The sequence below is a fragment of the Hibiscus syriacus genome, unplaced genomic scaffold (genome assembly GCF_006381635.1).
Source record: "Hibiscus syriacus cultivar Baekdansim isolate YM2019G1 unplaced genomic scaffold, ASM638163v2 tig00003041_pilon, whole genome shotgun sequence".
NCBI classification, from domain to species: domain Eukaryota; kingdom Viridiplantae; phylum Streptophyta; class Magnoliopsida; order Malvales; family Malvaceae; genus Hibiscus; species Hibiscus syriacus.
In genome coordinates, this window is record NW_024061960.1 from 8,627,834 (window position 1) to 8,772,012 (window position 144,179).

Below are 144,179 nucleotides of genomic sequence, written 5' to 3' on the forward strand. Positions count from 1 at the left end.
ATTTTAAATTAAATATTAATTAATGGTTAATAAATTTTGAATCAATTTTACTTGAATTTCATACCTCAAATTCGACTCAAAAAATTTCAAATAAAGTTATGATAAAATATTGCTTGTCAACTAAATCAACTAAAAAAAACTCAAACCAACTCAATTAATTCAAATACTCGTCCCTCATTCCTCCTATCCGTAATTCATCTTTCAATATAACTTCATTTTATTTTCAATATAACATTATAGAATATCTATGTAACTTCGCTCTCTATTTTCAACAACAATTTTATTTTGATGAGTCTCTTTTGTAATATAGATCCCCTTTATGTGCTCTTTTTCTCTTTTTATTTTGAGGGGTTTTTAATTGAAGCATATGAATCTTGTTTTTTCAATTTTCCTTTAATAAAAACAATACATTGCCGAGAAAAAAACTAACAATTTTATTCTTTTTATAATGGTATGATGCTAAAATTAATCTTAACGTTTATTTAAATTGTCACTTTAATTTTTATTTTTTTCAATATTTTAACTTCTAATATTTTAATTTTTTTTATTAAAATAACACTTGTTGGACGAAAAACGTTAATTAATTAATAATAACATATGTTATTGATATGTCATTTTTACATATACTTAATTAATTATGTATATATGACATGTTATCACTCTTGATTTTGGATGATATAACATATGACACATCATTATTTTAAATAATATAATATTATCATATAATTACTTTAAATAATATGATATATATTATATAATCACATTAAAGGGATGTTGATACCAACGAATCTAAGCCGTATGTCAGAAAGAAGGACGCACCTAGAGATGATAGAGAAGATGAAAGTGAAGGCCGGAGTAAGATCAGCCATGGCGGACGCCAGAGTCGGAGATCCATATCCTAATCCAATATACGTGCATATCTGCCCACCATAACTGAAAAACCCAAATTTCCAACAACTAAATTCCGTTCATCAATCCACCCACCACCAGATTTCTCCATCTCTAAAGAGGAAAACGAAAACCTACCTGAGAACGCCTAGAAGGAATATTTTGTAGATGGTGGACCGTGTAAGCACAGGTGGGCTCTTTTTCCTGCAATTTTACCGATACCCAGCTTCTCGGAATTCGAATTGATGAAGCCGAAGAAAGAAAATGGAAATTGTTATTACCTGTAGAAGATGATAATGCATGGGGCGAGCATGAAGATGCCGAGCACGTTCGAGTAAAAAACGAGCACGAAATTACTGAGTCCTCTGTTCATAGCGGCTTTATTTACAGTGTTTAAGCCCACCTCTAAGAACTCTGTTGCAACCATTATTGCGGTAACACTTTTCCCCCACATTATCTCCTTTCTGTAGGTCACTTCAGCGTTTTTGGGATTGTGATAGTCTGTGTGAGGCAGAAGATAAACAAGTCACCTTCCTAACATATAGAAATAAAGGAGAAACGAGAGGTAAGAAAAAGGAGGGAAGGAGGAAATTATATCGTTTTGCAAAGATACCACAACGATGAGATAGTTATATGATGACATTTTTGTACTTTATAATATGATGAACATTATATTAGCACCATCATTAACATATTCCACGGGCATTGAACGGGGTTGCCAAGTTAAATTGTTAAATATTTTTTATTTCTTTTAAATATTAACAATCTAATTTAATCTTTTCAATCTTAAATTACTTTAAATATTTATTTTTTAAAAAAATAACAATGCAACTTAAATTATATTAAATTATTTTATCAAAATTATTAATTTTATTAAAAAAAAGAAATATCTAAGATTACAATAAAAGTTTACAATCATAACAATAAATTATTTATTTGTAATTATACAATGACCATATAAGAAAAATGATAAAAATTTAACTAAAAATTAATAGAAGATGGATACTAACAAGTATGATTACATCAATAAACGAATCATAAAAGATTATCAAATTACTAAAAGACTATCGACAAATCACAAATAATAATTGAATGACATGAGAAAACTACCCATGACGCAAATGATATATGAAAATCCAATTCGATAGTCCAAAACAAGAAAATAAATAAGTGTCAATTTCATCAATAGAGATAAGATCAACTCAAATTTTGAAGAAAAAAAATACACAAAAAAGACTAAATAATCGATGAAAAAACTGAAAAGATGATAAAAGATATAAGAGAATGTGTGATAAAAATAAGTGAAAACATGTCATAAAGATAGAGTTATTAAAAACTAAGAAAACAAAAATAATATAATAGAGTAAAAGAAAAATAAAAAATAGATGAACACCAATATTAATGTAAATCATTTATCGATAAAAATAATAATAAAAAAGGACGGGCGATGCTTGTGGAGAGTAAAGAAAAACCCTAAGGTTTTTATTATTTTAACATATTTTTTAAAATTTATATCTCATTCTTTTAATGTTATTTGATCCCCACACTAAAATTATTTAAAATTTAAAGTTGTTAACCCATTTCACGGATTATGTTTCTTGGTATAATAGTTTTTTTAATTTTTGAATTTTGATCGTTATAGTTTTAAATATTTTAAAACTAGATTTTATAAAATATATATTTTAAAATTATTTCTTTGAAAGTTTTTAAAATATTTTTTTTATTTGTATCAATAATAAATTTTAAATAATAATGATTTAAAATTAAAAAAAAATGTAAAGAACAATGTAAAGAAATCAAAATCGTAAAATAAATATCGTCGGTCCATGTTACGTATTAGAAAGAGCGTGTCATATTTGTATTTAATGTCCCACCATAAAATACTGTTGGAATCCATGTGACTTATAAAGTAGAGTAGAGTTGGAAAATGTAGGTATGGAAGATGCCATGTCGACATCTAAATGTTGTCGTGTGATAAATTACAGACAATGAAGCGGCCATCCTACTCACCTTCCTCGTTTGCGTGCTGTACTTGCAATAATAATTACAAGCCATTCCGAATTGGAATGAATCATTTGTTTTGGTCTTTTCTTATAATTAATTTACAAGTTAATAGTATTTTCTAATCACGTGAGATAAAAATAGATCTAATTAATAATATTTTTTAAAAGACATCTTTTATTAAAAAGTATCTTTAATCACATATAATAGTTCAGATAATTTTTTTATTATTAATTTAGGATAAACATAAGTTAATATTTATTTAAAGATAACTCTTAATCATCTGACATTGAACCCTCACATCTTTGATATTCATGGTGCTCGAATTCAGAATAAAAGAATAACAATAATTTCTTTATTACTCAAAGAAGTTAAAAGAATATCTTATTTTTATTTTGTTTTCTACAAAGAAATTTTGATATCTTTATTTAATATTATTTAAGTTAAATTACACAAATAACATTTAATTATGGATAGATTTTATTTTGATCATCTATATTTTATTTTTATCAATTAGACTATTTAATTATTTAAATATTATCTATTAAATCATTTGTTATTAGTATAATTACAATTGATAGATAAAAAAAATATTAACCATTAAGTTGACGTGTTTAATACATCACATCACATCACTCATTTAATAATAGTTAACTTCACAATAATACTTTTATAACCGTTCAAAAAATTGATAATTATTTTATACTTTTTAAAAAATTAATGGTAAAAAAAACATTTTATAGCTTAAATACCTCCAGTTGAAAACTTGTGTTATGTAGATCGCAACACCGAACAAAGACGCTTGAAGCTAAAAGTTGAAAAGCCCAATATATTGCTTTCATGGAACAGATAAGACAATAGGCAAGGAAATGGATTGGACCCAATTATAAAAGGTCAAGAGTTTGGAGTACCAGTTTGGAAAATCTACAATTAAGATGCTCCATAAAACGAACTCCAATGCCATATTTACGGGCTTGGCCCAAATATCTTTTTCTATTCTTTTGGGGCTTCCTTAAACTTACAGAAGAAACATTCTCCATAAAATCTCAAAAGAATACTATAAAATTTGATCAAAATGCCAATCGAGCATGTAGTGTTTGTTTATCGTTTTAGTCTTAATCGACAGTTTACTCCTTCTGATTTAAATGTGGAATCGCAATTGGTGAAAGGATGATCATTAGTAGGTGTTTTTATAGGGAAGAGGTTTCGTCATAGAGGAGGAAGAAGATGATCCAGTAGTTATGAAGCTGTTTCCATCCTTTTTCAGTCTTAATTGGGAGTATTTATAGTAATATTTAGTGTGTGTATCAGTCATATGGTCATTATAACTATTTGTAGATTAGCAAGTTAGGCAAATCTAACTGTTAGACCTTAGATTACATTCTGATAAGTCACACGGACCTATCAGAAGGCATGTCTATGCACTACAATTGACTTAAAACTTGTATTCAAAAGATATAGGCTAATCAGAGGCATTGATGAATGAAGAGCAGGCAGTTTCAATAAATCCGGTCTGTTGGAGGTTTAAAAGTTTTCGGAGATCGTCTATAGATGTATAAAAATGAACCCTACGAAACTGATATTGGAAGGATAATAATATACGAAGAACCTGGAAAAGTAATTGATGTTAGGTCATTATTCAAACATAAAAGCATTACGACATTGAATTTTGCGTTGGATGGCTGTGTGGTTCGACTTTTTCGTCATGCTAGTGGAGTTGTTGAGGTAACATGGATGCAACGACTGTTCTTAAACTTTAGTCAAATGCCAACTTGATGGTTGATAAAAGATCGAATGAGCTAAATAATTAAGAACGGAAAGTTTATTATTATTATTATTATTATGGGAAATTTTAACATATAGTTGATCTCGATATTTTTGCATGAATATAGGGCTGATCTAGGTCATCGTAGATTCGTGGTTAGTCCCTTTAGCTTTCAAGTGTTCTTGCCTTTTAAGGCAGTGGACCAATTCATGTTTATCATTTTTCAACTTAAAAAGTGGTCCAAATGTTGAATTATACGCACATCTCTTTCAGGACACCACTCGAGAAAATCACAACTTCATTGTGTTTCCAGATCAGCTACTATGGATTGTCACCATTTATATGATCAAATGACAAAAAATGTTAACTTTTCCGGCCATATGAAAGTCACATTAGATAGCATAATTGGAACGCTGCAGTATTTCAATTATGATTCAAGACACGAGACTACGTCCATTATTTGAAGTTTTGTCTTCTCCTGACCGAGTCGGCTGCTTTCTTTTACCCATTGTAACGTATAAGTGTTTCTCATGCATGCGGATGGCATGCTCAGCTCTAACTGTTGCAGAAAAACCAATTTGCTTCAGATCCTAAAAAACATACAGCTAATTTGAGCGTAAGAAAACATGTGGATATCTATGGACAAAACAGAAATGAGCACAGGACATGTTCTATATCCATGGATGATCTGAAAGCAACTTGTCATTTCAAGCTGAATAATAAATCACTATTGTTATACTTCTTTTGGACCTCCTCCACAAATAACTCTGCTGAAAACCAAAGTCTTTAGAGTAACATGAGACCTCTGAAGGGTTCTTTTCCATCAACCACAAATTATATATTGTCATACTCTCTACCAGTTATTTTCTTTTGACATTATATTTTACATGATTATTAATAGATATATGATCTTTCAGAGCTAAATTCATTTTCAGACGATCATATCCATTTAATTAATCAACTTAGGAGTATTAATCATGACCTTAGATATGACACTATCAACTAAGAGTCACAATAAAACCTTCAACTACAACTATGAGGATGGGACTTCTTTTTCTTCTTCCTCCTTAAGTTTCCTTTTGGGGTTCTTTAGATTATTCTACATCTTCTTCAGATTTCCAAAATTAAATTTGAGCAACGAGTAAGGACAAGAAGAAACTAATTAAATATATTGATGAATGAAAAAGAAAACAATCATTGTGCCTAATCAGCCTAGCTATTGATTTTGCTGCCCATAAAATCATATATATAGTATACGACTTTGTTGTTTTCCAATATAACAAGTGGCGTAGCTTGGTAGGCTCAATGAAGCTTGGTCGATGAGACATCAGGCCACATGGCAAAGTGTCACCATCGAACTCGTGGATGTCACATGCGCAAGAGTGAGCAATGTAGGGAAAATACAACGTGAGTTTGATCCACCACCACCTTTCGGGGGTCTCAAGCAATGGTATTATGGGACACGGATGCTTATTTGCAACCCATTGGGCATTTGGCTAATGGTAATATCCACTAAATCAATTTCCTAATTTATGCATATATATATATATATATATAATATCATTATTAAAAGGTATAATGATAAATTGAATCTTAACATTTATTGTTTTCATCAATTTGACCCTTATTTTTTTAAAATTTAATTTAATTTTCAATTTAAAAAACATTTTAATATTTTTAAATAAAATACTAATTAAAACATTTAATGGGGTTGAGATGACAACCTACGTAGTAACAAGATCATATCCCTATAATATTCTCATTTCCTACTGTTAATCTTAACCATTTATTTTCACTCATCCAACTGTCTTAAATCTGTGTAAAACTAAAAGAGTTTTATATTGTGTAACATGATTATATCCCTATAATATATATATATATGAAGTACATGTAGAATGTCATTAATTCTAAAATTAATTATTAACATTGTATATAATATAAATAATATCATATCAGTACGAAGTACATGTAGAATGTCATTAGGGATGGGTATGATAGTCGAATCTATTTTGAAATTTTGTGATTACATCGTGTCGAATTGAGTTTTTTTAAGGATAAGATGGGGTCAAATTTGAGTTTAAGATAAAAATTTCACTAGAGTATAATAGTATAATTATGCATTATATATTTAGAAATAATTAAAGTAATATAATTTTCTCTATATTTTCTTCAATCAGATCTTTATTTTACATAACGAAAATGAGATTTATTTTGTATATATTTGTGTTGGGTCAAGTCGAATGTAAGTTTTTATCTAAAAAATCGGTCCTAGTGGAACCACCATAAACTCAATTCTGATCAAGTAACAAGTGAAAGGTATAACACTTAGATCAAATTTGAATCGATAAAAAAATCTAACTAGACCTGACTCATATCCTATCCTAATTATTAAATCAACGCTATTAAAATTTTAATAGTTTAATCGATATTTCTATTAAATTTAACATTATATCTTATTCAAATGATGATTAAATGTATCATGAATAACGATGGAGAAGAGCCAAACCCACCACACTATATTTTATATTATATTTCAATTATCTTTATATTATATATGTAAAAATGGATCAAACCGATAGATAAAAAATCGATCTTTTATATGTTTAAAAAAATATTTGTAATGAATGAAACTTAAATATTTAGTATTTAGTTTTATAATAAAGAAATTAACATTAAGCTAAAAACATATTTTGTTAATTTTTTATAATTTTATTTTGTGTTTAATAAATTATCGGGGGAGTTATCTGAAGTTAGAACCTTGAATCAATTAGAATCTGAAACATCATAAAAGCATTAAATTATTTTATTTATCCGGTTAAATTGAAAATCAATATAATTTTGAGTACTAAATGATAAATATTGTCAAGTCTAGTAACCGGTACGTTTCCCCTTTGCCCATCACTGATTGATGCGCAAATTAAAAAGAAGCAAAAAGAAAAGAGCGAGGCTGCATTAAAGGTGGGGGTGGGGGAGTAGGTCCACCGCTGCTTTTTCTTTTTAAATTCTGGCATCTGCCTCCCTTTCCACGCTCCATAATTTCTCTGCATTATATATCTTTGCAGCGCATGATCTACAGACAGCTCTTATTGCAAGTACTCCACCAACAAAATGAAGTTATATCAGCAGCACTGGATACAAATTTCAAGAGCACCAAAGTCCTAAACTACCACGTTTTCCAAACGTGAATGTGGTGCAACCAGAAAGTAGAATAAAAGTTCAATGGCGTGAAGCCGCAACCAAAAATTGACTGCTACCTACCACTGTCAATGAATCACCGGCCTATAAAGTGGACAATCAAGGGTCTGGATTTGCTGGTTAGGGGTTAGGACTTTAAGATTGGCCCATCGGGTCCACCAGCCGAATTGGATAAGCATTGGCGAGGTCTATCATATGGGTACCATGTTCAAATCAAGTAAGCCAGAGTGGAGAAAACGTCGTCGTCGATGGAGTTCGAAAACGTGTGGGCCTGATTTGAGGTAGAGAAAGAATCCAATAGAAATCGAAATGTGTATATGAACATGGAAAATCCAATACCCAATTCCAATATATTCCATTTTTCGTTTTTTTTCTTCTTCTTCTAAATTTTGGTTTTGAGAAGAGAGAGCAAAGAGCATCTTGCTTACATTGCGGCCATGCCCCCATGTGAAAACCGTCCCGTAAAGAAATGAAATGGCTGAGTAAGTGCTATTGTTTGGCATTGAAATGACATTGTTGAGGATAACGTCTTCGGGATAAAAAAAATGTTTAAAAAATGTTTTACTTTCTTTATGTCTCCTTTTAAAAATACGTCAAGGTCTTTGGAGATTTTTTGGAGCCTTCGAAGCTCAATATCCTCTAGAGTTTCATATCTTCTGAAGTTTCTCGAAATCATTGGAATTTTATGTCTTTCGAACAATTAACAATCCCTGACATAATCAATTACTAGTCCACATGATCTATCATGTCCGAATGTATTATCTGACACCAAGATATATTTACCCTGTGAGCTAACATATAGTCATCATCACTCTAACTCTGACACAAATATTAAGAGTTATAATATAAAAACGGTCATATAAGACTGATGGAGAAACCTTTTTCTATCTCAAGTTTCTCTCACTCTCGACGATTGTTCATCTTCGTTTCCGGTGTATGTGCTTTCTATTTTCCTTTCATCGAATAACCCACATTTTTCAATCCCATGATCAGCAAGTCTCTTGTCCTTGTACACATACTGCTTAGCAAAAACAAAGTAAATTACCAAGTTCAAACAGCTCATAACCAGAATGGGGAAGGTTTCAGGAAAGGAATGTGAGAATCAAACTCTGTTCGTTCAAAACATACCTTCTAGATATCATTGGAGTGGATTGAGACAATTATTCGGAAGGCATGGAGACGTGGTTAGCTCTTTCATAGCAAGGAAAAATGACAGAATGGGGAAGCGATTTGGATTTGTCAGATTTTCAAACAAAGAGGATACAGTTAGAGCAATGCAAAGACTAAATGGATTTTGGTTATTCGGATATCGTCTTTCAATGAAGGAAGCACGGTATAGAGTAAAGAATTTAAGTGGGGATCAGAATAGTCTTTCAACCTCCAATTTAGCTGCAAGGATTCGTAAAGATAAAAGTATCGGTGAAGAAGACTCTGAGGCACACGCAAGTAGGAGGAGAAGGTTATACAGGGGATTATCGATGATAATGTAGTTCAAAAACTTCAGAAATGTTTGGTAGGCACTATGGCGACGGTTTGTTCTTCGACTCAGGTGGAAGAAAGATTAAGTGCTGGAGGTTTGGGAGAAGTCAATACCAAGTTTCTAGGTGGGAGAGATTTCCTAATAGAAATTGTTGATGATGAGCTGTATAGGATCATGGACAAGAATAAACGGTCATTCTTACTTGAAGTATTTTGGGAAGTTCATCCATGGACAGAAGCTTACAGAGCGTCCGAAAGAGTAACCTGGATTAAATTAATCGGTGTACCGTTACATTGTTGGAATCATAACACATTCAAAAGGACTACCGAGCAATGGGGTGAAGTTGTAGCGATGGGTGAAAATGCTCTTCAGGAATTGGGATGCGAGGAGATGACGATTCTGATAGCAACAAGCAAAAAGGAATTGATAGATGAAGTGTTTGATTTGGAAGCAGGAATAGATGTTTTCAAAATTAGAATATTGGAACAGTCCACTAACAGGAGCAAAACAAGAAGTCGTAAGCAAGAAGAAGAAGTTAATCTAGCCTCTTTTGAATCGAGCTCGTTGACAGGAAGGAGCACATATTCATCGGAGGAGAAGAAACCGGAGGGTTGGTATGAGGATGATGATAGCCAATTATGTTGCATGGGGAACATATCAAAAGGCGGCTCATTGTCGGGGCTGGATGGGGAAGTGAGAAATATAGGGGAGGAAGCTATATTGGGTCAGAGGGTGAATGATGTTAGATCTGGGAACTTACAAAAGGAATATGAGGTGGAGGTGGAACACGAGGGGGAAGTGACAGATGATGACAGTAGATTGTTAATTAAGATGGTGGATGCTAATAAAGGATTAAGTGAAAATTTAAAAGACTTGTCTATATGGGAAGGGTGTTCAGGGTCTAAGGCGGTTGAGGATACGTTCTATATGGGCCTTACAAATATAATTCCTAAAGAAGGATCCAATGGAATAGAAGAACAATTGATTGGGTTTTCGGGAGAACTGAAGGGAAGTAAGCCCAGCTTGGGGCGAGAGGAGGAAGATCGAGAGCATGGGCCGTTTATGATTACAAATTTGAGCAAAGATTCTTTTATGCCCAAAACCAAGAAACACATTAGTGTGAAGGTGGGAAAAAAATAAGAAATATAGATTCCTTCAAAGTATACAAGATAATTACGGTGGTTCTCAGAGAAAAAATAGAAATTGTCGTGTGAAGAAAATCCAGAAGAAGGTGCATAGAGAGGAAGAGTCCACTGAACTCGAAGGCAGGTCCCTGTCTAACTCGGATCTTCAAGAACGATAGCAGAGACAAAAGCTGGAAGCTAAGAAAACTCTTCAGATTGGCTGAGAGCTGGGTGTACAGTTTAAAGGTTCAGATGAGGATTTGGTTAGAGAAATTTTAGCTACAGATGATTTTGAAGGAGAGTCCCAATCCTTATCTATCGAATTCTAGCTGTTAATCAGAGGGGGAGGAGCCCAGATGCGGATTTTGTCTTGGAACATAAGAGGTATGGGCTTGAATGTGAAAATTTTAGAACTTAGGAGGGTTATTCGGTTTCATAGAGTTGAAATTGCGATGTTACAAGAAACTAAAAAGGAGAATTTTATGGATACAGAGATAAGTAGCTTCTGGTGTGATGATGACTTTGAATTCAGATTTTCGAATGCAATAAGTAAATCTGGGGGCTTTTGTCTGTATGGGATAAGAGTAGATTTCTGGTTCTTGATAGCTTAATTACAGACATATTTATTTTATTAGAAGGGATGTATTTGCAGATGATTCGATATGTTCTGTTATGAACGTTTATGCACCTTGTGAAGTTTCCGAACAAGTTCATTATGGAATGTGATTGTCATGATCGATTGCCTTGGCTTGGTTTGTTAGCTTTGCAGCCGCAATATGGAGTATATGGCTGGCCAGGAATGATTTCGTTTTTAGGAATAAAGGCATTAACTTAAAGACTTGATGGTATATGTAAAATGAGAGCTTTCGCTTGGTGTAAGGCTTTGAAGGAATTCAGTGTTTTAGATGAGAAATACTGGTGGGACTGGCCAGGGAAATCAGCTGGTGCAAGCGCATTGCAAAGTTCCTTGAACGTTTTGGCTCTCGCCTGCATCGGGTCAGTTGAAGTTTAATGTGGATGGCTCTGAGTCGAACAAGTCGGCAGGTTGTGGGGGAGTTTTGAGGACACCTGATGGTCATATAGTAGCAATGTTCTTTGGGTCAGTATTAAAGGTAAATTCAGATTTTGCGGAACTCGTAGCAATCAAAATTGCTTTAGACGTGTTCATCGATTCCTGCTGGCGAGGTAAGGCTGCTCTGGTGGTAGAGTCTGATTCTAAAGTAGTGCTGAATTGGGTTCAAAACGATTCTGCTCGTCCATGGAGATGGGGAGCAACTTTACAGGAAATGGATGCATATGTATTAAAGTTAAGTGAAATCAAGTTTGTGTTTTCACCGAGGACTACCAATAATTTGGCAGATTATTTGGCAAAGATGGGATCGATGAGAAAAGATATGCTCAAGGCAAGCTAGTGATTCAATTGCAATGGATTATTTTCGCTGTGTTTATTGTATACCCGGTTCGGTTGTTTTGTTTTGGTTTCCTGGTTACTAGGGCGGCTTTATTTTTGGTGATTCTTTGAAGGCTTTTAGCATCGTGATGCTGCATTTTATTCTTGTTAGAGTGGGGTTCCTTTGGTTTTAGGCGTGGTTTTCCTTCACCTTGTGTTTTTTCATGTCTGTATTCTGGCTTTTTTCCTCAACTTTGAAGCACTCTTTCCCCCCATTTAGGATTAGGGGTTTTTTAATGATGCTTGAAGTTGGGGATTTGTTTCATCTAATATGAAATAATCTTGATTGCTGAGCAAAAAAAAAATAACCCACATTTTTCTATCAACAAAAATATACTATGAAAAATTCACGGACATACCATGGTTGGTAGTTAGGGAGAATATGCAATATGGTGTCACAGTTTCTTTGTTAGTCCGTGATAAATTTATAAAATCGTTATCTCATGTCAACATATATATGTATGTATGTATGTTCACTAGTTAATGCATGTGTGGGGGTCACTTTCTGGTTGGATTGATCAAATGTCTCAACCCCTCTCTCCATAGCCCCCCTTACATGTAATCTCTCACTCGAGTTGTCCTCAACCAAGGAGCTTTAGACCCTATTCAATCACTTTCAGTACTCTGTTTGTTGAAAGAAGCTAATATCAAACCCTAGCCCACACCCAAGTGGTGCAATCATATACCCTTTTTTTTTTCTTCCTTTTTCCTCACTTGACTCAAATGAAGCTTTTTGTTGATTAAGGACTCCTTAGTTGGCTGCTTAATCTTAAGCAGACATTTGCATGGCTCCACCACTGTCATTAAGTTAAAACATAAAACCCTAAAGTATAATAAGTTGGAGTTCCCTTTTTTTCTGTTCTTGTTGTTTGGTCACAGTTAACTTTATTCTGGTGATGTTGACGGATGATGGTATGGAGGAGGATGGCCAAATCTTTACAAGCTCCATTGAGAAGATCTTGTGTTTGAACATATGTATCCACAATAAGAGAAGTTGGACCATCATCTACATCGTCCCATTGATTGGAATATATAGTACAAGATTTATTTGAATCAAAGTGTATAAAATTATGGAGTTGATGTAAGTCATGCTAAGTTCAATTGGTACAATATTGTCTATGGGGGACTTTTTCCTACATTGATGATAAGGAAAAGTTGGAAGTCAAGGGTCACTGAAGTTTTTATTTACTTGACGGAAATATTATCAGTTTTTACAGTGGTGAAAAGGTTAGAGAAAATGCCTAAAAGGGTCTGTCTTTCATTCAGACTCTCCTCTTTATATCAAATTTTACCTTATTATTATGATTTTATTTGAGTGTTTTTAGGTGAGTGCACAAGCTTTTCTAGGTCCTAGATATTGACCACGATGCTTCACGTGATGCCTTGGAGTTTTACCCTGTGTTGGAAAGCTAGAATTCCCAGGGGTTTTTATGGATTTGACCAAGGTTTGGTTCTCTATAAAATTAGAAAGGTATAATGTTGAAATTAACTTTTAATATTTATTTAAATGATTCTTTTAATTTTTATTTTTTAAAATATTTGAACTTTAATATTTTAAATTTTGACAAAAATGACACACGTTAGATAAAAATCGCTTGTAGATAAATTACTAATATATCTTGTTAACATGATATTTCTATATGTATTTAATTATTAATGTGTAGCATGTCAGGTAATCACCTTGAATGATATGACGCATGTTAAATAATTACCTTAAATGACGTTACATATATCACATCATCGTCTTGAATGGTGTCACACATATTATATTATTTCCTTTGTCACATCATCATTTTGAGTGATATAACACGTGTCACGATATTACATTGAGTGATATGACATGTGACATATCATTAATTTGATGCATGCAAAAATATCACGTCAGTAATATTTGTTGATTATTAATTAATTAGTGGTTTTCATCCGACATATATTATTTTAACAAAAAATTAAAACATTAAGGACAAAAGTACTTTAAAAAATTAAAGAACAAAATAACTAATAAGTAAACATTAGAAATAATCTTGAAATTACTCGAATTAAAAATGGAGAGTTGGAACGATATTTGTAAGGAAAACGTAATTCTATTTCTTTATATATTTTTTTCAAGTGACTTAATATATTTGGCGTAGGGCTTCCCTAATCATGCAAAACGTGTGGTTTGCGCATTGGAAAAAATATTCATCATCATCATCATCTTATGGCAACAACTCATTATGGAAATGGTGGGTAGATCCTTAATCATATCATGGAATACAGCTGCTTTCAAATGTTGTTCCCACTAATGCTGCTGGTTGTTAGTTAGGGTTAAAGGGAAAAGCTGACTTCAGCTGGAAGTTGTACCTCTGCTCACCAAACATCAAACCATAATTAATTTCAAGCCATATTTTCACAACAAAACAACATAATACATTGCTTAACCACTTGCTATCAGCATTCAACCTGTAACACATTATCTTTCTCAACTTCAAAGTTTATAATTTTATTACATAAAAAAGATGTTTCATAAGTACAGAGTTAAGTTTCTTTAACTAGTTAGCACAACATGACATAAACATGTGGACACATAATCATGGCATGCATGAAGACTCAAGATACATGCATGATGCATCATGCACAAAATTGATTTGAAAGATCTTAGCAGGTTTATGTTTTCTTCCGGTTCCCGGGAGGAAAAAACCATGTCGTTTAGATGAGGAGATACATTTCATCACTTCAAAAAGACACTGAAATTTAGATTTTTGGACATCATCGATACGATCCATGTACATCAAAAGCAAGAACATGAAATCTAGCCGTACCTGTAATCTAATATATAATACTAAAATCAAACATTCCAAACCCAATATTAAACTAATCTGAACCCTAAACATCAAGGCAAGGATTGTGGAAGGATAGGGATACCTTGCCTGCTTTGGAGTATCCAATATTGGATTGTGTTTCATTGTCTGGCATTCAATCTTTCATCAGACGACCAACACTTATCTCATATAAATTTATGTATAAAACAATTTTGGGTGTTTTATTTATTGATTGTTTTAGTTGTTTCTTTATATTAAAAAAAATTAATGCAAATTGGAAGGATGGGAAGAGCAGAGATTCCATTTTCCTTAATGGAAGAAAGGGATGGGGTATTCCAACACCTGTTATCTTGACCAGGACTCTTGTCTCCCATGCTAGCTTCTTCCCAATACAAATACATTCTTCAAGAAAATATATAGTTGAAATAAAATATCATATACCAGAAAAATACAATAATTCAAGTTTTTTTAAAGTTTAGAATAAGTTCAATTATATATTTTTAAAACAATAATACAATAAATTGTTAAACGAGTCTACAAAAATTAGAATAGTTTAATTATATTAATTTTTTTTTCTAAAACTATCAAAGTAAACTAGTCACTAAATAATAAAATCTAATCATATAAGAAAATAATGAAACACAATCAAATAACTCAATGAAATGTTAAATACAAATAAACATCATTATTATGGACAAATGATAAATACCACTAACACTAACATCGAAATACTTATAACAATGACGATATGTTGACAATTTTGTTTTATTAACACTCAACATATGTCTATCTTTGATGATTAGTTGATTATAATGACCTATCACAATGATAAAGTATAGAGGACAATCATTTAACTAAAAAGTAGGACACTAGTGTTAAAGAGGGAAATTATTCTCTCGTTTATGTTTGAACAACTGAGTCTATATGGTATGTATATCAACATAGGTTAAGAAAAATTTTAAACAAATAATATATTATAAATTATCTCACTATAATATTAAAATAAAAAAGAGAAGTTTTTATTTTGTTAGGTTTTTTTTGTTAACATAAAAGATTTTTTTACTTAATTTAAAAGTATATTTTTACCATCTAGAACAGTGACCTTCTTAGATGAGAAAAATCCAAGCTAGTTTCACTTGGGCTTCTGCTGACATCAATTCAGACAGTCCTGCTGGTTTTTACCTTACAAAAGGGACCGTACATTTACGAACTCCACAAACTTTAAACAATAGCAATAACACCAGCTTTATAAACCTGTTATGAATACAATAATAAACCCTAAGAAAAAGAAGACAGGCATGGCCTGTCTCTGTCAAAACACAAATGCTTAGTTGGTGGATGATAATTTAATGTGATGATAATTACAGGATGATTAGAAGTTGCTAATCACCTCACTTTTGTCATAAACATCCGGTCAAAGACAAGAGCATAATTCTGTCCCAAAAAAAATTCCTCAGTGTCAGGAAGTGTGAATTGAAAGCACTGAAAGCTCCTTTTACTCATAATGTAAACTGCAGATGAGAGAGAGGAGGAGGAAAAAAGATAGATCCCAAAGGATCCAAAACTAATGAAAATCTTACTAGTAGAGAAGTACACTGGTTTCTCATACATCTTTGCATCAATACCCGTGTGTATGTGTATATATATGTATAGGTCAAAATGTAGAAAAACTGTTTGTGATGATCGGTTTACCATATTAATTCTACTGCAGAATTCTGCACATCTCCAAAACCCTCAACATTTACAACAAAAATGTCTTCATCTCCCTCGAGCTAAGCTAGTCAAACACACCAGTTATTGAACCTGTCAAGAAATGAATAGAATCATGTGATTTTTGTGCTCTAGCACTTCCATGTGTGGGGTCCCTTTTGTGTGCGTTTTGATGCTCACAACCACTACATACACGTATCGTATTCTTAATATATGTATAGGAACATATGTAAATTATAGGTAAGTATTATAAACTTAATTACAAATGAAATTAAATAATCAATAAAAAATATCTAAATTATATAAGAATCCCATCCCACCTCTCGGTGTATCCCTACATGTGTCTGGTAAGAAAAAAAAAGGATTGAGAGTTGGCAGAAAAGTTTGACATTATGAAAACATATCGCAATCACACAACCCTAAAACTGCATCATTTAATGATCTTTCAAGCTTTCTTTTTCATTCATGAACCCAACCATAAACATCTTCAACACTCTTAACCTTTGCTTTTCAAGTATGTATGGTAACGGAATAATAAGTGCTAAATATTTGGTTGTTGATATACCCCATATAGATGGACACTTGGATGCACCAAAATGATGGTGATAATGGAGCTTGCCATTGAGAGGGAATAAATGGAGAAGGTGGAAATAAGTGTTGTTCCTGGGACTGAAGTGAGTGGTTATACCTAGATGTGTCAGAAAAGGTAAGAAGAAAACATCGGGGGTTGAATACAAAGAGATATTGGTTCTCAGAAAAATACTCAGAAATGGAGCACAACTCATGATGTTCAGCAAAAAAATATTAAGGGTATAGAAAGAGGAAAAACAGTAGTATACACTACAAGTACAGGAGAGAGCAGTTTTTGAAACGGAGGAGAGAACCGTTGGGAACCGAGAAGGTAAAACCTGTGGGGCCTCATGAAATCATTTTGGTAAAATTTAAAGCATGAGTAAATGCAAATACAGTAACAGAGAGAAAGAGAGAGAAAGAGATGTATAAATGTGATATTTCCATGTTGGCTGATTATATAAAGGAGGCTAAGATGCTGGCTTCTCCCTTCTTTTAAGGGGAAAAAAAAGAAAGAATGAAAGAGAAGCTCTAAAAGAAAGTTTGAAGAATTTTAATGGTGGAACATCTCAGTCCATTAGCTGTTACTCATCTTCTTCAACACACGCTGAGAAGCTTATGTATTCATGAGAACTCTCAATGGGTTTATGCAGTCTTCTGGAGGATCTTACCTAGAAACTATCCACCTCCCAAGTAAGAAACCAAATTAGTATAGGTTTCTGTATGTTTCCTTTTCTTCCAAGATAAAGGATCTAATATCTCTGACTCATTCACAAATGTCATAATCTCTAATTTTATAATTTTTATGCCTTTTTGTGTGACATAATTGTGTTTTTTCATTGCTTTTGATGATAGATGGGATGGACAAGGAGCTTATGACAGGTCAAGAGGCAACAGGAGAAACTGGTACATGCCAGTCCATGCATACTTTGATAACTTAGTTTGGTATATAACCCCTATCTTCATAGTTACATGTTGGACAAAATTGCAGGATATTAGTTTGGGAAGATGGTTTCTGCAACTTTGCTGCCTCGGCAGCTGAAATCAACTCCGGCGACTGTTCCAGTTCCTCGGTCCATGGCAGTGGTGAGTTTCAACACTATCCTGGCCTGCAACCGGAGCTTTTCTTTAAGATGTCCCACGAAATCTACAACTATGGAGAAGGGTAAATTTTTTTCCATAAGCTGTTAACACTAGGTAATTGATAATATTAATTTCAATCCAAACTGATTCTTTTGATCTGTTAACATGGGGCAGTTTGATAGGAAAAGTAGCTGCAGACCACAGTCACAAGTGGATATACAATGAACCGAATGAGCAGGAAATCAACCTCTTGTCAGCATGGCATAACTCTGCAGACTCAGTAAGTATATACATACATACATACATACATACATATATATATATATATATATATATATATATATATTTACACCCTTAGGTTTTCTCACAAAATCTTCTTTCTCAAGCATCCTAGGACATGGGAAGCACAGTTCCAGGCCGGAATAAAGGTATATACCATAATATAAACATCACAAAACTCTCATGTCTCAAAGAGTTTAGGTAGATCTACTGGTACTTTACTCGTTTTGAATTGAATTAATATCTTTGCAGACCATCGCTTTGATTGCAGTTAGAGAAGGTGTCGTCCAACTAGGAGCTGTTCACAAGGTCTTCTCTCTCTGTCTCTATAAAGAAACACAATTTGCTTCGCTATCATGTTTCACTGACAGTATCTTATATGTTATCTCCATTTTTCTTTCCAATTTATGTTGCTTAAAAGGTAATTGAAGACCTGAGTTATGTAGTTCTACTAAGAAAGAAATTCAGCTACATAGAAAGCATTCCCGGAGTACTCTTGCCCCACCCTTCCTCTTATGCTTACCCTCTTAATGGCACACCAGAACCGTGGACGCATTTCCCGGCAGGGATGCCGATTGCACAGCCGCCGCCACCTGAATTCTACGACCATTTCAATCAGCCTATGAATATAACTCCTTCCATGAGCAGCCTGGAAGCCCTTCTTTCCAAGCTTCCATCGGTCGTACCACTGCAAGCTTCTCCCGGGTACTGCGAGTCTCAGCCGGTACAGTCACAGTTCTTATCATCGCAAAGGCCCGTCGAATACAATATCGAAATCGAGAAAGTGGCGAAACTAGAAATCCATGAAGAGTATAGACCGCATGAACAAGATATGGTTGAAAGTAGCACCTCCGTTTCTGTATACCGTCGTCAACAGCATTATCATCAACACCACCACAATGATCTCAATATAACAAACTGCAGGCCCAACAATGGATTTTGATATAGCGAGTGACATTTGGAGTATCATATATATATAAATTATAGTGTAGTTCTTATATATGTATGTAGATTGTTCATGGGAACGGTGCATTGATTTTCTCTAACTTTTAAGTTAGGCGATGATCATTTTCCCTTTGTCTCATTGGGGGTGTTGATCTCTACTAAAATATAGCAGCTTTGTTTTCTATTGTTGAAGCTTTGTTTAGTCCTAGATTCCCAGATAGTATAGATATCATCATTCATCTTTCATCCCCCGTATATATGAGCTTAAATTCCTTGTTAGGATTATACTTCACTGCAATTCTTCCAAACATATAACTTTTTGGCAAATGAGAGGAAACTTCATATAATAAGAAATTGAAGTATTAATAGGGTTTATCAATTACCCTACCATATATATATATATATATAGTCATGATTTATTATAAAATAATATCTATTTAAAAAATTTCTTAACTATTGATAATACACACATCATGTGCCTGATACTACTCTAATCTAAATTCTATAGGAAAAATAATAATTTTTTATCATTAAAGTCACTCATAGAATTATCTATAACGTTATATTATTTGTATTATATGTATAGACAAGAAATTAATTAGTTAAAATATGTTTGGATAACGGCTTCGAAATAGTGATAATATCTAATTTATATTTTGCTTTTCATATTATTAATATATGTTAATAATATAAAATTATAAAGTCTTAAAATTATTACATTATAAAAGTTAAACAAAATATTAAAAAGCACGTGAATCTGTTTATTTATCGCGTCAATAATTTAATTTATCAGTGTGTTATATAGTTAATTATATTTGTTAGTAGAAAATTTTCTTTTGGATTCGATCTTGTGCATTTGCAATTATTCACATAAAATAGACTATATTTTAAACTTAAAATTATTTATCATTTTTATACACCCTATCTTGAGCGGTCAAAGGACTAATTCTTCAAGTTGAATAAAATATAAGTACTTATTAAAGAATTTTAACCTAATTTTTTTAATTAGTATTTTTACTTTGTGCCAATACTCATGACTATGGTTTATATTAACCGCTAACGAAGGCTTAAATCTAAAATAACAAGTATAATTTAATACGAATACAAATTCTTCTAATATTGTCATGACTTTAACTAATTAAATTATTTTAAATTAATATTATTTTTAATATTATTATAAAATAGTTAGAAATATATTACATTTGTAATTTTTATATCGATTTAATAATATAATAAACCATGAAAGGTATTTTCATCAATTCAAAATTTTCTCTTAACTTGTGTTTTTATATATATTATAGATTATTATAAAATTTTCTCGTTAAACTTGGGTTTAATCTTTAATTGAGTGGGTTTTAGTTTTCTTAAAATTGATATAAATTTTGAAGAGATAAAAATTTATTTTAATAATATTAATTACTAATTATTTATAAAAAACAATATTTTAATTATTTTCTAACTGAATTTACATAACACCAATTTAATAGGAAAGGAACATTATAAATAACAGTATACATAAGAAGTGAGTCCAAATTTAAATTTAAAATCAAAGTGGGTTAGTTTAGGCATCCCGAAATAAAATGGGAAATAAACGCCGTCACATTAACAAGGGCCACCCAAGCCACATGGCTAAATACATCAAATACAGGCAATTAAAACAATATCATTATAAATATTTTCTATTATTAAAATAAGATCAATCCAACTTAAAATTAAGAACTTTATTTTTCTTTTCTAGAATCATTTAATCAACATATTTATTATATAATAAATGAAAAGGTTAATTCTAAATTATTTTTTAAAGTTTTTTATTGTCAGAAATTTTAAAATTAATAATTTTCTTTAGTTTTTATTATTTGAAAATATAAAACCACATATTAAAAGACAGTTATTCACGTAATAACAGTAATTATTAATGATAGCACAGCCTAAGACTCAATCTCCATATATGCCCATGAGGCCAGTTTAGAATGGTGAGTCAATAGTAATAGGCTGTGGATCACTTTATCTAAATAAACCTCACGTGTTGAGTTTAGTATCAATGTATATGCATATGCATGCGTAGAATGGTGTAGTTTCAATGATCAAGGGAATATTATTTTCTTTTAATGACTTAATTTCGAGTAATGTAATTTGTATGTGTCCTTTTCTAAATAAAAAAAGTATATACATATGCAAGGACATATATATAATTTGATGTTAGCAAACGAATTTATAAAATATTTTAGATAATAAATATATAAAAAACAATTTTTAAAAAAAATACATGTCATGTCAATGATTGAATACATATAAAAATATTACGTTATTAACATGTATTGATTGTTAATCAACTAACAGTTTTCATTGACAATTATCGTTTCGATGTCAAAATAAATTCTTTCTTCTAGGTTAATAGATAAGGAAATTCGTAGTATAGAGAAGTAAGAGTCAAATCCACAGGGACTTAGAAAATTCTAAATTTATGTCTGATTGGTTTATACCAGGCGTGATATAGTAAAAAGGGGGCTTCGGTAAAATGAAATTAAATAGTAAAAAGAGATTAAATAAATAAAGCCAATTAAAGTAAAAATAGGAGATTAAAGTTGAAAATGCATATGGTAAAAATAGCTTCAAGCTTCGCTTTGACTCAATTTCTCTAAGATCATTGAATTAGATTTTTTCTTCGGTATTCACGTTGGTTACTTTGTCTACAAGGGAAATCCCCCTGACTCTATTTTGTATACCGAATACCCAAGGCAATCTTTGATTCTGGCTTCGAAAATTGATCTAATCAACATCAATTATCGTAGATCAATTACCGTTTAAGTTCGTGGCGACCGACTCGGATTGTTGCTTCTATAACCGTCAATTCCGATCTCAATTCCCTCTTGGCGAAGCTATCTCGCCAAGTGTGTTCCCAGGAAGTCGAACGTGCTTTCTATAAGCCGAATCTTCCTCCCACAAGTTTAATCGCAACAACAATCTAGACCAAAGTCTATCTTTGATTTTGAAAACTGTTTTGATTTTGAAAAATAAGCTCAGAGATTGAGAGAGATATTTTGAAGATATTAAGGGCTTGTTTCAATTCTCCCGTTAGAGTTGAGTCATCGCTTCAGCTCTCGGCTTATGAAAAATTTAGCTAAGCATGACAAAAGTCATACTTAGAATATTTAAAAACAAAACTTAAAAATAAAATAAAAATGGAAAATGAAAACTTTGAAAAATAAAATAGAAGAGAAAGCTTTAATAAAACTATAAAGAAGAAGAGAATTGTAATTTGAGATGTTTGTTTAGGCTTACCCCAAGAGGGTATTTATAGCATTTCAAAACCTAAGGATAAATAAATAAATTAATTAAAATAAAATAATCATAAAGATAATTATTTTTTATAAATTTAAACTCTAAACAATTCTCCTAATGAAACTCTGCTCATCCATCTTCCAGAAGTCGCGCTGAGTAGATCTTCTAGAAACTGTCGTTGACTGGACCTTCTAGAAACTGCCACGTCAGACCGTGTCGTGCCCATGTCTCTAGCCGTGACCAAATAATAATAAAAATGTAGAATACGCCGTTTCATCACTAGTTCTGGAAAGTAACGACTTGCACGAAAATAAGCATAACACAACCAAATCAGCAGCAATAAATCCACAAAATCGAAGAAATAACGAGCAAATATTAATGATTCTGATCACTCATCATATTCCCCCTCACTTATCTCATGCTTTTCCTCAAGTATGATATAATCAAATAAGTTGAAAAATTCATTTACCGTTCTTTGTCAAGTTTCACATTCAATGAAGCAAGGTAGAGACCACAAGAATTATTCAAGTCAAGAAATCAATCAATTGAACATCACCAATTGGAACAAGTCAAGTGCAATTGTAATATCTGTTCATTCATTAATCTCAATGCCCATAACTCAACACCTTACCGGGATTCACTCAAATCACTCAATATGTTTGGGGTAAATAAACACTCAATGTCAGAACCGACACGATATTACCATAGGTCTGCAAGTAAATCAAATCTCCACTATTAATAAGAACAAGATGCATAAATCAAAGGATCTTTTATTGGTTGTAACGGGGCTTATGTAAAGGTGGGGAAAAAGCTAATTAATATGGCTAGATTTCAAGGCAAGGAACTAACAAATAACAAGTTAAACTCTCTTAAAACATTAAGCACAACAAAATTCTTTTCGTAATGCATTTGATTTTTTTCTTTTTCACATTTTTGTTGTTTTGTTTTTTTTTTTTTGTCTTTTTGTCTTTTTTTTCAAACAACATTTTTTCTCTTTTTTTTTCCTTTTCGAACTGTTGTTTTTTTTTCTTTTCTCTTTCTTTTCTCAATTGAGCATACAATGGATAACTGCTCACTTGTCCTGAAAAGGGTAAAAAAGAGTGATAAAATAAAAATGCTCAAGTTTATAAATATGATGAAAACAAAGAAATGAGAATATGCTCAAAAGTGGTCAACTAGAGGAATGCATGGGTAGGCAATTAAGTGGGGAAAACGGAATGGTTAATCCTAAGGTGCCCAAATCATTTTTAAACATCATGTTCATGTGTAATCTCGACAGTATTTAACATGCAGGTTCTAGAATATCAATGTCAAATTTGTCACACTCAATCCAACAAAATGAGAACAAAAATAATATGCTCGTAAAGGCTCAAATCTCACCAAGTTATTTTCATGCATTGAGCTAAGCACATTTCAACTAACAAAGTCATGGAATATCACAAAAATACCAACTTGATCACAATTCATGCTATCCATTATCAAGAACATTCTAACCTAAACAATCATATGTTCCCAAATAAGCATAGCATACCAAAGATATTCAACAAGACAAAGAAATTCAATGAAATTTCTGCAAATTCAACCAACACATACTAGCATCAAAACATAAGGATAAGCAAAAGGAAATTCAACTTACACTCTACTCCCCCTCACTTAAAGTGTTTTGCCTCAAAACGTAAAATTAAAGTGCAAGAGAAGGAATAGAGTACTCGCCGGATTTAATGTCGACCACATCCACGGCCATGGTGAGAGGCGAAGAAGTGGGCGGTTCGGGTTTGATGATGTGAACTAGAAGCAGGGTCAAATTGTGTCGTCGGTTGAAAATCGACTTGACATCCTCTGTAAAACCATAAACCGAATGATACATTAGTAATAGTTGAATGAAAATAGGATCAGATTTTACCTCCGAGAATTTTCGATGCCATCGAATGCATCGACAGTTGTGGAAGAGAGGAAGTAGTGACCACGGTTGGCGTGGACTAGAAGGACAGTGATGGAGAGCGCAACGGAGATGGATAACGAATAGTGCTAGATCCGGGTGGAGAGAGACGGTTGGTTGTGCGAACGGCGAACGGTACGACATGGTTGGAGTGTTTTGGTGGCCATCGAATGCATCGACAGTTGTGGAAGAGAGGAAGTAGTGACCACGGTTGGCGTGGACTAGAAGGACAGTGATGGAGAGCGCAACGGAGATGGATAACGAATAGTGCTAGATCCGGGGTGGAGAGAGACGGTTGGTGCGAACGGCGAACGGTACGACATGGTTGGAGTGTTTGGTGCTGGCCTCGACAGCATTGTGGAGTGGAGAGGTTGAAGCACATTAACAAGGGTGTAGTGGTTTGGTAAGGCTAGCGATGGTGAGGAGAGGAAGTAACCGGGTTGAGGGAGTGGAAGCGTTTTTGGAGATGAAGTAATTATTTACAAGAAGATGAAAGGAGATGGGGTTTATTTTATTTCTGTCGTGCGTTGGGTGTTGGAGTTTGAGTGAAATTGTTTTGGTGATAAGAGTAAAAAGGGAGTTTAAAATGAAAAGTGGAAGTGATAGAGATAAGGATGGGGGTGGGGTCCACGGTCAAAGTAAGAGAAATGAGGATTTAGGGCGGCAAAAAGATAACAAAAATGGGGGAAATTTTTTTGGGTTCTGCTATCGTGTGTCGGTCTCCTTAAAAGTGTGCTAACGTGCGCCGTAGGAGTCAAGGGTATCGGTACCATATGAGGGTATTGGTACCCTATTTCGATTCTGTTTTCCCACGGTATCGATACCATCAGGGGGTATCAGTACCCTATTGTGATTTTGTTTTCTCACGGTATCCCATTGTGATTCTGTTCTCCAGATATGCCCATGAGGCCAGTTTAGAATGGCGAGTCAATAGTAGTAATAGGTTGTGGATCACTTTATCTAATTAAACCTTATATATTGAGTTTAGTATCAATGTATATGTATATGCATACATAGAATGGTGTAGTTTCAGTGATTAAGGGAATATTATTTTCTTTTAATGACTTAAATTCGAATAATGTAATTTGTATGTGTCTTTTTTTAAATTATAGTAAGGACATACATATAATTTTATGTTAGCACACGAATTTATAAAATATTTTAGATAATAAATGTATAAATTTTTTAAAAAATATATGTTATGTCAATGATTGAATACATGTAAAAATATTACATTAGTAACATGTATTGATCGTTAGTCAACTAATAGTTTTCATCCAATAAGATTTGTTTTAATCAAAAATAATAAAAACAAAATGACAATTTGTACAAATCAATACATTGATATGTAATTTTGTTATTATACTTAAAAATATATAAGAATTATTTAAATTATATAAAAATTTAAAACTTTTAGGAGAGACCAGAGCCTCTACCAACCTCTTAGTTCATTCATGTCCATCCGTGTATGTGAATGACCGGAGAGATAGTAGTAGCCGATGAGAAAAAGTAGAGGTAGCTATAAGTGGATCAAAGGAGGCAAGACAAACAATAAATGTTGTTGATCCTTTACCGTGAGGGGTAGGGCAGTGGGCAGTCTTCAAAAATAGTGAATATACAGCAAAGAAAAAAGCTGAGGATGTTGAGAGTGTTAAGTGAGGAGGAAGGACATCATGTGCGAGCATGTGAAATCGGTTCCCACCACTACCAGATCCAACTCAAACCCGCTCTCATTTCTCACTTCTCACTTCTCACAACTAGTCGGGCAACTCACCCTAGTGGACAACGATTTGCTCTACCATTTGTCCATCAATCTCCCAGTCTTTCACGCTGTCATTAAAACATCTCGATCTAATAAAAAATACATTACACTTTTAATAAAAGGAATTTCAATTCAAATATTAAAGACTACATTCTAAGAAACAATCACAAACCTTAAACATAAATTATAAACTAATATGAGTAGGTATATTTTATCGATTGATCAAGTTGTCCATCTTTGTTTTTTCATTATTATGAGTTGTAGACCTATTAAGAATACTCTTATTCCTTCCCCTAAAGTCCTCCTCTCTCCTCCCCTCTAGATAGGATTAAAATTAGGTTTAGAATTCGTTAAAATAAAAATATAAACTAATATGAAAGATAACAAAAAAAAATCACCTTTTTTTCTTGTTATTCTTATGTCAAGTAGCCTATCACCTAAGTGGTTAAAGGAGTGTTGTTCTCCCTTAAGATCTTAGGTTGGAGAAGTTGTATTTACAGGGTGTGTATGTTGTTAATAACTAAGCAAAATTATGAACATATATTATCTTGTAATCACCCTAAACTATTAAAAATAATGGTTTAATAATTTTGGATCAATTACGTGTTTAGTCACCTAACTTTTAACATATTTTTATTTTGGTTACTCAACTATAATTTCTTTTTGATTCATCGACGTTAGAGTATTTTTTTTTCCAAATCTTAATGGTTGAGAGATCGAGAATGAGGAGAAAAGCAATATATCTCAATTCTAAGTTGATCGTATGATAGAGATTGCATATCGAATCGGGATAAGTTCGAATTTTTTATTTAGCTTTTATCGATTTCAAGGGAAGTTCAAGAAAAACTAATCTAAGAAGAAGAAAAAATGAGAAAAAATGTAATATTTTTGAAACATGTTGTGTTGCAAAAGAAAGTTAACGATGAAGAAGGATGTCAATAGGTAAATTTCATAAATAAAAGTCCCAAAACATAGCGTTTTGGTGCTAAGATTAGAGAATTGGTGTCTGAATAACTTAAAGCAATGTAATTCAAAACATCAGTGATCAAATTAATGGTTTCTATACTTATATGATCAAAATAAAAATATACTAAAAATTAGATGATCAAACGTGTAGTGTACCCTAAAATTTTCCAGAAAACCCCGATCACTCACTTTTAGTTGTGAAGAGCAAAACTTTTGGGGATAATTTTACTCATTTTCCCTTCTTTCAAGGCCTAAGTACCAAAAGGAATGAAAATGGGGGAGTTCCATTTTCAATTTAGTGGCACAGGGGACCCCAAAAAATAGAATGTGTTCCGAATAAGATGCATAATCCAAACTCGTTGTGTGTTGGCTAATAATGTAGCAGGGAAATTGATGGATAGTGATGTAACATTTCTTGCCCTCAATAAAATATCCTAGGTAAGCAAAAATACCCTGCCTCCAAACAAGGTGCTGTTTTCTTTTTATACACCCAAGAGGAATATTTGTATTAATAGTTTTTTATTTGACATGAATATATGAAATAAAATTTTTAAAAAATCAATCTTTTAAATATTTATAATTTTATCTCTCGTCAAATTATAAATATAATTTATTATATCTACATTCTGTTTTTATAATACTTTAATACTTGTGACACATAAAATATAATAAATTATTTAATTATATCAAATTTATAATAATATTATACATTATACGAATGTATCAACAAATATGAATTTCAATCTAATAAATGAAACGAAGCAGAGAAAAGGAGATTGGCACAAATATACAGAGAAAGAGTAAGAAATTATTAAAGGGTAGGAACTGAATGGTCAAGATCAATGAGTTGGCAGTCCACATGGTGAGTATGGGGCGAAGGGTGAAACAAATCGTTTGTGTGAAGGTGGAGGGCATCGGGGCCCTCCATATCTTATTATCTTACTGCCATTCTCTCACAAATCAGTTGCTCATCATCCTGCCATCGTCATACGTATTTATATATCCAGCCATCCAACTAAATACATATAAATCATAAATACACGAACATCAACATGTGCAAAAATCATTATCCATTTCAAGATACACTTTGAAAACTTCGCATGAGGATTGAATTAATTATTGTGGAGAGAAGTGATTAATTTTTTTTTTGCAATAGTACACGTTTTTCTGTTTTGATGAAACTAAATGCAGAAAAAATGGAAGGCATGAGTCCATTTCATGTCCAACGAATCAATTGGAACTTAGCGAATTAAAACTTGTTGGCAACGATAGCCAGCCCTGCTCTTACCTCCAGGACAAGCCACATGGTTTTTTCCATCTTTCACCCCCCCAAACTAGCCATATGCTTTTCAAATGTACTATTGCTGCAACATCTAGCTAGGAGAGTTTATGTACGTAATATTGTAACAGTCATTACAAGATATTATTCATGGCGGGTTTCTACAAATATAAGCATGTAATTCATGGTGGATCCACACTTGTTGTTCACTATAAAATTCGAATTTCTTTATGGTAATAATTTATTTTATTGAATGCATCTATGCTAAGATTTTATTTATATCCACCTTGTACAAAATTTTATATTATTACTATATATATATACATATGTTCGTCGTTAAAAATATTTATAAATTCTCTACTTTATACAATAACTAGTATATATGGAAAAGTCATCATGATGGTGCACATGGAATGGGTTTATAACTGTCTTTCGTGGATCCTGGAAGTTTCAGGCAAGTAGAATAGGGGACCCCCAAATTATATTCATACAAAACAGATTAAAGGTTATCAAGATGTAGACAAAAACTTATATACGTATGATATCCATATGGATCAATGTTTTCAAAATCGGACCGGACATTAAATCGATGAAGGTACTGGTTCATTAGTTCACTGGTTCAACCGGATTCAACAGCGGTTGAACTGGATTTTATATAAAATAATATATTTTTTTAATTTTACATAATATCCAAAGCAATATTAATATATATGTAACACTTTTTTTTAAGTTTACAATATTAAAAGGTATAAAAATATCACAAGTCATAACATTTATAAATGAAAAATCATAAAATCAAGTGAAACAAAATGATTCAAATCAACTACAACATAATATTTAAGGTAAAACATATTAAATAATAAATATAATTATATAACTATAATAAAAAAAATGAGGTTTAAAAAAATCATAACAATGATGTCATTTGGTTTAATTGTTTTAAAAAAAACAATCTCACATGGCTAAGAAACATAGAAGAGTATCCCAAAAGTTTAAAGAGTAAAAAATATGAGAACAAAACAATCTCACATGGCTAAGAAACATAGAAGAGCATCCCAACTTACTTCTATAAATAATAGAGGTAATTTGACATTCAAAATCATGGAGCCTTTTGGTGAGCACAAAGCGAACTATTCTTTCGCTTCAATTGAGCTCAAATTTTAGGCTTCAATTGAGCTCAAATTTTAGGTTTCAATCGAACTTCTAAATTTTTTTTTTTTGAGTTCGAGCCTTTTCGATTTTAAGTTTTAATATTATATTTCGAGTTGATAATTTTTAGCTCGTGAGTTTTTGAGTCGAGTTGAGCTTACTTTTAAAGTTTTCGAGTTCGAGTCGAGCTCAGCAATACTCGAATTTGACTCGGCTCGTTGAACAAACGACGTTGTTTGGTTTAATTTTTTTTAAAGAAAAAAAGTGAACCGACGGTTCAAACCGGTTTTGCCGGTTTTCAGCCGGTTCTTTACCGGTTCTATGCTAATCTGGTTTTGAGAGTTAACTGGACCGGACAGGCCACCGGTTCACGGTTCAACCGGTTGAACCGGCCGGTCCGGTCTGATTTTAATAACATTGATATGGACAGATAAGGGTCTAAAATTTTAATACCCTATTCTAAAAAAATTTGAGTATGCAAATTTTCTTATTTTTTTCTATTCCTAATAATAAAGTAAACTAAATTTAACACTTTTCTCAAATGAATGGATGTACATCAGCCCCTGCATATGGAAGTTGACCCCTGGCTCCGATAATCTTAATATGGTGACCACTTATGCCTTGCACCACTCTGCCCTCATTTATTATTTAAATTTAAATTTTTATTTTTTAGTATTTTTTTAATTGAGTTGGCATAATATCTATAGTTTTATGATGTAGATATTAGGTTGATGGTCACGTCGAATTTGATAAAAGTTAAAATTTTGACTATTACAACGTTTGATAAAATATAAAACCAACCTTGATAAATTATTTTGTTTAAAGACATGTAAATCGACGAGGAATAATTAGTGAAACCTAACATGCATCGAGAAAATTAAGAAACAAAGGTGAGTAAAGCTCCTTAAAATGCAATCCATAATATTTCATCACGATCGAACTCTCATAAAATATTTAAATAAATAGAATGAACTTCAAAAAAATTAATGCAACATATCATAACATAATTTAAAATATAATAAAATTCGACATAACATTCATTAGATCAGAACAAGTAATTTCATATCATTATGTAAAGTTATAAAATTATGTTACATAACAAGTAATTATATAATGTTGACCGGATTTTAACTCAAATAGCATTATCATTGTTATACCCATTTGAAAATTATATATTAAAAAACGCTTAATTTGCGATGCCTTTCGATTTAATAACTTCTAATTTGTTGCATGAATTACACATTTTAGTAGTTACGAAATTATTGTTATTTTTAAAATTTTAATTTGGAACACCATATATACAGATGTGTGTTAAAATTCAATATCGAATAATTAAATATTTTTAAATAAATATTATCATATATTCATACCAAACTAGTAAAAAAAATCAGAATCCAACGGATCAAAACTTTGTCAACTACTTAAGTGGGGACCGTTTGTTTTTTACACCCCTCGATTTTATGAGATCTTTCATCTCATCATCGGCTCTGGAACCTAGCTGTACAGCACTCCATGTGATCATAACAAATAAAGAGGGAATATTTAAATTTTAGTCCCTGATATTAGGTTTTGACGTGGTCAATCCTGAGATACGTGGCACAGCCAGAACTGTGACAATTATGAGCACAATATGTTTATAAAAAAAAAAAACCACATTAGTTCCTAATTTTTTTTGGGTACATTCATATCTTCAATATTCAAAGTGTTAAAGAAATCCCAAGTTTAATTACGATATAAATGGTGTTTGGATTTAGACGAACGAGAGAGCTGTCAGATACGTGCGTCGGTCAGTTGAAAGTTAAGCATTTGTTGGGCCCCTCCACAAGCCCACGTCCATAATACGACAAAATGTATAGAACGTGTGACTAAACATTAAGAAATTAAAAACATATACACGTATACACATTCTTAAAATATAAAAAATATATATATTTATAAATTATAATCCAAATAATAATAAAAAATATATTTAGTTATCTACTTATTATCGTGATTTCATTTTGTTCATTTAATTATTTTTTTTATAAATCATACATAATGTTACGTTTTGATTCAATTTTTTTCACATACTGTTTAAAAATTAACAATAACATTGACATGTCATTATCAGGGACAGAGCCAAAATTAAATATTGACAGAGGTTGAAATATTAGACTATTTAAGAAAAATATGAAGACTTATTAGGTATTTAAATTCGAAATTCAGTATGAACAAGCAACCTTAGTTGTTAAGGGGATTGTTGTTGTCCTTGAGGTCTCAAGTTCAAGCACTGCGTATGTAGGGGTATAAACGTTTATTTTCAAATAGTTAAAAGTCTTTTTACATATACTACCTTGTATTCATCTTAAATTTATAATAAAAAAAAACTCAAAATTCACAAAACAACTTCTGATTTGTCTAATATTTAAACTTACAATGACCTAAATTGTAATTAAACTAAAAATTTGAGAACACATACTTATCATTCTTTAGTTCGACCACTACTTGATTAAATATTTAATATTTTTTTATATTTTTAAATTTAAATATTTATTTTTGCATGAATCAAAATACTATTAAACCAAAATTATATCAAATATACAAATTTTAACAGGGGTTGAGGGCCCTTGGGCCCTAAGGGAGTTCCGTCCTTGGTCATCATTGAAAAATAAAAAAAATACCACACCAACAGTTATGTTTATTTTTTAACAACAAATGACCAAAACGAAACAAAAATGTAAAATTAAGTATGATTTTGAAAAAAATAATTATACCAATGTTGATGTTGTCACTATAAGGTAATGTTACGTCATCATTAAAAAATAAAAAATATCATATCAGTTATTCTGTTAATTTTTTACGACGTGTGATCAAAATAAAATCAAGACGTAATGTTAGTGATGATTTTAAAAAAAATAGTTAAGTGATCAAAATCGAACCAAAGTGATATTTGAGCGACTAAATGAGTAGTTTATCCTAATAAATAAAAATAAAAATTTATGAACCACGTCGTAAGAGCAGAAAGGAACACCAAGACTCGGGTCACATGGCCCGTTCTACAACTCTTCTTCACCACCATTTAAAGCTCCTCTCATCTCTAATTTTTTTCTTTGCATCAAAACCTTTGATTCCTGCGTTTTGCTACGAAACCTACACACATCTCCTAATTCTCTTAATTACCTTACTAAACATATGGAGTCAAAGAGGTGCAAAGAGTTCACTAAGGTGAAATATTGGCGGATGAGGAGGAGCCGGACTGCTACTCGCGGCGGCGGCCGGTCGGTTAGAACAAAGGTGAAAAGGTTGCAGAAGCTAATTCCTGGAGGGAAAGGGATGCAACCGGATCGGCTGTTTTTGAGGACAGCGGATTATATACTGCATTTGCAGTCACAAGTTCTTATTTTGCAAGCTCTTTCCAAGAGTTTCCAACCCTCAGTGTAATCTCTCTATTTTTTCTTTAAATTATATTTTATTGATTAATATTTTAAATATGTATGTAGATTATATTTATATATTTAATATAGAAATTAGATGGCATTTGCAGCCTTGCCAGGTAAAAATGTACGATCTTCCCCTATTTATATTAATTAAATATGTCTGTTAAGTTTTTTATTTTCTGTGTAATTTGTTAATATTGGTGGGTTTAATTTCCTCTGCAATCTTCCATTGGTTATGGGTATGTCCTTTGATTTTGCTTCAGTATTTTCTCTTAATTAAACATAATGATAAAATAGGTCATACTTTATATATATTACATATATCAATGTGTTGCTAAATTGTCCTTATAATAGGTGAATATGTGTTTACAGTTTACTCCACATCAAATCCAAATTAGTATTTAAAATTTTGCTGATAGAAAGAGCTAATTAGTATGATGTTAATATTTTAATAACTTAATTAAAATATTTTAAATTTAGAAAATAATTTAAAATCTAAAATATAATTTTAAAACGTTTGATATATATATATATATATATATTGGATTCAAAACTTTCCACAGTTCACCTTTACCTCGAATCAGAAGAGGAGCTTTGTAGTATATTGGTAATTAATCTATTTAATATTACTAGAATAAAAAAACTTCACAAATAGAATTATGATAATATTATGTGTCCTAATAAAAGAAAGAAAATAACATGTAATATCTTCAATCTACTTATGATTTCTTTTATTTCATTGATAATGTATAAAATAATTGTCTATAATATAAATTAAAATCATAATTAAGTTAATATTGCGAGTTAGAATTGTATCAATTAAATTAAGAAATGATTAAAATATCATCATTTTAGAATATAATAAATATTATTATAATAATATCTTTATCTTTTCATATTTTAAATGAAATTATTAAAAATATTATTTTAAGATCAAATACATAATTAAAAGGTTTGTCTATAAATTCTTTTGTCACTCCACGCATGTTGGTTTGTTGATTAAATATTTAAAAATATAATTAATATTTTTATTTACCTACATTATAAATGCGACACTTATAATATTGCTCATATAATTTAATCTTTATAACGGGAATACAAAATAGTTAAATAGAATATAAATCTCTTTTGTAAGGTGTATGGCTTGTCAATGATTAAAAAATATTATAAATGTCATAACCATTTTTTTATAAAAACAATTTAATATTATTTTAAAAAAACGATTATGACTTTAATTTGGAAAAATCGGTGATTTTGAATTGATTTGAATAAAATTAAAAAGAGTCGCCATCAACCTTTGGGTTAGGTAGGTTGAATACCTAAAAACGTCTTTTAAAACAATTTTAAGAAAAATCATTTTTTAAGACAAGATTCGGTCTGTGTTACCAAAGATTCATTTAAATGGATTCGGGAGTCGGTTACGTGCGGGGAAGGGTAAGCACCCCCACAGCGCCCAAAAATGGTACTGTGTCGCTTACACATTGTAGTAAATGATGGAAAGTATGAATCGAATATAAAATTAAATTATGATCCATTTATTGAATATTAATTTTCTTCAAATAATTATTAGGGAAAATTCTTTAACTTGAAAAGAAACATCGATATTAGCAATCCTCCGTCGGGAAAACTAACTCGAATATTTCTTATCAATTAAAGAATATTCCCTCCTCATTTATATTAAAAATGCAAATCGAATATAAATAAAAAAAAAATGACATTTACATAAATTGATTAACTAAAAATGAATCATATATAAATTAACAAAATTGGAATTTACATTAACATAAAATAAAGTAAATTGTCACTTAAAATAACACGAATTGCATCATTTGAACAAATTAATTAGTAAAATATACTCGACTTATTTCAAGTTCCTATGTCGTTAAAATGTCGTACCGGATCGCACCACTTCGTCCAAATGGTACTTTCCACGCTCATTCTACGCATACATGTTCTTGAAAATAAAATCAAATATTTCGTACATACATAAGAATATAATGAGAATAAATGTAATTGGAAATACAAATATTTACATTAAGTGGAATTAAACACATTATTTACATAATACAAATAACCATGTATTATGTAAAATACATTCATATACAAATGACTAAAAATAAATAAACATTACAAACCAAAATAAAATACAAAAGTAAGTAATTAAGGGACTAAAACAAATTAAAACATAAATTCGTAAGGGCAAACAATAAATTTACCTAAAGTATTTATACTAAAACATTGACCATAATGTAAACAAAGTAAATTAAAAATACTAATTAAAATAAAGAAAGGTAACATTCAGTGACTGAAATGAAACACTTGTAAATATTAAAACCAGAATCGAACATAAACAAAAATATTATGATATATAGCATGAGGGACCGAACAATAATTAAACCAAATACCCAACAGTGACTAAAATGTAAAATACATAAATATCCTGTCCAAATTCGAACATTCACAAAAATACACAACACACGAAATTAGTGACTAAAATGAAACTATTACAAACATTGGGACCAAAGTCAAATATCCACAAAAATGACATAACATACATTAATAGGACTAAAATAAAATATTTATAAATGTGATGGCCAGATTCGAATATCAAAGAAACATACATGAAATATTAAATCAGTGGCTAAGATGTAACATTTATAAATACTGAAACCAGAACCAAATATAAACAAAAATGTTATAATACCTAGGATAGTGACTAAAATGTAAAAGTGAAAAGATAAAGGCTCAAATTGAAATAATGTAAACTTCATTCCATGGCTAAATCGTGCGGTTACAAAGTATCAGGGACCAAAAGCGTGGTTTACCCCTTTTCATGCTAAAACACGCAACCCTGAACCCTTTTACACGACGTCGTTTTGGGTCCATCATAACCCCAAAATAAGGGTTTCGAAACCCTTGTTTTTCTCATTCTCAGCCGCTCTCATCTCTCAAAACAGAGAGAAAACAAAGCTCTCAAGGTTCCCTCCCTCTCCCTCGCCGCAACCACAAAACAGAGGCTCCCCGGCCACCGTATCGGTGGCCATGGGGAGCAAACCGACCCCTAAAGACCCTCAATCCTCTTTCTTCCTCATTTCCTTTGAAAGCCCAACCCTTCACCCAAAAAAAACCGAGAACCCCTTTTAATCCATACCTAGATTCAAGAAAAAAAAGAACGTTTTACCTTCGATTCAGGGTTTTCAAGCTCTGGTGAGGTTGATAAGGGATAAATCTACAAGGGTAAGACTTTCTTTTTTTCTTTCTCTCTATGTTATTTTCTTTTTTCGAATGCTCTCTATATTATTTTTTTTGTTATCACCGAATGCCCCATATATCCCCCTCTTTGGTCTTTTATCTTTCCTTTTTGCTTGTTGGATTTTTGTTGAGATGATGATGTCTAGAAAAGAATAGGATCAGTCCAGACTTAGGAATGGTTTCTGATTTAGGGTGATAGGATCCCGGTTTTCGGGATTATAGGGATTTTTTTATTTGATTTGGGTTGATTTGGGACTGATGGGGTTGCTGTGGTTTACTGTAGATGACTGTGGGGGCCTTCGGTCACTGTGGATGCAGGCAGCCGGCGTCAGAGGCTGTCGGCGAGGGGACGCTCGGCTTGAACGGCGGCTAGAGATGAGAAGTTGAAGGCGGCGGCTGAGCCTTTAGGGGATTAGGGTTGATGATGATTTAGGGTTTTGAAACCCTAATTTTGCATGATCTGGACCGTTGGATGGGTCCAGATCCAACGGCCAGAAATGAGGCAGCTGGACCATTGAGATGAAACCCTAGCTGGGTTGTCAAGTGGGCCTGGGATTGGTATTGGGCCTGAACCGGGTCTGCTCCAGCTTGTTGGGTATGCTGTTGGGCTTAAGGATTAGGCCTGCAAAAATTTGTAAATGTAAATTAAATAATAATAATAATAATAATAATAATAATAATAATAATAATAATAATAATAATAATAATAATAATAATAATAACGATAATAATATACAAAAAAAAGACCCGGACAAAAACGGGTGTCTACAGCTGCCCCTCTTTGCACATTCTTGTGTTAACAAGAATAGGGCAAAGACGACAATACAACACGTTTTTGTCTGGTTCTCTTTCATTTTCCTATAAATCGGATAATGTTGGTTGTTGGGGATGCCACTGCTCATACGTGATGAAGAGTTCGGGTCGTCTAAGGGTGACATGGTTCCTACGTGATGAGGAAATCTAGTCGAGGGTTGACACTGCTCATACGTGATGAAGAGTTCTGGCCATCTAAAGGTGATAACATGGTTCCTACGTGATGAGGACGGCTGGTTATCTAGGGTGACACGGCTCATACGTGATGAAGAGTTCTGGCCATCTAAAGGTGATAACACGGTTCCTACGTGATGAGGACGGCTGGTTATCTAGGGTGACACGGCTCATACGTGATGAAGAGATCTGGTCTGGGGATGACACGATTCCTACGTGATGAGGACGGTTGGCCATCTAAAGGTGATAACACGGTTCCTACGTGATGAGGACGGCTGGTTATCTAGGGTGACACGGCTCATACGTGATGAAGAGATCTGGTCTGGGGATGACACGATTCCTACGTGATGAGGACGGTTGGCCATCTAAAGGTGATAACACGGTTCCTACGTGATGAGGACGGCTGGTTATCTAGGGTGACACGGCTCATACGTGATGAAGAGATCTGGTCTGGGGATGACACGATTCCTACGTGATGAGGACGGTTGGCCATCTTAAGGAATTATGGTTTCAAGAGAAACCAAATTAAAGATTTGTTTCAAAAGAAACAAACCCAAAGATTCGTTTCAAGAAAAACAAACTCAAAGATGATGTGTTTCAAAAGCAACTGTCTCCAAAGAGACAAAATTTTGTTTCAAAGGAAACGACTCAAAGATTGTTTAAAGGAAAACTGTCTCGAATGAGACAAAATTCGTTTAAAGGGAAATGATCTCAAAGATGTTTGTTTTGTTTCAAAGGAAACAGACTCAAAGATGGTGAATTTTGTTCCCAAAGAAACAAACTCAAAGATTTTTCTTAAAAGAAACTGTTTTAAGGGATAAAACCTGGTTTCCAGAGAAACAAACTCAAAGATGATCTTGTTTTAAGTGAAAATGTTTCAAGAGACAAAATTCGTTTGAAGGGAAACGACTCAAAGATGTCATTGAAAGGAAACTGTCTCATGCGAGACAAAATTTGTTTTAATAGAAACGATATCAAATGTGGGTATTTTCAAAAGAAGTTGTCTAAACGATCTCAAAGGTGGGTATTTTCAAAAGAAGTTGTCTCGAGAGACAAAATTTTGTTTCAAAGGAAACAAACTCAAAGATTTTTTTTTTTCAAAAGAAACAATCTCAAAGATTTTTTTTCACAAAATTGTCTCAAGAGAGACAAAACTTTGTTTCAAAGTAAATAGACTCAAAGATTTTTTCAAAAGAAATTGTCTTTAAGAGATAAAATTTTGTTTCAAAAGAAACAGACTCAAATGATGGATCTCATCTTAAGTGAGACCAAATTTGTTTCAAATGAAACACTCTCAAAAGTTAGTTTTTTCATTAGAAACCGTCTCAAGAGAGACAACATTTGTTTTTAAAGAAATTGACTCAAAGATGATTTTGTTAAGAGAAACAAACTCAAAGATTTTCAAAATGAACATATTCAAAGATTTACTTCAAAAAGAAACGGTCTCAAGAGATACAAAATTCATTTTAAGAGAAACAGATTTAAAGATTTTTTTCAAAAGAAATTATCTTAAGAGATACAAAATTTTGTTTCAAAAGAAACAAACTCAAAGATTTTTGTTTCAAAAGAAACTATCTTAAGAGAGAAAAAAATTTGTTTCCAAAGAAACAAACTCAAAGATTTTTCAAAAGAAACGACTCAAAGATATTTATTCAAAAGGAACAAACTCCAAGATTTTTATTCAAAAGGAACAAATTCAAAGATTTTTTTCAAGAGAAACTGTCTCAAGAGAGACAAAACTTTGTTTTAAAATAAATAGACTCAAAGATTTTTTCAAAAGAAACAACTCAAAGATATTTATTCAAAAGGAACAAACTCCAAGATTTTTATTCAAAAGGAACAAACTCAAAGATTTTTCAAGAGAAACTGTCTCAAGAGACAAAAATCGTTTTAAAAAATATTGTCGATTTTGTTTATATGGAAATAATCTCAAGGGTGTTTTCAAAAGTGTTTATTTTGTTTCAAATGAAACAATTTCAGGATTTGTTAAAAGGGAAAACTGTCTCGTGCGAGACAAATCAGCTTTGAAAATCTCAAGTGATATTAATTTTGCTTTAAGTACAACAACCTTGAAATTTGTATTATGAGAGAAAATGATGTCTCAAGCGAGATGAAATTTGCTTTAAGATATAGTCTCAAATGAGACCAAATTTGTTTTTATAGAAATTGTCTCAAGCGAGACAAAGTTTGTTTTTGAGAAAACGATCTCAAGTGAGATCAACTTTGTTTAATGTGAAACAAATTCGAAATTTGGATCTCAAAGGGAAAAGGTCTCAAGCGAGACAAAATTTGTTTTGAAAGAAACAACAATCTAAGGTGAGATTAATTTTGTTTTAAGTGAATCAAATTCAAAATTTGTATCTCAAAGGACAAATGTCTCAAGCGAGACGCAATTTGTTTTAAAATTCTCAAAATTTGTGGAAAAATGTCTCAAGCGAGACGTAATTTGTTTTAAAGAGAATGTTGTCTCAAGCGAGACAAAATAAAATTTGTTTTTTAAAACTCTCAAAATTTGTGGGAAAATATCTCAAGTGAGACAAAAATTTTGTTTCAAGAAAAACACCCTCAAAGGCGATAAAAAGTCTGTTTGTTCATGCATGTTGAGGAAATGTCTTGATTGTTGACTTCAGGAAGCCCAAATCATTGTTTCTGCAAGTTAGACATCTGGTCATTTCCGAGCTTTGATTTCCTGAGAGATCAAAATGATGCATTTTTTACTGACTATATTGGATGTTATGATGGATGTCAAGATGAAATTTATTTGATTTTTTGTCCAATTTATCCCCACGTGAGGAGAAAAATGTCTTTAATATATATGATGATAAATGTTTGATGCAAATTTTATGTATTATGTATGTATGTGTATATATGTATATATGTATGTATGAATTGATGTATGTATATATGTATGTATGAGTTGATGTATGTTTCTCAATCTGTAAGGAGGATGGTTGCGAGAGCAGTCTTCACTCTATCATTGATTCAGCTTGTCTGCATTTCCACTAGAGTGTACTCTTGCAAACTTAGACCTGAGACAATTTGTTTTCCTTGCCCCATCAAATTTTGCCCCAGCTTCGATATTGAGTTTCAGATAGATATTTTTTGAATTCCAAGATACGCCTCCAGAGAGATTATCTTGTTTGAAAATGTTTTTCTTCTTCTTTTATTTTCAAAAGTCTGAAAATATCAATAGTTTTGAAAAATGTTTAATCAAAAGTTTTGAAAATATTGCTCTTTTCAAGGTTTCACAATTGACAAATCATAAAACAAGAGTTCATTGGATATCAAAAGAATCAAATGCTCTTTTAATCATTGATAATTACAAATCTTTGACAAATATCAAGATCGACAGGTGGGTTTAGAGGTTGGCTACCAAAATTCTAATGTTTGTTTCATCAATTGGTCCTCGTGAAGATAATGACATACCCCTCTTTCTTGATTTTGGCATTTTAATCGGAGGCGAACAAAATGACACAACTAGCATAGTCACTTGCTAAACTCTTTAGAACACTTTTGTTTCAGTTCTCTGAAATTTTTCATTTGTTCAAGCTTCGTAGACTTACCTAGTCAAGGTAGTGCAGAAATATCGGTCTAAAAACGAGATTCTTGAGTGCTCATGTGAAGTCGACTATAACAGGCGTTCCTCAACTCCCTTAGTCCATATTCACCGAAACTCCTTATTTAGTAAATTTGATTTAATTTGCCATTGTTTGGCTAGCTGAATTCAGCTTTATTGTACATATATTTTATAATATCCTTTATCAGGCTAGCTGAAGGATTCATGTCATCACAAAGTCTTCGACTTGACAACCACAGTGGAGCATACACCGGATTGCCAAGTACCCGATCAATGTCATGGTTTGAATGTAATCTATTCATAAAGCCAGTGCTTTCGAGTTTCCTCTATTACCAATTGCTTTAGCAGAATAGCTCAGCTTTATTGTATACATATATATGTTTTTTTTTTGTTTACGGATTCTATTTCTTAAGCTCGCTGAGGAAAACCTGTTATAGTCTCGGTGTTTGTTAAAGGTCAGAAAATCTCATCGTTAGAGTTCAATTCCCAAGCAACTGACTTAAACTAGATTCATCTACTTGGCCATTCCATCTGAGAAGATTATGATCATCATTGAACGTCATTAACAGAAGTAAAAAAAAAAAAAAATTAATTTGCTTTGCAATTTCATGTGCTAGTTGCCCCATTTTATCCGCTCCTAACACATACCTGAATGCCAAGATCATTGATTGTTCATGCGAGGAGATGGTTAGATTGGTTCCTTCAAGGGAAGGGTATTTGCTTTAATGTATGATTGATTAGGATCAAAGGGTCTTTATTTTCAAGGGTTCAATCTTGTCATTTGTCAAAGATTTATAACCTCAATTATTAAAATGCTTTTAATTAAAATGATATTCAAAGAATTCAAGATTAAAATTTGCTCATTGTTCATTTCCTAAGAAGGAAGCATTTTATTGAAATTGTTCAAAAGTCAAGTGATTTACAAACATTTAAACATAAGAAGAACAAAAGAAAAACAAATTCAAACAAGATGTCATGCATGAGAATGCAACAAAATCTACTGATGGATGCCCCCAGCCGACTCCCGATCAGAATGTCTCGTCATACATTGAACGTCAATGCCCTTGAATCAATCAGATCTTGGACCTTGTGCTTCAACGCCCTACAATTCTCAGTGGTATGCCCTGAGATCCCAATGTGGTAGCTGCATATGGCGTTAATATCATGGCCTTCAGGATATGGGTCAATTCTTGGTTTGGATTGAACTGGAATCACCAGGTTGTTCTCAATTAGCACTGGGAGCAATTCCTCATATGTCATCAGAATTGGATTGATGCATGTCTTTTTTACGAAAAAACATTATGAGACACGGTCCCCATACTAGCTAAATCCACTAGACTGACCTCAGCTCTTTCCTCAATGTCACTATGGCTAGTACCACATATCTGGCCATTCTTGATAGCCCTTTCAATCATTTCTCCACACATGACGATGTCAGAGAAACTCTTAGTGGCAACCCCTATCATGTAATCAATATAAGGAGACTGTAATGTATCTATGAATAGAGTGATGAACTCTCTTTCAGTCATTGGTGGATGCACTTGAGATGCGACATCCCTCCATCGTTGAGCATATTGTCGGAAACTCTCATCACTCCTCATCTCCATATTCTGCAGCATTATTCGATCAGGAATCATATCAATTATGTGCTTGTATTGGTTCAGAAAGGTACTAGCCAAATCTTTCCAAGAGCGGACTTGAGCACGACTCAGTTGGTTATACCACCTAGAAGCAGGTCCAGTCAGACTGTTTTGGAAGCAGTGCATCAACATCTGATCATTTTTAGTGTATCCAGTCATCCTTCGAATAAACATCGTGAGATGGACATTAGGGCAACTGGTTCCATCGTACTTTTCAAACTCAGGCATCTTGAATTTGGGCGGGAGCACCAGGTCAGGAACTAGCACTAGTTCTATTGCATCCATCCCGTTGTGAGAGCTTTGTCCTCTCATTCCCTGGAATGTCTTTCTGCACCACTGTTTCAGATTCTCCGGGATCTCGTTATTGACTCTTTTCATCTTATCAGGATTTGACATGCTGTGATTAGTAGAATTACCCTGAAGATTTATCACATTTGTACGAGCTTTAGTAGCTGATAAGCTTACATGGCGGCTTGGAAGCTTATGGGGCGAAATAATTATTTGGGGATTAGCGTGGGCTATCACACATTCGGAGGTTCCTCCAGTCGAGGAAATCTTCTCTTTGCTTCTTTCTTGGTTGAGCTCATCCATTTTTGTTACCATTTGGCCAACTAGGTCTTTTTGGTTTTGCAGGATACGATCCACAATGGTCTTTTGTATCTGCTCCATTTTAACCTCCCACTCAACTTGCATCTTTTGCAAACTCTCGTTCAGCTCTTTCTTTAATTCCTCAAATTTTGCATCCATTCTCAGTACTGTGTGAATGCAATTGCACAGTTAGAAGTGCTTCCTCAAAGTTTCCAGCAAGGTATGATTAAACATGCTTAAATGAATGTTATGCAAAATGCAACGATGCAAATGCAAATGCAGAAATGTTGATCCCAACAATGAATATTTTAGAACAATTTTCACCAGAAATAAAAGTTTTCACATTACAAGACAGTCCACTTTACAGACTTGACTTCTCTTAGATGTTGAATCTGAAATGGGTCGCTGCTTCATCTTGGATCTTCATCCTTGAAAATGATGCCCCTCAAGCGTTTTGTACACAGACTCTTTTAATGCCCCGGCAATGCTGAAGTCAGTGTGCCGCTCCTTGATAAATAGCGATGAAATGATCGTAGATAAAAATCGACTGCTGGATCACTCATCGGATCAGTGGCTCATCATTTTATTCTCGAACGTTGCACGATCGTCTTGAGCAAGTCTCCTTCTCGTACTCTGTGCATTTCTTTTTAGCCTTCGGTGCATGTCTGTGTATGCGACTGCTTGGTTGAAAACTTTTATCTCTTCTTGTGAAAATTTCTCTCGAATATCCCCTTGCTGATCAACATTTTCGCATTATGTTATGATGATGCAATGTAAAGAAGAATGAAAAAAACAAAAACAACAGAAAATAAATAAGTTAGTGCACACAAAGAAAATAAAAGAAATTGGTTAGTACAGGTAAGACAATCGATATAGATAAAAGTGTTATTAAAAGATGAATATAACACCTACCCATCATGATATCTACCCGAGCATGCTTTAAATAGATAATAGTCCTACCCGTACATGTTATCTACCCAAAATGAATAATTTCAAAAAAATTGGTCCTAACCGCATGGTATCTAGTTCGTATGCTTTTATTCAAAAAGAAAACAAATTCTACGAAATTAAAACAAAAGATAAGGGTTTAGAAACACTCCTCCTTTGTGTACACCTAGTTTGGGTACCTACTGACGGACAAAGGTTCGGTATGACTATACCTAGGGTGATAGTTCGACGGTTCACTATATGCTTGGTTTCGGCTCTAACGGAAAAAAGGGACTCGAATTGTCCTTGATGTCGGTGCCCCCTTGGGCTGCCAGACCCTCAATCCTTACCCATTACAGGTTTCAAACGGACCGAGTTCAATTCGAGGGGATTCACTGCCTCATACCCATACGAGGAATAAATTCCTACGAAGGTATAAGGTATGTATCCCATGGGTTATTTGCTAAAACTCATACGAAGAATAAATTCTTACGAGAGTAAAGCATTCACCCCGACTAATTTGGATCAAAGCTTGTGTCTAGAGCTCATGTTATGCGAATGCACGTGATGTGTGTGAGGAGGAACATACATACCTTTGACTCAAAAAACGAAAAAGATAAAACTCGATAAAAACTTAGATCGATCTGAAAGCAAAAATTCAAATGTTAGTATAACAATTAAAAAATGAAGCAATTAAAAACTTCAACAAAAGGATCATAGACTAACTAAAGACTCGAACTCATAAATTCGACCACAACGACAATGTGTAAGCGACTTACAGCTCGACTCTCTAAAAAACTTCCCCAGCAGAGTCGCCAAGCTGTCATAACCATTTTTTTATAAAAACAATTTAATATTATTTTAAAAAAACGATTATGACTTTAATTTGGAAAAATCGGTGATTTTGAATTGATTTGAATAAAATTAAAAAGAGTCGCCATCAACCTTTGGGTTAGGTAGGTTGAATACCTAAAAACGTCTTTTAAAACAATTTTAAGAAAAATCATTTTTTAAGACAAGATTCGGTCTGTGTTACCAAAGATTCATTTAAATGGATTCGAGAGTCGGTTACGTGCGGGGAAGGGTAAGCACCCCCACAGCGCCCAAAAATGGTACTGTGTCGCTTACACATTGTAGTAAATGATGGAAAGTATGAATCGAATATAAAATTAAATTATGATCCATTTATTGAATATTAATTTTCTTCAAATAATTATTAGGGAAAATTCTTTAACTTGAAAAGAAACATCGATATTAGCAATCCTCCGTCGGGAAAACTAACTCGAATATTTCTTATCAATTAAAGAATATTCCCTCCTCATTTATATTAAAAATGCAAATCGAATATAAATAAAAAAAATGACATTTACATAAATTGATTAACTAAAAATGAATCATATATAAATTAACAAAATTGGAATTTACATTAACATAAAATAAAGTAAATTGTCACTTAAAATAACACGAATTGCATCATTTGAACAAATTAATTAGTAAAATATACTCGACTTATTTCAAGTTCCTATGTCGTTAAAATGTCGTACCGGATCGCACCACTTCGTCCAAATGGTACTTTCCACGCTCATTCTACGCATACATGTTCTTGAAAATAAAATCAAATATTTCGTACATACATAAGAATATAATGAGAATAAATGTAATTGGAAATACAAATATTTACATTAAGTGGAATTAAACACATTATTTACATAATACAAATAACCATGTAATATGTAAAATACATTCATATACAAATGACTAAAAATAAATAAACATTACAAACCAAAATAAAATACAAAAGTAAGTAATTAAGGGACTAAAACAAATTAAAACATAAATTCGTAAGGGCAAACAATAAATTTACCTAAAGTATTTATACTAAAACATTGACCATAATGTAAACAAAGTAAATTAAAAATACTAATTAAAATAAAGAAAGGTAACATTCAGTGACTGAAATGAAACACTTGTAAATATTAAAACCAGAATCGAACATAAACAAAAATATTATGATATATAGCATGAGGGACCGAACAATAATTAAACCAAATACCCAACAGTGACTAAAATGTAAAATACATAAATATCCTGTCCAAATTCGAACATTCACAAAAATACACAACACACGAAATTAGTGACTAAAATGAAACTATTACAAACATTGGGACCAAAGTCAAATATCCACAAAAATGACATAACATACATTAATAGGACTAAAATAAAATATTTATAAATGTGATGGCCAGATTCGAATATCAAAGAAACATACTTTAAATATTAAATCAGTGGCTAAGATGTAACATTTATAAATACTGAAACCAGAACCAAATATAAACAAAAATGTTATAATACCTAGGATAGTGACTAAAATGTAAAAGTGAAAAGATAAAGGCTCAAATTGAAATAATGTAAACTTCATTCCATGGCTAAATCGTGCGGTTACAAAGTATCAGGGACCAAAAGCGTGGTTTACCCCTTTTCATGCTAAAACACGCAACCCTGAACCCTTTTACACGACGTCGTTTTGGGTCCATCATAACCCCAAAATAAGGGTTTCAAAACCCTTGTTTTTCTCATTCTCAGCCGCTCTCATCTCTCAAAACAGAGAGAAAACAAAGCTCTCAAGGTTCCCTCCCTCTCCCTCGCCGCAACCACAAAACAGAGGCTCCCCGGCCACCGTATCGGTGGCCATGGGGAGCAAACCGACCCCTAAAGACCCTCAATCCTCTTTCTTCCTCATTTCCTTTGAAAGCCCAACCCTTCACCCAAAAAAAACCGAGAACCCCTTTTAATCCAAACCTAGATTCAAGAAAAAAAAGAACGTTTTACCTTCGATTCAGGGTTTTCAAGCTCTGGTGAGGTTGATAAGGGATAAATCTACAAGGGTAAGACTTTCTTTTTTTCTTTCTCTCTATGTTATTTTCTTTTTTCGAATGCTCTCTATATTATTTTTTTTGTTATCACCGAATGCCCCATATATCCCCCTCTTTGGTCTTTTATCTTTCCTTTTTGCTTGTTGGATTTTTGTTGAGATGATGATGTCTAGAAAAGAATAGGATCAGTCCAGACTTAGGAATGGGTTTCTGATTTAGGGTGATAGGATCCCGGGTTTTCGGGATTATAGGGATTTTTTTATTTGATTTGGGTTGATTTGGGACTGATGGGGTTGCTGTGGTTTACTGTAGATGACTGTGGGGGCCTTCGGTCACTGTGGATGCAGGCAGCCGGCGTCAGAGGCTGTCGGCGAGGGGACGCTCGGCTTGAACGGCGGCTAGAGATGAGAAGTTGAAGGCGGCGGCTGAGCCTTTAGGGGATTAGGGTTGATGATGATTTAGGGTTTTGAAACCCTAATTTTGCATGATCTGGACCGTTGGATGGGTCCAGATCCAACGGCCAGAAATGAGGCGGCTGGACCATTGAGATGAAACCCTAGCTGGGTTGTCAAGTGGGCCTGGGATTGGTATTGGGCCTGAACTGGGTCTGCTCCAGCTTGTTGGGTATGCTGTTGGGCTTAAGGATTAGGCCTGCAAAAATTTGTAAATGTAAATTAAATAATAATAATAATAATAATAATAATAATAATAATAATAATAATAATAATAACGATAATAATATACAAAAAAAAAGACCCGGACAAAAACGGGTGTCTACAATAAACAAATATTATTTTATAAATACCTTAAAATATTTAAAAAAGAAAAGAAAAATGTGTATTGATGAAAACATAACGACCCTTACGTATTTGCTTATCCAAACTGATTGTATCGACACTTGACACATATCCTTGGCAAATTCGTGAACATAACATGGACATGTGAAGTTATCTCTGTTCATTTGATTTTTAATGGGCTGGCAAACGACGGTCATCAATCAGGTCATCCTATAAATTAGAGGGCGTGACCCAATCTCTTGACAAAGTGAAAACTACAGTACGAAGTTGATTATAGACAGTTGCCTAAAGACATAGGCTGGCATTATACCGGCAGCAACAAGTGCCCCCATCTAAATAACAAATTAACTGCCTAAAAAGTATAAAGTTGTAGATTCGTTTTCGGCCTCTCAACACAAACTTAAATTGGAGCCACAATATCCAAGCTCTCCTGCCGAAAAACGTCTAATATTTTGTGTCGTTAAAGGGTGAACGTTGATTGTTGTATCTCGAGAAATAATCATCTAATATTCTCAAACATCATAGAGAGGACGCATTTGTCTTAAACAAGACTCTTCATACAAACATCAACAAAACACTGCATCAATTTGACAATGATTGATATAACAAGTTTCGTTCATATGCAAATTCCAATTATATGTAATTCAATTCAATTTTATATTTAAATTCTTTGTACTATAGTTTTTCTAGTAATATGTAACTTAGATTATATTGCAATACTACAATATCCGATCCGATTTAGTCAATTAATATGAAAATTATTAATAATGAAATAACTCCAAATTAACAATGAAATAAACATAAATTATTATGCATGTTTCCATATATATTCCGTGAAGAACTAATGCTATAATCATCATTCATATGAAAATTAAAGATATTTGATTAAATAAAATATTGGAATCTAAATTTAATTTTTTTTTTCTAAATAGTTTGGAGCGATTAAAAGGTAGTATATGTTGATAATCTTTCTTTAACTATAAATAACATATATACAACTTGTAAGCACAACTGCTCGAACTTAAAACTTTTACTCCTCTAAGAATAACAAGACTTCCCCTAACCATGAGGTCACTAAATGTAAATGAGTTCATCAAATGAGTTCAACTAAAAATAATTAAATTAAAAATGTATAAATATTAAAAATGTTAGAGTTAATATTAAACAAATCAAAAATCCAAATCAGCCCAAATGATAAAACAGCCCTTAAAATTCACTCTGATCCTTAATCCTTTGCTTTTTATAAGCTTACCTGCCGTACCCTCTCTCCATCTTTATTCTTTGCCTACAACAAACCAATGTAAAGGAGGTTCACTGCAACAATCCCCGGAGCAACTTATTAAATTTGGGACTCCATGACGCCACACTTCTCTAATTTCTGAGGTAGGTAAACTAAAACCTTGACTTGGTTTACACTCTTTAAGGTGTTAGAGAAGAGTGCTTGTTCTTCCACCTAAGCAATCTTCTTACCTGTCAATCTTAGTCTAAGCTTAGTTTTATGCCTCTTAGCTGGTTTTGCTGTGGGTGCAAGAAATAATGTGCCCAATGCTTGTTCATTGTAGTTTATGAGTTGGGTTTAATCTGAAAGGAACCAAGAAAACATGGTTTCAGAGTTTTTTTAATTCAATAATGTTGAAGAAAGATGTGTTCTTTAGCATGCCCATCTCCTAAAATGTCTTGGGTGCAATCTGAAACCAAGTTAAAAGCTGTTGTTTTGAATTATTACCATGCTCACTCTTTACTTTCTTCTTCTTCTTTCTCCTCTCCTCCATTGCCGTTCAGCAATGATTACCAAAAGCAGCCAGACCCTCTTCCCTCGTCATCTTCAGCTAGTAAAATAAGCCCAGCTGTCTTATTCATCATTGTTGTTCTGGCGGTAATATTTTTCATATCTGGTCTGCTTCACTTGCTTGTTAGATTTCTCATGAAGCATAGGTCTCCCTCATCTTTATCAGAATCTGAAAGATACCCAGAAATGTCAGGTACTGATGCTTACCAAAGACAGTTACAGCAACTCTTCCATCTTCATGATTCAGGTCTAGATCAATCTTTCATAGATGCTCTGCCTGTGTTTCTTTACAAGGAAATAATGGGGTTGAAAGAGCCATTTGATTGTGCAGTTTGTCTATGTGAGTTCTTGGAAGAAGACAGGCTGAGATTACTTCCTTTGTGTAGTCATGCTTTCCATATAGACTGCATAGACACATGGTTGATGTCAAACTCCACTTGCCCCCTTTGTAGAGGGACCATTTTCACACCTGAGCTCCCAATTGAGAACCCAGTTTTTGACTTTGAATATCCAAGGGAGGAAACTATGTTATCAAGCAATGGAGGAAGTGGGGTGTCTCTTGGCACTAAACCAGCAGAGAATGACATTGGAAAGAGGGTGTTTTCTGTCAGATTAGGCAAATTTAGAAGTTCAAATGAAGGAAAAGGGAGAGAAGTAGAAGAAGGGGAGACCAGTAGCAGTAATTTGGATGCAAGGAGATGTTACTCAATGGGGTCATTCCAATATGTGGTTGCTGATGAGTTGCAAGTGACTCTATGCCGCCCCTCTAGAGGAAGCAATGACACTGCTAGTAGTATGAAGCTTGTGAAAGGAAGAGGTGGAAACAATGGAAATTCATCAAATTATGGAGATTTTGAGGGAAAGAAAATTAACTTGACAAGTAAAGGGGAAAGCTTTTCTGTTTCCAAGATCTGGCAATGGTCTAAGAAGGGTAAATTCCCAAGTTCTTCAGATACCATAGGCTCTTCTTCATCTATTTCTGTTGGTTTGCCATGTACTGATACTAGAACTCAAGTTACCTAAGGTATTTACTGTTCCTTGGTACTTCATAATAATCAACGAATCTAATTGTTTAAGCTTTTCCTCTTAGCGTTTTACCTTCTCTCTTCTTTCAAAGAATTTTGATTCTTTACTAGTGCAATGCAACTTCCATGAATGTGCTTCTTTATGTTCTTACTTTTATGGCAAATTAAAAAGTGGATTCTAATATTTACTCTACCTCTTCCTCCTTCTGACACCCCAATGTCCACCAAAAAGAGAATAATACAGAAAAAGAAACAAAAGGATACACTGTGAGGTCGTATCATCTGGTGCTTCTATGAGAGGCTTTTTAATTTTTTTAACTATAGTAAATACCTTGATGTTCTAATAGGAGCCTTCTTTTTCTTTGCATGGTGAGGGATGGTGGGATCCCAAAAAAAAGTGGTTTGAAGGACTCTAGTGAGTGTAGCCATTATATGGAAAAAAGTTGACATCAGACATAAGCCAGTGGGACTGTGGGGTCATATGATTATGAAATAAAAGTTCAAATCCCAAGTTTACCTAATTAAACTACATTAAGAATAGAAAGTTCATTTAAAGCACCACATGACAATAAGCAGATAGCAGATGGTTGAAGCTTTCTTGAAACTTGTAATTGTTCTAGTCCTCAGTTCTCACACTTTTACACAAAGGGAAATGCATGGATTTTCCCTTCCTTTTTAGATTTCCATATCTAGTAGTCACAGTAAATTATGATTATTTCAGAATGAAATCGTATTGAATATAATTTCTTACCACTTAATTCAACAGATGTATTAAATACATGGGTTGTTTGTGTTTGCTCCCCTAGCCCTCCCACAATAGAAGTGGCTTGGTGATATGATTAGAGAAGACAGAACTGCTGGCGTCTGATTGTTGTTTTGTTCCTATAAATTACTTAGATAGGCATGCGACACTTGACTATATGACAAGAGCAGGAAACAAAGGTGACAGCAATGTGAGCCAAAAGTCAAAACAAAAGTGATGCAATGAGCAATGCATGACAGTCAGGCATGAGGGTATTTGGTAAGCTAAATAGATCACGATAATAACAACTCCATGAGAGAGAAAGAAGCACACAAGTCAAAACATAAGTCTTGTTTACAGGCTCAATGTTACAGTAAAAAAAAGACAAACAGATAGCATATGGATTATTGAGATTTGGTGGAAGAAGAATCCAAGGTCTCTTATTGTCCCATTGCAAATTTACAATAAGTCACTTGACCTTGCTGTCCTTATTTTAACCATCTGACGAGCAAACCCCATTTGAGACTTGAAGTTCAAGTTAGTGTTCTTAAGGCTGCATATGCATCTCTGGCGCATGCATTGGGGAGATCAAGAGCATCCCATGTGCAATTAAAAAGAACGATATTGCATTGGGGCTTTTCAATTTCAATTTGCATTGAAATGCTCGTTGCTTTCTTCTCTAATGAATTTAATAATATTAAACACCTCATCCCCATTTGTATATTTGTAGCAGTATTAATTTAAAACCGAGACAAAATCAACAAAAACTAGGGAATTTAATGTGATAAAAGTCTTTTAATTCAAATAAAAAACTTTTGCTAGCTCTAGAACTGCCATGTTATGAAAATATAATGGAAAATACTTCGAACGTATCTGTAGATGATCCAACCTCACAAATTTTGAGGGAAATTGTTGATTTGTCCTTCCAAAACATCTTTGTTGTTCATCTTGTAAGCTATCCTTATGCGCATGACCAATGATTTCTGGAAATAAATAGATAAATGATTAATTTACCCTAAAAAAAAGCAATTTTGCTGAGATAATGGTTTTGAAAAATTAATTGCTGAGACAATGCCAATAGGAAGTCAAGCGGATCACCTAGTGTTTTTGGGAATACGCATGGAAGACATGACGTCTTTCTCATATTGCATGCAGTCTAGGACGCCAGACCTAGCAAAGATTCCGAGATTTGAAAAATCAAAACCGTGTAGTCCAAAAATTGTTGGATAATTCAGACGTCTTCCAGAAATCGTAAGTGATCTAGACACTTTCCAACTGATAAGGTAGTAAACACCCTAGTTGAAGTAGCCTGGATCGACATTGTTTGAGGGTTCCCTGGTTGCTTTGAAAAGTTAAACGCCATTCTTAAGGATCTGATCACGTATGCAACCAAACATGGATAAGCTTTAGAACCAATATCCAATATTCCCTTTATAGAATATCATATTGCCCACTAACATGCGTCGAGTAATTTCATCAAGGTTTATGCATGAGCAGAAGCAATAATTGAGTGGAATGTCGGTTTATTTTCTATAAGGAAAGAACATGTATTCCTTCACCTAGAAATACTGTAAACCATAAAATGAAAGAGCTAATCCCATTCCTCAATTTCCCCTTACAAATGTCATTGCAGAACCTCTAAAAAGAAAATCTGGCCTACTACAGCCAACGGGTATCCATGCATATGAGATTTACAACAATATATAGATAGATAGGATCATGTTACACAATGAAAAACGTTTTACATAGATTTAGGACCGTCGTGAAAATTGATCGCTGAGATTAACATTAGAAAATGAGAAGATATTCACCGGAAAAAACAAACAAACAATAAGTCAATCTCAACGATCAATTTTCACTCATCCAACAAGTATTAAATATGTGTAAAACTAAAAGGGTTTTATATTGTGTAATTGGATCCTAGACCATATATATATATATAAACACACGTAAAACAGCATCATATATAAATTAATTCAGGACTTCGAACAAACGGAAAAAGAAAGACGGGTCATGGGAAAAACATCACAACAGACCTGACAAGTATGTCATTCATACTAATCTATTAAGTGATTTCAATGGTAAAATATAACATTGTTTTCAATAGAGGCCCGGTGTTTCGAGCAGTTGTATCTGTAGAGTGTGTTGTCAATAAATAGAGAGATTTTGACTTAAAAATAAGATTCAACCCAATATTTAAAAGAAAGAGATAGAGGCCCTATTTTTACTCAACCCTGAAGGGCTAACAAGTTCATAAATGCTATAGAAACAAATTGAAAAATCATCCCAAAGCATCTTAGGATAAATTAAAGCAAAAGATAATCAACCCTTTAGAGCAAAACACCAGTAATCTTGATCCTTTCAATCTTTCTGATGGTAACTACTCTTCTGCTGGAAACAGAACAAGACTGTGGATAGTAGTAGACAGCTCTGCTTGCATTGGATGCTCCAGAAAACAAAAAATCAGGAACTAAATATTTACAATTTTCTAATCCTTACACTCCAGAGAGTAGTGTTCATCTTTCTGATGCTATAGCTGTGAGCAACTGTGCTTAAAAGGCCATAACCATTTTACCCTTTTAAAGTATTCAAGGGCTTCTGAGCTGACTTTACATAGATCTGTACAAAGTTGAACTCCAATTATCAGAACCCACGATGCTTTTCTTTAAGCAGGGAAGCAGCAGAATTTATTAAGTTTTCAGCCAGGTCGGGAACTTTCTTTATGATCCGTATGGAGCATAATGGTCCATACATTATACTGGTTTGAATGGTTCAGATCCCAGCATATAAATCAAGGCTCCCGCAAGTAAAGCAAGTCTCTACATTTTCTTATTTATAGAGTTGTAATACCTCATCATCAAACATAGCGTTAGTCATTCAGAAGAGAAACGACAAAAGGTGGAAGGAAACAGAAACAAAAGAAGCTTGAGAAGAGTCCACACAAAAGGTACTGCTGTAAGGAGTTTGTGATCAACATGAGAACTTGTCTTTCATGAATAAGCAACTTAAGAGCAAGATATCCAATCCTTTTCTCTGGAAATCCAGCAGATGCAATCAACTTCAAACACTCCATTTGAACAAAATGAGTGGGATATCCAAGCATGTGAATGAACATGAATTTAGCCATGTTTCGATGCCTAATCTTGATCGTTTTCATCAACTGCACCACGAATAGCAGCACACTCTTTCCTTATAACAGCACGTTCTTCTGTCGCAGTTTTGCATGCATGTATGGCCCGTATCATGTCCCTGCACTGGAGAAGTTTAAACACCTTTTTTCCCCTTTTTTGAAAGGACAAAAGGTCTATTTGAGGATGATGCAGGCCCAATTTTCAAGTAACAAGGACACTAAGGGCATCTCTAATGATCTCCAAAGTAGAAAAAATCTCCACTTGAAAATAAATTTCAACTTTAGTCTATCTCTAGAGTAGAGTTTAGAATGTGGAGATACTACAGTGATACTCTACATGTAGCGCAGTACTGTAGCCCATCTTTAGAGTAGAGTTATTTTTGATTTTTGATTTTATTTTTTACTTTCTTTTGTTATTTTCTTTTTTTGATAATTTGTGGAATGAATATTTTAATTTGGAGAATTAAAATATATAATTATGCAACTTATTTTTCATTATGAATCGTAATTTTCTTATTTATTTGTATTTTCGTAATGTTATTTATGAATATTTTATTTATGATTTTTATCTTGATATTTATTAGAAATGTATATGTTTTATTTTATATTTACAAAATCAATATTATAATAGTTAAATATTATGAATAAAGTAGAGTTGGTGACGATGTAAATATAGTGCTAGAGATGAATTACTGTTTTATTTTTAGAGTAGAGATAGAGATATTGTAGAGTAGAAATGAAGGCAGGAGATGGTCTAAGAATGGGAAAGGAAGAAGCATAAAAATTAAAGGCTAAAATCTAAAATCAAGTCAATCGTATAGATTCATCAATTTGGGACAAAAAAAATAAGTCACAGAAGATGTGTTGCTCGTTCATTTTGACACATAGCTTAGAGATCCTTTATTTAGTGTATATAATCATGGAAACCAACTGTATTTGTTGACTGAGATGAAACTTTTCATCCATAGGATGAGAGCATCCAAGGTCCCTTTTTCTTCTTCATAAAAAATTACATATACTTAAAGATCGCATTCATGGACAACAAGACTTCAATATAATGCAAGACTAAAGAAATCTACACAATTGCTAGATTTTAAGATTTTATTTATTATTAATGACATCAAATTTGGTCTATGCCTCTTGAATTTTATTAAAAAATCTTTACCCTCAAAATTAAATCAAAACGCTTGGATTGTAAAAGCTTGTCCATTTATAAGTGAAACTAAAGTCTCAATTATCAAAAACTAGTTCTAAAATACTTCAATTTCGTTTATCATGACAAACTGAATAATATAAAATAAAATTACAAAATCTTTGAAAAAAAATACTAGATACTTACTAAAATAAAAAAAGAACATTTAATAAATAAAAAAATAGAAAATTATTTTTCAAATAAACCAAAAAATTATGTATCAACAACAATTAAGTACCTTTATAGACCGATACTAAAACAACCAAAACACTGAAATTTTAATCAAAATAAAAGTAAAATTATTTAATGTCAATTTTAGACCAATATATATATAATACGAACTTAGCAAAAGTTAAATTATACTTTCTAAAACATTTATAAAATAAATCTGTTAATATTTTTAATAATAAAATCAAACACTTAAATTAACAAAAAAAATCTAAATAAAAAAAATCTAAATTAACAAATCACACATGATGTCGAAACTATAGCTCAAATCATTGCAAAAGAAAAAATTTTAATAGGAGAAAAGTGGATTAGTTCTATACAAGTAGATGAGCTTCTCAAACTCCATGTGTGGAGCTTGGGCGACCTCCGTTCATCAAGTAAAGGGGTCGACCAATTTTGGGCTTTAACAAAACTCCAAAAAAAATGTGCGACTCAAACTCAAATCGGTAATTTTGTATTGGAAAACAATGTATCTATACAAGTCAACGGTGCCTCTAATCAGTAAATACCACTATAAACAAGCAAGAACTTAGAACTCATCCCATACCATTTTTGCTAACACCAGAAAAATGCATAATTTCACTATCATCATATACAATATAATGATAATGACGAGCACTTAACCTTCAACTTTCGGCTCCCGTCCACAACCATCTCCCATGCCGCCGGGTATCCCATTAGAATAGTATCTGGAAAGTACTACCAACACTTCAGATAAATTACTATTGAGGTTTTTCTCATTCAAGGAATCCCTTGAAGCAAATCGGGCACTCTAATGTGTAGAACTGGTAAATTTAAGGCAGCCGCCAAGTTTATGTCAACCATTACTCTCAAAAGAAACCTGAATATGAGGCAGGCACCTAGGCTTTGAAATTGTGGCAGTTGCAAGGCCTTTAAGTAACTTCAAAACATCAGCAGTGTCATCGAGGAAATACTTAGCTTTGCTAGGCTTTCGCCCAACAGTGCATGCAAAGATTTCTGGATCCACGGGCAAGGATGGATTAGATAGTGAAGTTAATATGCTCTGAAACATATCTTCGTCAGATTTATCATCACCGACACACATCACAAAATCGGGTGGCTCCCCACCATTGACCATTCTCGACAAAACCTTTTCTGCAACAAGCCCTTTCCTTACTCCCTGAATGAAAAAGAATACTGATCAGGAAGAAGTTTGAATTAACTATATTACACACATAAATACGAGAGAGACGGGGGAGGCAACATCTAGGGAAGAATCACTGTCATACCTGTGGCTTAACTTCAACAATATGCTGGCCTCTATTAACAACTGCTGGTTCATTTGCAAGAACACTTTCCAGATGATCTAGCAATTCCTTAGCTTGGCATGATCCAAAATCAGGGTCCGCATCTTGATGGTGCCATACCAAAGCACTCTCCTTAGGCTCTATGGTGGAGCCATCTGTTGCCTCTCTATACTGCATCATAACAGGTTCCACGATTTTTTTCCATTCAAGGTCAGCACCGACAGGGCTAGTTTCCCATTCAGAGTCCTTACTCCATCTGCAGGAGAACAGAATATTACCTAAGTTTACGCAATTAGAATCGTTATTGGCCAAATATTAAAAAACTTGTAGTAACTGTACCTTATGAAGTACCCATGTTCAGCAGCTATTCCCAGCTTCTCACACGGAGCAAGCCACTCACTAAGTGAAGTTCTCCCTCTCCCACTAACGATAAACACAGTGTTCTTAGGATCATCACAGAGGGTCTTGATGATAGAGATAACTTCAGGGCTAGGAGATTTAACAATGGAAGCTTCCGGAACAACAGTGCCATCATAGTCCAGAAATATTGCTCTTCTATTTGTTCGTTTATATGCTGAAACAATGTGATCAATAGAAAGCCTCCTAAAACTAGGAGAAAGAGAGACGACTCTGAAACTAAGGCCAAAACCAATCCCCCAGCAGCGCTTACTAAAATGATCTTGGCATGCTCTATCCAAGTCCATAGCAAAGCTGCGAGCCCAATATGCCACATCATGAGTACTGACATATCTGTAGTGTTTCTCATGCCGCAATTGCTTCTCTGACTCAGGCATGGAAATAGCTGTATTTAAAGCCTCAGCCACGGCATCAATATCCCAAGGATTTACCCTTATCGCTCCACTTAAAGACGGTGAGCAACCAATGAACTCCGAAACAACAAGCATGCTTGTCCGAGGAGATTCTGGCTTTACACCCAGTGCCTCATCCATGCCAGGAGTTCCCTGCCGACAAACAATATACTTGTAAGGAACCAGATTCATTCCATCCCTCACAGCATTTACTATGCAACATTCTGCCAGTGCATAATAGGCAGATTTCTCGTAACGGGGAACAGGACAATCAATCAAAACTACAGGCTGATATTTGGGTGAACCATAGACATCATTGATCTTTTTAGCAGCCATATAAGTCTCCTTCTTAGCTTCCTGGACATCCTTTCCAAACCCCCTTGCAGGATTCACAATCTGAACAAGGACTATCTTACCCTGCAAACCTGGATGCTGCTGTAACAGCTGTTCCATAGCCAGTAGTTTAAGACTGATACCTTTGAAGATATCCATGTCATCTACGCCAAGAATCAATTTTTTCCCTTCGAACTGCTTCTGAATCTCTTTGACCTTGGCAGCAGTGGAGGCAAGATTCAACACTGATTCAAGTCTACCCATATGAACCCCTACTGGAAGAATTTTAATAAAAACTGTGCGACCAAAGTAATCGAGACCAATATGCCCTCTTTTAGATTCATAATCAAGGCCCAGCATTCTACTGCAGCAAGACAAGAAATGCCGTGCATAATCAAATGTATGAAAACCAATTAGATCACAGTTCAGCAGTCCCCTAAGAATCTCATCCCGAACAGGCAATGTTCGATATATTTCTGATGAGGGGAAAGGACTGTGCAGGAAAAATCCAAGCTTGATTCTATGGAAGTGCTTCCTCAAAAATGTGGGAAGAACCATCAGGTGATAATCATGAATCCAAACATAATCATCATCCGGATTGATTACTTCCATAACCTTGTCAGCAAATATTTTATTAGCAGAAACATATGCTTTCCATAGAATACGGTCAAATCTATCACCATGGTCAGGACACATGGGCAGCATATAGTGGAAAAGAGGCCACAGATGCTGTTTACAGAACCCAAGATAGAACTTCTTCTGCAAATCATTAGGTAGAAATGTAGGAACACAATTAAAATCTTCTAACAGTTTTTGGGCAACTTCTTCCTGTTCATTCACATCAATATCGACCTTGAGAGACCCTACATATACGACCTCTGTTTCAGGAGAAAATCCATCCTTCAGATGTAGAAAAAGAGCATCCTCATCCCAACTGAAGCGCCATTTAGAAGTTTCTCCATCTCTTTTAGCATGCAAAGGTAACATGTTTACTACTATAATTTTGCGTTCTCTACAACCAGATGAAGTTACATCTGAATCCCCATCATTACTGCTACAAGAATCCCTGTCAGAGATGATCCCAGGAACAGTCATTACGCGAGGAAGAGCTCTTGGAGTTTGAGGAATATCAAGTAGATCCCCAGAGACCAAGTGTAAAAAATTTGCACACGATCTTGATGCCATGAAAACTTTTATTAGACGTAAGCATACAAACAAAACCCACGCTACAAGAAACTGCTTGGATTAAAATGTTCAAAGATCTGCAGACAAAACGATATTAATTAGTGGAGCTCATGTCAACCGATCAAGGAAGCAATAAAGAAGATTAAACGCCACGATTTCTAACAACTGTGTAGACCTCAAATAAGACTAATTATTTTTCCCTATAGTTTTGACTTTTCACAATATTTTTTAAACATTCTCTATCGGGTCATCTATGGCATTTTCATCCAAAAATAATCAGCTAATGTGATGACTAAATCAAGATAATAATAATTGTAATAATAAAAATGTTGAGATAAGTACAAAAGAAGCCTTAAGAATACTTATTTTTTAGTCTTTCCTATTCTTAGCAAAAACAAATCCGCAACCTTATTTTCATCACAGGTAATTTTGCCGCATATATATATGAAAGAATGAAGTGTGCTAATATCATAAATAAGCAAACGAAATCAAAAGAAAAATCGAAATCTGGATTCAAAATAAGCACAAAAAATTAATACAGTAAAAATTTGAAAATCCACAAAATGTAAGAAGTTAAAAGAAAAAATACGCAAGAATCTCAGCAGGAAAAAATGTAATAATAACTGATCTATTTTTCATTTGATATTATCATTAATCAAAATTATAAATATTAAACTAATCAACGCTATCCGATTCCTCCGCTTAACGTAACCAAAATTAATGACTCGTTTTAGAGAGAGTGGATAACAATTTTAAAAAAAACATTCCCGCAATTTCTAAGCAGCCAAATAACAAAAACGAAGTAGAGTCAACTTAGCAGTAGATCAAATAACAAAAAGTAGACGCAAACAAAACGACGGCGCAACCGATCAGAATTCCGGAAGGAGAGTTACTTACTTGTACGTCACGGCGGTTTGAAAAAGAAAACCGACGGCCGACGAGAGGCTGTTTTCCTGTATGAAAGGAAATGGGAAAAGTTCGTTAATGTTGAAAGAAGAGATAAAGTAGAGAGACAGAAGGAACGTGTGAGGAAAGAACAGCGAAGAAGAAAATGGAAGATGCGTCGGAATGAATGAATTCAAAATGTGAAAAGAAAATCGGAGAGAAAAAATATATACAGTTTATTTATTTATTTTTGTTAATTATAGTCTATTGCCATTTGCGAATAGGATAATATCGAAAGTTGCCGTCTTTACCTGAGTTACCTTTTAACCATGGTTTTCTCCTTTTTTGAATTAAGCTCCCATGGTTTGACGTAAATGCCCTTTTCCATTTCAGTACTTTTATTTCCTTTCTCTCCTTTTTCAATTTCAATTTCCGATTTCATTATTTTAATTTCTACATAGATTTTGCTTTATTTTTCTATAATTTCTACACGATTTAGAAAAGTCTAGTGATTATGAAATAAATTCCATAAAATAATTTAAATATGTCAGTTAATATATCTGATACTCCAGTAAAAATAGATATATTTTTTAAAAATTTTAAGCAACTGACGAAGTTTTTTAAAGTAATTTCATTAACTAAACGGATATTATTATATGTGATTACTTTTTAAAAAGTTATAATGATAAAAAAATAAATTTTTTATTATAATAATTTCATAATTAGCTGCATTAATATTAAAGTCACTAAATTTTATAAAATTATGCATGTCCATAAACTTGACATATAATACAAATTATACTCCTATATATCCCTAAGAATAAAATTACTAATCCATAATTAAATAAAATAGTGAAATTCGCAGACACGCATAACGACAAACATATCTTAAAATCAATCAAATTTTCATAATTTATAATGAAAATTTTCCAAATTATATTTAAAAATATATATAGGAATATTTTAGAAAATATATTTTTCTATCGTAAAAGTGGTTGGCAATCATTAACATGCTTAAAATACAAGAAAAATGAACTTAATTACTCTCTCTTGACTGAGTGTTTCCCCCCGTCGTGGATTAGTAGGGGAGTAGGTTGATAAACCAAAGCAACCATATTTGGGCATTGAATAAAGAAGATTATCCTCCAACGCACGTTTTTTTTTGTCTTGTTATGTATACTTAATTAAATTAATCGACAAATCAAAGATAAAGATTAAGGCTAAGCATCTAAAACTTTATTATCCACTTCTTTTTGGCATAAACTCCAAGTCCATTTTGTCCAACAAAGCGCTACTTATTTTAGTGATTAGGTCAAATAACATTATCCTATGTGAGCATTGGCTAATTAGGATTTGTCCACGATTGCTTTCAATATCTTAGTTAAATATGCACGATCATTCGAAATTTGAAATCGTGGTATTTACTATAATAAAAGTCACATCGTATATTGCAAATTATTAGTTTACTTCCTTTTTAAGATAGATGACAAACGTATGATATTTTGTGTACGTATGTATATTTCTCATAATTTTCTAGGGACAATGTATATATACATGTATATCTACAATAATTTCCAAGGTTATACTTATATTAGGGAAACTATTCTCTTTAAGGGAAAATTTTGAAAATTGTATACTTTTAATTTATCTAAAAATTTATAAAATTATAAATAATTTATAATCAATATTATAATGTTTCAGAACATATACCAATAGCATATTCTTATATACTTTTAATTTATCAAAAACACAGTGGTAGATATTTTTATTTCAATGAAACCCGGGTGCGTGAATGCACCATCCGACATATAAAAAAGACAACATATTATTCTTCCAATCAGCTTTATTTATTTTTTTAAGTAAATTGTATCCGGTCGTTGTATTTTTTATTCGTATTTAATTACAAAAAGAAAAATATAATTGGAATTTGAAGGAATATTCCAGGACAGTTCAAAGAAACAGGAAAGGGTAACATCGTAAATAGGGGTAAGGGCAGTGGGTTAAATTAAAGAAATAGTTGTTGCAGAGGTTGGAATTTCGGAGTGGATGAGATGAGCTGTGACCTAATAAATGACGGCCAGCCAGCCCGTAAGTCTTGTTCGGTTGGCTTCATTATTTTACTATTTTATTTTCGTTTTTGAAAACCTTAAAAAAAGAAGAGAGAGTTTTTGACTTGGCGGGGACAAGCATGACCCCAGACAGCACGCCGATAGAGTAATTGGTTAGCTGGCAACTTTGGATAAGCTTTAGCATTTAGTAGTACTAACCTTATCCACCTTATTCAAATTTAAAATAAAATAAAAGGATAAAGTACACAAACGGTCCCTGATTATAAGGTTTTATTTTATTAAATCTCCAAACTATTAGAAGTTATAAATTGGTCCTAAAACTATAAGATATTATTTTGTTGAGTCATCCGACTATTAAAATTTATAAAATAGTCACTTGACTATTCATATGTTTCAAACTCGTTATTTTTCGTTAAAAATTTGATGGTCGTCTGAGTTAGACGGTAACTTATTGATTATGATGTGATAAAATTTGATCATAGGATCGTTGGAGCTATATTTTATGGATGGACTCTATGTTTATATTATATCATCGAGTTATTACTTGAAACATTATATCGTCCAGTCGATACTTAAAATATTATATTATCGAGTCAGTACTTAAAAGAAACAGTGGTGCTGGTAGGCATCGATAAAATATAATTTTATCATATCACAATTAGTAAATTAACGTCTAATTTAAATGTCCGTCAATTTTTTAACAAAAAATAATAAATTTAATACATATGAACAGTTAAATGACTATTTTATAACTTTTAATAATAATAAAAACTCAATAAAACAATGTCTTGTAGATGGGTGGCCATTTTAATAATTGAAAGATTCAACAAAGCTAGTGACCATTTGCGTACTTTTCCCAATAAAAAAAACTCGATGTCTTTGCTCTCCTCTTGTATTTCTTACGTTTGCTTATTTACCAAATTAATACTTGCCCTCTAGCCCCTACCATCTTTCTGCCCTTTGAGTTTAATTTAAATATTCCAGATTAATATTTTATTAATTATAAAAATAATATTATAAGTGGATAAGATTTGCCAAATCTGACCCAATCAATATTTTTATTGATTTTAATATAAACATGCTTCTTTAAAAATATTAATAAAATCCAATATACGCTTATTCATCATGCACACGTGGATCTTTTCTTTCCACACTATCCTATGGGTCCCAATAGATTTGAGAGGGATTTTCCTCTAAGCAGATTCTAGATGTGAATGTACCTTTTTTATGATTATATTGCATATATGTATAATCTATATTAATCGAATTTATAAAAATATATATGAAAAAATAGATTCAAATATATTTATCATCTTGAACAAAATTTACAGGAAATCAGATGTCAAAAACCGTTGCTGATTTTTGGGTGTAAATTAAGTTGGAATGTAGGATTTTAACGTTTTTACCCTTATAATTGTATTCAAAAATAAAATGAATTATCGTATTAAATCATAAATAAATTGATTCGTTATTTAATATCACATATTCAAGGCTTTGTAATCTATCAAAGTTGGGCACACGTTAGCAGGACTAACGGATCCTGAGTTCTCATACCATCGCCGGCGATTATTACTGGTCATCCGTTCATCAGTGCGTCTCATCTTTCATCTTTCTCTTCTCATTGTGATACGGATTGGAGAAAACTCTTTGGGTGCCAAGCAGATCACGAACTCACCTACTTTCCCCCAAAATCGAAGGAAAAAACCTTAACTGTTCAACCTCCCCTTGAGGTCCTTGAGCCTGGAATTGCCGAATGGAAATCTTCTCTAGTGGGTCAGTTCTTAGGAGCTGCTCAAAACTTCTTGTCTCTTCAGCGAGTAATCGAGAAACTCTGGAACAATATCGCACCTGTTCAGGTAAGCCTCGCTGGGAATAATCTTTATATTTTCTCCTTCAATTCTGATGATGCTCGGGATTGAGTTCTTGAGAATGGCTCGTGGCACATTTTCAATAAATTGTTAATTCTTCGAAAGTGGAAACTCAATTTACAAATACTGAATTTTGATCTTACTAGACTGCCTTTATGGGTTCACTTGTACAATGGCCCTTGAATTTATGGGAGTAACAGTGGCACTTCTAGAAGACTTCTTTGGCAGCACCTTAAAGAGTTAGATTCAAGGATTGGAACCCTTCCTTGGATTCTAGGAGGGGATTTCAATACCTTTTTGCACTATAGAGAAAGTTTTGACTCACTTTTTTTGGGTCCTTATTCTTCCTCTGATATGAATGATTTTAAAGATTTGGTTCAAGAGCTTGCTCTTTATGATCACCTTTTCTTTGGCCCAACATATACTTGGAACAATAAACAAAAAGATTCATTTCTATCAAGGAAACTTGATAGAGTGATGATTAATCCTCCTTGGACTTCTTACTTTCAGAATTCTTTTGTTGAATTTACTGCTCCTGGCCCTTCAGACCACTGTATGGCTCTACCATGGGTCAAAAAAGAAGCTCAAACCAATAGACCTAAGCCTTTTAAATTCTTTAACTTCTAGTCAAAACATCCTAATTTTCTTGAACTTGTCACTCAATCATGGCAACAGACTACTCAAGGAAACCCTATGCAAAGATTGTTGATTAAACTTAAACGCCTAAAGCCTAGTTTGAAAAAGCTCAACAAGGATAATTATAATGACATTTATGCTAGGGTCAGACTTAAAAGGAGTGAGTTGGAGCAAATTCAAATTTGTACTCTTAATGGAATCAATTCTTTTGATGAAGAATTGAAAATTCAAAAGGAACTAAATGATTTAGAGGACATTGAATATATGTTCCTCAAACAAAAAGCTAAGGTGCAATGGGTCAATGATGGAGACAAATGTACCAAGCTTTTTCATTCTGTCATTGCCTCTAAACATAAAAGAGACACCATAAGGGTTATTACTAACAATGAGGGGAGAAGATTAGAGTCTTATGATGATATGACTAATGAAATTATTGACTTCTTCAAACATCAACTAGGAGAAATTGATCATAAGGTTATTCCTTCTGATCATTCTTTCTTGAGAAATTTGCTTCAATTCCATGTGCCTAATGAGGTTGCTACTGATTTGGTTAAAACGGTTACTTCTGAAGATATCAAAGATGCATTATTTAATCAAGGGAATGATAAAGCTCCTGGACCAGATGGATTCACTCCTTTGTTTTTCAAACATTCTTGGTCTGTGGTAGGGGAAGACTTTGTAAATGCTGTTAAATTTTTCTTTAAAGAAACTGCTATCCTTCTTGCTTTTAATTCCACCATTATTGCCCTGATTCCTAAAATCCAGAATCCTAGCAAAGTGAAGGATTACAGACCTATATCTTGATGCTCTGTTGTGTACAAAACAATTTCAAAAATACTTGTTAAAAGAATGATTGTGTTGCTACCTGACCTTATTTCCCTCAACCAAACAGCTTTTGTGAGAGGTAGATCCATTATAGATAACACTCTTCTTGCCCAAGAATTGGTCAAAGACTATGGTAGAAAAAATATTTCACCTCGATGTGCTCTCAAAATTGATTTACAAAAAGCCTTTGACTCTCTCAATTGGGACTTCATTTCCTCTATTCTTAAAGCATAGGGTTACCTTCTATTTTCATAGGATGGATTGAAACTTGTTTCAAAGAAGCTAGATACTCCATATCCTTCAATGGTAGCCTCATTAGGTACTTTAAATGACAGAGAGGTATAAGACAAGGTGATCCCCTATCACCAATCCTTTTTCTGATTGCTATGAACATTCTCTCTAAAATTCTCAACCTTGCTGCTACCAAAGGAATTTTTGGATATCATCCTAAGTGCAAAAAACTGGGCATCACCCATTTATCTTTTGCTGACGACCTCTTAATCTTTTGTAAAGAAAATCTTGATTCTATTGTAGGGGTTACCAGTGTCCTCAATCACTTCTATAATTTATCTGGGCTGAACTTAAATGTTAGCAAAACTGAATATTTTGCTGCTGGAATTTCGGACAGAATTCTAGAATTCATTAAATCTGCCACTGGTTTCAAACAAGGCTTTATTCCGATTAGGTACCTTGGTGTTCCTCTGGTCATAAGGAAAATAACTGAAAAAGACTGTCATCCTCTATTTGATAATATTAAACAAAGACTTCATCACTGGTCTGGAAAAAATTTAAGCTATGTTGGGCGTCTAGAGCTTATTAAAACTGTTTTACTTAGTGTTATTAACTTCTGGAATAGACAATTTATCTTTCCTCAGAAAGTTATCAATAGATTAGAACAACTTTGCTCTAGATTCCTCTGGAAAGGTAATGATACTGCTGCCAATGGTGCAAGGATTATCTGGGAACGTATTTGTTGCCCTAAATCTGAAGGAGGGCTCGGTTTGAAGGACATTCACTCTTGGAATAAAGCCTGCATGATCCAACTAATCAGAAAAATACTGGCTGGACAGGGATCTTTATGGGTAACTTGGATTCACTGCTATGTTATAAAATATAATGATATAAGTGACATAAGTGCTAACACTTCCTATAGTTGGACCATAAGAAAACTTTCAAAACTTAGGAATGAAACATCCTCTACAATTGTTGTTGGTATCACGAATACAAAAGACATTTGGGAAGATATCAGAGTTCCAAGAGAAAAGGTTTCCTGGCACAAAGTGATTTGGTTTCCTTATCATATTCCTAAACTCAGCATGATCACTTGGATGACTATTCTGGATCTGACCCAACTCGTGACAGACTCTTTAGGATGGGCATTATTTCTGACAGAATATGTGTTCTTTGTAATGAGATTAATGAATCCAGAAATCTTCTTTTTAATGACTGTTTTTATGCTTTTTCTCTTTGGAAATCTATTATGATCCTATCAAGCATTAAAGATGCAAACATGACTTGGGAATCACAAATAGAGTGGGCTGCACATAAATGGAAGGGTAAATCTTTGCTTTCCATCATATTGAGGATTACTTGGATTGGTTTTATCTACTTCATATGGGAGAAACGAAATAGAAGAATCTTTAACAGAGGAACAAGACCAGCCGATCAACTTCTCAAGTCTATTAAGGAGCTTGTGCGGATCAAACTAAGAGATAAAAATATTAATAGACTTGATTATGTTAATTCTAGACTTTGTACTTCTTGGGGTATAGACTAACATTCTTTTGTTGTATATAGGTGTTTATACTCCCTGTTTGGGATGATTGTTGTATGATGTACTTTTACTTGAATAATAAAATTTTTACTTATCCAAAAAAAAAATCTATCAAAGTTTATGTTGGGTATACCAACCTGTCTTCCCAATTGTAAAAAGTGGTACACAACAGCAAGTTAGGTTTTACATAAGTTGGTGTTATTGATTGATGAACATCCTGCTTACTTTTTAAAGGGAAATTTTGAAGGAAAAAAATAATAAATTACGTCAATTTTAGCTTCTGAAATTATCTTAATTCCTAATTTACAATAAAATATCAATTGTTTTATACAATAATACTATTAATAATGGTTCAAGTTTTTCACAGTTTCACATTTTTATCCTTACAGCTTACTAACATTTTTACATAATATTAAATATTTGATAAAAATAATATACGCATGAAGTCAATGGTAATTATTTATTTAATAATTACAATTAAATAATAATTATTTATCTACAAGTTATTAAAATAAATATAATTGGATTGTGATTAAAATTTTAAAACAATTCTATGAATCTTCTTGTAAATATTTTTTTTGTTGAAAAGAACATATATATATATATATATATATATATATAAAGATAATACAATAAAATATGTATCTAAATAGTTCATATTCTTCAAATCAAACATTATAATCTTATATTTTATTAGATAAATAAAATAATATATAAATAATATTACATTTTAAAATTTTTATTCTAAGAAATAATTTAATATTATATTAACTAAACGTCAACATAATAGAAAAGAAAAAGGTTTTAAACTCCTCAGTCCTCACCGATTCGTTTTCGTCCCAACTCCCACCCACCGTAAGGGTACGGACATGGGAACACGTGTAAGACTCCCGCAACCGTTTCCCCGCAACGACGTAAACAGAGGGGCGGGCCCCATGTCATCTGTCCACGTCATCTCAAGATTGGAAGATCTTGGGTTTTATCTATGTAAGGCCCCCACCTGACACGTGGTTAGCACTGAGTCTAGGGTCGGCTTGCTTGGGAACGGCCCTCATCCAAAAGAAAATTCGAACCATGTGTGGGGCCCATGATTTTCTGGTCGCCGCATTCCACGGATTGGTGTAAATATGGAAGGGGCGCGGTTCGTACCTATCCAAAAACCATTTGATGGGCCCCATTTTAGCTAAGAATGTTCCAAATAGTATCCTTTATTCATCAATTTTATTTACCTGTGATCAGTAATGTGATATATATATATATAAACGAAAATCGGTGATTGGCAATTAGTATTGAGATTAATGCTGCAGTTGACCAATAAAGCTGAAGAAAAGAAAAGAAAAGAAAATTGATATAATATATAATTAGGGACAGAGTTAAGATTAAAGGTTGAGAGGACAAAGTTGTTTTAAATTAAAAGAATAAAAATTTATTAAATATTTAATTTAAAAATTAAAAGAAATAAAAGTATTATTTAATTAATACTTAAATTAAAAAATACTTAAAATTCTATTATATCAAAATTTTTGGAGGTGCAACAACCCTCAGTCCCTATGTTGGTCCCCCGGTATATAGTGTTGTTCAATCCATATATGAATAGATTAGATATATGAACAAATTACAAAACAATTATCACTGTAGACAATTTGTTCCAAATAAACTAAAGAATAAATTCCATAAATGGTTCCCAAACTTTTTGAATGTTTGCATTTTAATCTGAATTTTTAAAATTTACATTATGATTATTAATTTTTATTACGATCACTAATGTCAATTGTTATTAAGAAATACTAATTTGATTAAAAAATCTTGAGTTTCATACTATTCGATAATCGTTGGTCTTCTTTTATCATAATCATCAGCATCGACATTCTTTCGATCAATATTTTCTCTAAAACATAATATCCATTATAATTGAGAGTTTTATAATCTTCCCAAAATCATCATATCATTCATCACTATCATCCACAAACATTATAACTATGAACACGACCACCATTTACAACAAAACTAACCCCAAGCCATTATCACCTGTTTCATTCGATCATCATCCACAACTACAATCACTAATAACAATAGACAATAAATAATAAAAACAAACAATATTGTAAAAGATATAGGAGAAAAATATTCATCTTGATCTAGATCTTAATAAGTTTTCAATGAATCAAGTATCAATCTCAACTTTGGAAAAACTAATATTTAACAAAAAGATAACATAATTCGATTTTAAACAAATTTTACAATCGAGAGATTTCTAATGAATTCAAATAAATATATTTAACCTATACACACTATTTAACCTACACACTTCTGTTTCAAAGAATCAAATATATATCAGTTGCACTTGGTTCGTCAAGTGATATCACGTCTATTTTCTATGGTGAAGCGAGTACCAAAGTCAACATACTGCTATGTGGGGCACGACAAGGCATGCGTCTTCTTCATGCAAAAACCAAAAGATCAAGGCTTTGACCTTGAATCAGAACATGGTCTGTCGCCCATGCTCAATGCCTCTATCCAATACAAAAGCATTGAGATGAGACATTAAACTCCAACTAGACTCCAGATATATAGTCGAAACCATGCGAGTGCAGGTTCAACACATTTAAACCAAACTCCAGATATGTAGTTATAGACATTAATACTTATACTGGGATACTAAGTATAGTTTTCAGCAGTAAGGGGGCACAAATTTTCTAACCTGAAAAATACAACCTCCATATCTAAACTACTTAAAACAAAAAAACACACAAATAGAATGATCTCAAACATCCATGTAATATATTGCTAACAACACAGATGTGATTCTGATAAATGATTCCAAGAAACAGCCATTTATGTCTCATCTAAATAACCATAAATTCCTTGTAGTCTTACAAATCCAACGTCCATCGCTACATTAGGTCATCAAACAAAGGATGGTAACTAATCCTCCTCCACAATTACTAGAATTTTGTAGAAATACTTCAAAATTTTCACCCCTAATGTTTTGATTCAATCACCTTCTTGGCAAAGGATGGTAAGCAGAAAGCAGCCGAATGAATCTGCAATCAGAAACAAGCAAAAGGATAAGGGTGACTCCCAAATTATTTTCACACAATTATAAAGGGATTTAGAGTGGAGCAAAGTTGCACATCGGAGTTATAAAACTTTAGAGGTCGTTTTGATTTGCCGCAGATATCATCTCTGTCTATAGGATTCACCGGATGCTTGAAGTCAACAGGAGGCCCTTCAGTCGAGCAAAGCATGAAACCAATCACCCCGCTGTAACGAAATAAAGAGCTCAATGATAAGCAGAGCATTTGGCAACATGTATAACAGTAAACAAAAGTTGTGAATAAGATGAACCCACGTTTAATTACTAAAGTGAAGGTCATAGTACCTTGGGTATGTAGGAACAGTAGTCCATGCATAGTTAACAGAGCCTTTGAAGATTAGGCGGCAGTTTGCTACTATATCTTCGATTATGTGCATATGTAGCCAGATACTTTCTGCCTGAGTACAGACAACTCCACCTGGACGAAGAGCCTTTGCCACAGTCTCAAAAAAAGGCTTCTCAAAGAGCTCTTGAGCAGGACCTGAGATGTCAAACAACGATCCAATTCTCAAATGTTAAAAGATTATAAACCATTCAGAGAAAAGTTAAATAATACAAAATTTCCACCAAAAACCATTACCTATAGGGTCAGAAGAATCCACTATAATTGCATCATAAGTACCTGCTGAAACAGCCTTCAAAAATGCAACTCCTGAAATCCAATAGGACATTAATGATTAATATCATGTAATATAGTGTACAAACACCAAAAACTAAGTTCATCATACCATCACCAATATGAAGTTTCACACGGGGATCATCATATCCAACAGCCACTTCAGGGAAAAATTGTTTAGAAACCTATCACAAACGAAAATGCATATTCTTATTAGACCAGGTTTCACCAAAGGATGGCTGGAAGTTGCTAGCCAGTTGGTATACTAAATCAATTACAACTAATTGTGGATCATGAATGTTTGGAAGGCAAGAAAGATATTACTAACATCGACGACCATTTTGTCAATTTCACAGATATCAATTTGCTCAACAGAAGAATAACGAGAAACTTCCCGGAGAACTCCACCATCACCACCACCAATAACCAAAACCTGATGAAAGAAACAGCTCAGTGAGAATTAAGAGACCAGGTGCCTGTCAAATAATGTGACCAGATACAATCCTGGTAAAAGCAAGCTCCCAAGAGAAGACACATAAAATGAATGCAAAGATTATATCTAAAGCATTTCCAACTTCTACCAAAATCTATTGAAAAGAAATAGTTCATTGTTGGTAAATAGGACCTCAGGTGAGGGAGATCCCCTCAAGGAAGAGAGTTAAAAGAAAAATAACATGTAAAACTTCTGAAGGTTTAAAAGCAAATAGGAAAAGGCAAAGTTCACCAAGAACTAATAAAATTGAGTTCAAAATTTGAGTCAAAACAATAAACGAAACCATCTCCAGTGAATCTCAGTAATACCATACAGCCCCTGCATTAAACTTATGGCTAGGAATTTGCTTCAAATGCTTACTGGGACATGCAAACAGGATATAAAACAACTCATTATATCCAAAGCAGATAAACATCAACTTTCATATCTAAGATTGTTAGTTGTGCACAACATTACAGTAACATATAGACAAAATACCTTCTTGGGGTTTGGAATGGAGCAAAGTGGGAGGTGAGTGATCATTTCTTGATAAGCACATTCATCTCTCTCTGTGAGCTGAATCACGCCATCCAAAACAAGAACTTTGCCATATGTTGATGACTGCAGAAAATACCATGTTAAAACATAAAAATTCTAAAGAAGCTAAACAGGGAAAAATAGAAAGGATGAAAATTCATATTCTCCAAAGTCCAAGGATTACCTGGAAAACCATAACATTCTGGTAGTCAGACTTCCCTTGAAATAAGATTTTTTTGACCTTTAAGGAATGCGCCTCTCCTGCATATTTCATACAACATATTGCAACTAAAGATGTTTCTCTTCTCAAAAACTAACTAAAAAGTTAGTACCATTCAGTAAATTATTATGCTACTTTCATTCTGACATCTTTCTTAATTGAAGGAAATAGGATTGGACACCCATGAAAAACTCATAGAAATAACGACTAGAGAAAGAACCCATAAACCCTAATGGATTATCATCAACCTCGCTATTAAACTAATAATACACATTTGCAATTAAGAAACACACATGAGCGAAAAACAAGCAACTAGGATGGAGCACGCCAATAAAAGGAAATTGTGTATCCATTAAGGCCAAATTAATCCCAAAATCAGTTAAACTTCAAGCAGTATGCACACTCAAAGATGTCGATGAAGCATAAATCTCCTGACATTCAATGAAAATGTCAGCTAAATACATACCTAAGACACCACATTAAAGAAGTTGTATAGAAACAAATGACCCAGAAGTAACTGAACATAAGCATCTGCAGTTGTTTACAACTAACAAGGCTCAAGAGTCATTTAAATGATTGTTATGGTGGTTAACTAGTAATTAGTCATACAAAAATGGAGTTTTATTTTCATCTTTATCATTCACGGTTTAAATTTAATTCTAAAGAACGAAACATCAACCCTACTGTACAAGCAGAACCAAGTTGCACGAGGTGTGCCAACGAGTGACAGACATTGAACAATGATAAATCACAAACCTATATGGAACCATTTGAGAACCCTTTTCTTTTCTAAAGTAAAAAAGAAAAATAGAATATATCAGCTAAGAACTAACATCAGAAACTACAAACAAAAAGGGAAAAATAAAAAGTACCAGCCAAGAAACGAACATCAGAAACAACAAATAAAGGGGTGGGGGAGATTTAGAAAATAAGCATCACAAAAGAAGTAGAGCACGATGATGAAGAAGTCGAAAACAAACCAAACCATGAATTCAAAATCAGAGTGTGTAAGTGTAACCATTAGAAGGGACTGAATAAGTGAATGTCTCACACAATAAAAAAAAGCACCACAAAAGAAATTTTATAACACAAAAGTTGACTGACCCATGACATAAAATAGAGCACTGAACATAAATATATAAAAAGATTAAAACGTACATCGAAATCAGAAAAGGAAAATATAGAAGAACCAAAATGAAAGAATACAGAGCGAAGAACTGGGGATTTTGGAAAGTTAGAAAACGAACCGGGCCACATTGGGCTGATCTCAGAGAACCAACCAGAGATAACAGCGGAAATCCCATCAGCTTTAGTGGAAGTATAATTGGTATCACCTTCCATTTCCATGGCAATAGAAGAGATTCCGTTTTCTTCTTCTTCTTCTCGGGGCCTCTTCACGGATAAATCCGCGCAACTTACAGGGTCGCCGCTCTTTTCAGCCATTAAGACACCTATTTTCTGATTTAGTAAAACAAAAATGGGAAAAAAAGCCCAATGGAAAATAAAATAAAATAAAGCCAAAAATAAGCAATACCTAGCAAAGAATCGCAAAGGAAAAAATTATCTTAGGGTTGGCTACTACCGACTGATTACTGAAAGAGAAAACGAGGCCACACAATCTTGCTCATTGATCTTGCTTTATACTATATGCGAGTTGCCTTGATGGAGACGGGGCTCTTTTCGTCCTTCGCCGAATAATATTTAATAAAATAAAGAAAACATTATATTTTGGGAAAAGTTAATAAAAATTTTCCATTTGTGTCGTCATATGATATGAGTACCGAGGATCTACTTGCAAACGACGCGTCTTATGTGCGTGTGGGGACTATGGATGTGAAAATTTAGGGATGTGAAATCAGTTACTTGTTCAAGTTTTAAGTAGGGTCATGTCATATCAAGTCAAATAGGATATTAGTTATGTCATGTTAATTTAATAGTTTGATTTAAATTAGGTTAGGGTCATCGATTTAAAATTAGATTCAGTTCATGTTCTAGTCGAATTAATTTCAATTCGAATCTATATTTTTTCATGTCAAAATTGTTTGTGTCTGAATCATTTAAACTGCATATTAATTTAGATTTGGATAGACTTCAGGTAGGATCTCATTTAAATCCGCTCACGTTATTGACAGATAAAATTCAAGTCGGATCTTACCGTGTATGGATGGACTTCGTGTAGGACCATTTTCGGGTGAATTATTTTTTGTATTTCTTGAACGTGGAATTGTATTGTAACATATAATTGTATAGAGTTTGAAGTAAATTACAAAAAATAGAAATTATTATGGGTCAATTTCAGATAAAATATAATTTTCAGGACTAAATTAAATAAACATGGAATTACAAAATGAAATCTAAATAAATTAAACAATGTGCAGGAATCAAATTGAAACAATTGTAAAATGTAAAGCTTTAATTAATATTAAAAATTGAGTAAATTGCATTCATTTAAAAAGTTGGTGAATCAAAGTTTATATGTTTTTAAGATTATAATATAACTTATAGGGTTTGAAATTAAGTTTATGATGTGATTTATAGAGTTTGGAGTTGTCAATATACTTTTTCGTCCGGGTACAACACTCTCAACAACCCCCGATTTAGTGTGATTTATAAAACAAACATAACGTTAGAGTTCTACTATGATTTAAACTCCTAAAAATATGATAGAATTTTACTAAGATTCAAACTCCTAAAAATATGATAGAGTTCTACTATGATTCAAACTCCTAAAAATAAGATCCACAAGCATTATAAATAGTCATTGTAACTCACTATTGTAACATACGATTTACATACAAAAATACATAGGAAAGCACGAAAAAATACAAAGGCAAAACTATTGTAAACGATTCAAAAAAGAAATAAAATGTAGCATCTTTTTTACCTTGATTAGTTCATTTCTCGCATGTGCATGTTATTTTTCTTGGGATTTGGTTCGAATAACCCAAAACGTGGGTTGTGCCGATGACCAAAAAAGGGTGGGGTTTTGAAGTTTCGAACCTAGATCTACCTCCGAGACGTGTTTCTGTTTTTAAATATTTAATTCTCCATCCTAAATCATTTTTTTGCTTCGAAATTTGCCTATCGATTTGTTTTTCCTTTTGATTCGGTCCCTTACATTTACATTTTAATTATTATTATTTATTTATTTAACTTTATTTATAAGCACATTTTCCTTATTACTCATTTTATTTAATTGTTTTGTTATTTCTCTTTTTTTTTCATGTAATATTTTTTTTACTTTTTATGCATTTTTTTTACTTTAGTATATATTTTTATTTTTTTAGATTACATATATATATATGTTATTTTTTATTATATGTTTTATTAATTTATATATATATATATATATATATATATATATATATACTATTTTTTTATGTTTTTATTTATTATATATATATATATATTATTTTTACTTTTTTATTATTATTTGTTTTATTTTTATATTTGTTTCTTCTTTTTCTTTATTTTTTATATTTATTTATTTATTTTACTCACTCTTTTATCTTTGCTTTCTTTATCTTATCTTTTATTTAATTTGCTTTTTCTTCATTTTAATTTTATTTATTTCTTACATTTTTATCTAATATGGTTTTTTTACCTTCTTAAGGGCGCACCTTTAAAACTATCTAAGGTAAGTAATTGAGATCGTATTTTTACCTTTTATTTTAAATTATAATTTTTTTATTTAAGATAACTGGAAATTGCGTAGTACCGAAAGGGCAGTTCAAGGGTGTTAAACCTTCTTTGACTGTAACTGACTCCCGAATCCGACACATCTTTGGAAAGACGCAGATCAGGTAAGAAATAGGGTATCCGATCAAACCATTTTGGTTTAAAATAAATGATCAGTGGCGACTCTAACCCAATCAATTCAAGTCGAAGCCTGATTTCGGGTCTAACCGAAAGACGCCGCTGGGAACAGGTAAGTGAGTCAGGCTAAGGTAATTTTCAATTGTCTTTTTAAAGAAAATGGTAAGTTTAAATTTTAAGATAACATTTTGATCCTTATTGCTTACTTTTGATTATATTTTTGAGTAAATAGTTGTACTAACCGTTTTTTAATGATTTCAACCTCCCAAACTTGTTTTTCACTTAAGGCTCTAAACTCAAGCTCTGAACCCTATTTAAGTGGGGGTAAAAGCGACGCCTTCGTGTAAATTTATACACCGCACAGGCCTAGCAAGTAGCATTCGGGATTCATATACCTTATATCTTCGTGTAAATTTATTCACCGCACAGACATAAAGGAATGTGTCCTCTCGAGTTTAACTTAGTCCACACAAGCTTGTAATAGGCTTAGGAATAAGGGTCTGGCAAGCCCAAAGGGGCACCAGCAAGGAGAACTCGGGTACTCTTTTTTTAGAACCTAAACCGAGAGAGTATAGGGAATTAGAGCCCACCACAAAACCTCATTTCCAAACCCTAGATTGCTTTGACATTATTTCATATTCAAAGAATGTGAACTAGAAATTTATGCGGTTAGGACTTGTTCAAAATCAATTTGCGGGATAAAGATCATGTCTAGGTAGGAATACGAAGCATGTGGGATAGGATTTTTCATTTTATTATTGTTTTGATTTACCTCACTAACTTTTTTATTTTTGTCCTCTTTTATCTTGTTTTCATTATTCACATCATTTAAAAAAGGTGTTGGTCCACAAAAAACGTGTTTGTTAAACTTGAATAATCTGTATTAATGGACAAAGGGTTGTAATACAAGATATGAAAATGCAGAGGACAGTCTACAAGGCGACTATGTGTCGCATTCAATTAAGAAGACGTGGTGCTCACAATTGAATAGTGTATCACTCTGCTGCATTATAAAGGACACAGAATGAGACGGGTCTACATCAAGTACAATGAAGGTCTATCTTTGAAAAACTGACTGGCAGAGGTTGCAGGGGCAAGATGAAGGTTACTGATCTTGGGAGTCTCTTCAAAGACAACAATGGCAAAACGATAGCTGAAATTGGAGACCCTTGCTGACGAATTCAAGAAATAGACAAATGAACTTCACATAGTTCCTATCAATTGAGGGCTCCAATGATGTATTCGTTGGGAACATGTTCAACAAAAGATAAATGTCAGATATGCAGTCATTCGAGACTTCTTGGGCCAATACAAAAAGCAACTCAACATTTGCACGGTTTATCCAGAGAAGCCAGAGCGGTTCGACGGGTTATTCAACCGGTGACAGACGAAGGCAAAAGACTAGTCAATATATCAGAAGCTGTCAGAATATTTTTGTCTCTTAAAAGATAAAACACTTTTGTCTCCGATAAGGATTATTTCTAATAACAGACATATTTTTTTGGATCAATGCCTCGAACATTGCATGCATCATGTATTCCTGTATATTTCACATTACTTTTCTCTTTTTATTACATTCACATGTCTCATAAAGAGCTTTACCAACCGTTGTTTGACGTACATGTGGTGTCACCATATCTAGAGAAATACATGAATCCCCGTACCCCATGTAGTATGATGAGAACGCTCATTGTGAATATCATAGCGGTGTCTAGAGCGCACTATCGAGAACTACTACGCATTTAAGATAGTCGTGCAGAATATGCGTAACCAGAACTGGATCGACTTCAACAACTTGGGGGCATCCAAGTGAGGAAGATCATTTCATCATTTGAGTCATTCTGTTTGAATTTTTTTCTCAAGTTTTTTTAAAGACTTTTAAAGAAATTTATGTTACTTTAAAGATGTTAAGCAATGAATCACATTTGCAAACTTGCAATTCTTTGAATATCATTTGAATTAAGAAACTCTATAAATGGTTCAATGTTACAGATCTTTGAAGAATTAACATGATTTAAAACAAGGACTTTGACCTTACCCAGAATATACCCTCAAACATCATACCTTGCTCTTGCAATTAACCAATATGACATTTTCCTTTCATAAGGTGCGGACAACATGGGGCATCCTTTTGCATATGACATTACTATTCTTTTTATTTAAGACGTTTAGTGATTATCATAATCTTCACAGATGGAATAGTCGAGTAGGTAAATCTAGTTTAGGCCAGTTGCTTGGAAATTGAACTCTAAAGGAGATTCATTGACTTTAAAAAACACCTAGACTATAACAGGTTCTTCTTGACAAACTTAAAAAATTGTATATGTATACCCATATTATAATATTATATATATACAATAAAGCATGAGTTGTCCATCTAAAGCAATTGGTTAAACGCCCTGGCTCTATGGATAATATTCAGCTAGCCTGATAAAGGTAATTTTACTATACAATAAAGCTTGAGTTGTCACTCTAAGGCAATTGATTAAATGCTTCAGCTTTATTGATAAGATTCAGCTAACCTGATAAAGGTGTTTACATATTGAGTTGTCCCTCTAGAGCAATTAGTTAAACGCACCGGCTTTATGGATTCAGCTAGCCAGACAATGGCAAATTTAAATAAGAAGTTTCGGTAAAATGGACTAAGGGAGTTAAGGAACACATGTTATAGTCAAATTCACACGAGCACTCAAGAATTTCATTTTTTGACCGATATTTCTGCATTACCTTTGTTAGAAGAGCTTACAAAACTTGAACAAATGGAAGATTTCAGAGGACCAAAATGGAAGGTCTAGTAATTGATAATTCTAGTTGCGTCATTTTGTCCGCATCTAATTAAAATGCCAAGCCAAAGAAAAAACATGTTGCAATAACCAAAAAATGACATTTTTTATGGCTGAAACCTTAGGTCAATCTAAAGCCAACTCATCCACTTGAATATTTGTCAAAGAGCTATAACTCTGAAAGCATTAAAAGAGCTATTGATTCTTTTGATATTCTTTGAATTCATGTTTATGATTTGATTTGATTGCGAGCCTGAATTAGAAAGCAATGTTTTACATAATTATTATATCTTTTCCCTCCTAAAATAAGAAAAATAAGGAAAACATTTTCAAACAGAACAATCTCATATATGAAATGTCTGTAAAGCCAAAGCTTGAAAAGAGAATGGGGCATGATCGATTCCATGGACCAGATTGGCAGGCAAAACACGGGACTCCAATCCAAGAAATAAAACATAACTCATTCATGTTGCATGCATCTTAGGCATACTTAAGAGCATCACATTTATTATTTTTCACATACATGATTTTTTTTACAGCTTTTAGAGTCAAGTTTCGACATCAAGACGAAGGATACTCGATTTAAAAACACCTTTAAAGATTAATGGTGGTTGTTTAACTCATCAGCAAGAAGCTACACCTCAACCAATTCGATAGATTGACAGATCGATAATCAACTTTAGATGAGTTCAAGAACCAGTTCAGAAAGTGTCTGGTTCAAATTAACTCAACAACGAGTGGCTAGTTCCCGATTGCCGTTTTTAAGCCAGATTTCAATTCTACGACGGAAGATACCCTGCTGACGGAATTTATCAGTGGATTTTCCTGTGAAAGGGAGTCATCAAAAAATTACATTACTTGGTTCATACCCACTCAGAGGAACCACCTGGAGAATTATGATTGGCTTAGACCCGTGAAGGGAAGCCATTTTTTTAAGAAACTATCGACAACATAACTCAAGGGTTGTCTGTCATCCAAGACCTTCAAGTTCGACTACGCTCAGCTCCAAGACACATCATTTACAGCATAGCTCAAGGCCAGAAGGGTTATCTTCCACCAAGACCTTCGAGTTCGACTCCACTCAGCTCCAAGGCATATCATTTGCAACATAACTTAAGTCGAGAAGGGTTATATGCCAACCAAAGACCTTCGAGTTCGACTACGCTCATCTCCAAGGCACATCATTTGCAGCATAGCTTAAGTCAAGAAGGGCTATCTGCCAAAGACCCTCGAGTTCGATTATGCTTAGCTTCGAGGGCACATTATTTACAACTTAACTCAAGGCTATAAGGGTTATCTGTAACCAAAAGACCTTCGAGTTCGACTACGCTCAGCTCCAAGGCATATCATTTGCAACATAACTTAAGTCGAGAAGGGTTATCTGCCAACCAAAAACCTTCGAGTTCGACTACGCTAATCTCCATGACACATCATTTGCAGCATAGCTTAAGTCGAGAAGGGCTATCTGCCAAAGTCCCTCGAGTTCGATTACACTCAGCTTCGAGGGCACATCATTTACAGCATAACTCAAGGCTAGAAGGGTTATCTGTAACCAAAAGACCTTCGAGATCGACTATGCTCAGCTCCAATGTATATCATTTGCAGCATAACTTAAGTCGAGAAGGGTTATTTGCCAACCAAAGACCTTCGAATTCGACTACGCTCAGCTCCAAGGCACATCATTTGCAGCATAACTTAAGTCGAGAAGGGCTATCTGCCAAAGATCCTCGAGTTTGATTACACTCAGCTTCGAGGGCACATCATTTACAGCATAACTCAAGGCTAGAAGGGTTATTTGTAACCAAAAGACCTTCGAGTTCGACTACGCTCAGCTCCAAGGCATATCATTTGCAACATAACTTAAGTCGAGAAGGGTTATCTGCCAACCAAAGATCTTCGAGTTTGACTACGCTCAGCTTCAAGGCGCATCATTTGCAGCATAGCTTAAGTCGAGAAGGGTTATCTGCCAAAGATCCTCGAGCTCGATTACACTCAGCTTCGAGGGCACATCATTTACAACATAATTCAAGGCTATAAGGGTTATCTGTCACCAAAAGACCTTCGAGTTCGACTACGCTCAGCTCCAAGGTACATCATTTGCAATATAGCTTAAGTTGAGAAGGGCTATCTGCCAACCGAAGACCTTCGAGTTCGATTACACTCAGCTCAGAGGCAAACCAAATTTACAGAATAGCCCAAGGCAAGAAGGGTTATCTGTCAATAAATTGGTCGAGTTCGACTCCATTCAACTCGATGACACATCAATCACACTATTTTCCGATGACAGTCAAGGTTTTCAAGTCGAGAAGGGGACTTGGGTTAGCCGTGCCTTAGTGACAAGCAACCATTTTCAAGCAGCATAGCATAAGTCAAGAAAAGTTATATGTCAACGAAGATTTTTGAGTTCGATTCCGATCCAAGGTCTTTAAACCGAGAAGAAGACCGAAGGGCAACGAGAAGTCACGTGCTGATTCAAATTCCGAACTACAGCTTCAATTCCATATCATTTCAAGATGAACTCGACTTCACGACGGAGGAGTCATCTGGAACTCAATTCGAGAGGGAGTTATTGAAACATCAGAGTCAATTTTCAACTCCACCGAACGAAAAACGAGTCTTTTAATCTTTGCCCTATCCCCGTTACACGACTATGGGCAAAGAGGGGCAGCTGTCAACACACCTTTTCGTCCGGGTACAACACTCTCAACAACCCCCGATTTAGTGGGATTCATAAAACAAACATAACGTTAGAGTTATACTAGGATTCAAACTCCTAAAAATATGATAGAGTTTTACTATGATTTAAACTCCTAAAAATAAGATAGAGTTATACTATGATTCAAACTTCTAAAAATAAGATCCATAAGCATTATAAATAGCCATTGTAACTCACTATTGTAACACACGATTTACATACAAAAATACATAGGAAAACATGAAAAAATACAAAGGCAAAGATATTGTAAACGATTCGAAAAAGAAATAAAAGGTAACATATTTTTTACCTTGATTCGTTCATTTCTCGCATGTGCATGTTATTTTTCTTGAGATTTGGTTCGAATAACCCAAAACGTGGGTTGCGTCGATGACCAAAAAGGGGTGGGGTTGCGAAGTTTCGAACCAAGATCTACCCCCGAGGTGTGTTTTTGTTTTTAAATATTTAATTCTCCCCCATAAATTAATTTTTTTGCTTCGAAATTTTCCTATTGATTTGTTTTTCCTTTTGATTCGGTCCTTACATTTACATTTTAATTATTATTATTTTATTTATTTAACTTTATTTATACGCACATTTCTCTTATTACTCATTTTATTTAATTATTTTGTTATTTTTTTCTTTTTTTTCATGTAATATTTTTTTTACATTTTATGCATTTTCTTTTTTACTTTAGTATATGTTTTTATTTTTTTAAGATTACATATATATATATATGTTATTTTTATTATATGTTTTATTAATTTATATATATATTTATTATTTTTTATGTTTTTATTTATTATATATATATTATTTTTACTTTTTTATTATTATTTGATTTATTTGTTTTATTTATATATATTTTTATTTATTTTACTCACTATATTATCTTTGATTTCTTTATCTTATCTTTTATTTAATTTGTTTTTTCTTCATTTTCATTTTCATTTTATTTATTTATTTATTTATTTCTTACCTTTTTATCTAATATGGTTTTTTGACCTTCTTAAGGGCGCACCTTTAAAACTATCTAAGGTAAGTAATTGAGAACGTATTTTTACATTTTAATTTTAAATTATAATTTTCTTAATTTAAGACAACTGAAAATTGCATAGTACCGAAAGGGCAGTTCAAGAGTGCTAACCCTTCCTTGACTGTAACCGACTCCCGAATCTGACACATATTTGGAAAGACACAGATCTGGTAAGAAATAGGGTATCCGATCAACCCATTTGTTTTAAAATAAATGATCGGTGGCGACTCTAACCCAATCAATTCAAGTCGAAGCCCGATTCCGGGTCCAAACGAAAGACGGTTACGACAGGAGTAAATTACAAAAATTATAAATAATTATGGGCTAATTTAGGATAAAAATATACTTTTAAGGATTAAATAGAACAAATATTAAATTAAAAACTGAAATTTAAATAAATAAAACAATACTTAGGGATCAAATTGAAACAATTGTAAAATGTAAAGTTGAAATTAATATCAAATTAGACTAAAATGCATTCATTTTAAAAGTTGGTGAACAAAAAGTTATAATATTTAGATATTTCGATATAATTTACAAGGTTTGAAATGAAATGTATGATATGATTTTTAATAAAAAAAAATCACTAAAATAATAGATGAGATGAAATAATAATAAAAAGAATAATTAAAAAATGCACATATACAAAGTGAAAATAAATCTATAGTACAATGATAGTATTAAATTAAGCCTTCTAATTAATAATTGGAGCAAAAATAATTCAAAAACATTAATTATGATTTTTTTTCATAATTTTAAATTATTAAAATAATATTAAAGTCGTTCATTACAAATCAAGAAAAAAATGAGAAACAATGATAAGGTTGTGATTAGGGTTTGGGGAAGTTGGGATTGGGAAGAAATCATGTTTTTTTTTTGTTGGGATTATTGATGGTTCTGAAATAGTAATAAAATTTGATATCAGTAGTTGTTTATTGCCTATGTCAGTGAGAAACGTTGCAGAATATCAAGGCCGAGGCTGTTTGTTTTAGGGTGGCGGAATCGATCGGTTCGGTGCAATAAAACTATTGTTTTCTGGATTGTTTTATGCTGATGTTGATATTCTACAGTTAGATTTTTCTATCCTTATTACACGACTATTTTTTTCTCTAAAATATCATTAAATTATTTTTAAAATATTAAAAAGTATTAGATTTTTAAAAATAATAAAATTGATATTTAATTTTAATTTGATCAATATAAATAGGGATTGGCTTGAGACCCGAACCTGACATGTTCCGACCCGATCGGGTCAGATTTTTTATAAAATAATATGGGTTCGGTTCGGGTCCGATCGAGTTTTTTTAAATGTGATGTTCGGGTCGGGTTGGGATTCAGGTTGAGGGTGAAAAATACCTGACCCAACCCGGGAAAAAAATTATAATTTTACCTTATATATTTATGAATAATTACAATAATACTCCTATATATATTTTCAATTAAGCAACTGTTTTTATTGAATAAAAATAATATTTTTTATTATTTTGTGACGGGGTCGGGTCGAATTCAGATTTTCTCTCAAAAAAATCGGGTCGGATTTGGGTCAAGTGAAGGGTGTATATTATCGGGTTGGGTGAAGAATATAAAATTTTCGGGTCGGGTCGGGTTGGCCGAAACCCTACCCATGCCCATCCCTAAATAAAATTGTTATCATCTTATTATACGCGATTAAATAGAATTTAAGAGTTATAACTCTTTTTCTCGAATAATTATGAAACAACACAACAGTACTAGAATACTCTTTAAGTCTTTAAAAAAATAAAGCTCAAAACATCTTTATGATGAATGATGTCTTTTATTGATCTTGTGGGTTCACCTCGATTTGTTGTAGCCCGAGAAAGTATCCATAAAGCTCAAATATTTGTATCCGATTACAGAGTCTATCGACAAGTCGTGGACGGGTTTTCAAATAATCATCCATATAAAGCCCTTTTTAGGCATGGGAAACCGATACACATTCTCCGATTGTCGTTGGCCTTCTTAACCATGACCACGCTAGGCATCCACTTCGAATATGTTGTCTCGGATGAAACTCGTTGCCAAGAGTTTATTCGTCTCTTACTTTGCTTCCTAGATCTTATTAGTGGTTAGTCTCCGCGGCTTTCTACTTTATCGACTTAACTTAAGGTTTGACATTGAGTGAAAGCATGATAGTCGATGGATAAATTCTAGGTATGTCTTTAACAAACCATGTGAACACGTTAGAATTTTTCCCGGGTACCCTTATCAAGGAATGTCTCTCTCGGTTAGGAAAAGTAATAACAATTTGCGTAAATTTTCCTTTATATCCCTCGAAGAGGGGAATAGTAGTCGTCTTCTAGATTGATTCTGTCCTTGATTCCATATCACAGAAAAAATTATTATTTTTTTCAATTCAAGCTACATTTGATCCATGATATTAACACTTCCGTAGATTTGTAATAGCCTAAATTTGATCAATAGAAAAATTATGAATTATTAAAAATTATTGATATATATTAATCGGTCAATAAATTAATATTCGTAATTAAAATAAAAAATTCTACCGGTCACAAGTTTTTTTACAAAACTCAAATAAATTCATATCATTAAAAAATCATCCTTACAGTGAGAATAGTAGAGGTGACAATCGGGTTTGAGTTGAGTATGTTTTTGGGTCTGGATTGCATTCGGTTTAGGTTTAGTTTGGGTTGGATTGAATCTGGTTCGGATTTAGTTCGGGTTAAAATCGGATTGGTTGGTTTTCGGTCGAGTTAAAATTGGATCAGTTGGTTTCGATTCGAGTAAATCATTGGATTTTCGAGTCAATTCGGACCAATTTCAATTCGAGTCAACCTTTGGAATTTTAGGTCAACCGTTGTCGCTCTTTGTCGTAATAACTTGTTGTACTGCTCTTTATTACTTATAATACAAGAATTTTATGTGAATATATATCGTCACATCCTAAATTCAATGTTAAACGTTATAGTTGAAATCAATCGAATCAATACATCTTTAAAATAAAACAAATTATGTCAATATATATTGTCATTGTCCAAATTCAGAGTTAGCGATTATTGCATCAGATATATAGATGATATTTAACCGAAGAAAGATTATATTGAACCATTAAACTATTACTAAGAGTGGTGATTAATTGATAATATAATATAAAATGAGAATAAAACATAAATCAATTTATTATTTATCAATGCTAAAAATATATAATAATAAAACATAAACAAATAGATTATTCATTCAATTATACTCAATTATCGGGTTAAAATCGGATAAAAGTTCAATTCATAGAGGATATGGGTAAATTAAATTAGGGTTGTTTTCGATTTGGGTTAATTTCAGTTCGAGTTACTTTCTGTTCAACTAAAATTCAGGTCTATTTTGATTCAATCTGGATTATTTCAAGTTTCATATCAATTTTATGCCATCATGTTCGGATTTATATCGTGTCTCTATACAAATAATCGATACAAGTCAAATTTACCAGATTTAGAGGATAGGGACAAAATGGGCAGCCTCGGGTTGCTTAAATTAATTATCTAAATAAATTTTTAAAACCCAATAATATTTAAGAATAAATTAGGAATATATAAGATAATGGACAATGAATATTTCGTGTTCGTCACAATTGAAAATTTATTTTATTAAAATTGGAATGACAAATTAATTTGTAAGCAAAATTCAATTATTTTCTGGCTACAAATTTGATGGAATTTTCCACTCCAATTTATGAGGGAAAAAATTAGAGTTAGAGTTGTTGTCTTATACAATGTTCTTTCAACATGCTAATAATAAATTGGGTCAAATAAAATAAAATAAAATAAAGAATAATATAAAAAGGGGTGTTGATAGATATAGATACCAACCATGGTGGATATAAGTTCACTAGGTTTAAAATGATTCCATTTGGCCACGTTGAATCGGACCGACATCTAATCTGATAAATAATATTTTTCACCTTTAGTCATTATTGTTGAATATTTTTAAAAATAATTATAAAATAATATATATGTATAATTTTTTTAATTATTGATAAATATATTTATATAAATTTAAGACTTTAAATGAGAATAATATTTTTTTAATATTTTTTTTAACTATCGGAGTTATCCAATAAATTTGAAATATTAGACGTAACTTGTTTTGCTATCTTTGGAGACTCTTTGAAGGATTACTCGTCAATCCTCTATTACTAAAACGATTCAATAAATTTAATAATTATAAATTTTATTTATTTAGAGCATAAACAAACCCGAATAATATACCGCTTAAATAGTTTATGAAAGGAATCAATGATTTGGTGAAATTGTAGAAATATGATGGATGGATTAGTTAACGAGGTGGTGGTCGTGATTGGATACTTTCTTTGGAATTCGAGTCAATATTAAAAATGATGAACTTCCAAAAAACGAGAGCCAGGTGAAGGACAAGAAAGCAATCAAGTAGAGTGAGCTGAAAGCACCGTTTGCCATGCAAATGCACTGTAACTGTTGTTGATTATTACCTGAAAACGAACTTGCAAGTTTCCACGAGGACGACGACTGATCAAAAGTCAAATTATATGATTCCCCACCACCAAATCAGCTCCTTTAACTGACTTCCCTTTTTTGGTCGGCAAAATAGTAGGGTCCTCACCACGGCTTCATTGGCTCTTGCCTTTTCATTCTTGGTCGGTTCTTTTGTTTTGGTAATTGCTTTTCTCTAGGAATAAACGTATAAATTTGACTTAATACTTAAATAAGTGTCTAAATTATATTTTTTTTTTCTTGAATAGATGCCTATAGTATTGTTTGGATTGTCCAGGTGTCTGTTACAAACGTGATCATTTTAGGTACCCGGGATGTAACGGATGTTAGCTTTATCCATTAAGTGACAAGTGTTACAATTTGATAATTTTAATTTTTTTAAATATTAAAAATATTATTATATTTGTAAAAAATCTTTTTTTTAAATTACAAAAAAACCTCAAAATCTCTAAAATCCCCAAATCCTAACATTAACCCGTCGCCCTTTCCGTCCACGACCACCACCGTCGACGTAATCCCTGCCATCATCCTAGTTATATGTCGTAATTGTCGCCGATTGGCTGTCGAAATAGCATGAGATCGCGATTTTCATCCTAGGATTTACAGGGTATAAAACGTTAATTCTCCGTCGATCGATCGTCGATCGGTCACGGTTTTATAGGGGTTTCGGTCGCCGGAGGAGGTGAGGTCGGCTGGAGTTTCGTCGACGGTAAATGACGGCGATCGACGTGGATTTAGGGGTTGAAATGAAGGTTTTTAAAGTTTTGGGGTTATTTTGAAATTTATGTGTATTCTTTTTAAAAAATATATAATTTTATATAAAAATTTAAAATTATCAAATTATGATAATTGTCAATTAACGGAGAAAATTAATGTTGTTGACAGCCCGACACCTAAAGTGATAACGTTTGTAATGTTAGGCACCTAGATAAGACAAAAAATATTGTAGGCACCTATTTGAGAAAAATTGTATAGTTTAGGCACTTATTTGGGTATTAAGCCTATAAATTCCTATTAGAGTTTTTTTAAATATAAATTTTTTAAAAATGTCAATTTTTGACAAAATAAATTATTAACATAAATTATAAAAATATTTAAAATATATGATAAATTGAAATTTTCAAGGAAGATAGATGTTTTTTCAATCAATTCTTATTACTTTGAATAAGTGCGTACATTTTAAGTTGGACAATATAACATTTTAGGTTCTCTATAACATTTTCGGTTATAATTGAAAATATTATAAATTTGTATCTTTTTCGGTTATAGACCTTAAACCATAACAATATAACATTTTCGGTTACAACTGAAAAATGTTATATATTTGTATAACATTTTAAGTTGAACATATTAATATTTTAAATTGAAAATTACCTTAAATTAATCTTAAATTATTTGTATAACATTTTAAGTTGAACATATTAATATTTTAAATTGAAAATTACCTTAAATTAATCTTAAATTAATTGTCACACAATAGAACCACCATGTGCCGATGCCTAGGGAAGAAGGCAATATTTTTTAGGGAGCGGAACTTAAAGAAGTTGAATGGGAAATAAATTAGGGAAGAAGGCAATATTTTAAATTGAAAATTACCTTAAATTAATCTTAAATTAATTGTCACACAATAGAACCACCATGTGGTATAGAAATTTATAAAATTACAAAAGTTAAATTATACAAATAGTCACCCATTTTTTAAAATAATTTTCGTTTTTTTCACTAAAGTTTTAAAGGGAGTTAACTTTTAGTTTTACCCATAAACTTTTAATTTAATTGGCATTTATCAAATTTGGAGTCCAATTTATATTATCTATGGACTCATTTGGAGGTCCACAACCTTGAGAGAAAAATTAGGTAAGCTTATCAATCAAAAGCAAAAACAATGTGGCCGATGAAATTCAGAAGATCAAAATTTGTTTGCCCTCTCAATCATGTAGACGAGTCCTTGGAGGTGGTGATATGTGAAGCTCGATTAGAAAGGCTACTCTTCAAGCCAGACGGTGACACGAATGATCCTCGAAGCTACTGTTTTTCATTAGCTTGTAGGTGAGGTGGTGGACACAGATGGCGGAGGCAGTGAGAAGCCGACACAAGTGTGTATAGAGTTTTGGTAAAGAAGACATATAAAATATGGTATATTTATAATTTTCCATGAATTATTTTGGACTCATAAAAAGGCCCATAGATAGTATTTTTTTATAAAGTTCAGGAGTTAAAATAAAAATTAAATCTTTTTACTAACCGTGTCACAAGAGTAATTCGTTATACGTCTAAACTCAGGTAACCTTCAGTGACCACATCTTAATTAAATAGAAACGAAAGTGATCAAATCTTAATTAAACAAAAAACGAAAGTGACCAAATATTATGTTTTTTGAATTCAATCAAAAAATTGTACAAAACTTAAACGAAAATGATCAATCATGTAGTTTACCCTAAGGTTATTTATGATATTTATGCACTTTATTTATCTAGATTTGCTCGATTTTTAATTATAAAATTTAAATTTTATTTGAAAATTTAATTTAATTTTTTAAAAAAGTATACTATTTGATATTTAGACTAGGAGTGTTTAGATTAATCAGTTACGTTAACGTAGTTGTTAATCGGTGTAATGATTAAGGTTTAATCGTTTTGGTTAATTGAACCGCTAAAAGTATCAGTTAATGATTACAGTTACGATTATGAATTTTGATATTTGATTAACCATCAGTTAACCATGAATAAATTTTAATTAATTAATATATTTTTAAAATAATAGAATTAAAAATAAAATCAAAATGGTTCTTTCATATTTTCTAGTTATGTTTATCTTATATAGGAGCACATTAAATCAAACATAAAACAAAATTGGTTTTAAACTGCAAAATATAAATATGTACGTAAGATTTTAAACTGCAAAAAAGCAAAAGAAAACAAAAAGAATATACCTCATTGTAACTCCCAATACCCGACCTAGACGTTACGGTCGAATATTGAAAGTCACATTGATCACCGAAGAGATCCAGAAATTAATTTAAAACAATTTATCAGATATTAAATCAGAATTATAAATAATTTATACAATTATTATCACTTCATCGAAAAATATTTTATCATTTTTTTAAATTCGTGACTCCATTCCTCGAGATGTTGATCCGATTCTAACATCATGAAATATCTAAAAGGGAGAAATAAAAGGGGTGAACTATAGAGCTTAATGCACTCAAAATGTGCGAATAAATAAAGTATTCAGAAAACAATCAACTAACATAATCATAATCATAATCATAATCATAATCATAATCATAATCATAATCATAATCATAATCATAATCATAATATTCATGGTGCAAATAAATATGCAAATGTAAGCACCCATACATCGCACACCATTAAAGAGTAGGTTCCCCAAAACCATTCTAACTACAACACACCATTAATCATAATCATAATCATAATCATAATCATAATCATAATCATAATCATAATCATAATCATAATCATAATATTCATGGTGCAAATAAATATGCAAATGTAATGCACCCATACATCGCACACCATCTAAAGAGTAGGTTCCCCAAAACCATTCTAACTACAACACACCATCCGAAGTGGAATCTGTCACAAATGTAGAGGTCACTGAATTCGAAGTGAAATTCAACCCGTCGGGTGAATACACTGAACTTCCCATATCAATTCCAACCCATTATAACATGATAACATAACATATATCCAATATCCAATCTGATCTGAATGTAAAAAGAATTACATAATCACATAATCCGAATGTATAACATAAAGTCAAAATATGATATATCATCATGAGTCACACAACATTAAATCAATTTGCATTTAATACAAACAATTTTCACAAAACAATCATGATTTCAATTCAATTTTCAATCGATCAATATAAACAAAATAACTATAGCACCAGATAGGGACACAAAGAGATTCAAATACATCACCATGACATCAATTAAAATTTAATTATTTCAGATTCAACAAAAAGACTAAACAAAATTAAAACAGTTGTAGTACAATAAGACACACACCTTAAAATCGTATAGAGAAAAATATACTAACGAGCAACGACTTTTGTAGTCCAAATCTTGAGTCGAAGGTATAGTGCAGAGAGGCCACAGGATCTTAGAAAATCTAACTAAATTAATAGTCATTGAATATTAAACAAAATAATAAGGGAAAAGATGGATTTGTTCACTTTTTATTTCATGACGGAAAAATAAAATACTTTATGAATTGATAAGATCAAATTCAAATAAAATAGAGATAGAGATAGAAATAAAAATAGTTATATTTAAAAATCAACTCTAAACTAAATAGTTTATGAAATATATTTTAGAATTAAAATAAATAAATAAATAATATAATAGATAATATAAAATAAACCATTTAAGATAATAAGATAATATTTATGAGAGAATAAAGAAAATAACTTGAAATAAATCAAACTTAGGACTTACACTTTAAACAAAATTCTAAAACCAAAATTTTGAGGAAAATTAATTACTAAAAATAAGTAGGTAAAACTACAATATAAGTCAATATATTTAAAATTAGGATTTATTCGACTAAATAATTGAAGCCAATAAAAATTTATATTTATCAATTCTAAAATATTAACCCGGATTTTGGGGTGTGACAACCTCATAATATATATATTCCATAAGTAAAAACACACACTTACAAATAAATAAAATTTCTACAAATATATATGTTTATATAATCGTAAATTTTATGAAGCTTTGGAACTTCATATTGTATTGTGTTTGAAAAAATTGTAATAAATTTACCACAAATTAATATGTAAATGAACCGTTAATAATGAAATCGTCAGTGGTAACAATTATATTCTTTCAATGCAATTTATCTCTCTACGTAAACCGGCCATGCTTTAATTTTTACGAATCGTGGCCCACGAACAGGCCATTTTGAAAAGCTACACGACCCGTATTGAGATGATTTTACTTAATATAATAAAATATAGATTAATATGACTAAATATATTTAGTCGATTGATTAAGTTATTTATTTTTTTATTTCTTTATATCTCATCAGATTTAGCGTTTTAAATCCATTAAGAACACTTTTATTTTTTTATCTTAAAGTTATTAACGAGCACATGAAAATTTTAATTTGATGAATATTATTATTTTTTATTATGAAAATAATAATTATATAAAAAACTATTAATTAAAATTAAAATAATATATCCTATGAATATACTATAATCTTAGTTTAATGTTACTAATTGAACAGTTTAAAAGAATTTATAGATATGATTATGAAATTTACTAAGGGGGATCAAAGTCCATACAAAAAAAGCCCACTCGCTACGCTAGTTCTCCTTCAAAGCATATAATCCCATTTTTATTTAATTTTTTTGTTATTTTATTTCCTCGATTAGGGTGTCTTCATTCTTATAATTGGGAAGTTTAAAATCGCCTTTTGTTTTCGTTAATTCTATTTGATTTAGGGTCATACCCTTTAAGATTCCTCGCAAAAGCTCCAGATGGTTAGTTTTCGTTCATTCTTTTCTTGTTGTTTCCTTTCTGCTTTCTATAGTTTCTCTAGTTACTCTTTTTTTTGTTCTTTTCCTTTTTCAATAAAATAATTGCATTTAACTGTCCGTTCTTGTACCGTCTTATAATTTTCAGGCAACTTTAGCTGATTCATTCCTTGCGGACCTTGATGAATTATCAGATAACGAAGCCGATGTTCTCGTAAGTTGAAACTGTACTTCTCATTTCCTTTTTGAATTTTGCTATTTTTTGTTTGATAATTATTTTTAATCTGGATGTTCATATCACTCTGTTAGGAGGAAGCAAATGATGACGTCGCAAACATGGAAGAAGATATTGATGGTGACCTGGCAGATATCGAAAACCTTAACTACGATGATCTGGACAGTGTTTCCAAATTACAAAAAAGTCAGAGATACATTGATCTAATGCAGGTTTGTTTCATGTCTTAGCAATTGCTTTTGTTTTCTTATTAGTTATTGAATCCTTATATTTGGTATATTTGATTGCTTTATATTATATATATTTGTGTATAAATGATTTACGGAATCTGTGTGTGCTTGAGTTTGTGAATTCATTATTCCTATTCTTAGTTTTTCTTTTCTTTTCTTTTTACCATAATGCAGAAAGTGGAAGAGGCCCTCGAGAAGGGTTCTGATATGTCGAATCAGGGAATGGTACTGGAAGATGATCCTGAGTATCAGCTGATTGTGGACTGTAATGGACTCTCGGTTGATATTGAGAATGAGATTATTATTATCCATAATTTTATTCGTGACAAGTATCGATTGAAGTTTCCTGAGCTTGAATCTCTTGTACATCATCCAATTGATTATGCACGTGTGGTGAAAAAGATCGGCAATGAGATGGATTTAACCCTGGTTGATTTGGAAGGTCTTTTGCCTTCCGCTATCATTATGGTTGTTTCAGTTACAGCATCGACTACCAGTGGAAAGCCACTTCCAGAAGACGATCTTCAGAAAACTATTGATGCTTGTGATCGTGCTCTTACTCTTGATGCAGCAAAGAAAAAGGTTCTTGATTTTGTAGAAAGCAGAATGGGATATATTGCACCAAATCTTTCTACTATTGTCGGTAGTGCTGTTGCTGCTAAACTTATGGGTACTGCTGGTGGTCTTTCAGCATTGGCTAAGATGCCTGCTTGTAATGTTCAGCTGCTTGGTGCAAAGAAAAAGACCCTTGCAGGGTTTTCCACTGCAACGTCACAGTTTCGTGTTGGTTATATTGAACAGACTGAGATTTTTCAAACTACACCTCCTGCTTTGAGGAGTCGTGCTTGTCGTCTCTTAGCTTCAAAAGCAACACTTGCAGCACGTATAGATTCTACTAGAGGGGATCCATCGGGTAATGCTGGAAAAACTTTGAAGGAAGAGATTCATAAGAAAATTGAAAAATGGCAAGAACCACCTCCTGCAAAGCAGCCTAAACCACTTCCTGTTCCTGATTCTGAACCTAAGAAAAAGAGGGGTGGTCGTCGCCTAAGGAAGATGAAAGAGAGGTTTATCTATTGTTTTGGTTACTTTAGCATTCTTTTTTTAATAAAAAATATAGTAATTTGTTTGTGCATTTTGCTTATCTGACAAGCATGTGTCTGTTTAGGTATGCTATAACAGACATGAGGAAGCTGGCAAACAGGATGCAATTTGGTGTACCTGAGGAAAGTTCTTTAGGTAGAACCTTGATTTTTCCACTTTTTAGGAATCATATATATATTATGTCGATAATAGGCGACCTGCAATATCTGATAATGTAATACACGCATGCTTGGCTATCATCTTTTTTGTTCATGAAATGTCTAGTTCTGAATATGTCTCTCGAGGAGTTAATTTCATGTATCATTTTCTATTTGGAATTTTTTTTTGTTTAATTTGAGGATAGTGAACCTTTTCCATTTATCAAAAAAGGAAAAAACACCCTATATCCCACTATTTTCTAACTGTTTTTACCTTCTGATATTAGGTGACGGACTAGGTGAAGGGTATGGAATGCTTGGTCAGGCTGGGAGTGGCAAACTGCGTGTTTCAGTTGGTCAGAGTAAACTTGCAGCCAAAGTTGCTAAGAAGTATGTTTTCCTGTACCTTTTTTCCCTTTGATGAGTTAGCTTAATTCTGTACTTTTTCTGTTCATTTCTCAAATTCATCCTTGCTCGTTGATCACCTTGGTGATATTCATTTTTGTTCTCTTCAGGTTCAAGGAAAAGAGTTATGGAAGCAGTGGTGCTACCTCTGGGCTGACTTCTAGTTTGGCATTCACACCTGTGCAGGTATTTATATCTTCTTCTAATTTGACAATGAACTGAAGGGGTGCCACTATTTTGTTATATGACATATTTAACACGGGGAAGATTAGAGAAGTTCGCCTATTTACTAGGTGCAAGAAAGGGTTTAGCATCTAGGATTTAAAAGTAGTGGTAAAGTTTAGGTTTAAGGTTGTGCTTGAAGCAGAGGTGAAATTGCTGTAAATTCCGGATAAACTATTTGTTTAGGTCGGTAATTTTGCATTTTTTACTTCAAATCTTCAATAAATAGTAAGGATTCTGAAGATGCGGAGGACTGAGAAAAACAAGGTCAGGGGTCCTGGTCCTGGCTATTTTATTTTGAAAGTTCATGGTGTATTCTTTTATTTTTAGGTTGTACCGTCTGCGAGTATGTAGTGAGTTTTAGATGACTATCTTTTTATCCCGATTGGTGTGCATGTTTTCTATCATATGATTACATGTGACTGGCTGTATGTTTAGATATAATTTTGATCTTTTCTAAGATTTAGAATCGCTACTTCTGATGACATTTTTCTCTATTTTTGATGGAGTTCGAGAGGGATTGTTAGAGTCTAAGGCTGAACTTCTCTTTACATGAATCGAACTGGGCATAATTTTTTTCTTCGTGTGTGTTTATCTGTGGGTAACGAATTGGTTTTTTTCTTTTTCTTCAGGGGATTGAGCTCACTAATCCTCAAGCTCATGCACATCAGCTTGGCAGCGGAACTCAAAGCACTTACTTCTCGGAGACTGGAACTTTTTCAAAGATCAAGAGGACATAAGAATGCCGCATGAGCAGATGGCGTTGGCTTAAGGGAATTTATCTAAATTGCGAAAGCATCTTTAATTAGCTGAGTTGTAATTTACCCAATGTTTTGTTATGCTGCAATTACCCTTTGATAAGTGTTCTATAGATTTTTCATTATCTTTGTTAGCTTTAGTGAGTATGGAGTACTTATCGTTTTAATGCAAGCTGCCATTTATTTTTTATGTTTTCAAGGAGGAATGGAAGGAGAGAGGGTAACGTGGGGTATACATAAAGTTATTAATGAGTAAATTATAATTAAATTTTGTTAATCAAATTATTTAACTATTTAAATAATGTGTTGTAGTTGATGTGATAATTAATAAAATTTGTATAGTTAATATTTAGTCTTCTTTTTTTAAATATTTTATCAATTTACTTTTAATTTTAATTTAATTCAGTAAATTAAATCTTTTAATCGGATAGTGATAGGTAATATTACATATAATTTGTTTGGAATTTTTTCTTAATTTTAATTTATAAATTTAATCTTCAGATTAGTAAGTAACATGTATTTCCGTCTTATTGAAAAAAATAATTTCAATAAAATAAAATGAAGAAAAAATGGATCTTTGAGGAGGATTCAAACATGGATCCCTGGGGGATGAGACGCCTTACAATGGGGGAAATCTCATATTTAATATATGCGTTACAACTTTTTCTATGCATCTTATATTATAATTAATCGTAAAAAAAGAAAATGAAAATAAAATTGATTTGTGCCAATTGAGGTACATGAGAGTATATGAACCACTAAAGTAAGTCTAATAATTGGTTTATAATTGAATATTTTTCGTATACATTTTAAATCGTAGTTAATGTAAGATTTCAAGTAAAAATAAGTTTAAAATTTTTATATTTTTAAATTAAATTTAATATTTTATGAGTACGTCTTTACTTATATGGTAAGAAATTTGGATGTTTGTACATGCCATGATAAAATAAGAAAAAAAAGAGAACAAGTAGTTAAAGCTATACATGACAGAGATATATGTGTACAAATATCATCTTCCATCATTTAATAAGTGTAAATTTAAAATGTTATATTTAAACACTCGAAAAAACTAATATAAATAATGTGAGATTTGATAATCTCATGAACATATTTTATAATTTTGAGCTATTAGAGATAATTTTTAAATTTGATACGACATATATAAGTACAATATTCAAAGCCAATTTTAGATATGAAAATCTCATATATTTTACAGGGAATAATCATCTTTATATTTATTTATTTTAAATATTAAATACATTAAAATCATCATAAATAATTATGAAAATAAGCAATAACCAAAATTTATTTCAACAGCAATTAATTAAATACATTTGACTTTTCTATTTAAACGCAAATATTGCCAAACGTCTAAGTTGTACGAACTTATCCATTAAAAGCAGAGTCGACGCGCGCGCAGTAAACGCAACTCTCATTTTCCTTGGAGGAGAAACGGCGCCACTTTTGTGGAGATTCGTTGTCCCCATATTTTGGATTCAATTAAAGCAAACCAAACTCACATTTTCTTTCCCTCCACATGCACCGATTCATGTTACAGTACCCCACTGCCTTGATCTTCCACACCTCCCGCCTACTTATATAAATTCCGTGGCTGGTTGCTCATACGATTCGCCATCTCCTTTCCCTGGGAAAAAACCAAACTGAAAACCGCGCTTGATTTTGGCTTTCAAAATCGTATTTGAATGTTAGATAAATCGAGAATGGCGGCTCGGAGGATTTCTTCATTGCTTTCTCGCTCACTGGCTTCCTCCTCTTCTCTGCTTACTAAAGGTATATTTGCATTTCAATTGATCACTTCATCTTTCTATCTTTTCTTTTTCATCGACGTTTTGCTCTAAAAACAATTGGAAACTGAACTCTGATCTTAATGTAATATGACTGTTAGCAATGTTGATCTGATCAGTGATCGTTCTTCTATTACTTCTGGGATCCCATAAAAAAACTTTCCGCAACGTGTTTTTGTTCCACTGATAAAAAAATTAACGAGAAAAAATATTTTAAAAAATAAATTTAAAATTTAGTAGGTGTAAAATCACATGTTAAAATTTTTTTATATATATTTTAAAACTATTAAAATAAAAGTACTATTACAATGAAATAGTTTGAACTTTTTGCCAAAAAAATCTAAATTAAACTAACTTTTGTTTAAATGGGACATTCGGAAGTCACCGTCTGACCTTTCAAAAAAAGGAATTCACCGTCTAAATGTAGGAAACGTCGCTCCCAATTCTTTTTGTTGTTGGAATTATGGTAAAATTAAGAAAATGAAAGTAAAACGATTAAAATAAGATATTTTTAAAATTATTCTTTTAAGATGAAAATGCGAGTTTAAAGGATTTCGTTTTTTAGCTTCGGCATTATTAGAGCGTGTGATAGTCGCCACTGATTATCATTGTTATTTGCATTACAAGACCAAATTGAAAGGAAATACATGATTTAAAATGAAAATTGAGTCCACTAGATTAAAAAAAATTGAAATAAAACATTTAAAATTATTAATAAGAAATTAAAAAATTCACAATTAAAGTTTAAAATAATTCTTTTTGTGACTTCTACAAAGTCACAAACTTTAAATGACGGTTTCAAATTCACCGTAAAAAAAGCACTCCAATTCACTAATTAATAACATACTATCCCCATTTCCCTTTTTTTTCTTTTTTTTTTTCCAGAGCAGTAATTCACTTATTTGTTGAACTTAACTTTTCCTTACAGGGAGGATTTCTGGAGTAGGCAGAGTAGTTCCTAGTTACAGCACCTCCTCTTCTGTTAACAACCCGATCACTCCTTCCGTCAAAGTGAACTGCACTCAGCTTTTAATTAATGGGAAGTTTGTTGATTCAGCATCAGGTGGGCTTTTTTGTTTCTTATATTCATGTACCCATTACATTGTAACTGATGTACCTGTAAATGTGTCACTAGGCATGTTATGGTAACTATTCTTCAGCTACTTACATAAGTCCTAATCCAATAGGTAAAACGTTTCCAACATATGATCCCAGAACAGGAGATGTGATTGCTCATGTTTCTGAAGGTGATGCTGAAGATATCGATCGAGCAGTTTCCGCTGCTCGCAAGGCATTTGATGAAGGACCTTGGCCAAGGATGACTGCTTATGTAACTTCCTAGTTTTTTCTATTTTTATTTCTTTTATCATGTTAAATCATCTTCAACCTGTTAAAACTTTGTCTACTGTATTCCAGGAAAGAGCAAAGGTGTTGTTTCGATTTGCTGATCTCCTTGACAAGCATACCGAGGAGCTTTCGACACTCGAGACTTGGGATAATGGAAAACCGTATGAACAGTCTGCTAAGATTGAACTACCCATGATCTCACGAGTAATCCGGTACTATGCTGGTCAGTCAAGTCACTGAAAACCATACTCAACGTTTTTGCTATCCCATGTATCATTTGCTAGTATTTTGTTTGATATTTGACACACAGTGTTCTTTGGCTTGTTCAGGTTGGGCAGACAAGGTTCATGGTCTCACTGTTCCGGCTGATGGTCCACACCATGTTCAAACCATAAATGAACCAATTGGTGTTGCTGGTCAAATTATTCCATGGAATTTTCCTCTTCTTATGTTTGCTTGGAAAGTTGGGCCTGCCCTAGCATGTGGCTGCACCATCGTTCTCAAGTCCGCTGAGCAGACACCTTTGTCTGCTCTTTTTGCAGCCAAGCTACTTCATGAGGTAGTTTATAAGAATGTGAAACACAGTTGTTTTTCCCTGTATGTATGGTTTTGTAACTTAATCGTTGAAATCCTTTAGCTGTTCTTGTTTGATTTTTTATATATATATTTGAACTTCTTTTAGTCATTCTATGTGGGAATCGTTTCCACAGGCTGGACTTCCTCCAGGTGTTCTAAACGTGATTTCGGGTTTCGGTTCAACTGCTGGTGCAGCTCTTTCCAGTCACATGGAAGTGGATAAGGTACTTCACATTCTTAAAAGAACCAGTCACTTCAATTCAACTTTAATTCATTTGTAACCTAAACATTTTTACAGCTTGCTTTCACTGGATCAAGTGATACTGGAAAAATTGTCCTCGCAGCTGCTGCAAAAAGCAATCTTAAGCCTGTAACATTGGAGCTTGGAGGAAAGTCGCCTTTCATTGTATGCAAGGATGCTGATGTGGACAAGGCTGTTGAGTTGGCTCATTTTGCTTTGTTCTTTAATCAGGTATGTCTAAGAAAAATGCTTTTCTAACACCAAATTCAGTTTCTATATTGGGATTCTATTTATGGATTGTAGTTATAAACCATCTGCAGGGACAATGTTGCTGTGCCGGCTCTCGGACTTATGTACACGAGAGTGTGTACGATGAGTTTATAGAGAAGGCAAAGGCACGTGCGTTGAAACGTAGAGTTGGTGATCCATTCAAGGCGGGAACCGAACAAGGTCCCCAGGTAAACAGACAACCATTTCTTCAATGTAGTAGATCTCATGTCATACTGATTCCAATTAAAATGCAACGTTGTCATATTGATACTGATACATACTTAAATCAGATTGATTCGACACAATTCAAAAAGATCCTGAGGTACATAAGATCTGGTGTCGAAAGTGGAGCAACGCTCGTAGCCGGAGGAGAGAGGTTAGGGAATAAAGGCTACTATATTCGGCCCACTGTTTTCGCCAACGTAAAGGTATGACATTTACAACATCAACTTGTAACCAGGTTACCACGAATGCTATTGGATACTATAGGTAACTGTTAAAAACTTCCACATTTTATCAGGAAGATATGTTGATTGCACAGGATGAGATATTTGGTCCAGTTCAATCAATCCTGAAATTCAAGTAAGCAATCAACCTTGCCTTCGGCTCGAATTTTAGGGTATAGTTATCTAATAATGCTCCCTTAATCACAGGGACTTGGATGAGCTTGTTCGGAGGGCAAATCAGACGAGATACGGGCTGGCTGCCGGTGTCTTTACAAACGACTTAGAAACAGCAAACACCTTGACTCGGGCGTTGAGAGTCGGAACTGTTTGGATAAACTGCTATGATGTGTTCGATGCAAGCATTCCATTTGGTGGGTACAAGATGAGTGGACAAGGGAGAGAAAAGGGTGTTCACTGTCTGAGCAATTACTTGCAAGTGAAGGCAGTTGTGACTAAATTGAAGAACCCAGCTTGGATGTAGAGGTCCCTTTCACCAACTTTTTACCTTTTGCTTTCTTTATTGGCTGAAGGAGGAAATTGCAGGCATAATTTAGCTTAGGTAGTGATTTTATCATAGAACGTCTGTTTATGGTAATTTTAAAGATCTTGTGCCATGTTTGGTACATAAATAATAATATAAGAAAAAAATTATTACATGAATTATAAAATAATTGTTGATGAGAATGAGATCATGGTGGTGTTTTGGTTTGGGCGGAAAATTGCAGACAACAATTTTGTGAAGGAAATAGATGAACATGACTTCAGTGCTGATGTTAAGCTTAGAGTGATGATGATTATTTGTAAGTTGACAAATTAAATGGATATGATTGTCAAATGATAGATTTTAACTCTAACAGTTCATGTGGATTAGTCAATAATCATGTCAAGGGATTGTAACTGTCCGGAAGATATCGAAATCCAATATATTAGATTTTGTAATAATTTTTGGTTCTATTGTCATGTTATGATGTTCATGCTTTGCTTTTTTAGCTTCATACCGAAAACAAAATGTGAAATCCATTTACAGCTGAGAAGCATGCCAATACATAAATGTTCTCAAACAATACAACAAATTGTGGGGAAAAACCTACTTCAGGATTTGCAGGGAGAAAGCGGCTTCCCACATAAACCTCTGTTTCCGGTGAAACAACTCTGAGGAAAGTCACTAAGTGGTTTTCCGGAAGGGATTTCCCCTACCAAAAGATTGTCCGATAAGTCCAAATCCTTGAGGTTTTTGAGGTTCAAAAACTCGACTGGTATTTTACCAGTAAAACGGTTTCTCTGTAGCTTCAACGTCTTCAAATGGCTTAGATTTGCCAAGGCCTCCACCAAGCCGAAACCCAACTTGTTGAAGCTCAAATCCAAGCATTTCAATGCCTTCAATTTCTCCACTGAAGTTGGCAATCGACCCTCTTGTAAATTATGTGATAGATTAAGATATTCAAGTCTTTCCAATGTTCCTACGCCAATTTGCTCGATTGTACTTGTGAAGCTATTATCGGATTGGTCAATATAGGTCAGTGAACCACCAGGAAAACTGGTTTCTATCTTGAAAACATGTTCCAATGATCCTGTTAGATTGTTCGAGTGAAGGTCTAAAACCTCTAACACCTCGAGGTCGGCAACCGAAGCCGGAAAACTTGAACTGAGATGGTTCCTTGAAAGATTCAATGAATAGAGTTGAGTGAGGCTTCCCATCCATGCTGGTATCCCATCGGTGAGATAATTAGACGATAAGTCCAGTTCCTGTATCGGACTTGGTGTGGATCTCAACGAGTCCGGTATTTGGCCTTTGATTCCGCTTCCTGCTAAGAAGATTCTCGAAAGAGACTACCCACCTTGGAATGGAGCTTAGATTCAAGCTGTTGAAAGAAAGGTCCAGTGTCTGCAGATTCTGGAGAGCAGACATTTCATCAGGCAATGGTCCTTGAATCGAGTTACAAGAAAGGCTCAACAGTATGAGACGGGAAAGTCGGCCGATCGACTTTGGTACAACACCGGACAACTCGTTGCCGCCGAGATACAACTCTGTCAAACCTTGTAGATCACCCAAACTAGAAGGAATTGCTCCTTGGAGCTTGTTGTTTTCAAGAGAAACCCTTTGGAGGGAAACCAGATATCCGAAGTTGGGCGGTATTTTCCCACTTATTTGATTGTTTTGTAGCCTTAAAAACCCAAGCATTGGCATTTGGCCATAATTTGTCCAAATGCATGAGATTTGTCAAGTTGGAGAATGAAGCAGGGATACTACCAGTGAATCTATTTGAATGAAGAAGCAAAGCATGAAGATTTTTAAGAAAACCAATGCCAGGAGGAAGATATCCAGATAATCTATTCTCATGCAGGTGAAGTTCTTCGAGTTTCAAAAGCTTACCAATGCTGTCTGGCACCGGTCCCCTCAGCTTGTTCCCATAAAGATAGAGCTTTTTGAGGTTCTTGAGACGACCGATCGATGTGGGAATTCTTCCTGAAAGGCCTACGAGTCCTCCGAGATCGAGAACTTCAAGAGATGCGAGGAGTGTGATCGATGGGGACAACCAACCTTCCATCTGAGATTGAAACACGAAATCGGTAGTCGAAATGAACCCCGGGAGATGAACTTCAGTGACTCGACCGGTTCGATTGTTGCAGGCAACACCCTGCCACCTGCAACAACTATGACCGGCCCATTTCGCTAGCCTACCCGAAGTGTCCATATGGATTCCGCCCCTGAAACTGGCGAGTCCTTTAAGGTCACCAGGGTCGCACCCTTGGACAATGCTTGTAGCTGCTGCCATCATAGTCAATGCTAGATGCAGCCATAACATTTGGCAGCCCATCCTGCCTTTCTCACTGTGATCAGTGCAAGCGAAAGAAGAAAGTGAGCTTGAAATTAAGAAACAAGAGTTGGTCCAGGACATTGATTTTGCCATATCTTTTGTCATTACTTTATGCTAAAAAAAAGCATGTGTTTAGATCATGATGTCCTTTGATTGAAGTTAAAGTGAGGTAATCTAGCTGACAGATTTGCTAAATAAATTATTCTAATAAACTAACATTCTCATTTAATTTTCAAATGATTAAAAAATTAGTAAACCACCCTTCCTGTTCCTTTTTAGTAATTTTGTCTGCTTAAGAATCTGGAAGTCCGAAATGTGAACTGTCGTTGCAAACTACTGACCAATCCAGTTCACCAAACTACATGATGCAAAGCTCATCACCTGCTTAAATGATTCTTTCTTTGGAGATTACAAGAAGGATCTTACACTTTAGAAGCTTTTTCTAAAGCAATTAAGCAGTCCAAATAAGATTTAAATATTCAAGGTCTTTGAACTTATAAAACTGATGTATATTGGGAATCATTGTAATTTTTTAAAATTTCAAATTCTTATATAATTTAAATAATTTATAAAATTTCAAATTCTTATATGATTTAAATAATTTAAACAAATACAGACGAAAATTGGGGAATTCATAGCTATCACCCATTGGGTATGGCTGCTTGCGAGATTTAGGTAAAGAGACAAGCTGGTTTTCTATTTTGTTAAAAAAGAATATATGGCAAGGAAAGAAACAAAGTGCAATTCCTCAAAGATATTTTTGCTCTTGCTCCATTGGTCCATGTTTTCAAAGCCAACAATGTTACAGATCACAACAGCGAGAAGAATGCACAGACTGGGACGACGGAAAGGACAATGTAATCCACACTCAAACCTGGAGTTTGTGAAGCTTGTGCTATAATTAAGACCATATAATAATAAACATATTTTTTATATATATATAAAAAAAATAAAATTTTGGTTATTTTTAATTTAATATTTGATCTCTACACAAACCACTCTCTTTTTTCTTATGATAAATAAATAAATAATAAGAATACCGTCATATACATTCTATTCAAACCAAAATGTAAATGGTTAAGAAAAGAGTAAACTACACTGGTGGTTTACCTTGTTTTGCTTTGTCTTATTTTAGTTATTGGTTTTAAAAAAGTTACGTTTTGATCATTTTTATTTTTGATATGTTTTAGTTTGATCACTAAACTTTAACTCATGTTAGTTTGATGACAATTTAGGGGTGTGCATTTTCGAACACCGGATATTATCCGATCCGAAATTTTGGATATCTGAAAATTCTGATCATTAAAATTACGATCCGTATGCGATCTAAAAAATCCCGATATCTGAATTTTCGTATCGGATATTTAGATATCTGAGTCAGAATATAAATTTTAGTTTGCCAAAAATATTAGATTTAAATCTAATATTTTATGATTTCATATAACATATTATTCTGTATCTCTATTATATGTTAAAACATAACAAGTTACAAAATTGAATATCCTTTGATGTTTTACTATTATTCATTGCAACAACGGACTGTACTAATTAGTAAATGTACTCTTCTTTTGTCAACCTAGCTAACCTAACAGAACGGTCTTGTCCTTCAAACAAAAATCCACTAGTAAGCAGCAGATCAATTGACAACAAAGAGGGGTGTGGGGGGCGACCTTTCGCCTGTAATTTATACACAAATAGCTACTAACCTAGGTTCCCAATTCCCATAACCCCTGCGTATATGTGTATTAAAAATAAAAGTTGAATAAACTAAAACCTTAGCCGTCTCCTATAAATAACATACAGAAGTAAGAATCCTTGAGCAAGCCGCGTTATGAAGTGACGCTTGTTAACCTCTCTCCATCATACATTTTTCCTCTTTATTAATTACCATCATCGATTTTATGTTATTAACAAAGTATTTTCATTGATGCATGGGGTTTGAGTATTGAGCACTAGCAGTTCAGTGTTCTCAAATATAAATCGGATTGGCTGGCTCAAGGCAAGGGAAGGCAAAGAATAGTGTGCGGGGTGGACTCTGGACTCTGGACTCGTTAAACATTGGGAATTCAATTATACAGTCTGTAAGGCAATCCCCAAGGCTGTGTATTTCAAGTTAGGGGTGGGATGGCTGGTTGGGATAGTTGGGCCCAAGTAAAATATTCTAAAAGCCCATTCTTATCGGATTTTCAGACACTCCGAGATTAATTTTTAACCGACTCGTATTTAATATGATTATCTGATTTTTGTCTCGGATATCCAATCCGGAATATCCGAAAATTAAAATCGGACCGGATATGCGAATCTTCAAATAAATTAATGGATCGGATCAGATTTTTTGAACACTCCTAGATGACATGACACATTAATAAAAATGTTAAAATTTTAGCTTGACCCCTAATTTTTAGACATTATATTAATTTAACCCTAAACGTTAGATAAAATACTAATTTGACCTTAAATTTTAGATAAAATACTAATTTGACCCTTGAAATTTAGATAAAATATCAATTAGATCCTTAAACTTTATATAAAATATCAATTTGACTCATAAATTCGATCGAAGTCTTCCGTCACCAATTGTCACTCACCATTGATTATTGTCTGGTCACCAACGACGATCGCTAGACCACAAAACTTTCAATTCACTCATTTTTTACCTCTTAAACGTGAATATGCTATATGTTTTACACACAAAATACTACAAACTCTACAAGCATGTCTAGAACCCTTCAGATTTCTTTAAAAATAAACTATAATAATAGATTTATCATTATATTCTTCTAAAAATAAAGATAACAAAAATCTAAATTTATATCATAATTTAAATTTATATCATAATACATTTATAGTATGATGATAATAATTTAATTTATATAAACTTTTAGTCTTAGCCTTTTAGTGAATTTATCTTAGACTTTTTTGTTTTTATTAATCTTAGACTTTCTTTAATATAGTCTTAGGTCAACAATACCTAGAGTATGTGGTTAAAATTTGAACTTTAGATAAAATATCAATTTAACTCATAAATTCGATCGAAGTCTCCCGTCACCGATTGCCACTCACCATTTATTGTCATCCGGTCACCACCGACGATCGCTAGACCACAAAACTTTCAATTCACTCATTTTTTACCTCTTAAACGTGAATATGATATCTGTTTCACACAAAATACCACAAACTCCACAGGCCTAGTCTAGAACCCTTCAAATTTCTTTAAAAAAAACTATAATAATAGATTTATCATTATATTCTTCTAAAAATAAAAATGACAGATATGTAAATCTATATCATAATACTTTTATAGTATGATGATAATAATTTAATTTATATAAACTTTTAGTCTTAGCCTTTTAGTGAATTTATCTTAGACTTTCTTTAATATAGTCTTAGGTCAACAATACCTAGAGTATGTGGTTAAAATTTTTCAGCTGATACACTTTTTTTCTCTCGAATGTTGTGGTTCAATACCCATTAAAAGAAAAAACTTTCATTCCTCCTCGTAAAAATTGTTCAAAAATATAATCTTTGTGAATTTTGCGTGAAGTGCAGGCCAATGAATTTAGTGCGGCATCCCGGCCACTGCGTCAATAGCTCACTCGATAATGATTTTGATAACTTGTTGCAGGTTACCGAAAATCACTACAAACTCCATATCCAGATAAAGCTGCATCAAAACAAGAACGAAAGGTATATGATGTTCAATCATCTAACGCAATGCATTGTAAATGAATTTGTTTTATCCCTGTTGTATGTGATAATAAGTATACCTGTTGAAGACCGTGTGGGCCCAAAGGCGTCGGCCCCTGCTCGATCTATTCCCAAAAGTTCTGATCATCGGAAAGCCAAAGGATCACAGTCTCGGTTTGTCTCATTAATAGAAGTGTAGCAAACCTTTCCCTTCCCACAAACATATCGGCTGCCATTTCTCAAAAAGTTCCTAAAACAAGATAAAATTATAGAGGAGAAAAGTTATGAACACGACGATGATGTTCGCGCACGTCACTGTTCGAATTCCATTCATCGAGCTCGAATTCACAAGATGACATATCTTATCTTTCCAGGTTGCATGCTTATTTCAGGACTAAGGGAATCAAGATATTACCTGGAAAATTGGTAATGGAGGCCATTTTGGTTCCTCAGTATGGTCATCCATACTCAAGTATGTAATTTATGCAAATAAATTTGAGATATTTTCTTTTTTTGGGGTCCGTGAGAATAGTTAAGGTAGGTAACTGTTATCAGGCAATTTTACTCATTCATTACTCATATAAATTGATAGCCTACCTTCTCATATTATACACACTAGAATTATTAATAAAACCATTTCCATAATCTTTTCTTTTGCTCAAGCCACGACTAAACTTCTTGTCTATCCGTTTCAATGATGATCGACTTGTTGCTCATCTCCCATGCCGCAAACAAACCTTCATAAATCCCCACAACTTCGCATCCAGCTTCTGGGCTCCATCTGTATTAAGTTTGCACCACCCAGAAGGTAGAGGCTCTCATCCTAATAGATGTAAACTACCATCTGTATTAAATTCGAACGATTCAATGTAATTGATTTAAAATTTGTGCTTTTTGTCATGGCGGAAGGGGATTTATAGAAGATGAAGGGCTGGAATGTCAGTGGGAAGGCGCATTTGACCACCTAAACCTTCCCAAAATTAAATTTTAAATGTAAAGTTAATCAATCGTGCCTTAAATGTAAATCATGAAACATTTTAACATTTACCGACAGTGACAACACTCGCCTTTGTAAAATACATATTATTTTGACAAATAATTTTAGAAGAATATAATTTTAATAACTTTTTTTTTAAAAGTAAAATATGTGAACAAATTAGTCGTAATTGTCGAGATATATATATATATATATAATATTTGCACCAAACAGTAAAATGTTTGGTTCTCATTCTAATATAATGAAGTGGTCGATTGATTAAAATTTTCAAATATTTAAGAACTCCCTCTTTTCTTGCTTTATTTTAGATCATCTATTTTTTCCTCTCATATATAATTTGGAATTTGAATGTATTATTTTTGGAGTTAATATCTAATTCCATAGTATAAAAACGTTTAATTTTACATATTTTCAGAATTGTTGGACGGAGATTAAGGTTGAGATTAACAGTAGAAATGAGAAAATATTTACTGAAAAATATAAAAATAATGAATTAATCAAAGTCTTTAATTTTTCCTTATCCGATTATCCTGAAAAGATGTAAAATTAAAAAAAATTACACTAAATTTAATATATAAAAAGAATATATTTTATTATGTGTTACAATTTTATTAGTTATAGAATACAGAACATATAATATTATTAAAAAATATAAATTCAAGCATTCCTTTTTGTTTATAACGTAATTTGCACTTGTATGAGACATTTAAATTTCAAATAAAAAAGGGAAATGGCGAAAAAGACATTTCCAACTATTTAAAACTCCACCCACCAAACACCAATGCGGACGTCCCCACCCACCCACCCTTCCCTCTTTCAATTTCCTTAACGTTCTCCCTCAAATTATATTTTTTTATTAATTAATTAAATTCTTTTTTATGTCAGATATATCAACTAGCATTTTTTTTTGAGTTTTAATGGATTAAAATATTCATTAATTTAATACTAAAGATATTTCTTTTATTAAGATCTATTAATTAATCGAATGCTAAAGATCTTTATGTAATTATATTTTATGTGAGTTTAGTTCTTTACATTTGTTTTGAAGATGTAATAACTCTCTATTGAATAAAAAATACATATTTTTATTTAAATATACTATTTTTATAATTAAATCAAAACCACATTTATATCCACTTATTTATTAAAATGACATTCTTTGATTGATTTTTTTAAATAAAAGATATGACTGGTTGGACGTATTTTTATATATAGTACGATATTAAAAAAACATTTTTGATAAAGTGCGAGCACGAACTCTTATTTATTTACCATGAGTCTTCGATACATAACATATATGTTTTTTTTTATAAAATTCGTTTAATTTCCCTTTGTTACTTCTTTTTATTTATTTTAAAATTTTGACAATATGATTTTGATTGTGTATAGCTCAAAATCCAAACTAATATATAATTTATCAATCCTATTTTTTAGGATTGTGTCATGTGTGCAAAAATGCATTCAATCAATCACATTTTTTCTATATTTTTGACACATAAAAATGTATTAACTCATTCATGTATTTTTTTTAAATTTTAATTGAAGAGCGTTATTTAGATAAATGAATAAAAATGGATGTGATTTTAATATTTAATTATAAAAAACAATATATTTGAGTGAATAATAATTTATTGTACAAGATCAAAAGAGATCACAATACGAAATAGATTGTAAATAAAAAGACAAACTATTTTTTTTTAAGTGAAGCTGCAATGGATAATTAATTAATTAATTCAATTAAAAAGAAATTCTATGGTATCTATTTAATTATCATTTCTAGCCGCTTAATATTTCATGTTCACTGTAGCCGTAGACCGCTGTTTTCACTTTTCAGAACGTGGCTTACACTGCATGGAATCACCCTTGTAACCTAAACGACTCGTTTTGAAAACTCAGTTTTAAGCTTTTACAAATTTATTTCTAATATTCTTAAATTATTTATTAATCTATTGATTATACATTTTAATATGATTATTGATGCATCAAATAGAAAATCATTTACTTTTAATATTAAAAAGTGTAAAAAGTTTCGATTTCAAAAAATGAAATATTTATAATATTTTGCTTTTTTTGGGGGGTGGGGGCGTAAAGTTTGAATATTTTGTCTCGAAAAATAGTTACTAAAATTACTTAAATTAAAGCGTACATTCCTTTTCTATTATTTGAAGCTCTTTCAGTCCTTTTCTTTTTGTGTTTTGGAAGAGCTTAGCTTATGCATTCTTTGAATGCTTTCCAAATCCTTTTGGTTTACTCTCTGCCCTTCGAATCAAATCTAGGGTTTGAGTTCTTCATCTTTTTCCATAAACCCAAACCACGGAAACCAACGCTTTCGTTTTGAAGTAAACGATGAAGAGAGCAACATTTAACTCGTTAGTGTCGCTGAGTCGACTTAGGCTGGTTAAGTTCTTGATGGCGGTTTTGTTTCTCTACATTCTGTTCATGAGCTTCGAAATCCCGCTGGTTTTCAAAACCGGTTCGGCGGGTTTCTACACCTACGCATTGCCCAGACCTTTGTTCCTCGAGAGCGAGGAGGATTTCACTGACAAATCGGCACCTGTTCGCCCGGACGATGACCCGAAATTCGTCCGCCAAGCCGGAAGCCGGACACCGCCTCGGAGAACGTGGGAGTTCAAGGAAGTGTCGGGTCTTCTTTTCAACGAAAGCTCTTTCGACAGCAGCGATTATAAAGACGAGTTCTCGGTGCTCCACAAAACCGCACGTCACGCCTTCGTGGTCGGCAAGAAACTCTGGGACGACCTCCAATCGGCTCAAAATAAATCGGAGTCTCAACCCGAACTGCAAAATCAAATGAAAAACCGGACCGAATCATGTCCCGATTCAATCTCTTTATCTGGGTCGGATTTCGTGAACCGAGGCCGAGTCTTGGTCATCCCCTGCGGGTTAACATTAGGGTCCCACATTACGGTTGTCGGAATGCCGCATTGGGCGCATGCAGAGGATGACCCGAAGATCGTAGTGTTAAAAGACGGGGATGAGTCAGTGATGGTAACGCAGTTTATGATGGAACTGCAAGGGTTGAAGACGGTCGACGGCGAGGATCCGCCACGCATTCTTCATTTCAATCCGAGGTTGAAAGGGGATTGGAGTGGGAATCCGGTGATTGAGCAGAATACTTGTTATCGAATGCAGTGGGGATCGGCATTGCGGTGCGAAGGGTGGAGGTCTAGAGCTGATGAGGAAACAGGTTACCTTTTTGTTGAATGGTTTTCATATGTAATTTTTAGTGCCTTTGTTTGAATGCTGACTAAATAAATGGAGAATGTAGGTTGAAAAGAGTCAATGATTTTGGTAATAATTTTCGGTGGTTAGCTGTAGTGAAGTTGGTTATGGTGTAGCTTTATGATCTTTGCTATGGAGGGGTAGTTTACAAGTTATTGAAATGAGCCATTCTACATATATTTTCTGATTGATTATATCTTTTTGGGGGGCAGTTGATGGACAAGTTAAGTGCGAGAAATGGATTCGAGATGATGACAATGGCTTGGAAGAATCAAAGGCTACATGGTGGTTGAAAAGATTGATAGGCCGAACAAATAAGGTCGCTTTTGATTGGCCGTACCCTTTTGTGGAGGGAAAGTTATTTGTTCTCACATTGAGTGCCGGATTGGAGGGTTACCATGTCAATGTCGATGGGCGTCATGTTACCTCATTTTCCATATCGGACTGTTAGTAATCTCCTTATATTGGCTTATTGATTTGATGCATATAGAACATGTCTTTAAATTTCTGATAACATGTTCAGGGATTTGTACTTGAGGATGCTACCGGGCTGTCTCTAAAGGGTGACCTTGATGTTCACTCTGTAATTGCTGCTTCCTTGCCTACTTCTCATCCAAGTTTCGCTCCACAAAAGCATCTTGAGAGGTTGAGTAAATGGAAGGCACCTCCACTTCCTGATGGGAATGTAGAGTTTTTTATCGGGATTCTTTCTGCTGGCAATCATTTTGCTGAGAGGATGGCTGTGAGAAAGTCCTGGATGCAGCATAAGTTAATAAAGTCTTCAAAAATAGTTGCTCGTTTTTTCGTAGCGCTGGTAAGGGTAGATAGAGGAGGCACCAGCTCTTTCTTTTGGAAAATCCTTCGCCTGATATATTTACGCTATTTTTTCTTTTTCAGAATGGAAGAAAGGATATAAACGTGGAACTGAAGAAGGAAGCAGAATATTTTGGTGATATTGTAATAGTTTCTTACATGGATAACTATGACCTAGTTGTACTTAAAACAGTTGCCATCTGTGAATATGGGGTGAGTGAGTAAGTGATCGATCTGATGTTGTCTACTTTTCCGCTTGCTGAAATTTTATCATGCATGTATATATAACTATTTCAATATTTTTAAAGGGTCTACCTTTATATGGTATCTAATTGTTCACAGGTACGTACAATTGCTGCAAAATACATTATGAAGTGTGACGATGATACTTTTGTCCGGGTAGACCCTGTGATTAAGGAAGCAAAGAAGCTTGGAGATAAAAGCCTGTATATAGGAAATATGAATTACTACCACAAGCCCCTGCGAGATGGTAAAATGGGCAGTAACTTACCAAGAGGCCGACCATGCGAGCTTTGCCCAAGAGGCCGACCATGAAACTTACCAAGGCATCCTGGAAGACTTGTGTCTTCCCGGTACTCAGTGGAACGGTCAGTAACTGAAACGAAAGACCATAGATAGGGATCGACTGCTCCCCCATGTCAAACTGTGGAACCATTTCATGAAGCACAAACTTATGCCAACCTCCCACAATACAACTGTATCATGCCAGCGGATGCTTTTGCTGCACTCTATCATCACCGGACGAACCATCGATATAGGGAAGATTATCGTGGAACAGGCTCATCTATGCCTAAAGCGACAGGCAAGTGCCTTGGTATCCCCAAATCTCATCACTACTTTATGCCGAAAAAAGAAAGTTCGAGAAGAAATGTTTGATGAGATTTTGCCGGGCATTGCTGGACTCAACAAAGCAAAAATACCTATGTTGCTGGGCTACAAGGAAGCCAAAGGAAAGAAACACGAGGCAACCCACATCTCGCGTTGCATCATCACCACATGTCAGGGCATCTTCAACTGACCTAGAGCAGGCTGTCCAACGCACTCACCAGCATGTTGGGTAGCTGTCCGACAAACTGATGGTTTATTTTACTTATGCCAAATTACGTGATGCCTTTCTCACCAGTGCCCTGATGGAGTTCCTCCCGCACACTAACTTTACCATTCCCCCTTTTCCTGATGTGCTCGTCCCATCGCATGGAGATGCCGAGGCATCTGCAGAAGTACCTCCACCCGCTCCAGCTGCTGCTCAACATTTATCGAGTAAAGACAGTCCCCAGCGAGCTGAAGCAAAGGAGCCAATGGACCCTGATCCGATCCACACAGTTTCGCCTGATGTAGACAGAGAAGCCAACCTCCAACTTGCTAATTTCCCAGAGCCTACCCCATTTGTTGAACCGTTCGCAGAAGAACGTTCGCAGAAGAACGTCGCCTACGAAAGGCATCTCAACATCAGGAGCCCCCGCTCCCAACTGTTCAAGAAGGCCCTAGCACTCCTCCAGCTGCACCAGCTTCATGACTCTAAGCATTCCAGCCATGCTAAGCTCCGCAAGCGCGCTCGCCGTGCAACTGCTGCACCACCACCATGAAGCCAAGGTACATTGCATTGCATTGCATTCATATCATGTAGTTTTCATTTTTCTTAGATTTAGTAAGCATTGGGGACAATGCTTCCCTCAAGTTTGGGGGAAGTAGGGTTCTCGCATCATTGTATGATAGTATTAGTAAAATGAATATGCCATGACATTAGTAAATATAGAATTAGTTTTCTGGAATTAATTGAGGATGCCCGATGATGAAGAATTCTTGATGGCTATGATAGAATGTATATGACTGGTTGAGGATGATAGAACCAACTCTAGGACTTGCTTCTTTGAAACCCTTGAACATGAGTGTATGTTTTCCATGCTTGAGAAACTTAGAAATTTTTTATAAGAGAATTCTTAAATGTCGTGGCATAAAACTGTGAATGATGAAAACCCTGCATATAAAAAAAATATATAAATTATAAATAAAAATGCCTTGGCATATCTGTAGAGGAAGACTCCGCTATATCTTGGCATATGAGTGAATGAAAGTAGTCACAGGATGACTCTACCTGACTAGCTCGGGGGTGAAAGGTATGTTCCCTTTCATCTAGAGTGTGGGATGGTAGAGTGATGGGCTGACTCTCCTCGTAGCAGAAGTAATCAAAGAAAACAAAGGGGAGTAATAATTTGAAAATGTCATGGTAAATTGAGAAAGCTTGAGTAGAAAATTTTTAGGTTTGTTAAGCATGGACTAGATACAAACACGCACACACCCACATAAGAATCTTGCCCTAGGGACGATACTTGATTTCTCAAACTAGTCTAGCATGTTGAAGCCATATGAGCTGAGGCTGAAATTTTATCCCATATAACTATTCTGCTTCTGGACTTGTCATGGTATTTTGTTTGCTTATCACTATCCATGCTTGAGGACAAGCAATAGCTTAAGTTTGGGGGTGTGATAACTCCTTGAAAAGGTCATATTTTGGACCTTTTCACTTAAGTTATTGAATGTCTAAGAGCCCATTTCCCATATAACTATTCTGCTTCTGGACTTGTCATGGTATTTTTGTTTTGCTTATCACTATCCATTGCTTGAGGACAAGCAATAGCTTAAGTTTGGGGGTGTGATAACTCCTTGAAAAGGTCATATTTTGGGACCTTTTCACTTAAGTTATTGAATGTCTAAGAGCCCATTTAGGACCATTTAGATGCATTTAGGAGCATATAGTTGCATGTGGTGGATTTCAGTTTGCCATCGCATTTTATTTTTACAGCGGTGCTGCTTTATGGGAAAGGTACTTGTCTGATGATGTGCAGGTGTTGAAAGCAAGGAAAAGAGGATTTAAAATGCCGTGACATAAGGATATTGCTGAGCTAAATAAAAATGCCAAGTTCAAATGGCATTTCAGGTTCGTAAAAGGAGAGAGAAGATATTTTCTAGCCAGCTGTCCCGGATTTTACGCATGCTCTGCCCGAGATACCCACCGTAGCATTTTGGCGCTTCAACCACCGGTTTTGTTGATGACGTTGCCTAGTCTGACCCTACAGATCCTGTCGGTCCTAGGGCGCCTGTAGCGGGATTATGTCGGTCTCTAGCCAGCTACCTAGGCTGTATCATTGCCTAGTCTACTCGACTCCCAAGTAACTCAACCATGGTTTTGGGGTTTTCTAGGATGGTTAACACCAAACCTTAGGATTTATTTTCCCCTATAAATAGAGGAGGAAGCCATATTGAAGAGGACTTTAGTTCCAGCCACATTTGATCTTAAAAAGTTAGAGAGAGAAAGTCTCATCTTTCTCCATCAATCCCACTTGCTGTGGCATTTCTCCTTGACTAGCAGAAGGGAGTGGCGTTCTAAGCATCCGAGAGGAGCTAGTCCGCTGGGAGCAGTCCTTGGTGGCCGAGGAAGGCATTTGGCAGTGCAGGTCGAAGGCTTTCTCTCCTCCCCTTAGTCCTTGCTTTTATATTTTGTTGTTGGGTTGTAAGGAACGAATGAATCTTGCTTTGTGCTTGTTGATTTCGAGCCCCACCATGAACTAATCCTATTTGGTGGGAGTTCGCATGATTATTTAAGTTGTTATTTTAATGAATGGTTGTTGTTTCATGCTCTATTCTGTTTTGTTTATGATGCTTAAAGTCTTGAGGTTGTAGGAGCTACGAGAGTAGCCTTTCCTTAGGAGGGTTCATGAGGTTCGAGAGAATGCCTTGGCAATTTATCTTTAGTCTTCGAGAGAAGCTAGGGAGAAACTACATAAACAACGGGTTCTAGATAGTAACTAGGCCTAATCCACCTTAGAGATAAGAATAGGATTTCATTCGACAAAAAGGAGTTGTGTATAAACGATAGGTTAGATGTTAATGCTGCCGCAAAAAGGTATTGCCGAGACATATTCTATTAGCTGAGTCAATAGGATCACTGCTCGGGCTTACGCCAATCGGTTTTTCCAGGGCATCTTTAGTCTGTCGAGTCCCTTACTAGAGATAGCATAGGGCACATCAGTAGACTCTGTCGGGCAGGGTAAGCATAGAAGAAGCACCATTCAGAGAAATAAACTTAAGTTTTCCTTGTGTCTCCCATCACTCATTTCCATTGCTGCTTGTCTTGTGAGAAAGCTAAAGTCCTACATATATTAAATCTAGTATTTGCATTTTTATTTTGTCTTGACATTTCCATTTGTTTTCACGTATCATAATTTAATTTGCCACGACATATTCATCTGCTACCACACTATCACCACTCCATTTCCACTACGTCCATTCCATTTTGCCACTGCATTCTCATCTATATATACCATAACTAACTTTACTTAGGTGACAAAGTAAAGTGCCTTGACAAACCTATTTGATTTTCCCAATTCCTTGTGGAGACGATACTCTACTTATCACTTTATTACTTGTTCGATTGTGTATACTTGCACACATATCCGCATCATATTTTAGTACTCAATCTACGACAATTGATGTTGATAGAATCAATTCCTGAAGCCGGAATCAAATGATGCATTGGGTATTCGGTATACAAGATAGAGTCACGGGGATAGCCCTTGTAGACAAAGTAACAGACGTGAATCCCGCAGAGAAAATCTTATTCGATGATCTAAAGGAAATTGAGTCAAAGCGAAGCTTGAGGCTATTTTTACCTTATTTATTCACAAACTTTATTCTCTTATTTTTTATTTAAATTGCTTTTATTTATTTTTACCATTTTAATTTCATTTTACTAAATCCCCATTTTACTATTTTTTACCTGGTTAAAACCATTCAAACATTAATTTGTGACTTTCTAAGTCTCTGTGGATTCGACCCTTACTTCTCTATACTGTAAAATTTCTTTATTTATTAACCATAAATTTATTTTTACATTGAAAACGACAGTTGTCAGCTCACTAATTCGGATAGTTGTTATACGGCAAAATATCGTTGATAGTGCGTTGAAATTTTTTTTTTTCGTGAAATAGTGGGATCGCCAGATTAATTGCTCGAGTGGTATCCTCTACAGTACCGGGGGTAGGTCGCCATGCACGCCCGGCGTCGCCAGATTAATTGCTCGAGTGGTATCCTCTACAGTACCGGGGGTAGGTCGCCATGCACGCCCGGCGACCTACCAGGTCGCCATGCACGCCCGGCGACCTACCAGGTCGCCATGCACGCCGGCGACCTGGTAGGTCGCCATGCATGCCCTGCGACCTACCTCAACCTCCATGCACGCCCATGCACGCCCAACGACCTCCATGCATGCCCAGGCACGCCCAACGACCTCCATGCACGGCCATGCACGCCCAACGGCCTCCATGCACGCCCAGCTCGCCAAAGGTCACCATGCAGTCCATGCTTGGACTGAACAACGTTGGGCCATGCAGGATAGGTAGCAGGAGAACCTATTCCTCCTGCTCCTCGCGTGATTCCTCTTACATCTGCTCAGGAGACTCATGCATGCAGCTGTAATAGCTGTATTATTGCAGCATGATTTGAGCTGCAAAGTGTCATAGATTCGTGCCCTAGCGTCTAGCCATAGCTTGTCCCTCATGCCATAGCTTCGAGACTGTTCACTCTTGTTATCATAGCTGTATTGGTGCAGCATAAAATCAGTTGTGTTGTATTATTGGCAGCGTTCAACGGTTGAAAAATTTACAGCTTTCAACGTGAATTATACAGCTCAAATTGATTGCAACTTACTACCAACCGCTGAAATATCATTATATATTGGATATGAGGGTTTAGGGTAGAATCATAAGAAAGAAAGAAATTTGGCGAGAGAAAGGAAATGAAAGGAAAATAAGAAGAGGAAATGGAGATAAAGGCTCAAACATCGTTTGTGAGGTAATTTTTAATTGTTTAATTTAGTTTATTAATATGAAATTATGAAATAATTAGTTTGTTAGTTTAGGGTTTAGGATAAAACAGAAATTTAGTTAATTAGTTTGTTAGTTTAAGTTATATTATATTAATTGTTAGTTTAAGTTATATATTAGATTATATAAAAAATTAGTTAATTAGTTTCTTAGTTTAAGTTATTAAATGTAAAAAATATTTAATTAATTTGTTAGTGTGTTTAAACGTATATTAAGTTGTTTGTTGAAGTTTAAGTTAAAATATTAAAAAAGTTAATTAGTGCTTAATTAGTTTGTTAGTTTGTTATTTAACTAAATTATTATAATAAAGAAATAGTTTATTAGTTTAAGTTATATTATAATATATTAGATTATATAAATTTAATTTTTTTAAATTTATTGTTGTTTAAAGAAATAATTTTTTTACACGTACAGAGCATTATCCACAACATTTTTCCACGTACATATGATTCGAAGAAAGAAACAATAAAGGAAAGGAAAGGAAAGGAAATGAGCAACAACTTTTCACGATTGTCCATTATAATGGACAAATTATGGAAAATGAGATCGGAAGTAGTTTTTCAGTCTGAAAACCAATAAATATGATGTTCAAAAAAGACATCACATTTATAGAAATGAAGCATAAGATAGAAAGAAAATTCGAGCTGCAGTTGATGGTTTGAGGTATAGGTTTATGATATGCTCTAACCCAGTCAGATATGCTGCAGTTCCACTTGAAGAAGATGATGATATTGGAACCATGGTTGGATTACATGAGTCAACCAATATAGCAGTTATTGAATTATTTGTTGATGTGCGTAACATATGTGATGTTCCTGGGTCATCAAGAGGTGTGGCTCAAAATCCATCTGAAATGGCTTTATATAGTCAGTTTGAGGAGCCGACATACAGGTTCCGAACAGTTTTATGGCACTATTGGAAAGTGTAAATGAAGTCGGGGGGACATCTGCAACAGAAGAGTGTGAGACGAGAAACATACCGGAATTGGTTGTTGATATTGACGCTGAAAATCGATGGGGAGAAATTCATGATGATTCAAGCGAAGATGAAGAAACCGAAGAACCCGTTTTGGGCGGCGACGAAAAATTTTTGGTGGAGGTGCAATTGATGAAGTTCTGGCACCGTATGAAGCTACTCACATGTACGAGATAGACTATGATGCGATGAGGGCACCTGAATTCCCAGACATGCCACATTTACCTCCATACCAAATGACTGCATCATTCGATAATTCGGGTGAATTTTCAGTTGGGGTGCAATTCAGAGGAAAAAATGAAGCTACCCTAGCGATTAAAGAGTACTGCATAAAATGCCATGTTGATATCCATGTTGCAGAGTCCAACCAGAAAACCCTATACGCGAAGTGTGTAAAATATGGCCTAGAGTGCAAGTGGAAGATCAGAGTGTCGAAAAATCAAAGGCACGATGTTGGGTCATCACGAGGTACAATGGTCCGCACACGTGTTTGCGAAACTTCATCGAACAAGACCACCGACTATTGGACTCCGATGTAATATGTGAATACGTGAAGGCGATGGTTGAAAAGGATCCAAGGATATCTTGTTCAGTGTTAGCTGCATCTATTCGAAGCCAATTTGGATATCAAGTAAAATATGGCAAGGTGTGGAATGCGAAGATGAAGGCAATGAAGCTGACGTATGGAGATTGGGATACATCGTACAATGAGCTACCACATTTGCTACAAGCAATGAAGCGATTTATCCCAGGAACCATAGTGAAGTCTCAAACCATGCCCGCATATGACGAAGAAGGTCAACTTCTGCCAGGGAAGAAAATATTTCATAGACTATTTTGGGCATTCAAGGCATGTATTGAAGGATTTCCATTTTGTAAAGTATGATCCAAGTAGATGGTACTGGCTGTATGGTCAATATAGGCATGTACTTTTGATGGCAGTGCTCAAGATGGTGAGCGAAATATCTTCCCAATTGCATTCGCCATTGTTGAGGGAAGAGACAACAGAGGCTTGGGATTTCTTTCTGACCAATCTACGTCAATATGTCGTTCGTGAAGATGGAGTTTGCTGATATCCGATAGAGGAACGGGTATTTTGGCGGCAATTGAACGACCAGGAAGTCGTTGGATACCTCGTATGCATATCCGACATATTGTATCCGTCATATTGGCAAGAATAGTATCGACCAATTTCATAACGCACACATTCGTAGCGAGATAGTCAGCATGGGTAAGTTTTATTTTCAATATTTGTGCATTTTTACATGGTTTTTTTAATTGCGGTTTAACACAGTATATTATGAAACAGGATACGAACTACGTCGACCGTTTGGAAGTGGGCTTCAAAAATACCGCGGGAAAAATGGTCACAAGCATATGATGAAGGTCGGAGATACGGACATATGACCACAAACCTTGCTGAGGCCATTAATTCGGTACTAAAGGTACACGCCATCTCCCAATTGCGAGTGTGATGAAAGAGACGTACTTTAGATTGGGTAAAGTTTGGTCGGACAAAGGCAAAGAAATAGAGAGTCTTATAAATAGAGGTAAACTTGGGCTCCTACAGTGGTGGAATCAATGGAAGCAAATGAGCGATTAGCAACATCAATGGTTGTTCATAATTTCGACCGAGTTGGTCATACTTTTGTCGTGTCGTGCATACGCCGTAACGTCGGAGGAGAAGACCAAACATTTAGAGTTGATTTACGACATAAATGGTGTGATTGTGGTCGTTTTCAGGCATGGAAATATCCATGTGCTCATGCAGTCGCAGCATGTATGTATGCTGGTGTAAGCGCATACACTTATGTTGAGAGTGCTTCACTTACGTAGGATATTAAATGTTACAGCTATGAGTTCAGACAGATACCAAATGAATCATATTGGCTCAGAAAAGATCATGACGAATGGCTGCCAAATCCAATGCTTGTAGAAGTCCAAAGGGTCGACCTGAGTCCACTCGTATTCATACCAGTATGGATTTCCATGCTAGAGAGAGAGGTCAAACAAAGAGATGCGGATTATGTAGGGGTGAAGGCCATTCAAAAAACAATTGTCCTAATTTACCAAGATATAGGCCTCATCATTAGTAATGATATATGTTTCTATGAATTTCTATGTATTTATAAGATTTAGTAATGATTAGTAATGATGAAATTATTATTAATATTTAATGATTTAATAGTAATTTGATAGTAATGATTAGTAATAATGAAATTATTATTAATTATGTATGATTGATAGTAATGATTTAGTAATGATTAGTAATAATGAAATTATTATTAATTATGTATGATTTGATAGTAATGATTTAGTAATGATTAGTAATAATGAAATTATTATTAATTATGTATGATTTGATAGTAATGATTTAGTAATGATTTGATAGTAATAATGAAATTATTATTAATATTTAATGATTTAATAGTAATTTGATAGTAATGATTAATAATGAAATTATAATTATGTATGATTTGTAGTAATGATTTAGTAATGATTAGTAATAATGAAATTATTATTAATTATGTATGATTTGATAGTAATGATTTAGTAATGATTAGTAATAATGAAATTATTATTAATATTTAATGATTTAATAGTAAAGAGAGAGGTCAAGCAAAGAGATGCGGATTATGTAGAGGTGAAGGCCATTCAAAAAACAATTGTCCTAATTTACCAAGATATAGGCCTCATCATTAGTAATCATATATGTATTTCTATGTATTTATTAATCATTATAAAAATGATTTAATAATGATTTAAATATTAATGATTTGATGATTTAGTAATGATTTGATAATTCATAGTAATGATTTAGTAATAATCATTATAAAAATGATTTAATAATGATTTAAATATTTAATGATTTGATGATTTAGTAATGATTTGATAATATCAAATTATAGTAATGATTTGATATAAATCATTATAATAATGATTTAGTAATAATCATTATAAAAATGATTTAATAATGATTTAAATATTTAATGATTTGATGATTTAGTAATGATTTGATAATAATCATTATAGTAATGATTTAGTAATAATCATTATAAAAATGATTTAATAATGATTTAAATATTTAATGATTTGATGATTTAGTAATGATTTGATAATATCAAAATAGTAATGATTGTATAATCTTATAATAATGATTTAGTAATAATCATTATAAAAATGATTTAATAATGATTTAAATATTTAATGATTTGATGATTTAGTAATGATTTGATAATAATCATTATAGTAATGATTTAGTAATAATCATTATAAAAATGATTTAATAATGATTTAAATATTTAATGATTTGATGATTTAGTAATGATTTGATGATATCAAATTATAGTAATGATTTGATAATTATTACTAATAATTATAGAATACTAACAAAGTAGTGTACAAGTGTGGATTACTGAGTTTAAATTTATACATAGTCGAATTTATTAATGATTTTTAAATATTTAATGATTTGATACTAATGATTTACTAATTATTTGATACTAAACATCATTGTTAAGGTTAAAAAAAGTAGTCTAATTTCAATAAATAATTTGTAATAAATAGCAAACGAGTTTACAATTGTTGTCGATGTCGGGGTGTTGTTGAATGATAATGTCGGGGCGGACGTCTGATACGTTGTGGCGTTGTGGCTCAGGAGTATTGTACTCATCCCCCTCATTCATTGGGGGTATTTGAACTGTCATGTGTTCAAAGTCATACGTCGACGAAAACGTAGGAGAATAGATGGGTGCCTCAGGCTGCACAAACTCCGGTATGTATGCCCGGGCCAGTAGAGTCATCAACTGCGTGATGCAACGATTGGATCTGTGCAGGTCGTCATGCGTCTCAACCCAATTCACTGGACGACGACCATCTAAGTTTTGGAGGAGGTCATGATCCCATGGACTCCGCGGAATAGGTTGGTGGAAGTGGAATTGCCTCAGCACTCTATCCCCAAATTGGATCTCAACAAAAGCAAAATTGATCAATGGTGTAACAGCACACCAATATTGAAACCCATCTAAAATATCGTGCGGTATCAACGCAAATAATTCTTCATTCATGTATGGTCTCCAATTAAACTGTAAAATTACAAAAACAATAAAATTTATTTAAATTAGATAATATAGTTAATTAAAATAATAATTAAAAAATACAAATTATGCATACCTCCTCCTTTTTGGCCTTAATGTCTATCTTCAACCTGAACTCTTTAATGTTGTTGTGCACCAACCCTGTGCCTTCAATTTTATGCCTCCATCTGTATATCAATCAAAACAAAAATAGAGACATTTTGTTCAATAATTTTAATCAAAATAAATATTTTTAATTAATATTTTATATTAAAATAGAGGATTCATATTACCTTCCGGCAAGTGGAAAGTCAACCGCAGTCCGACTAATCGGTGTCAAAAACGGAAGTCTATGCCAAGCCCATGATTGTAGAAGCAACAGACATCCACCGATTTCTACTGTATTATTATCATTCACGACTAATGACGCCTTGCACATCTCACGATACAAGAACGCCATATCGCCGAACCCCAGCTATATTGCCTACAATTCTCAAAATTTGTTAAAAAAGAAGATATTGAGTGTGAACATAACTACCGGATTTATCAGGCATCAAAATTCCCCCAATCAATTGTAATATATATGCTCGTGTTGCATATATAATTTCGTGCTCCGTACTATTTGATTGAAGTTGAAATTCATTCTTCAACCATGACAACCTCACCCGCCACCCTTTACACTCTGGTGGTACGGGCGCTTTCCCAAGAAACAAGTTGCAAAGTTGTTCCACCTTATTAAACTCATGGACATTACCACCGGCATCCCATTAGTTTGGACCCCGAGTTGCATTGCCACATCCTCCAAAGTTATCGTGCATTCTCCACACGGCAAATGAAACGTGTGCGTTTCTGGTCTCCAGCGTTCAATCAACGCACTGATCAAACCTGGGACCAACTTGTAATCCCTCTTGCAAATTTTCTATTAGTGGGTGTGGCTTGGGCACTTTATGTAGTCGAAGACGAAGGACGCTCGCTCCTCCTACAATTAAATATTTCAAAAAAAATCACAATCATAAAATAATATTTATTATTAAATTCATTAAACAAATATTCACCATTATTCCCAAATGACTTGAAATATGTTCATTGTCAAGCCTCAACAGTGGAATTTGGTCACCCATTGGAATGAATCTGTAAAAATTAAACAACAATAAAAAATCATTTAATAAATCTAAAAACTAACTAATTTACAACACTAACTTTAATATAATAACTATAATATAATAAACTAATAAACTAAACAAACTAAATAAAATAAACGTAAACACCAATAAAAAATCATTTAATATAATCTAATATAAACTAACTAACTAATTTACAACACTAAACTTTAATATAATAACTTATAATATAATAAACTAATAAACTAACAAACTAAACTTTTTAAAAATAAACGTAAACACCAAACCCTTAAACAACTAATAAAATATTTTTTATATAACTAAAACTAACTAATAAACTATTTTTTCATTATAATATACTACTAATAAACTTACTAACTAATTTTTATATAATATATATTCAACAAACAAATATAACTTAACTATTTAACTAACAAAAACTAATTAAATAATTTTTTTTATAACTAACTATTAACAAAACAAACTAATTAATTATTTTTTAACTATAGAACTATCAAACATATACTAATTAAATAATTTTTAATTTATGTATACTATAACTTAACTAACAATCATATAACCCTAAACTAATAAACTAATTAACATTTATAATAATAAACTAATTTAAATAAACAAATTTACCTTATCTCCTTTCTTCTTCTTACTTTCCTTTCTTTCTCCCTTCTTTCTTTTTCTCGGATGCAATCTCTTCTCCCTTTCTTTCTTTCTTTTATGTGTGATTTCTTCTGCAATTTGCACACCCCATATATAACCGGCTGCCTCAATTATTTCACCAACAATGGTTCAATTATTGTGCATGCATGGTCTCGTCTCGTGAGCTAGGATCACATGGCATGCTGTAGGCATGCAGCGGGGAGCAGGAGCACGTGAAGTTATCTTGGCATGCATGCAGGCATGCAGCGGGGAGCAGGAGCACGTGAAGTTTATTTGGCTGCATGTGCATGCATGGTCTCGGGAGGCAGTGGACGCCGGGGCGACCTACAAGGTCGCCGGGACTACATGGCGACCTACAAGGTCGCCGGGACTACATGGCGACCTACAAGGTCGCCCAGACTGCATGGCGACCTCTCTATTGGCTGGCTCGTTTGCATGGCGACCTCTCCGTTGGCTGGCTCGTCTGCATGGTGAGTATATGGCTTGTATGGCTCGTCTGCATGGGTATGGCTCGTCTGCATGGTGAGTATATGGCTTGTATGGCTCGTATGTCACTCGTATGTCTCCCGTATGTCGCCTGGATTGCATGGCGTCCTACAAGGTCGCCTGGATTGCATGGCGTCCTACGAGATCACTGTAGAATTCACCCCATACCAGCAATTAATCTGAAATGTACATTATATCGTGAATAAAAAAAATCGAGAACATTATATCGTGAATTCACCCGTTGTTATACACGTTGAATTTATATTTAAGTGATATTTTGTACTTCCAGTTATCACGGTTTGATTCTTGGCCACTGAAGCGATAGAAAGCGGAATACGAAGAGCACTGCAACTTCTACAAGTTGAATTCGAACGATGGGCCGAGATCGACTGGTGTGTAAACGCAGCATGTGGAAATCGGGAGATTGAGCATGCTAATTGCCCTGCAAGAGTACAAGTAACTACAAACTGGTGCACCTTGTTTATCACACAGGGGAACGGCACTACTGTTATCAACATTGTAACTGTTGGATCTGAAAATGGGTGACGAAGTGGTTGAGCAGTCGAGGAGAGTGAAAACGTTGTCATCTGTGAAAGATAAGGGTGCATCTCAGTCTAGGCCGAAGCCTTTGCTAGTCTGAGAGCAACCGCCGCAAGTCGACATCGAAGGATCCGATATGTATATGACTTGGTTGCTGTCGTCTATGTTGGTTATGGGATAGCTTCCGGTGTGTGTTCTCAAGGTGAGTGTTTGTTGGTCAGAAGTTACGTATTGCTGAAAGCGTGGATCACCACAACTGACGCCAGTTCTGAACGGATACTTCATCGGGAGATTGCCACAGGCTCTTTGGCAGGCCTGAGACGAAACCAGGGGGAAGAAAGATCAAAGAGATGAAGGGGAGGAGAGCGAAGAAAGAGAAGTGTTTTAGCTTCATTGTTTTGGATAAACTTAGAGAATGCGAGAGGGAAATAGGGATGCTTGTATTCGTCCGGTATTGGTATATATTGTACCAATGAGTGAGTGGTTCAGTCCCCTTGGATCATCCGGACATACTACTCGAAAAACAATTATTCGATAAATTTTATCTTCACCCCTTAACATTAAATTTTACTAAAGGCTGGCAAGCTTTTAGGGTTCTTCACTTTTCCCTACTTATTTAGATGTCTTGTTATTCTTCACTATTGCTGGCTTTGCTGTCGAATGATGACCAGTTTTTTTAATCTACTTTTTAAAGCTTCTATTAGTTGATTCATGTTATCTTGGTTCGATCGCCTACACGTCGTAAAATGTCGACGAAGTTTCACAGTCAAAATCACAACTTGGGGGAATAAAGATAAATTTACAAGAGGAAAAGAGAAGTCATTGCACAAGTACATTGTTTTTTCTTGGTGTGAAAACAAAATGGCTACGAAAAATACATATAATTCGTCAAAATAATATTCGTTTGGCGAATTCATGAGCTTAATCTGAGTAAAATTAATTCTAAAACAAGCCCTAGGTCTACAATGACCGTTGATAGGAAATATGGGCTGTGACCACGATAGACCAAGTTATCTCTTTTGGTTTGAATAGAGAAATGTATTTAGTGATTATGATGAAGACCATATGTAGAGAATGATCAAGTATTAATTGTCTTAGTCTTAAACTTAGGCCATAATGATTATTTGTAGATTGTTTCGACACAAATATATTTGACTATTTGATAATATATTTGGCTTTGACATATCACGTGAATTGTCAGTGGTCATTGTCAAGAGATTAGTTGGTCGAAGACGATGGAACTCCAAAAGTATTCAAGTATTTTAGAAGCTTTGGTTGATGGAGTAATACTTCTATAGACTTCAATAGCCAAAGAAATGACAATGGATACGGGGATTGCGGAACAATGAAATTTCAAATCCTTGATACATTGCTAAGGACCCTGGTTGTCAAAGAGGGTTGATCTGCCACAACTTGATATGGCATATGCTGTAGGAAGCAGACGTTGACTCCCGGAATTGTTTAATCTGTACATTTTTAATTAATTAGAGAAAAACTTGTATAAATTTGCTTGATGGATCCACATTCATAGGAAAGATGGCAGAATTTTCATATGAGAAATAAATGAAGTGCCGAATCTCTCTTACACACACCCTCCAACCAGCTTTAAGCTTAATTAGCACTACACTCGACAGAATATTAAAAGTTTCGATATGTTCCCTTTTATTAGTTATTACAGCAAAATTTGTCTTCTTAAAGAACATTTTACTTCCTTGAAACAAATATATAAACTATTATTTAAGACTTACAGTTTATATATGTAAAGGTTTCTTTGATCATATATTGCTTCTACCTAACCCTCCACCCAGAAAAGAAGGGTAGGCACTGAACATACAAATGAATAAAGGTCCATTATTCCCGGCACTTAACTGTCTTTCTCATGAAATACGCAGTCCACTGCCATTGAAAGAAGAACAGCAATAATCTACACAACTACAAAAAAGCAATCAAGATGAGATTTTGCCGAATATAAATGCTCTTTTATATTCAAATAAAAGAAAGCATTCATTAGTTCAAGATGATATGTATATTAAAAGCAGGGAATGGAGACGATCTTTCGCTTTATATACTCTTTTGGATTTAACAACAAGTTTAACGGGTGTTGTGTGTGGTAGCTACCAGTGGTGTCCATCTTTAATCAGTCAGCATTAAATCTCAGTTTGTACATTTGGCAATGCACGTGGAGTTAAATGGCCTCTGCTTCTTTAGGGGTTTTCATGTATGAGAGGCTAATATCTTTGATTTTAGACTTGATGCATCCTTTTCTCTCCCAGCTTAAGGCTTTGGCATATCTTTTTTTCCCCTTTAATTACATGTTTCAATTATTTCTTGGTTTGATTGGATATTTAAATCATAATTTTATAATCACTTTAGGTCCACCTTTTAATTTATCAATATAATGTTTAGTATAATTAAAACTATAAAATATATCACTTAACAGCAATTAGAAAATCCAAAAATATATAAAAAAAAGTTTTAAACCCTAATACTCAATAGTTTTCTCTATATGTGTTGCTTGCCCCCTTTCTTTCTTCTTTGTTTGGCTCACAACAACACTAATTTGGTGAAGATAGTCGACTGTCTCTGAATTCAATTTTTTTATACTGTTTTTTTGTTTTTGTTTTTATTGTTTCAAATAACTCTAACTTTATGGCATTTTTTCTATTTTCATGGTATATTTTTAGTTTTCTTTGTCTATCCTTTGGTCGTTCTCTTCGTTTAATTTTTTCAGGTTTAGATTTGACGTCGTTACAACCGATTAAGATGACGCTTATTTGTTATCGTGATGAGCATACTTTATGCAAACCTTCATATTAGATTTGGATGCACAATTTATGCAAACCTTCATATTTTAATTTTTTCTGGGTTTAATTGGATATTTAAATCATAATCTTATAATCATTTTAGGTTTACCTTTTAATTTATCAATATAATGTTTAGTATAATTAAAAAATATAGCGTGAAAAAATATCACTTAACAGCAATTAGAAAATCTAAAATAATAATATAAAAAAGTTTAAAACCCTAATACTCAATAGTTTTCTGTATACGTGTTGCTTGCCTCCTTTCTTTCTTATTTGTTAGAGTATGTCACGGGTACGAACATTTAATATCAAATGATTGAGAATTATTTTTGAAACATATACTACATTGTATTTACCTCATATTAAAAAAATATTTTATAGTACATTTTTGTTTTTGTTTTTATTGTTTCTAATAACTCCGACTTTATGACATTTCTCTATTTTTATAGTACATTTTCGATTTTTTTTGTCGATCATTTGGTCGTTCTCTACGTTTAACTTTTTCGGGTTTAGATTTGACATTGCCACAATTGATTAAGATGACGTTGATTTGTTATCACGGTGATCTTCCTTTATGTGAACCCTTGGATTAGATTTGGATGCAAAATTTACGTTCGAAGATAATTTTCTCATGATGTTCAACTCTAATTTATAGTTGTCGATGATCTTTTAGTAGTTTGATTTCCTATTGTGGTTCGTCTGCCATTGTAGTCATATCTTTTCGTATCTAGATTTTATTCAAGCTTTCTAGATGAGTTTTTAACATTTTCCTTATATGGTACTTATGACCTTAATAAGTGACTAATTTTTGTGTTTCTAATTTCTTGTGTTAATATTTATAAGAAATGTTCTAATTATGCGTTTAGATTACATTTATGATTGTAAGTCTTAATTGTAATTTTGTACTTTCTTCTTCTTTATTAAAACTAGCCATTTATATTTGTATAAAAAATTAAAATATAAAATAATATAATTTTGTATTTTTAAAATATTTTAATTTTTTTTGAACGTGACACTTTTTTATAATGTCATTTATAAAATTATCATATAATATAATATTTTTAATTGTTTTAGAATTTTAATTAAATAATTAATTTGGATCAAACATGAAAAATATTTTTTGGAAAAAAATTAAGTATTAAATTTCTGACTTTAGTATAAATTCATTATATATATAGAAAAAATTTATTTTATTTATCATATTTTTATTATAAGCATATATATATATGTGTGTGTTTTTATATGTTTATTATTGAAAAAAATATTTTTTATATGTAATATTTTCTAATTTTAAAAACATGAAATAAAAAACTTTTAAAAACCAAAACGTAACTAATTTTCTATGTCAATAATAGTAAATAATTCTATCAACAAATAACAATAAATAAACTCTAGGTTGTTGTACATATGAAAGCCCAATAGACATCTAAAGAAAATCATAAAGAAGCCCAATGACTACGATGAATCACTGTTTCAAGTCGCGACTGCAATTTGGTCCCTGGTTCTCCAGCCGAAGCAAGATCTTTGTGCCTCTATCGGCACTACGAAACCAAATGAAAGCAGGTTGCTAATGATTTTGCTCAAATTCAAGGTATCAACTTTTTTAACTTTTCCTGTTAATGGGTTTTCTTTGTTTTCTTTTCTATGCCATCGTTTTTTTCCCCTTTGAAGTGTTCTTTGAAATCCGCTACCAAGTGTAGTTCCATCCCTTTATTGGGTTTGTATATGGATTCAAATGAGATGATATAGTTATAGGAATTGTTGTTTTGTTTTGCCATGCTTATGGTAAAGAAACTAAAGTTAGCTTTCCTGATGTTTGATGAATTGCCTGTGAGAGAATTATTCATATGGGTATAGAAAAAGTTATATATTTAAGCTGTTGAAATAAGCTTCTTTCGTTAATACGTGGTTCAAAATTATTTCCCTGCACAAACAATAGGGATTGATGGTATATTTTTTTAGCTCGAATGCATCTTAGAGGTGATTGTATGGGCTCTTTGTAAGTTTCCAGTTGCAGAACTGGATATGGGATTTTAGCTGTTAACTAATTTATGTGTTTTCTCCATCGTCTCCATCGTCAGAAAAAAGGCCACTGAATACGATGCTGTGGAAATCTGGATGAATGAGCCTTTGCGTTTCGCATAAGACTTGCGTGAGGTGTTGATCTTTATGACTATTATTACCATATGAAGTAAAGGCATCATTAGCTAAATAGATGAAGTATTGATTTTTCCCTATCTATTTCAAAACCGATTCGAATAGCAGATTTTACATGCTTTGCTGAAAGGAGAATATCAGGTACATTAGATTTCACTGTCTGAATGGCATTGATTTGTATGTTCTTTTCTCATTTACTTCAAATCATTAGATATGCTTATTGATTGTACAATTCAGAGAGGTGAACTGACATTTTCCAAGTTATTTTCCGAGTAATTAGGCAATATATTGATATGCATGAAGCTCCCCTCTCCCGAAATCTTCTTGTTAAACCAATTCATGTATTGTTAAACTATTGAATTTGGCTCCAAATCAGCCCGTGGTTTATATACAAAGTTTAGCTGAAATTATTATTTGGAAAAAAAAAAGTTTAGCTGAAATGAGAAGAGAATGGTGAATTTGTAGAAATTGATTCAGTGTGTTGCCTGGTAATGATTTTATTGGGCACTTGATCTCATTTAGCATTTAGTAATGATAACATATTGCTGAAACTATGGTTTGACTGATTTGCTACCGTACTGATGTGTATTAATCCTCATCCTAATATATGCAGATTTTCCCATGATAATTTGCATTTTCTGTACGATGGTGTGATGAGAAAGTTCTTTCATTCTGTTTCTTCCGCATGGAGGGGAATTGCTGTATTGTTGAACAAGGATCCTCAAAAGTTCTCGTGATGGGTTTCTCCTGCAAAGATGAACAGGTTTTCTGTCTCTTCCCTGAGCCATTGTTTCCAGTGCTTATCTAATTGCTACCCCCAAACTTTTGCCCTAAATTCTGGTCGATTTATTCTAAAAAGATATTTTGGCCAAATACTCCACTCGTCACATTATGCCAATACCAGGCCTTTTCCCAATTATTCCCCAAAGAAACCTGCCATCAAGGACTCAGAACTTGTGCATCAAATCTCAAATTCAATAAAACTACGCCGTTCTGAGCCGCTCTGTCGTGTTTTAAAACCGTATGAGTCCAAATTTAGATCTGATCATTTGATTTGGGTTCTGATGGTCATTAAGAATGATTACAGACTTGTTTTGGATTTCTTTGAGTGGGCATGCTTGCGTAGGGACCCGACACTTGAAGCCCGTTGCATTGTTGTCCAAATTGCTGTAGCCTCAAAAGATTTAAAAATGGCTTATCAACTTATTCATGACTTCTGGTCAAAACCTGATTTGGATATTGGTCTATCATTCAGTTACTTCCTTGAGCGTTTAATTTACACTTACAAGGACTGGGGTTCAGATCCCAATGTGTTTGATGTTTTTTTTCAAGTTCTTGTTGAAGCCGGTTTGCTTGATGATGGGAGGAAGCTCTTCGAAAAAATGTTGAATTATGGGTTGATTATCTCTGTTGATTCTTTAAACGTATATCTTGGTAAATTAAAAGATCATTTTGATGGGTTTTGGAGGGCTGTAGAGGTCTTCGTTGAACTTCCTGACATTGGCATTTGTTGGAATACAGCATCGTACAACATTATCATTCACTCGCTCTGTCAATTAGGGAAAATAAAAGAAGCTCACCGTTTACTCTTGCAGATGGAGTCGAGGGGCTGTATTCCTGATGTTGTAACATATAGCACCATAATTAATGGATATTGTCATGCAGGGAGGCTGCAAATGGTATTACGACTCATTGACGAAATGCAAACGAAAGAATTAAAGCCTAACCCTTATACCTATAGCAGCATAATTTATCTTCTGTGTAAGACTGGTAAGGTAGCCGAAGCAGAGAAGATTTTGAGAGAGATGTTGAACCAGGGAATACTCCCTGATAATGTGGTATACACAACTCTTATAGATGGTTTCTGTAAGCTAGGGAATATTTCTTTCGCGTATAGGTTGTTAAATGAGATGCAGGATCGAAAAATTGTCCCTGATTTATTAACTTATACGTCTATAATCCGTGGACTTTGTCTAACCGGAAAGATGACAGAAGCTCGTGCTATGTTTCAAGAAATGCTTGGTACAGGGTTGGAACCCGATGAATTTACGTACACAGCACTTATTGACGGTTATTGTAAGGCAGGTGAAATGAAAGAGGCCTTCACCCTCCACAATCAGATGGTGCAAATGGGGCTTATACCAAATGTTGTCACTTACAGTGCACTTGCCGATGGCCTTTGTAAATGCGGGGAGGTAGATACAGCGAATGAGCTTCTTCATGAAATGTGTGGAAGGGGCCTTCAACCGAACATTTTTACTTGCAACTCTCTTGTCAATGGGCTCTGTAAATCAGGAAACATCGCTCAAGCTATTGAACTGATGAAAGATATGGAGATCTCAGGGCTTCATCCCGATGTTATTACGTACACCACTCTTATGGATGCTTACTGTAAGACAGGGGAGATAGATAAGGCTCATGAGCTTCTGAGGAAGTTGTTGCATAGAGGAATTCAACCCACGCTTGTTACGTTCAATGTGCTGATGAACGGGTTTTGCATGTCTGGACTGCTGGAAGATGGTGAGAAGTTACTGCAATGGATGTTGGAAAAAGGTATAACGCCTAATGCGACGACATATAACTGTCTTATGAAGCAGTACTGTATGCGAAAAGATATGCGTGCGACGGCTGCAATGTGGAAAGGTATGCGTGCGCAAGGAGTGATACCGGATGCCAACTCGTATAACATTTTGATACAAGGGCACTGTAAAGCGAGGAATATGAAAGAGGCATGGTTCTTACGCAGAGAAATGATTGATAAGGGATATGATCTTACGGCGAGTTCGTACAACGTGCTGATAAAGGGTTTTATTAAGAGGAAAAAGTTGAGTGAGGCGAGGGAAATTTTCGATGAGATGAGGAAAAAAGGCTTGGCTGCAGATAAGGAGATATATAGTATTTTTGTTGATATAAACTATGAAGAAGGGAACATGGAAACCACACTTGAACTTTGCGATGAAGTGATAGAGAACTGCCTTGTAACCAAGCTTAATAATGAAAACAAGTAGCTTGATTTTTTTTATTTGGTCTCCTCTTGATTGCTAGCTGCTCTCGGGTTGTCATGGCTGAAATTGATATTGTTGGGTTTGCTTGTGTAACCAAAAATTTTCTTGAGATTTTTTGTTTAATTTTATAAGTAAATTAAAATTGTTATATCTCCAAAATGATCTTTGAAAATATTCAAATTTTAATCAGTTGGTCAATCAATTATAATATGTAGATAGAATCTTTGACAGGATCTCATGGTACGTCATAATAAAATTCAAAGTTTAACGATCAAATTTGGCTGACTCGTCATAATAAAATTCAAAGTTTGACTATCAAATTTGGCTGACTCGTCAGCCAACAATTCATAATAATCCTATAATTGAAACGTACACTAAAAGTTACTTTAATTAACCACAATCAAGACCAGAAAAGAGATGAATCTCGGTTAGCTCATTTCCTTCTTTCTCATGATAATTCATTATCTCTCTCCTTCAAACACCGGCCAATAGTAATTTTTTCATTAGTCATGGTTCTTCGTCCAAATCAGTAGAGATAAATCATCATAGTTGACAAAATACATTACCTTACAAGTCTCGGATCAATTTTTTTTATATCATTTCTCTCGACTAAGAGATATAATTTGTTATTCTTCCATAAACCTTCTCTGAAAATACTCGAGTTTCAATTAGATAATAAATCAACTATAGTATAGAGATAATGCCTCTAACGAATCACGTGATGTGTCATATGATTGACGCGCTTATTAAAACCCTTATAAATACTCCAATTAAAGATGAGAAGATGAGATGGATCTCAATTGAATATTTTTTTCTGTATGATAATTTATTTTTCTCTTTTTCAAATATAGATCTATGATTATTATTTCATCAATGATACTTCTCTATCTAAATTAGAAAGATTAATTACTAATGATCGAGGAATTAATTAATCTTCTCATCAACAAAGATTATTATATATTATTTATATATATATATATATATATATATAAATCCTAGGCAGCCAAGTCGAGACCTTTACCATATACACGAAACGATTTTAACCACAATATTAAACATACTATTAGATTCGAATCGACGATGTCTTACTAAAAGGAACAAACACTAAACGACACAATTTTATTGATCATTAAGATTTGTTTTGTATCAATGTTCCCCGCTAGTAAGAAAGATTAAAGAAAGAAAATCGTAATAGAAACATTGCTCCTAATCTTAAGAAATTTCACAACTTCAAGTCATTGGTCTCAGCCTGGTAAGAAAGATTAAAGAAAGAAAATCGTAATAGAAACATTGCTCCTAATCTTAAGAAATTTCACAACTTCAAGTCATTGGTCTCAGCCTGAAAGCATCTAGACGACAGGACAATCAGGGAACCGGTAAAACCTTCCTCACTAATAACAAATCCCACGCGTCATTCACCAAAAGCACTTTCCCACTCGCAATCCCGGTATAGACATATTAATCAAATACGTGTGGATAGGCCTGTAAATGAACTGAACGTTCAACGAACCGTTCATGAATCGTGCGGCGGAAAGTTCGTTTATGTTCGTTTAATTATTAAATGAACGAACACGAAAAAGATTATGTGTTCGTTTAATTAAATGAACGAACACGAACATAGGTCTCGTTCGTTCATTTATGTTCGTGAACGTTCGGTTATGTTCGTTTATGTCCGTTCGGTTATGTTCGTTCATTTATGTATAACTCAATCTTCTTAAATCCATTTTGGTGATCAATTTGTAAGTATCTTAAAAATATTAATTAATTTGATATTCTGATGACCAACTCCATAATTAACCCAATTTTATTTGGAGATTAAATCCAATATGTTAACTCGTGAGGCACCTCACACCTATATTCATTTTTCCCCTTTTTTCCCAAACTCTAGTATTCACTAGAGAGTGGAGACGATCGGTGAAAACTTCAAAACAAGTTATATTATAGTGCAATCTGAAGTTTTACATGTCTGTTTTCATCTCTCTCTGTTTTATTTGGCTTAATAGTTGAAATGTAAAGTTATTGTGGGCATCTTCACATCTAAAACTCAAGAAAACATCATACTTCTTTTTAAAAATAGATGGGAAGATAAATGTAACAATCGAAAATATATGAGCATTAGTAAAGAGAAAATTATATAGAATTTGCCAGAAAACAAAACAAAAGTTTCTATGCAATTTCTGAAAGTGTAATAGCGGAAGTAATACACTTTGACAATGAACTTTTGTTTTCATAGTTCTTGTGTGACCTTTAGTTGTGGAGTAGACTTTAGGTACGTTAAAATTGTGAATGGTGGTTTAGCAATAATATCAGTCAATTTCTGAACAAGGGTGTAATAGCGGAAGTAATGAGTTTTCCATACAGAACCCATTAATAAGTAGAAAATACACTTTGACAATGAACTTTTGTTTTCATAGTTCTTGTGTGACCTTTAATTGTGGAGTAGATTTTAGGTACGTTAAAATTGTGAATGGTGGTTTAGTAATAATACCAGTCAATTTTTGAAAAGAGTTAATAGCTGCATGCTGTTAAATTTTCTACTCTGCCAATGGAAATGAACATTATTAGCAAATCTCACTAAAGTCCGACATTGATGTCACAAAACTTTTAGTCGGCGAATTTATTAAAATAACGTAGTGAAAAATGATTGTTCATATGTAATTATAGACCACTACGATAAATGTTATAGTGTTAAATTAAAGTCGTGTGAATCATTTAATATCTTTAAAAGATCGATTGAAATATCTGATATCTTCAAACATTTCATCACTGCTAATTAGCTCTTACGCTATTTATCACTGTAGATTTTGTTGATTTGCATTGTCGACTATTTTTCATGAAAGAATAATGGAAGGTAAGAGTCCAACGTTTATGTTCGTTTCACTGCTAATTAGCTCTTACGCTATTTATCACTGTAGATTTTGTTGATTTGCATTGTCGACTATTTTTCATGAAAGAATAATGGAAGGTAAGATGTCCAACGTTTATGTTCGTTTATGTTCGTGTTCATTTATGTTCATATTTGTTTATGTTCGTGTTCATTTATGTTCGTGTTCATTTATATTCGTATTCGTTTATGTTCGTATTCGTTTATGTTCGTTTATTTATTAAATGAACGAACATGAACAAGTTATATTCCTTAATGAACGAACATGAACAAAAAAAAATTTGTTCGTTTATATTCGTGTTCGTTTATGTTCGTTTATTTATTAAATGAACGAACATGAACATACATCCGTTCGTGTGCGTTCGATTCGTTTACAGGCCTACTTTGGCCTACATTGAGTAACGCCCTTTGAGCGCGTGGGATATTGACTTCACTTCCCCTTGTAATAAACGAGGGCTAGCACCTGAGCTGGAATTTTCTTTTCAATTGTCAATCCAAACTTTAGACTTTCATCCCTTCCATAATATTAATTTCCACTTCATCTTCGAATCTTCCTTGTCCCTTCATAACCTTGCTTACTAAGAAAATTAAATAAAATTCCAACGACTTTAATCCTTACAAGAAATATCAAACAAAACAAACTTTTCCAGCCAATTACTATACTCTGAAAATCTAGAATAATCAAATTCCAATCCCATTCTAGAATAACAAAATTACTGCATGTCTGCTTATTTTATATTTCCCCTGTATACATAATACTTTCAAAAACCATTTTCCTTGTGTTGTTCATATATGGAGATTTTTACAAAAGCCAAGGTTGTGAAACTGAGGAGTCACCTCGAGAAATATCTAGTCGCCGACGACGATCAAGAAACCGTACGTCAAAGCCGGAACAGCTCCGGCAGCAGAGCTAGATGGTTTGTCGACTAGTTTGGGAATGACGGGAAAAAAGGTACTGCAAACCGTACCTGATAAGATGGACTGGAAACTCCAGTGGGAGCCTATAAGAGACGGCTTCCAAATAAAGTTCAAGACGTGGAGCGGTAAATTTCTGCGCGCGAATGGAGGGACGCCGCCGGGAGGTGGTTCAGGTGCCCGAGTCGGAGTCGGTAATGGAGTATATATCGTCGGTTTCTAGCTTTTCTTCGGTGTCCGAAGAAGTTTTAGAGGCTTTGAGCGATGATGTATTGGGGTCAGGGCCACAGTCGCCGACCTCCGTCGTGTCGTCGTTTAAGTCTTCGAGGTTTTCGATGATTTCGACGGGATCACCAATGTTGTCACCGACAGAGGTGCGTACTGTGCTTTGAAAAACCTTTTTACTTAATTAATTTGTTGATTGGAAAGTTCTCTTATTAATCTAAATCTAATCAAAGTCGAACGAAATTAGTTTATAATAATTCAGTGTTCTAATCAATTATTGATCATATGATTTTTTTTCCTTTGGGTGTGAAATCAATGGTAGTAGGGATGACAAATCAAGGATTGCTTGAATGATAATATAAAGGGTTTAGGATAAAGACGTTAATTTTTTTAGCTTAATTGAAAATTAAATATATAAACTATATTTATTGATTAGTGGTTGCTTCACACGTGAATTAATTTTTAAAAACCTTTAAATTTTAAAAATTTTAAAATACTCAAATTTTTAGTAATTTAAAGATTTCATAATATTTTAGAAAATTCAAAATTAGATTACATGTCAAGTATTGATTATATAATAATTCTTTTAACGAATATTAATAGTTAGACATCTTAAATAATAATTATAAAAACATTACTATTTACTTTTAAAAATATTAAACACATAAACGAAAGAAAATAATTCAAACACTTGTATTTTAATTAAATAATAATTTTTAGATTACAATTAATTTCAATTGTCCTTTTCACAATGATAATAAAATAAACTATTGAATTAGTCACTTTTGTGGATTGATTTTCCTTAGCGGCAACGTCTTCTTCACCTTATACATAAAGTATTACGTTTATTTTACATATAGTCACACTCACCTTAGTTAAACCGGTTGCTACTTTGTAATTACCAAACAAACCGCCAAGGCACAACTCAAACACCTTTCACTGTGTATTACTTGGGGTAAACTAAGTATCTAATCTTAAATATCACTTTGATTCTATTTCGGTCTCCCAGTTACTTTTTTTTTTCTTTTAAAATCATTATTGATATTATATTTTTATTTTATTTTAATTATTTGTTAAAAATTAATAAAATTATGTATATTATATTTTTTGTTTTTTAATAATGATATGATATTATCATTTGGCGACATATTAATATTATTAAATAAAATTAAAATATAACTGATAATTTAAAAAAAATTAAATTACTAAATCAAAATTACAATTGAATAACTATAATTTAGCATATTATTTTTTACTTTTTACTATTTAGACATGTTTAAACTGTAATAATAAATAAGTATAAATAACATCCCTCACGTGTGTAAGTGCATCCAAAGCTCACACGTGACTTAACCTGCACGGAAAAGGTTAATTTGTAAACACAAACAGCGTCAGAAAATTTTGCCACGTACTTGCCGCGTGTGCAATTTGCTTTCAACACCGGCTGGCGCTGACTGGCCGCTACGTTATATATCCCTATTTTCAACTTTGAGACAAACACGAAATAAATAGAAGCAAAATCAAGTTGGATAAAACAGAGGTTTGGTCTTTGTTTATCGCTCACTTCCTTTTTTTTCTTTTTCTTGTTCCATTTTTATTTTTAAACAGACAAATTCTAACAAATATCGGAGGGGGATGGATTTGTTCCTCAACGCCAAAGCGGTGCGTCTACGCAGTCATCACGAAAAGTATCTCGTCGCCGAAGAAGACGAAGAGGCCGTTTGTCAAGATCGGAACGGCTCATCCAAGAACGCCCGATGGACCGTCGAGTTCGTACCCGGATTAGAAAACATCATCCGCTTAAAAAGCCTTTACAACAAGTACCTCACAGCCTCGAACCAGCCCTTTTTACTCGGGATGACGGGTCGAAAGGTGACTCAATCGTTGCCTAGGAGGCTCGACTCATCGGTCGAGTGGGAACCCATTAGAGAAGGGAATAAGGTTAAGCTCAGGACACGGTACGGTAACTTCTTGAGAGCCAATGGAGGGTTACCGCCTTGGAGGAACTCGGTCACCCACGATATTCCTCATCGGACCGCCACTCAAGATTGGGTATTGTGGGATGTGGATATCGTGGAGATTCAACTCAAGTCTCCGAGCAGCGGTCGCCAGCCCTCGGCTCCTCCTCACGCAGATTCGTTGAGCTTCGAATCTACTTCCCCTTCTGCACTTTCGGCTAAATCCGGGCATTATTCAAGACAAGAGGTTTGAAGATTTAAACTTTTTTCTTTCTTTTTGCATTGTGGGATATTAATTCTCTTCTTGATTTCTTATTATTGTTTTAAAATTTGCAGTCGAGTGATTCTTATGTGGGTTCACCACCGAAATCCGAAGGCAGGACGATATACTACCATACCATATAACGGATGACAATGGGGAGGTAGATGATGAGGCGGTGGAGGATTACTCTGTTAGTTTTAAGGGAAGCGATGTGGCTGAACTGACTCATAAATTGATGGAAGAGACAGGACTTGAAGATATTGTGGTTTGTACTCGCAGTCCATTGAACGGAAACCTTTATCCTCTCCGATTACAGCTTCCTCCCAACAACGCCGATATGCATGTTGTAGTTGTCCCATTAGCCTCCAAAGGTGAGATTTTTCTCTTTCGTTCATGCTCTGTTGGTTAACTGCAACTTATATCAGTCGTGTTTCTAATTTCTTGTTTTTGTTGGGTGTTTTCAGTGGCGAGAAATTTTGCGAAATGAGGATTTAATGTACGTGAGCTCCATGGAAGGAACGTATTATAGATTGTAGATTCTACTCTCAAGTCTCTTCTTTTACTTAGGTTAAAATGCACAACGAGTCAGCTATAGGTTGGGCTAAAGTCCAGTGGAGAGGGTATTGTTTTCTGCTATGACAGGATTTGTTTTGTGTAAAATATTACTTCTTTATGTACTTCATTGATTGGTTTTTTATGTATAAACATTTGTACTGAACGTATTCGATTTCCTGGAATACATTTTCTGATTTTTTTTCCCATTGAATAATGACTTCTAACATTCAACTGACGCTCTTCTCCTTCAATTTCTTCATCACCAGAATAGAGTAGAGATTTACTTCTTACATTCACCTCAGTTTCTTTCTCTTTCTTACTTTTTTCGGAAGTTAGGCTGTTAGGTTACTATCTTTTAGGTGTAGGTTAGTAGCTTTTAGGTGTATGTTACTATCTATAGAATTATCTATAGAATAATGATTGAAAGTTTTAAAATTCCAATTGCCAATCCTTTAGCTACCACAAAAAAAAATCTACTAACAATGTTGTAATAGACGACTAACGATAACTGCAAGAACTTCTGCATTGTTCAAACAAAGGTTGACCCCATCCATCAAACAAAACCAACAAAGAAATGTAGAACATTGGTGCTATGCTAAGAATTCCAGTTTAATCACTGGTTGACAGATTCAAAATATTCAGTAAATTGATATTCAACAAGGCAGAACATGTAACCAAGATCCACATCTTTCATCAATTTAGGGAATAATGAAATTGAATGAATAACACCAACAAGAGCAGATGCTAACCAGAAGACAACCGAAGCACCATTTCCATTTATGGAGATTTATGGCCCAAGTTTCTATAGACTCCCTCTAGCCAACTAGATTATTCAATAAATCGAATATTACGCATAGAGATACTCTAATCAAACGGTACAGTAAAAACGCATGTCAAACTTAAGAGATCAATATCTTATCGGGTCATTTAAATGCAAATTGCAGTAACGAATGGATTCAATTGAGAGCTCATAAATCAAGACCTTGTAAACATCGAAATCTTCATAGTGGCAATGTCTTGAACCAACAATATCAGTGATGTCCACGATCTGAATTTCCACAATAGACATGATTGAAAATTATCATAAACTCGTCTTATGATAGTTCTCGAATCAACTTCAGGAGTTTCAATGGCTTGGATGAACGACTGGATCGACTAACCAGATTTAGAACCCAGCAGTAGTGATGATTGATCGGTGAAAAAAATATAGCGAAAACGGTGCTTAGTTGACGACCGTCAAATGAGGCGACAGAGAAAGCGGCTTCAAGACTATCAACTGCAATGAAACAACACTGAAACAGAATGAGAAACTGAATCGTAACAAAAGAAGCGTCCATGACTCACCGAAAAATAGAGGCATGGTAACCGGACGATTAGAAAACCAAGGATTGAAGTCGATTGAAAAATTGCATTCGAAACAATGCGATTGAGATGACCGAAACAATGGATCAGAAAAATGATGAAAAAACCTATTAATTGATGAGTCATATTTGTAAAACAATAGTAGTTGCGCGGACGATCAAATCAAAGATTCAGCAATAGACCAGTTGATGAATGAAATGGCAGCGACGACGGCGATGACCTGAATCAGATTATGATATCATGTGAAAATATTGGAATCGATGGCGGCGACCGGCAACGGAGAGTGTTAATGAAAAAGGTGAGCAGTGGTCGATAGGTTTGAGATTACCAGGGTAAACTAATCATGTGGTCGTTTACCTGTGACGTATTTTCTAATTGAATCATCTAATTATAATAAAATTTTATAAAATAAAATCAATTAAATCTTTTGATCAATTTGACTATTAAGTCTTAATAAAAAAAATTCTATATTGTATTTCCATCTACAATTGTGGTTTTACAAACTTTTTTTAAATATTATAATTATAAAATAATTTTAATTTTTCTAAAAATATAAAAAATAAAATTTTAAAAATATCATTTAACAATATCGTGATATGACGTAGGAAATCAATTAATTCAAAAAAATTAAATTTAAATGTAAATATTGATAAAAGGAACAAATTAATAAAATTCTAAAATATAAAAACTTGAAAAATCAATTATTGTTTTTAAAAAATTTAAAAGCTTTCCACGCCCTTAAAAGAGTGGGGCTATAGCTTCGGTAATGGACTTGGTCTTCGGTGGATCATGCGTACAACTAGATATTAAAGAATAATAGTCGGCAATGGTCATCTCCACATATAGCAACGGAGGCCACCATTTTCCGTCCTTTTCTGCTAAAACCTACCATCTTATGAGTTATGAAAGGTGTCCCCAATGGTTACATGCATCATACCAATTGCATATATTTTGAAATATCAACATTTAATTTTCTTAAAATTTAAAGTCATTCAAGTTTTGTTTATATTTTTTATATGATAAAGTTACATTGTATGTAAATAATATGTATAAAATAAAAAATTGAGTTAATTAAATTCGAGTCTTAAATAATAAAATGAGATTTAATCTGTTTCTAAGTAAACGAGTCGAGTTTCAAAATAAATATTTGAATTTATAAGAGATTTGTGACTTGAATTTATTTCACTTTTTATAAATGTGATACATATATTTTTAAAATATTAATTTATATTTTTAGTGTTAATTATAAAGAAATTGATGTAATGGTTGGCCTTATTGCTCGGTCCTACCACATGGGATTTACCTCAAAGCTGAATCATCGAATCTTTCCGTCTTCCATTCTCATCTCTAACACCACCAAATGGTCGGTCTTAGCTTGCGCTTTGCTACTTAAGTTCTCATGTTTTTTTATAGCCCTTTCTTTATGTTAATTAATAACCAAGTTAAACAATATAATCCTACATAAAAAATGTCTCTTAATATTGCTAATACTAGATTTTATCTCTTCTAATACATATATTTGTCGATCGATATGAATAATGATTAATATTAAATTATATATATATAATTGGTTGATCCAATGAAATACAATACTAAATTTTTAAGATACATCAATAGTTTAAATAGAATAAATTAAATTAGAAAAATCGTTCTCCTAATGATTTTTTATAATATTTAATATAAATTAATTGATTAAAAGATTAAATGTCAAAAAATTATCAAAATGTAACCTTCCCAAAAATTCACATGATTAGAATAGTTTTTAACCCTAGTTTTCTCTCTTTTTCTTTTCTCACCGTTAATCTTTTCTTTTCCTTATCTTTGTAATCGGCAGCGACACCAGTCTTAGTGCTGGTCATTGATCGCCAATATTAATTGTTTTCTTTATTTTATTATATCGAATATTTTTTTAATTTTTAATAACTCTATTTTTATGGCATATTTCCTATCGTTTGGTCGTTATTTTCGCTTATCTTTTTTCTCAAGGATGGATTTGACATCACTACAACCGATCAAGATGACGTTCATTAGTTATCATGTTGATTTTTCCTGTTTTGAACCCTCATATTTGGTTTGAATATGCGATTTGCGATCATGAATAATTTTCTCACATAGATCGGTTCTAATTTGTGGTTTATCGATGGTCTTTCATTTTCTAATAGTTTGATCTCCT

At 33.4% G+C, this 144,179-nt stretch overlaps 9 protein-coding genes, 1 long non-coding RNA gene and 3 pseudogenes across 12 annotated transcripts in view; 7 read left to right on the top strand and 6 right to left on the bottom strand.

Annotated features, from left to right (window-relative positions):
* The window catches only part of LOC120167151 (WAT1-related protein At5g40210-like), a 2,965-nt gene extending 1,477 nt beyond the window's left edge, over positions 1-1,488 (bottom strand). The window contains exons 1-3 of one of the 2 annotated variants that reach the window (XM_039176244.1): positions 1,170-1,488; positions 1,027-1,092; positions 820-933 (exon numbers count right to left, since the gene is read on the bottom strand). In XM_039176244.1, the coding sequence (XP_039032175.1) occupies positions 820-933; positions 1,027-1,092; positions 1,170-1,342 (353 nt within the window). In that variant the 5' untranslated portion in view covers positions 1,343-1,488. The remainder of the gene's footprint in view (positions 1-819; positions 934-1,026; positions 1,093-1,169) is intronic. The other variant, XM_039176254.1, reaches the window with a different exon arrangement.
* A 15,939-nt stretch (positions 1,489-17,427) lies between these two features.
* On the top strand, positions 17,428-19,356 carry LOC120171654 (protein RICE SALT SENSITIVE 3-like). The gene is made up of 7 exons (XM_039179340.1): positions 17,428-17,677; positions 17,840-17,890; positions 17,976-18,149; positions 18,242-18,347; positions 18,454-18,495; positions 18,599-18,655; positions 18,768-19,356. Exons 1-7 carry the CDS (start codon positions 17,541-17,543, stop codon positions 19,287-19,289), a joined length of 1,089 nt encoding a protein of 362 aa, XP_039035271.1. The 5' UTR covers positions 17,428-17,540; the 3' UTR covers positions 19,290-19,356.
* Positions 19,357-49,220: 29,864 nt separating this feature from the next.
* Positions 49,221-51,728, top strand: LOC120171694 (RING-H2 finger protein ATL47-like). Its single transcript, XM_039179365.1, has 3 exons — positions 49,221-50,548; positions 50,866-50,870; positions 51,355-51,728. Exon 1 carries the CDS (start codon positions 49,368-49,370, stop codon positions 50,535-50,537), a length of 1,170 nt encoding a protein of 389 aa, XP_039035296.1. The 5' UTR covers positions 49,221-49,367; the 3' UTR covers positions 50,538-50,548; positions 50,866-50,870; positions 51,355-51,728.
* A 4,535-nt stretch (positions 51,729-56,263) lies between these two features.
* LOC120171713 lies at positions 56,264-69,479 on the bottom strand. The gene is made up of 3 exons (XR_005520895.1): positions 69,469-69,479; positions 68,530-68,533; positions 56,264-56,449 (listed from the first exon to the last, which is right to left on the bottom strand). It is a non-coding gene; the product is annotated as an uncharacterized LOC120171713 (long non-coding RNA).
* Positions 56,495-60,461, bottom strand: LOC120171665 (probable alpha,alpha-trehalose-phosphate synthase [UDP-forming] 9). Its single transcript, XM_039179347.1, has 4 exons — positions 60,324-60,461; positions 57,439-59,503; positions 57,082-57,355; positions 56,495-56,972 (listed from the first exon to the last, which is right to left on the bottom strand). Exons 2-4 carry the CDS (start codon positions 59,424-59,426, stop codon positions 56,649-56,651), a joined length of 2,586 nt encoding a protein of 861 aa, XP_039035278.1. The 5' UTR covers positions 59,427-59,503; positions 60,324-60,461; the 3' UTR covers positions 56,495-56,648.
* Positions 69,480-70,242: 763 nt separating the features above from the next.
* LOC120171705 (spermidine synthase 1-like) lies at positions 70,243-73,883 on the bottom strand. Its single transcript, XM_039179371.1, has 9 exons — positions 73,673-73,883; positions 72,390-72,466; positions 72,167-72,289; positions 71,525-71,629; positions 71,309-71,381; positions 71,161-71,232; positions 70,866-71,061; positions 70,618-70,747; positions 70,243-70,527 (listed from the first exon to the last, which is right to left on the bottom strand). Exons 1-9 carry the CDS (start codon positions 73,866-73,868, stop codon positions 70,465-70,467), a joined length of 1,035 nt encoding a protein of 344 aa, XP_039035302.1. The 5' UTR covers positions 73,869-73,883; the 3' UTR covers positions 70,243-70,464.
* An 18,780-nt stretch (positions 73,884-92,663) lies between these two features.
* On the top strand, positions 92,664-96,002 carry LOC120171677 (U4/U6 small nuclear ribonucleoprotein Prp31 homolog). 2 transcript variants are annotated; one of them, XM_039179352.1, is made up of 8 exons: positions 92,664-92,777; positions 92,920-92,985; positions 93,081-93,218; positions 93,411-94,303; positions 94,405-94,475; positions 94,765-94,867; positions 94,993-95,095; positions 95,729-96,002. In XM_039179352.1, the coding sequence occupies exons 1-8, from the start codon at positions 92,775-92,777 to the stop codon at positions 95,855-95,857; spliced, it is 1,506 nt and encodes a 501-aa protein (XP_039035283.1). In that variant the 5' UTR covers positions 92,664-92,774; the 3' UTR covers positions 95,858-96,002. The 2 variants fall into 2 exon arrangements, with proteins under 2 accessions (XP_039035283.1, XP_039035288.1); XM_039179357.1 differs by having other exon boundaries at positions 92,666-92,777; positions 94,993-95,068; positions 95,737-96,002.
* Positions 96,003-97,469: 1,467 nt separating this feature from the next.
* LOC120167162 (aldehyde dehydrogenase family 2 member B7, mitochondrial-like) lies at positions 97,470-101,144 on the top strand. The gene is made up of 11 exons (XM_039176261.1): positions 97,470-97,653; positions 98,596-98,730; positions 98,855-98,997; positions 99,084-99,237; positions 99,344-99,573; positions 99,725-99,814; positions 99,889-100,062; positions 100,152-100,289; positions 100,392-100,529; positions 100,622-100,683; positions 100,755-101,144. The coding sequence occupies exons 1-11, from the start codon at positions 97,566-97,568 to the stop codon at positions 101,026-101,028; spliced, it is 1,626 nt and encodes a 541-aa protein (XP_039032192.1). The 5' UTR covers positions 97,470-97,565; the 3' UTR covers positions 101,029-101,144.
* A 428-nt stretch (positions 101,145-101,572) lies between these two features.
* Positions 101,573-103,360, bottom strand: LOC120171719 (LRR receptor-like serine/threonine-protein kinase FLS2). Its single transcript, XM_039179377.1, is given in 3 exon segments — positions 101,573-102,378; positions 102,380-102,748; positions 102,750-103,360. Coding segments are annotated over 3 exon segments (1,713 nt in total). The 5' UTR covers positions 103,355-103,360; the 3' UTR covers positions 101,573-101,639.
* A 6,839-nt stretch (positions 103,361-110,199) lies between these two features.
* LOC120173895 lies at positions 110,200-112,719 on the top strand (annotated as a pseudogene).
* A 12,854-nt stretch (positions 112,720-125,573) lies between these two features.
* On the bottom strand, positions 125,574-126,209 carry LOC120173903 (annotated as a pseudogene).
* Positions 126,210-130,766: 4,557 nt separating this feature from the next.
* On the top strand, positions 130,767-133,861 carry LOC120171729 (pentatricopeptide repeat-containing protein At1g05670, mitochondrial-like). The gene is made up of 2 exons (XM_039179385.1): positions 130,767-130,981; positions 131,454-133,861. The coding sequence occupies exon 2, from the start codon at positions 131,596-131,598 to the stop codon at positions 133,846-133,848; it is 2,253 nt and encodes a 750-aa protein (XP_039035316.1). The 5' UTR covers positions 130,767-130,981; positions 131,454-131,595; the 3' UTR covers positions 133,849-133,861.
* Positions 133,862-137,775: 3,914 nt separating this feature from the next.
* On the top strand, positions 137,776-140,826 carry LOC120171739 (annotated as a pseudogene).
* Positions 140,827-144,179: the final 3,353 nt, after the last annotated feature.

What these genes read in the sequence shown, in the direction of transcription:
- LOC120171729 (XM_039179385.1), top strand. Translation starts at nt 131,596, where the DNA reads ATGAACAGGTTTTCTGTCTCTTCCCTGAGCCATTGTTTCCAGTGCTTA.
- LOC120167162 (XM_039176261.1), top strand. Translation starts at nt 97,566, where the DNA reads ATGTTAGATAAATCGAGAATGGCGGCTCGGAGGATTTCTTCATTGCTT. An exon ending in GAACCGAACAAGGTCCCCAG is followed by an intron (nt 100,290 to 100,391) that starts GTAAACAGACAA and finishes TACTTAAATCAG; the next exon opens with ATTGATTCGACACAATTCAA. An exon ending in CAATCAATCCTGAAATTCAA is followed by an intron (nt 100,684 to 100,754) that starts GTAAGCAATCAA and finishes CCTTAATCACAG; the next exon opens with GGACTTGGATGAGCTTGTTC.
- LOC120171705 (XM_039179371.1), bottom strand. Translation starts at nt 73,868, where the DNA reads ATGGCTGAAAAGAGCGGCGACCCTGTAAGTTGCGCGGATTTATCCGTG. An exon ending in TTGACAAAATGGTCGTCGAT is followed by an intron (nt 71,382 to 71,524) that starts GTTAGTAATATC and finishes CGTTTGTGATAG; the next exon opens with GTTTCTAAACAATTTTTCCC. An exon ending in TAAAGTTTTATAACTCCGAT is followed by an intron (nt 70,528 to 70,617) that starts GTGCAACTTTGC and finishes TTCTGATTGCAG; the next exon opens with ATTCATTCGGCTGCTTTCTG.
- LOC120171654 (XM_039179340.1), top strand. Translation starts at nt 17,541, where the DNA reads ATGGTGGAACATCTCAGTCCATTAGCTGTTACTCATCTTCTTCAACAC. An exon ending in AGAAACTATCCACCTCCCAA is followed by an intron (nt 17,678 to 17,839) that starts GTAAGAAACCAA and finishes TTTTGATGATAG; the next exon opens with ATGGGATGGACAAGGAGCTT. An exon ending in ATCTACAACTATGGAGAAGG is followed by an intron (nt 18,150 to 18,241) that starts GTAAATTTTTTT and finishes AACATGGGGCAG; the next exon opens with TTTGATAGGAAAAGTAGCTG.
- LOC120171694 (XM_039179365.1), top strand. Translation starts at nt 49,368, where the DNA reads ATGTGTTCTTTAGCATGCCCATCTCCTAAAATGTCTTGGGTGCAATCT.
- LOC120171677 (XM_039179352.1), top strand. An exon ending in GATACATTGATCTAATGCAG is followed by an intron (nt 93,219 to 93,410) that starts GTTTGTTTCATG and finishes ACCATAATGCAG; the next exon opens with AAAGTGGAAGAGGCCCTCGA. An exon ending in GCAGCCAAAGTTGCTAAGAA is followed by an intron (nt 94,868 to 94,992) that starts GTATGTTTTCCT and finishes TGTTCTCTTCAG; the next exon opens with GTTCAAGGAAAAGAGTTATG.
- LOC120171665 (XM_039179347.1), bottom strand. Translation starts at nt 59,426, where the DNA reads ATGGCATCAAGATCGTGTGCAAATTTTTTACACTTGGTCTCTGGGGAT. An exon ending in GAACATGGGTACTTCATAAG is followed by an intron (nt 57,356 to 57,438) that starts GTACAGTTACTA and finishes GTTCTCCTGCAG; the next exon opens with ATGGAGTAAGGACTCTGAAT. An exon ending in TTGTTGAAGTTAAGCCACAG is followed by an intron (nt 56,973 to 57,081) that starts GTATGACAGTGA and finishes TTTTTCATTCAG; the next exon opens with GGAGTAAGGAAAGGGCTTGT.